Source organism: Rhinoderma darwinii, chromosome 1 (genome assembly GCF_050947455.1).
Source record: "Rhinoderma darwinii isolate aRhiDar2 chromosome 1, aRhiDar2.hap1, whole genome shotgun sequence".
Classification (NCBI taxonomy): Eukaryota; Metazoa; Chordata; class Amphibia; order Anura; family Rhinodermatidae; genus Rhinoderma; species Rhinoderma darwinii.
The window spans coordinates 87637180-87781358 of NC_134687.1; positions in this window are offsets into that span (position 1 = coordinate 87637180).

Below are 144179 nucleotides of genomic sequence, written 5' to 3' on the forward strand. Positions count from 1 at the left end.
GCCATCAGCGCAGTATGGCTGGTACTGCAGTCAGGGGTCCGACCACAATGCTGGAAAAAAGGGGCCCATCCGTTTCTTAGTAAGTTTAAACATTTCGATCAGGGCCCCAGTGTTAGTTATTTAGAGAAAGGAACAGACCCTTCAATGTAATGTTCCTCCAAAAGTAACTAACGCTGGGACCCTGAGAAAACTTACAGTAGGGGAAGCTGCTGCATGTGCACCACGAAAGCTGTGCCGTGTGGAGAGAGCCCACCAAAAAGACAGGTCCTTCTCTACACAGCCGACTGGACCCTGCCCCATCCTCCTTCATATCCCTACCGAACCCCCCTCCCCCCTAGAAAATAAAATGCTGGCTTATTTCATTCTCTTTGCGTTTTCTGCCACGATTTTCGTAGTCGCGGAAAAAATGGAGCAGTTTTGCTGCGATTATAAAAATTGCGCCAAACCACGTCATTTGTGACGCGATTACCAGTATTGAATAAATAAAATGGCACAAAACATGAAAAAAAATTATTTTTAGGCTATATTCTCAAATCACATTTTGCTGCAATTTTGCAAAAATTGTGGCAAAAAATAGGATTTGACTGCCCTGCGTGAATAGACCCGAAGGCCACTTCAGACGTGGTAGATTTGTCTCCTATTTTCAGTGCGGATTGTGCACTGAAAATCCACTACAAATTACAATACAACTCATGTGAATGGGGTTTTCAAAACCCTATGCACATGCAGCAGAAAAAAATCTGCATGGGATTTAGAGCATTACGCTGATTGTTAAATCAGCAGCATGCCTATTATGTTGCAAAATTGCCACACATTTCACCCTTTAAGATGCAAAGGGTTAATTTGCTGCAAATCCTTATACAAATCTGTAAAGGTAAGTTCACACGTAGCGTAAACACTACGGATTTTACGCAACGGATTTAATTGCGGAAAATACGCAGTGTAATGCAGCAGCAGCAGAGTGGATGAGATTTGAATAAATCTCATCCACACACTGCGTAAAAATGCTCTGAAAAAAAACCATTGATAAATTGACCCGCGGTGCAGTTCTTTAATCCGAAGCATTTCAATTTCTGTTGCGGAATTGCTGCTTTTCTGTTGCGGGTTGAACTCCATGGGGAGGTAAAACCTGCAACAAATAGCATATGTTGCGATTATACTTACCCAAATCTTCTGTGTTCAACCCAGCCTCTTGGGATGATGTTTGATCCCATGTGACTGCTACAGCCAATAACAGGCCGCAGCGGTCACATGGGATGAAAAGTCATCCCAGGAGGCTGGGCTGCAAGATATCAAAGCGACGCGTCGCCATGGTAAGTATAGGCTTTTTTTTTTTATGTGCTATTTTCTGCAGCAAACATTTTGGCTGAAAAACTGCACCACAATTTGGTGCTGCTTATCAGCCAGAATTCCCTGTGGGGACTAGGGCAGATACGCTGTGTACTTTTTTGTGAACATAGCCTAACAGTTTTTTTTTTAACTAACCCTAAGGCCCCATTCACACTTGTTGGATTTGACACGATGACACGATGACAATCTGCATCCTATGTATGTGAATGAGGTTTCCGCAAGCCAGTTCACATGCTACGGAACAATTTCCATGCATATTTTTGTCTTCACCATGGAAAGAAATCCACCACAGCATGCTACTTATTTTGAACGGAAAAGACAAGGATAAGCCTATTAAAATTACAAAGGGACTAATCCTCGTGTGGATATGCTACACACCTGAGGCACATCCGCGGCAGTAATCCAAGGGTATGCCCCGGATTTGTGCTGTGGAAATACACCTCAGGCTTTAATGGCAACGTGTGAACGGAGCCTTAGTGCTTCTTGCATCCTCGTAAGTGCTTTACCTTCTCTTAAAAAGGCTCTGTCACCAGATTTTGCAACCCCTATCTCCTATTGCAGCAGATCGGCGCTGCAATGTAGATAAGAGTAACGTGCTTTTTTTAAAAAAAAACGAGCATTTTTGGCCAAGTTATGACCATTTTTATATTTATGTAAATGAGCTTTCTAAAGTACAACTGGGCGTGTTTAAAGTTAAAGTACAACTGGGCGTGTATTGTTTATGTACATCTGGGCGTTTTTACTTCTTTTACTAGCTGGGCGTTGTGAATAGAAGTATCATCCACTTCTCTTCACAACGCCCAGCTTCTGGCAGTGCAGACACACAGCGTGTTCTCGAGAGATCACGCTGTGACGTCACTCACTTCCTGCCCCAGGTCCTGCATCGTGTCGGACGAGCGAGGACACATCGGCACCAGAGGCTACAGTTGATTCTGCAGCAGCATCGGCGTTTGCAGGTAAGTAGCTACATCGACTTACCTGCAAACGCCGATGCTGCTGCAGAATCAACTGTAGCCTCTGGTGCCGATGTGTCCTCGCTCGTCGGACACGATGCAGGACCTGGGGCAGGAAGTGAGTGACGTCACAGTGTGATCTCTCGAGAACACGCTGTGTGTCTGCACTGCCAGAAGCTGGGCGTTGTGAAAAGAAGTGGATGATACTTCTATTCACAACGCCCAGCTAGTAAAAGAAGTAAAATGCCCAGATGTACATACACAATACACGCCCAGTTGTACTTTAACTTTAAACATGCCCAGTTGTACTTTAGAAAGCCTCATTTACATAAATATAAAAATGGTCATAACTTGGCCAAAAATGCTGTTTAAAAAAAAAAAAAAAGTGTTACTCTTATCTACATTGCAGCGCCGATCTGCTGCAATAGGAGATAGGGGTTGCAAAATCTGGTGACAGAGCCTCTTTAAGAAGCCCTTCACATCATGTTATCACCCTACGTTTATCTTATACGTCAGAAAAGCTCCCGAAGTATACAATAAATATGTTCATAGGGCTCCATTATGTCCTTTTGGTCCCCATTGGGCTAGTATACTGGTATACTTTTTTTTTTTTTTTGCAGGATGGAATAGTGCAGTAGGCTATGCTATTCCATTCTGAGAGATCCCACAAAAAATGTATACTGCTCCTAAAATCACTATATGGATAGTGATGTCAGGAGCTCCAAATGCTGGAGTTCCCAGGTAGAGCATTACAAGCACTCTGTCCGTGGACTTTGGCCCTGGGAAAGCTTTTAAAGTCTCTGTCCATTTATGGATAGTGACTTCAGGACTTTCCCCAAGGCCATTCCCCAGGCAATCAATAAAATCCAGGTATCAACCTGTCACTGACTGCTCCATGGTTTCTGTAATTGACGTCAGTACCGAAATCAGTTACTGCGTATAGCGTACAAACGTGAGAGCCACACTTTCTATCGCCCAATGGAGGGGGGGTGGACCAAGCTCTTTGGCTGTATGGGGCCCAAAAGTTCCTGATGGTGACCCTACAGATAGTTTAACCGTAGTTGTCCCCTGTGCCCACTGCTGCCTTGTCACCCTTCTACAGCTAGTATACTGTAGTTGTCCCCTGTGCCCATTGCTGCCATGTCACCCGGCTACAGGTAGCATACCGTAGTTGTCCCTTGTGCCCATTGCTGCCATGTCACCCTACTACAGGGAGTATAATTGTAGTTGTCCCCTGTGCCCATTGCTGCCATGTCACTCTGCTACAGGTAGCATAACTGTAGTTGTCCCCTGTGCCCATTGCCACCTTGTCACCCTGCTCCAGGTAGTATAACTGTAGTTGTCCCCTGTGACCATTGCCGCCATATGACCCTGCTACAGATAGTATAACCATAGATGTCCCCTGTACCCATTGCCGCCATGTCACCCGACTACAGATAGTATACCATAGTTTTCCCCTGTGCCCATTGCTGCCATGTCACCCTGCTGCAGGGAGTATAACCGTAATTGTCCCTTGTGCCCATTGCAGCCATGTCACCCAGCTACATGTAGTATAACCGTAATTGTCCCTTGTGCCCATTGCAGCCATGTCACCCTGCTACATGTAGTATAACCGTAGTTGTCCCCTGTGTCCATTGCCGTCATGTCACCCTGCTACAGGTAGTGTAACAGTAGTTATTTCCTTTTCCTATTTCTGCCATGTCACCCTGGTGCTGCTAGAACTAATATTTTTATTGGGGTTTTTTCACAGAATTCTGGCAACAGGGAACTCATTTGCATCACTGCATTTTGAATTTCTGCTGGGGAGCTCCACCATTTCGTGGATCATCCATGTGACCTGCAAAGTGATCTGGTAGCGACTGAGCGTGGCAGTGATGCCACAGCCTAAGGCACAAGACTGACTTTGGATTGCCGAGGGCTTCTACCAACAAGCACATTTTCCCTACTGTGTTGGCGGACTGGATGGGAAACACATTAGTGTGAAGAACCTGCCTCACTCAGGGTCCCTATATTTCAATTACAGGCAGTATTTTTCGGTGGTGCTGTTGGCCTTGGCTGACAACGACTACCGATTTGTAATTGAAGATATAGGGGCCCATGGGAGCTCTTCGGATGCTGGCATCTTCAGGGCTTTCAGAATGGGTGAACAGCTTCAGTTTAACGACCTCACCCTTTCAGAACTGAGACAACTGCCTGGATCTTCTAGACCTCCAGCCAGATTCGTCATCGTGGCAGATGAAGGATTTGGACTTTTCTTGCATGTGTTGCGGCCATTCCCCTGGCATGGTTTGGATGAAAGGAGGATTATTTTTAATTGCTGGCTTACAGTATGTGGCGTGTGCCTTCATGATTTTGAGCAGCAAATGGAAGGTATTCCAGAGACCTCTTCAAATGAATCTGCGCTTGACAGTAACCTGGAGCAGTTTCCTCCGATTTCTACCATCCATGTGGACAACGCCCTGCATGGAAGACCTGGAGCGGCTGGATTGTTGATATAACAATTCTATGTGGACTACTTTGTGTCTTCTGATGGGGCGGTTCCTTTGCAGATGGATGCAATCCACGGAAGTAGATAGTTGGATATGGACAGTTGTCATTCCTGTGTTGGTTCTGGACTGTTTATTTTGCTAGTTAGTTGTTTTAGTTATTAGTTAGGGACTCGCAAGAAAATAAGGACGCTTGATCTGGGTTGCGAGCTTAAGTATTTCTGCAAAAATACCTTTATGTTCCCCTGTTTTTTTCATCAAATTTTTTTAGCCAAATTTCATTTTCATTTTTTCACTTTTATATTTATTTTTTCACAATTTAAAAAAATGTTACCTTTGTTTTCTTTTATTGTTATGTTTTTTTTCACTTTTTTACATTTTTCACACTTACTTTTTACATTTTTTCACATTTACCTTTTTTATATTTATTTTAAAATGATCATCAAAAATAACTTTTTTAAGGGGAAAAGGTATTTTGTTCAGAAGTACAATCCAATACCTCATTATATATGTTGATGTATGTTTATATTGAAAGTTTTGTGATGTTGAAAAAAAGTTAGATCACAGAACATACATTACATATACAGCCCACATAACTATACATTTTACATACAGCTCACGTATACTTATACATTCTATATACAGTAGACGTACACACAACAGAACAAAAAAGTTAATGAAACTTGTTCTTTTTTTTTTTACAAAAAAATACATTACAAAAATAAATAATAGAAAATAAAAAATCCCAGCTCAAGCACTTCCTGTGATTCATCACCAGATACACTGGCTCCAGGCTCGTCACCCCACTGCCCTTGTGTGAAGTGTGGGTAAGTGGTAAACTTCCCACCGGAATAAGAGGGGCTGGGAGTCTGGAACATGGATTTATCCTGGGACTAAAAGGGCTGAGAAGGGTGGTAGTAAATCCGGTATAGCGGTGGCGGTTGAGTTTGGAGGTGAAATGGATTTTGCACACCCAGCCTGTTCTGATGGAACTTTATGGCATTATAGATTTTCATCGGCGCAGCACTGGAGGTGAACACCTGCAGGATCCCAAGTATAGCTGACTAACAATTAAGCAGCCGATCCCGGGTCACCTGCCTCCAATGCATGGCCACCACGCATCCAAATGTGCCCTCCACTGTCTCCTCTGTTCTTCTGGACAAGTGGGCCAGCAACTGTGCATCAATCAAGTCCCTTGTGTCCTGCTGTCCACGACCCCGCTTGTGGCCTCTTGATCTTGGAGGTATAGGGCCACTGGTAGGGTCCACATGCACTTCTGGGTCACGGGCCTGAGGCTGTTCCGCAGGCTGTGAGGGTCCGGCACCTGGAGATTCCATCTGCGTCTCATCTGAGTCCCCATCGTCGGGAAGACTATCTCTAGTTCTATAATAGAAAACAGAGAAAATATGTTGGCTCTGTAAACTTTTCCCTACCTACTCACAAAAATGGTATTTAGCCCTAGCTACACACAATTGTGTGGCGGATGGAAGTATGCTATGTCGCACAGGTATTTATGGGACATAGCATAGCCCCATGTGTCTACATGAGCCCTATCTACACACCAAGCAACATAAAATTGTGTGACGGACGGAAGTATGCTATGTCGCACAGGTATCTGTGGGACATAGCATAGCCCCATCTGTCTACATGAGCCCTAGCTACACACCTAGCAACATAAAATTGTGTTACGAATGGAAGTATGCTATAGCATAGTCCCATGTCACCAAATGTGCCCTACCTACACACCAAGCAACATGCAATTATGTGAGAAATGGGGGTATGCTATGTCCCACAGGTATTTGTGGGACATAGCATTTCTTTAAAAAAAAAAAAAAAGAGATTATATAATTACTGCCCAATCTCCATTAAATCATTTAGGAACCGTAGCTGTTCTGTATACATATACGGCTTTTTTTTAGATTTGACATCGCCGCTCCGGCCCTTAGACATTAGTTCTCTACGAAATTGGTCACAGCAGGTGTAACACCATGACTTGGCATCGCTAACTTTGGGAAAAAAACATTTTGAAAATGATTAGTATGAAACCAAAAAATATTTAGGAGGGGGGGGAGCAAACCCTTCTGGCCAGTGTGGACCAACTTACCGAATTTTCTTGCTTTTCTGTGGCTGTTTCCCACTCTTCCTCTTGAATCGCTATGACAACCTGCTCTTTTAATAAAGTGTCTTCATAATCCTCCCTTCTTTTATCCCAAAAGAGAGGGTGGTCCTGTACACTTTGGATCAGGCTCTCCACTTGCACTCTTGTCAGAGACACCTTGACCGCTGTCTTGTGGTGATCTGACATCTGGCTTTGGCCTGCACCTTGGGGAAATTATGGACACCCATTAATATGGCCCCATGCACATGACCGTAATGTTCAAGGATTTGTGTAAGGGCCGCGAATCCAGTCAGCAAAAACTCAGGAAAATAAATTTTATTGTCCAGATTTGCAGATTCACAAAATGGTGACATCAATTTTGTTTGTTGCGGATCCATGTATCATGATGACACACGGATGCCCAGAAAAAATTTTCGCGGACAAATGGACCGAAACGGATCCGTGGTTTTGCAAAACCACTATGGTCGTTTGCATTATGCCTTAATGGTGGTGCTTTCCGCATTTTGTCTTCATGGGGACTGTACATTGTCTATGATTTCAGTTAAAGTAATAACTACTAAAAACATAACATCAAAACTCCTTTATTGTATGTTAAGGATGTGGAAAAGTTTTCTCACTACCTATTTTCTGTGTGGAGTTATCCTTAACTGAAGTTAAAGGCCCAGAACTTACAGCTCCTCAACTTCAATGTACCCATTAGAATACTTCATGTCACTAACACAACTATAAAACTGCAAAGGTAATAAATGCAACCAGGTCCAGCAAATTTGGGTTAAAGCCATAGGCCAGGGGTATCAAACTCGGTCGTGTAAATGGGCCGCACAAAGAAAAAAATTTAAATTGACGGGACGCATTACTTTCAAATTTGATAAAATACAAAATTATTGCTAATGAATTGATTTTTTGAACTACTATAACAATACTACATTACTAATTACTACAGATGTAGCCACCTTCAACTTGATTCTTAATAACTTGCTGCAGCGTGATATCACACAACAAAAGCCATTGAAAAATCATTGAAAAAGTCAAGATAAGAGATCTAGCCACTGTGTATGTAACGCGTTAAAAGTCAAGATAAAGACGGCTACATCTGTGTAACAATACTACATTACTATAATAATAGCGCTAGGTTTAAACTTACCGGAAATTTGCGAGTTTACTCTATGTGCTTATTTTAATAATCCAGTTTTCCAGTTTAAGGACTATATACAGAACTATGTGACAAAAAATAGTATTACAAGTGACAGCCAGCACGGTTTTACTAAGGACAGAAGTTGTCAAACCAACCTGATTTGTTTTTATGAAGAGGTGAGCAGAAGCCTAGACAGAGGGGCCGCTGTGGACATAGTGTTTTTGGACTTTGCAAAGGCATTTGATACTGTCCCTCATAGAAGTCTAATGGGTAAATTAAGGACTATAGGTTTAGAAAGTATAGTTGTAATTGGATTGAGAATTGGCTCAAGGACCGTATCCAGAGAGTTGTGGTCAATGATTCCTACTCTGAATGGTCCCCGGTTATAAGTGGTGTATCCCAGGGCTCCGTGCTGGGACCACTATTATTCAACTTATTTATTAATGATATAGAGGATGGGATTAATAGAAATATTTTTATTTTTGCAGATGACACCAAACTATGTAGTAATGTTCAGTCTATGGAAGATGTTCGTGAATTACAAGCGGATTTAAAAAAAACTAAGTGTTTGGGCGTCCACTTGGCAAATGAGGTTTAATGTAGATAAATGTAAAGTTATGCAACTGGGTACCAACAACCTGCATGCATCATATGTCCTAGGGGGAGCTAGTCTGGGGGAGTCACTTGTTGAGAAGGATCTGGGTGTACTTGTAAATCATAAACTAAATAATATGCAATGTCAGTTAGCTGCTTCAAGGGCCAGCAAGATATTGTCGTGTATTAAAATAGGCATGGACTCGCGGGACAGGGAATGTAATATTACCACTTCACAAAGCATTAGTGAGGCCTCATCTAGAATATGCAGTTCATTTCTGGGCTCCAGTTCATAGAAAGGATGCCCTGGAGTTGGAAAAAATACAAAGAAGAGCAACGAAGCTAATAAGGGGTATGGAGAATCTAAGTTATGAGGAAAGATTAAAAGAACTAAACCTATTTAGCCTTGAAAAAAGACGACTAAGGGGGGACATGATTAACTTATATAAATATATTAATGGCACATACAAAAAATATGGTGAAATCCTGTTCCATGTAAAACCCCCTCAAAAAACAAGGGGGCACTCCCTCCGTCTGGAGAAAAAAAGGTTCAACCTGCGGAGGCGAAAAGCCTTCTTTACTGTGAGAACTGTGAATCTATGGAAAAGTCTACTGCAAGAGCTGGTCACAGCAGGGACAGTAGATGGCTTTAAAAAAAGGCGTAGATAATTTCCTAGAACAAAAAAATATTAGCTCCTATGTGTAGAAATTTTTTACTTCCCTTTTCCCATCCCTTGGTTGAACTTGATGGGCATGTGTCTTTTTTCAACCGTACGAACTATGTAACTATGTAAGTTGTAACGTCTATGGCCACAGTCCGTCGTTCGGTCGTTAACCTCGACGGCCGTGGCCATGGACATCTTACCTCGCTGCAGTGTCATTCTCCAGTGAGGCGCCGGCACTCACTTCCGGACTTCGAGTGGCTCCGGCGGGCGCGCACGGCCTTAAAGGGCCAGTGCGCGCATTTTTGTAGGAAGTCTGCAATCTAGCCCAGGATGCCCTGGGCTATAAAAAGGGCCCTGTACTCTTGCTCTTTGCCAGAGCATTGTTTGTTACCCATCGTTTGCCGTGCTTATGGTCTTCCAGTGTCTTCCAGTTTCCCAGTGTACCTTGCTCATGTATCCCGTATCCTGTTTCCGTGCTACCTAGTTCTAGTGACTTGCTGTGCTGTGCTACAGTATACGCTTGATCTGCTACGCCTCACCTGACGACTTCCCGCCGCCTGGTCCTGGACGTGCCTGCCTCGCTACTGCCTACGATTGCCTCAGGTATCCTCGCTGAACTAATTGAACTCTGTACTTACCTGTTTGGCCAGCTGCCATCACACTATGTGGTACAGCCCAGTGGGTCCACACCTTGCATCGTGACATAATTGTTGCTAAATGCATTCTGGCTGCTCAGTTGTCAGCGTTTGGCATACACAAGAATGTCAAAATTGGGCAGCCTCTCTTTAGATAGTGCCACAGTGCCCTCTGTAGATAATTCCCCAATGCTCTCTGTAAATAATTCCCCAGTGCCCTCTGTAGATAATGCCATGGTACCCTCTGTAGATAATGCCACACACACCCATTTGTAGATAGTGCCATAAACACCACTTTGTAGATAGTGCCACACACCCCTTTGTAGATAGTGCCACACACATCCCTTTCTAGATAGTGCCACACACCCCTTTGTAGATAGTGCCGCATACCCCTTTATAGATAGTGTCACACACACCCCTTTGTAGATAGTGCCACACACATCCCTTTGTAGATAGTGCCACACTTATCCCCCCATAGATAGCTCCATTGGGGCTCCCTCTAGGAGTGGAATTTCCAGCCAAAGCGTTGCCGGCACTTTGGCCGGGGATTCCTCTCCTGGAGGAGCCCCTGACGTCACTGTCCATATATAGACAGTTATGTGAGGGGCCGTGTCTATCAGCAGAATCCCTGACCAGTGCATCGGCAACGCGCTGGCGCGGCATTAGAGGCAGTAGAGGAGGAGCCACTGACGTCATTGTCCAATTAATGGACAGTTACGTCAGAGGCCTCATCTATCAGCGAATCCCCGACCAGTGCGTTCTGGCTGGGGATTCCACTCCTAAAGGAAGTCCCAATGCAGCTATCTATAGAGAGGGGGGTGAAGCGCAGTCCACAGGATGGGGTATGTGGTGTGGCACCATCTATTAGGGGGGGAGTGTGGCAGCATGTAAAAGGGGGGTGAGTGGCATTGTGTAAAAGGGGGGGGTGGCACTATCTACAAGAGGAGGATGTTCATTCTGTCACCATATAGTCTCATAAGCCTAAGTTTTACAATCTGTTTTAGTCAGGCACACTGACCTCTTTAATTTTTTAATTTTAATTTATTGTTATGTTAACTACCTTCTATAACTATATTGCTTGTAAAACATACAAATTATTTTGTGCTCGAGTTACATAAAAATAATGTGGAAAAAAAATAATTTACACCTCATTGATTAGTAGAGAAAGCAAACATGGCGAGGGGGAAGGAGACTAACAATGAATGTTTGCCCCGAGTGCAGGAGAACCTAGCTACGCCTCAGTTCAACATACTAGATACCTTAAAGGGATTGTGCCAACCTGGTAACCCCTCCTTAGAATGAAAATACCTTGACAATCTGTTGATTGCTGCTGGTCTGACTTCTATAACCTCTGACAATCAGTTGTTATTGCCAGGGTAAGCTGCCCCTGCAAATAAATGGGCGACTATGTAATAGGTGGTTGTATTGCGTCCACTAAAATAGGAGCAGTGCAGTATCTCCCCTCTCTGACTCATAGACTGGGTAGTGGGTACCGATCCCCAATGATGGTGATATGCCCTCAAGGGCATATGCAAATGGATTGTCTTGGTGGAATGTGTTGTTTCAAAAGAGAGCTTCCAATTAACGTGTAAGACCAGATTTATATTATTTCTAGGTCATATTGTATATAATAGAATATATATATATATACTGTGTTAGAAGTATTTTTTTCCCTGTTTACTGAATGTTCAATGAAGTCAATGCATGATGCCTCAGAGCAGACCCCTAGAGGATAATAGTCTGCACTTGACATTTTATAGCTAATTTGGGCAATAAAACTATTAGTATCTTCTATTGTTTAATCATTGTTCCATTTAAATGTGGTAAGCAGTGTTTCTTTATATCTTAGCAAAATATAAAGCATGAATTAATTTTTCAATGAATATATTGATGTTCCAGGCAAATTTCTCTATTTTTTTTTTCTGAACATAGTTATAAAGCAAAAGTAATTTTGCCATATTAGGCTAATTTTGCCCGACAGATTCAGTTCATGCTTCAGCTGTCAGAACAACTGCTGCCTTCATCCTGTTAGTGATCTTGACATTCCTTTGAGCAACTGAAATAGCACAGATCCAAGGTGCACCGGAAAATTGTGGTGTTTGTATCATGAATTAATTTAAAATCAATTGCTACATCAAGAATTGTAAAATATGTTGAATATTGTTTTTGAAAAATAGCAGTTCAGCAGTCATTTCAAGGGAGAAAAGAGGAGTACACAGGACATTGATGCTGATGACAATGCAAGTGACACACAACAAACAATGCACATAAAGCATTTTTTAAATGATGTTGCTTTGAGATTTCTCAAAAGAACAGGAGTGATATTAATATGTCACTATACTAAACATAAGTAAAAATAAGTAAAAACTATATGGATATGTCAATCCCAAACCATGACCCCTAAATAAGGCGATCACTATTAAACCCTTATAGACACAGCCCATTTATTTTTTCATATCTGATATGTGTCACTTTATGTGGTAATAATTTTGGAATAGTTTTACTTATCCAAGCGATTCTGAGAAAGTTTTTTCGTGACACATTGTATTTTATGTTAGTGGTAAAATTTGGTCGATACATTCAATGTTGATTTGTGAGAATTAGCATTTTCTAAATTTAAAAGTATCTGCTTGTGAGATAGATGGTAATACCACACAAAATACTTACTAATTAACACCTACCATATGTCTACTTTATGTTGGAATAATTTTTTTGAACATCCTTTTATTTTCCTAGGATGTTTCAAAGCTTATAACTTTAGCAGCAATTTCTCATATTTTCAAGAAAATGTAAAAAAAATATTTTTTAGGGACCAGTTCAGTTGTGAAATGGCTTTGAGGGCCCTATATATTACAAACCCCAATAAATCACACCATTTAAAAAAAAATGCAAAACAGTATTCAAAACAGCATTTAGAAAGTTTCTTAACCCTTCAGGCGTTTCACAGGATTTAAAGCAAAATAGAGTTTACATTTACTAATTGAGTCTTTTTTGCATAAATTCATTTTCTTATCTATTTTTTCTGTGACACGGAAGGTTTTACCAGAGAAATGCAGGTCAATATTTTTTGCCCAGGTTCCCCAGTTTTTAGAAATATCCCACATGTGGCCCTATAGTGCTACTGGACTCAAACACAGGCCTCAGAATTGAAGGAGCACCATGTGTACTTTGAGACCTCCTATTTATTACAATATATTTTAGGCACAATGTCAGGTTTGAAAAAAAACATTTTGGAAACGAAACCCCCAAGGAATTCATCTGGGGGTATAGTGAGGATTTTCACACCACAGTTTTTTTTGCTGAATTTATTTGAATTAGGCCATAAAAATTAAAATATAATTAAAATTTGTTCAGAAAAAACATAGACTGTAAAGGATCTGCCAGACACAGCTTCTGTGTCAACGCCCGTGGGTAATCAGTCTGCACCTGCTCTTAAGTCTGAGAGAGTGACTTCATCTTCGACCAGTCAGGCTGGGAGGCTTAGGAGTGGGAGAGCCTATCACAGCCAGGCCAGACGGAGCTAGCTCCCGCCTTCTGTCTATTTATACCTGCATTTCCTGCTCCTCCTTTGCCTGTGATTCTGCCTGTATCCTGACTCTGCTGCTGCTTGAACTATTGGTCCTCTGCTTCATTTTGACCCTGGCTATACTGACTACCCTTCTGCTCTGCGTTTTGTATCTTGTACACTCCTGGTTTGACTCGGCTCGTTCACTACTCTCGTTGCTCACGGTGCTGCCGTGGGCAACTTCCCAATTTCCCTATCTTCTGGGTACCCTTGTCTGTTCGTCTGTCGTGCACTTATTTAGCGTAGGGACCGTCGCCCAGTTGTACGCCGTCGCCTAGGACGGGCCGTTACAAGTAGGCAGGGACTGAGTGGCGGGTCGATTAGGGCTCACCTGTCTGTCTCCCTACCCTGTCATTACATAGACATTTTTTATTTTTACAAGGAATAAATGAGAAAATGCACTCCAACATTTGTACATTTCTCCTGATTACGGCAATACCCCATTTGTGGTCATAAACTGCTATTTGAAAAACAAATGCCAGAGGCAAGGAAGCCTTATTTCCCAGCTACCATTCGATTGATTAAATTTTTGAATTTTTAAATTATAATCTTTATTATGCTATTATAGCAAACAGACATACAGACAAACCAACATGAATAGTTAAAATTTCCAATGCATGGATAGGGTCAGTGGCCGTTAGTGGCTGTAACAATGTAAACGTGTTCCTGCCGTCTGTGACTGCAGACAGGCAGATTCAGGAGGTCACCGATGTAGCAGAGAACTCCTAAGTAGTTAGATTGTTAAATTATAAACTGGAGATGCCCTAATACCAGCATGTGTTAAAATTATAAAGAGAGCCCCCCCGACATGTTTCGCTACGTATGTAGCGTCCTCAGGGGTTCATGTGGCTACTGGCGGCGTGCCGGGAAACTCTCACTGTTATGGGAATCCTCTGTGACGAATCAGAGGGTGTGTGCATAGATAGGACCAATGGTAGCGAGGATGGGCGGGAACCACAGTCTCCCACTTGAGTGGCAGGTTAAGCTGCCAATCAAGTAGTAAACGGCCCGAGCATCCAGATAGGAATGACCGCGCATGCGCACATGAGCTTATTCTGCACTCTTACTTTTGGATCACTCGTAAGGATCAACAGATATGTAAGTGAGTGCTACTATTCAGATCCACTGTGCTAACGATCCACTGTGCTACCGGAGATAGCCACTACTATGTCAATAATGTGTGAGCCGCACGGTATAACAGCTGCTGACTTATAAAGAATATATGTACGTGATATGACGGCAGATGCTACTGCCGATAAACAACAAGAAAGTGCAGGGGCATAGACGGCCAATCAATAGAATGTATGTCCATATCACTGCAAAATACTAATACAAAAATAATTGAGCTACAGAGGGGTAGTAATATTGTTTACAAAGGTACCAATGGTGCAGACATTGCATTAGTATGTGGGCTAGTTCTAAATAGGCACATTTAGTACATTTGTCAAAGTAAGAAGGGGAATCTGTGTAGAACGTATAAAATGATTAATTAGCGCATGACTGGATGTTTGAACCACTATTATAAGTGGTCCTAATTAGAGTCACAAAGAATAGGGATACCAAAAGTAAACCAGAGAGAGTCTGGGGCCACCAGATCTCAATAGTTGGACAGTGTCTGTAGTTCTTTATTATGTCACTATATAAAATAAAGGATTTTTCTTAAAAAATAAGAGTAAGGTTAGGTTATGAGCATGTATCACTACAGTAGTGGTACTAAGCTATATGTATCTATTATTCTCAAAGAAAAGCCGTAAATGTAAATCCTTCATTAAGGCCCGAGGGGCTGAGAGAATGCAACCGATTAATCCATCGTGCCTCCTCCTGCAGTAGCATTCGATCTAAGTTACCAGCCCTTGGTCCCAGTTTTATCTGGGTGACACCCCAGAACTGTAGTAACTTAGTGTCGCCACCATGTAGCTGGTGCATATGTCTGGATAACGTAGTGTCCTCTTTATGATTGATGGTACTCAGGTGCTTTGAGATCCTCCTTCTTAGTTCTTGTATAGTCTTGCCCACGTATAATTTGGGGCAAGGGCATTTCGCGATATATATCACCCCACTGCTATGGCAGTTAATAAACTGCTTAATCACATAGACTTTACCATCATATGGATTCGGAAGGTTTTTGTCATGGGCATGAGAGGACAGAAGGAGCAGCGACCGCATGGATGGGAGCCCCTGACTGGGGATTTTAACCAGGTTTGTTGAGAACTACTTTTAGAAGAATAGTGGCTATGTACCAAAAGTTCTCGTAGGTTCTTCCCTCTGCGGTAAGTGATACTTGAAACCGCAGAAATGACTTTTTTGAGGTCTGGGTCAATAGTAAGTATTGACCAGTGTTTTTTAACCCCTTCGCGCTCAGGTCAGTAATAGTACGTCCTGCTAAGTAGAACGTTCGCGCTCAGGTCAGTACTATTACTGACCTGAGTAAACACGGCGCCATTTAATCCCGGCGCGTGTCTGAGCTGTGATACCTGCTGTTTCCGACAGCAGGCTATCACAGCTTAGTGTGCAGGGACCGATCGCGGTGGTCCCCGCCGATTAACCCCTTAGAAGCCGCGTTCAATAGCGATCGCGGCTTCTTAGGGGTTAAGCTGCCATCGCCAGCCTGCTACACGATAGCGGGCCGTGATGGCTACTATGGCAACCAGAATCCTAACAATGGACTCTGGCTACGCCATCGACGGAAGCCTAGTGGGTCCCGACAAAATCAGGACCCACTATGCTTGCTGTCAGCGAACAGCTGACAGCTCTAATACACTGCACTACGCATGTAGTGCAGTGTATTAGAATAGCGATCAGGGCCTCCTGCCCTCATGTCCCCTAGTGGGACAAAGTAAAAAAAGTGTAAAAAAGTAAAAAAAAGTTGTGTAAAAATAAGAAAATAAAAGATTTAAAAGTAATAAAAGTAAAAGTCCCCCTTTTTCCCTTATCAGTTCTTTATTATTAATAAAAATATATAAATAAACAAATAAACTATACATAATTGGTATCGCCGCGTCCGTAACGGCCTGAACTACAAAACTATATCGTTATTTATCCTGCGCGGTGAACGCCGTAAGAGAAAATAATAATAAACCGTACCACAATCACAATTGTTTGGTCACTTCACCTCCCAAAAAATGGAATAAAAAGAGATCAAAAAGTCGCATGTACCTAAAAATGGTACTGATCGAAACTACAGTTCGTTACGCAAAAAATAAGTCCTCGCACGACTTTCCTGATGGAAAAATAAAACAGTTATGGCTCTTAGAATAAGGTAACACAAAAAATAAATTATATTTTACAAAACGTATTTTATTGTGCAAACGCCATAAGACATAAAATAAAACTATAAACATCTGGTATCGCCGTAATCGTATCGCCGCGCAGAATAAAGTGAATATGACATTTATAGCGCACGGTGAACACTGTAAAAAAATTTGAATAAAAAACAATAGTAAAATTGCTGTTTTTTTAGTCACCACGCCACCTAAAATTAGAATAAAAACTGATCAAAAAGCCGCATGCACCCCAAGAAAACTACAATGGATTCCTCAAGGTCTCTAGTTTCCAAAAAGGGGTCACTTTTGGGGGGTTTCCACTGTTTTAGCACCACAAGACCTCTTCAAACCGGACATGGTGCCTAATAAATTAAATTAAATTAATTAAATGTCACCTCTACTTTGCTCTAAATTCCTGTGAAACGCCTAAAGGGTTCATAAACTTTCTAAATGCTGTTGTGAATACTTTTAGGGGTCTAGTTTCTGAAATGGGGTGTTTGATAGGGGTGTCTAATATATGGGCCCCTCAAAGCAACTTCAGAACTGAGCTGGAAACTAAAAAATAAAATAAAAATGAGGCAATACTTCGCTTCTTACATTATACTCATAATGAGCCGTGCCCACCCCGAGATGACCCCAGTTTTGACCGTTTGTATAAACGGAGACCCCTATTAGACCATTTCAGTGCCCGGTTTTCCCAAGCATTCACCCCCGAGAAGTGTATTTCTATAGATGAATCCCTGGTACATTTGAAAGGGAGGCTTCAATTCCGCGAGTACCTGCCGGGTAAGAGGGCAAGGTATGGCGTGAAGATGTATAAGCTGTGTGAGAGAGCATCCGGGTATATCTACAAATTTAGGATATATAAAAGGCAAGGACACCAGTACTCAGCCCCCAGAATGCCCCCCCTTACTGGGAGTTAATACAAAAATTGTGTGGGATTTGGTGCACCCACTGCTGGACCAGGGTTACCACCTCTACCTGGATAATTTTTATACCAGCGTCCCACTCTTCAACTGCCTCGCTTCCAGAAGTCCTGCGGCATGCGGCACTGCTAGAAGAAACCTGAGAGGCCTCCCTACGACTCTGCTTGGGCAAACACTCAGAAGGGGTGAGAGCAGGGCACAATCTAGCAGCAACATATTGTGTGTCAAGTACAAGACCAGGGAGATGCCACACCAGTACCCATGTACCTGTACGAGGTACCAGTACAGGGACCCCCAAACTAGACTGTATCCTGGACTAAAATAGGTACATGGGAGGGGTGGACTTGTCAGATCAAGTCCTGAAGCCTTACAGTACTTCTGGAAGCGGGGCCACAGGCATCGTACCAGGGCAACACTTTTTAGGAGAAGTTCCACAAACTGGCAAGAAGGGAAAAAGTCAAAAGAGGTGCAGAGTCTGCTATAAGAGGGGGATAAGGAAGGACACAATATATCAATGTGACGCGTGTCCCGAAAAACTAGAGCTCTGTATGAAAGAGTGTTTTCAAATTTATCATCCATCCCTTTATTTTTAATTTACCCCAGTTTTACTCGCTCTGATCCACTTCGCACAGCTTATCCCCCTCATCTTTCCCCTCTGAGCCCTGCTGCGTGCCCAGGCAGCTGATAACAGCCACATGTAGGGTATTGTCGTACCCGGGAGAACCAACATTACAGTTTGAGGTGTATATCTCCGGTGGCGCATGCTGGGCACAATATATCGGACACTGAATTGGCATATATGTATAGAAAATTGCAAATTTCACTCTGCACCAACTGCTGCACATTATCTTTTACACAATACCTGTGGGGTCAAAATGCTCACTACACCTCTAGATGAATTCCTTAAGGGGTGTCGTTTTTAAAACGGGGTCACTTCTCGGGGGTTTCAACTGTACTGATACCTCAGGGGCTTCTGCACACACGACTTAGCACCAGAAAATTCCCAGTAGGCCACATGGTGGTCCTTTCCTTCTGAGCCCTCCCATGGGCCCAAACGGCAGTTTATCACCACAAATAGGGTATTGCCACACTCAAGACAAATTGGGCAACAAAATGCGGTATTTTATTCCTTGTGAAAATAAGACATTTTGAGCCAAAACTACATCTTATTGGAAAAAATTACATTTTTTTTAATTCACAGCCCAATTCAAATAAATTCTGTGAAAAAACTGTGGGGTCTAAATGGTCACAACACCCATAAATAAATTCTTTGAGGGGTGTAGTTTCCAAAATGGGGTGACTTCTGGTGGGTTTCCATTGCTTTGATACCTTTGGGGCTCTGCAAATGCGACATGGCACCCGAAAACCAATCCAGCAAAATCTGGGCTCCAAAGAACACATAGCGCTCCTTTCCTTCTGAGGCCTCCCATGGGCCCAAACGGCAGTTTATCACCACAAATGGGGTATTGCCGCACTCAGGACAAATTGGGAAACAAATTGGGGTATTTTATTCCTTGTGAAAATAAGAAATTTTGAGCCAAAACTACCTCTTATTGGAAAAAATTACATTTTTTTGAATTCACAGCCCAATTCAAATAAATTCTGTGAAAAAACTGTGGGGTCTAAATGGTCACAACACCCATAAATAAATTCCTTGAGGGGTGTAGTTTCCAAAATGGGGTCACTTCTGGTGGGTTTCCATTGCTTTGATACCTTTGGGGCTCTGCAAATGCGACATGGCACCCGAAAACCAATCCAGCAAAATCTGTGCTCCAAAGAACACATAGCGCTCCTCTCCTTCTAATACCTCCCATAGGCCCAAACGGCAGTTTATGGCCACAAATAGGGTATTGCCGCACTCAGGACAAATTTGGCAACAAAATGGGGTATTTTATTCGTTGTGAAAATAAGACATTTTGAGCCAAAACTACATCTTATTGGAAAAAAGTTTTTTTTTTAAAATTCACAGCCCAATTCAAATAAGTTCTGTGAAAAAACTGTGGGGTCTAAATGGTCACAACACCCATAAATAAATTCCATGAGGGGTTTTGTTTCCAAAATGGGGTCACTTTTGGTGGGTTTCCATTGCTTTGATACCTCTGAGGCTCTGCAAATGCGACATGGCACCCGAAAACCAATCCAGCACAATTTGGACTCCAACAAACACATAGCGCTCCTTTCCTTCTGAGGCCTCCCATGGGCCCAAACAGCAGTTTATCACCACAAATGGGGTATTGCCGCACTCAGGACAAATTGGGCAACAAAATGGGGCATTTTGTTCCCTGTGAAAATAAGAAATTCTGATCAAAAATGACATCTTATTGGAAAAATTGTCATTCTTTTAATTTCACAGCCCAATTCAAATACACGCTGTGAAAAAACTACGGGGTCAAAATGGTAACAATAACCATAAATTAATTCCTTGAGGGGTGCAGTTTCCAAAATGGGGTCAGTTTTGGGGGATTCCTACTGTTTTGGCACCTCAACACCTCTCCAAACCTGGCATGCTGCCTAAAATATATGCTAATAAAAAAGCACCACCAAAATGCACTAGGTGCTTCTTTGCTTCTGGGGCTTGTGTTTTAGTCTACGAGCGCAGTAGGGCCACATGTGGGACATTTCTAAAAACGGAAGAATCTGGACAATACATATTTAGTAGTGTTTCTCTGGTAAAACCTTCTTTGTTACAGAAAAAAAATAGAATAAAATTGAAATTCAGAAATAAAAACGAAATTTGCAAATTTCACCTCCACTTTGCTTTAATTCCTGTGAAATGCCTGAAGGGTTAAAAAACTTTGTAAATGCTGTTTTGAATACTTTGAGGGGTCTAGTTTTTAAAATGGGGTGCTTTATGGGGGTTTCTAATACATAGGCCCCTCAAAGCCACTTCAGAACTGAACAGGTACCTTAAAAAAAAGGCTTTTGAAATTTTCTTAAAAATATGAGAAATTGCTGTTTATGTTCTAAACCTTGTAACGTCCAAGAAAAATAAAATAATGTTCAAAAAACGATGCCAATCTAAAGTAGACATATGGGAAATGTGAACTAGTGACCATTGTGGGTGGTATAACTGTCTGTTTTTCAAGCAGATGCATTTAAATTCTGAAAAATGCTATTTTTTCTAAATTTTCTCTAAATTTTGCAATTTTTCTCAAATAAAGACTGAATATATCGACCAAATTTTACCACGAACATGAAGCCCAAAGTGTCACAAGAAAACAATCTCGGAATCGCTTGGATAGGTTTAAGCATTCCGACGTTATTACCACATAAAGTGAAATATGTCAGATTTGAAAAATGGGCTCTGAGCCTTAAGGCCCAAACTAGGCTGCGTCCTTAAGGGGTTAAGGATGTCCATAACTTGGGAAGAGCAAACGTCGTACGTGCCAATACAGCGGATGGCACTGGATGACTCAGTCCTGACAGGGTTTACACCCTTGTCCTGAATCTAATTCTGTCTATCAGATGCCCTGGCCCTCGCATAGGCCCTATGTTGCCACTTTTTCGGATAGCCACGTGCCACGAATTTGTTATATTATAATATTCCCAAGTTATGGACATCCTTAAAAAACACTGGTCAATACTTACTATTGACCCAGACGTCAAAAAAGTCATTTCTGCGGTTCCAAGTATCACTTACCGCAGAGGGAAGAACCTACGAGAACTTTTGGTACATAGCCACTATTCTTCTAAAAGTAGTTCTCAACAAACCTGGTTAAAATCCCCAGTCAGGGGCTCCCATCCATGCGGTCGCTGCTCCTTCTGTCCTCTCATGCCCATGACAAAAACCTTCACGAATCCATATGATGGTAAAGTCTATGTGATTAAGCAGTTTATTAACTGCCATAGCAGTGGGGTGATATATATCGCGAAATGCCCTTGCCCCAAATTATACATGGGCAAGACTATACAAGAACTAAGAAGGAGGATCTCGAAGCACCTGAGTACCATCAATCATAAAGAGGACACTACGTTATCCAGACATATGCACCAGCTACATGGTGGCGACACTAAGTTACTACAGTTCTGGGGTGTCACCCAGATAAAACTGGGACCAAGGGCTGGTAACTTAGATCGAATGCTACTGCAGGAGGAGGCACGATGGATTCATCGGTTGCATTCTCTCAGCCCCTCGGGCCTTAATGAAGGATTTACATTTACGGCTTTTCTTTGAGAATAATAGATACATATAGCTTAGTACCACTACTGTAGTGATACATGCTCATAACCTAACCTTACTTTATTTTATATAGTGACATAATAAAGAACTACAGACACTGTCCAACTATTGAGATCTGGTGGCCCCAGACTCTCTCTGGTTTACTTTTGGTATCCCTATTCTTTGTGACTCTAATTAGGACCACTTATAATAGTGGTTCAAACATCCAGTCATGCGCTAATTAATCATTTTATACGTTCTACACAGATTCCCCTTCTTACTTTGACAAATGTACTAAATGTGCCTATTTAGAACTAGCCCACATACTAATGCAATGTCTGCACCATTGGTGCCTTTGTAAACAATATTACTACCCCTCTGTAGCTCAATTATTTTTGTATTAGTATTTTGCAGTGATATGGACATACATTCTATTGATTGGCCGTCTATGCCCCTGCACTTTCTTGTTGTTTATCGGCAGTAGCATCTGCCGTCATATCACGTACATATATTCTTTATAAGTCAGCAGCTGTTATACCGTGCGGCTCACACATTATTGACATAGTAGTGGCTATCTCCGGTAGCACAGTGGATCGTTAGCACAGTGGATCTGAATAGTAGCACTCACTTACATATCTGTTGATCCTTACGAGTGATCCAAAAGTAAGAGTGCAGAATAAGCTCATGTGCGCATGCGCGGTCATTCCTATCTGGATGCTCGGGCCGTTTACTACTTGATTGGCAGCTTAACCTGCCACTCAAGTGGGAGACTGTGGTTCCCGCCCATCCTCGCTACCATTGGTCCTATCTATGCACACACCCTCTGATTCGTCACAGAGGATTCCCATAACAGTGAGAGTTTCCCGGCACGCCGCCAGTAGCCACATGAACCCCTGAGGACGCTACATACGTAGCGAAACATGTCGGGGGGGCTCTCTTTATAATTTTAACACATGCTGGTATTAGGGCATCTCCAGTTTATAATTTAACAATCTAACTACTTAGGAGTTCTCTGCTACATCGGTGACCTCCTGAATCTGCCTGTCTGCAGTCACAGACGGCAGGAACACGTTTACATTGTTACAGCCACTAACAGCCACTGACCCTATCCATGCATTGGAAATTTTAACTATTCATGTTGGTTTGTCTGTATGTCTGTTTGCTATAATAGCATAATAAAGATTATAATTTAAAAATTCAAAAATTTAATCAATCGAATGGTAGCTGGGAAATAAGGCTTCCTTGCCTCTGGCATTTGTTTTTCAATTGTTGTATTAGGCCTGCCAACTACCAAGGTCCTAACTCCTTCTAAACTGCTATTTGGACACACGTCAGAGCTTCACAATGGAAGAATCCCCATTTGGCTTTTGGAACTCAAATTTAGCTGGAATGGTTCTCAGGTGCTATGTCGCATTTGCAAAACCTCTGAGGGACTAAAACAGTGGAAACCCACCATAAGTGACTCCATGTGGGAAACTACACCCCTTAAGGAATTTATATAGAGGTATAGTGAGAATTTTGATCCCACAGGCATTTTGCTGAATTTATTGAAATTAGGCTGTGAAAATAAAAATCTTTAAACATTTGGAAAGTACATTTTCCTGAGCACAACAACACCCCATATATGGTGATAAACTGCTGTTTGGACACACAGCAGGGCTCAGAAAGGAAGGAGCGCCATTTAGCTTCTGGAGCTCAAATTTTGCTGGAATGATTTGCGGCGCCATGTCACATTTGCAAAGCCCCTACAGAGACCAAAACAGTTAAAACCCCCCAAAGTTACCCCATTTGGAAAACTACACCACTCAAGGAATTCATTTATATGTCTTGCGACCATTTTGACCCCACCGTTGTTTCATATAATTTAATAGAATTGGACTATGAAAATTACAAATTCATATTTTTCCAATGATATGCAGTTTGAACATTTTCTTTTTTACAGGGTAATAGGAGAAAAAGCACCCCACAATTTGTTATGAAATTTCTCCCGAGTATGGAAATGCCCCTTAGGCCTTATTCACACAAACGTGTATTACATCCGTGATACGCACGTGAAAATCACGCGCGTCTCACGGACCTATGTTAGTCAATGGGGCCGTTCAGGCAGTCCGTGATTTACACACAGCATATGTGTGCTGCGTAAAACTCACGACATGTCCTATACTTGGCTGTTTTTCGCGCATCACGCACCCATTGAAGTCAATGGGTGCGTGAAAATCGCACACGGAACACGGAAGCACTTCCATGTGCCGCGCGTGATTCGCGCTACAGTAACAAAATAAATGAATGAAAAAAGAAAAGCAACTCCACTTTTATGTTTGTAAACATAAAAACAGAGTGTCATCATGCTGTCATGTGCGCGGAAATCATGCAGGCAAGCACCAAATACTCATGCCACACGGAACTTTTGCGCACGCAAAAAACAGTGTTTTTTGCGCGCGCAAAACGGACACGTTCATGTGAATAAGGCCTTATGTGGTTATAACCTGTTTTATGGGCACACAGCATGGCTCAGAAGATTTGGCCAATTGGCTTTTGAATCACAGATTTCATGGAAGTTGCTTTTGAGCTTCATGTTGTATTTGCAGAGTCTTTGAGGTGCCTGGACATACAACTTTTCCTCCTTTGCTTGAACATAAAACAGTACTCAGGAGTGAAAGAGCACCACACTTTTAGGTGTAATTTTGTAGTTTGTACAGCATTGGCCCACAATTGCAGAGGCTCCGAGGTAAAATGTAAAAAAATAAAACCCTGAGTAGTAACCCCATTCTGGAAACTACACCCCTCAAAGCATTTATCAAGTGGTGCAGTGATCAAGAAGTCGCATTTTGGTTCATCCACTTGTGGCCCAACGAACCTCCAAAAGGCACTTTCATACTCTCTATGAGGACTTATGTCGTCACCCCGAAAAATTTAGAGCGTTCTGCCGCATGTCTGTGTCCACCTTTGATCTTCTGCTTGCGCAGATTCACCCTGGAATCACCTACCAGAATACGAACATGAGACGCTGCATTTCCCCAGAGGAACGCCTGCTTGTGACCTTGAGGTATGTGTGTAGTTGCAATTAGTTCTTCGAGGACGCTGTATGTTTTACAAGTCCGCCCTAACATGTGTTGTTTATTGTTTCGGTTTTATCTTGCCTTTAGATTTCTGTCCACAGGCAATAGTTACCATTCGTTACATTTTTAATTTCTTTTGGGAGTGACCACCATTTCCTTCATTGTGACATCCACCTGTGTTGTGCTGTGGCAGAGCTTAAAGACCACGGTCATGCCTCAGCCCACGACAGAACAGTGGCTCCGAATTTCGGAGGGATTTCTTCGAGCAACTCAATTTTCGAATTGTATTGGTGCCCTAGACGGCAAGCACATTCGTGTGAAGAAGCCCCCACGCAGTGGCTCGCGATACTATAACTACAAACAGTTTTTTTCAATGGTATTGTTGGCCTTGGCGGACACTAATTATTGTTTCACAATTGTAGACATAGGCTCGTATGGAAGTTCTGCTGATGCCCGCATATTCCGTTCATCAAGAATGGGTAAACGACTTTTGAATAATCAACTGGCGGTGCCGGAACCTTCCATCCTCCCTGGCTCCAGCGGCCCACCAATCCCATATGTCATAGTTGCAGATGAGGGGTTTGCCCTGACAAGGCAAGTAATGCGGCCTTTTGCAAGAAGGGGCTTGGATGAGCGTTGCCGCATGTTCAATCTCCGCCTATGCCGAGCTCGAAGATGTGTGGAATGTGCCTTTGGCATTATGTCGAACAGGTGGCGGGTGTTTCTGTCTACAATGCAATTGTCCCCGCAGAATGTGACACGTGTCATACAAGCGTGTGTAGTTCTGCATAACTTCTGCCGCATTGATGATGCTACGTTTGATGCTGAATATATACTAACACATGCACCCACCAGCGACACTGTCCCGGCAATTCCACTAGGGAGATCTCTCACATCCGGACTCTGAGTGCGGGAAAGTTTGGCGGCATATTTTGAGAGCCCATCAGGAGCCGCACCATGGGGGCTTGATGTCATTTAAAGGGTCGCATATTTCTTTCTTTTTTCTGTCCACAGGTCCCAAGTGGCCAGTGTTTATTGTTTTAGGTTAGGGGCTTGTAGTGTTAGGGACTCGCAATACATGAGGACCCTTGACGTGGATTGCGAGCTTACATCTGTTGGGGTTTGTTCTTGCCATTTGCCATTCCTGAAACGGTTTGCATGAGAATGAATTATGGTCGCCAAAATTTTATTCTCCTCCAGTCGCGACTGTCCTTTCTGTGGCTATTGTCACATGACAGCACGCCAACTTTCACATCTCTTACAAACAATGGCAAACCCCTAAAGATGAACTAATACCTCATTGAACGTGTGCAATAATTTTTGGACATGCCCAGCAGTGTGTGAGTGTACAGTAAAATACATTTTAGGTAATCATTTTGTGGAGGGGGTTGAAAAAAAAAACACCACGCAATTGCAACTGTCAACACCTTCGTTTTACTGTTTATAATGCACAACAAACAAGGGGTGCAAAAGAGCCCAACAAAATAAATTTAACAACACACCAACATGGTGCAAAACGGATGTGGGCAGACTATGCAGCCCTTCAAAAATGTGCGTTGCTCCGCTCAGCCCACAGCCACTTTTATAAGTGATGGTATTGGTGGCCCGGGGAAGAGTATGCGGGCATTTCAGCACCACTATGCTGGCCTTGGAGCTGCTGAGGATGTTCTTCTCCAGCATAGTGGTGCTGATGATGGGCCTGGTAACTGGGTCCAGGAAAAGGGGGAGCGAAGGGTTCTTGACCTCTGCTTTATTGCGGCAAATGCCGCTCGCGGGCAGACAGAGGCCCAGGGGAAAAACGGGTAGGCCCACGTCGATAAGGGTGAGGCCGTGCGCTGGGGGTGGGTGGGTGGTATGGGGCAGGGAAATTGGATGTGGTGGTAGCCACGGCAAATTCTCGCCACTGCTCGATAGCTGTGAAGCAGTGGTGTGGATTGTGGGGGGGTGTGGCGCTATCTATGAGGGAAATTATGGCCGAGTGGAGGCGTGCCACCCTATCCACAGGTACCCTCCGCAGCAGTGGAACGATTCCCCTCGCAAAGAAATCCTGCCCGTCCTCGTCGGCCGCTCGACGAAGGTAGTTCAGGACCCGAGAATCAATCTGGGCCCCGGCGGCTGGGCTGCTGACTGCATCAGCGTCTGGGTGGTTGTCGCGGGGGGGGTTCTTGCGGAGAGAGTACGGCAGGGGCCGACTATACTGGGGCCGGGTCCTGGGGTGTTGGCTCCGGGGTGAGGGGCACTAGTCGACTGCTGGGACGTTGCGGCACAGACTCTGGCAGGTCACTCTCCTCCTCGGTGTCGTTCAAATTGTCCGTTGTTCTGTAATCGAAAAACATAATGAGCAACCAATAGTCATCATTGCCCAAAAATGCTGCATGGCGAATATGACATGTGCAAACAAACATTTTACGCATGCAATAGCACATTTACTTACGATCACATCTCCATGATGTCCTTGAGGAACATCAGGTGCTTCGTGTACATATAGGGCCGCTTTTGGGAAGCCCCATCCCCACTTCGGCCTCTGTCGCCCATCTCACGGCGGAACTGGTCCCTGCAGCTCCGCCAGCGTGTTTTTATATCCTGGACTGTAGGATGAACAACAAAAACATGGTCACACATTGTGGCAACGCACAAAGAAATCGGCCCTAAAATACATGAGGGGCCCTAGACAGCAAAGTACATTCTACACGGTGATGCGGCAGCAACACAAAACGAAAGTTGGGCATTTAGCTAAAGACACAGACAGGGACACACTACTTCAATAGGGGTGACATTGCATAGTTTATAAAGACATGTACTCACCCATTCTAGAGCGGTCGCGGGTCCTGCTGCTCTCCCATTCCGTGCTAAACAGCACCTGGGCTATATGCTCCCATGCGTCCTCCTTGGCCGTGAGGTCATGGTAGGACTCCGCACTGGTGTCCCATATTTCGCCCTTCTCCTGCACCAGGCTGATAAGCCTCTCGACATCCATCCCACGCGGCATGCCTGCACTTGTCTGGGTGGAGTTTTCACTGTGGCCAACTCGCAGAGCAAAGTCAAGCACTTCCTGGTTTGTGCTTGTTTGGACCAGCTTTATAAAGTCATTTTCATGGACATAATAAGGGATGCGTGAAAAACGCGCATCCAATGCAGGAGCTTCCGTGTGGCATGCGTGTTTTTCACGCACCCATTGACTTCAATGGGTGTGTGATGCGCGAACAACGCACAAATATAGGACATGTCGTGAGTTTAACGCAATGCACTAGCGCTGCGCAAAATTCACGCACTGTCTGCACTGCCCCATAGACTAATATAGGTGCGTACGACACGCGTGAAAAGCACGCGCGTATATCACGCTCATCGAAATGATGCCTAAGGCCTCATTTACACGAGCGTAATTTACGCGCGTGCGACGCGCGTGCTTTTCACGCGTGTCGTACGCACCTATATTACTCTATGGGGCAGTTTAGACGATGCGTGAATTTTGCGCAGCGTGAGTGCGTTGCGTAAAACTCACGACATGTTCTATAATCGTGCGTTTTTCACGCAACACGCACCCATTGAAGTCAATGGGTGCGTGAAAACAACGCATTACACACGGACGCTCCTGCGTTGCATGCGCGAAAATCACGCAAGAGCTGTCAAAAGGATGAATGTAAACAGAAAAGCACCACGTGCTTTTCTGTTTACAAACATCCAAACGGAGTGTCAAATTAGAGATGAGCGCACCGAACTTCACCAGGTTCGGCCGAACTCGTTTTGACCGAACCCGGCAAAAAATGTTCGGGTACGCGACGGCAGGAGACAGTCACTGTCCACGATGCTGAAAGAGTTAAACTGGTTCAGCACCATGGACAGTGACTTCCGATCACAATATACATGAACGTGTAAAAAAAAGTTCTGACTTCCCGAGAACTCCCGGCTTCTTCCTCCAGTCTGACCTCCCGGGATGACAATTCTGTCCAAGTGACAGCTGCAGCCAATCACAGGCCAAGCACAGCCTGCAGCCAATCACAGGCTGCAGCGGTCTCATGGACTGCCGCGTCATCCTGGGAGGTGGGGCCGGATGACAAGAGAGGGACGCGTCACCAAGGCAACGGCCGGGAGACCGGACTGGAGGAAGCAGGAAGTTCATGGTAAGTATGAACGTCTTTTTTTGATTCACAGGTTGGTGTATATTGTGATCAGAACTCACTGTCGCGGGTGCTGAAAGAGTTACTGCCGATCAGTTAGCTCTTTCAGCACCTTGGACAGTGACGGGCGTCGACTAGCCTCATCTCTATGATGGCGGCTGCGCGAAAATCACGCAGCCGCGCATCATACACGGATGACACACGGAACTGTCAAATGCCTTTTGCGCGCGCAAAACGCAGCGTTTTTTGCACGCGCAAAACGCACACGCTCGTGTAAATCAGGCCTAAGACTGAGGACATTTGTTAATTTACCGCTAGAGACAGGTCAGGTTGAAGGGAGCTAAATACGTGACAAATATGTTGCTCAAGATTGCATCAATATAATGTAAAAAACATTGACAGTGTTTAGGCTGGGTTCACACAGAGTTTTTTTAAGGCAGATTTTGCTCTGCCTGCACGCCATTGAGCGCCGCGGGCAAAAAACGTCACAAACTACGTTTTCTCTTCATCCCATTGATGTCAACGGGAGGTCAGAGACGTAAAACGCCCGAAGATATCGCATGTCGCTTCTATTTCCCGCGAGACGGTTTTTGAAATCAATGGGGGGCATTTTCAGCCGTTTTTGGCGGATTTTCCAACGTGGATTCCACATAAAAAAACTCTGTGTGAACTGACGCTTAATAATAAGTTACCATTACCAACAGTAATCAGCTGTTATCAGCAGATGAGGCGGCCGGCTTCTATTCCGGGCAGTGAGGAATGACACATTTTATGGTGCCGATTGAAATCACTGAATGGATGAACAATGATCCAAAGAGGGATGTTTTGAGTATCGATTGCATCCATAAGCCCTAATATGAGCCGACACTAAAGAATTGCACAATTGTTTGCTGAATATGGCACACACCATCATTATGGTTTTTAGAACCTTCTATGCTATTTTATCACTAGTGAAATAATGCTATTAACATCAAACATGAGTCTTTGTAAGTGGGAAGCATTAACCCTTTACGGATGAAGATATTTTGGGCCTTGAGGACGCATCATTTTTTGCAGGATGAGTTGTATCTTTTAATGGTACGATTGTGGGGTACATATAATGTATTAAAAAAAGCTTTTATTCGGGTTTTTTGGGGGGGGGGGATAGAAAAAAAAACAATTCCGCCATAGTTTTTTCGGGTTTGGTTTTTACGGTATTCACCATGTGGTTTAAATAATGTGTTGACTTTATTATATAGGTTATTACGATCGGGGCGATATCATATATGTGTATTATTTTACAATTATTTACACTTTTGCTCAATAAAACCACTTTTTATGGAAATACTGTACATGGTTTTGTTTTATTTTTACTGTGAATACTTTTTATTTTCCTAATAAACTCTATTAAAAACCTTAATTACCTATTTTTTTAGTCCCACTAGGGGACTTTTAAATGTGATCTGCTGATTGCTACTATATTGCTTTGGTATACTCAGTATACCAAAGCATTATTGCATGTCAATGTAAAACTGGCAGGCAATCTATTATAGCCACTTAAATTGACCGCAGCATTTAGGAGTTTAAATGGCCAGTATCAGAGGTAACTCCCATTTTAGCTGTTGCAGCGGGATGTCAGCTGTATATTCCAGCCGTCACCTGCTTTGCTTGTGCCATCCACTAGGTGTAACATTACATCCTATTGCGGTCAATAATATGCGTAATGGTGTGCCTATTTGCTCGAACGGTTTTAAGAGGATCTGTCACCAGTTTTTACAATACAAACCGCATACAATATTAAACAGATTTCTTGGACCTGATGAAGCGGGTGTATTAACTTTTAAAATCCATGTCAGAATGGCTGTATAACACTTTTTCAAAGTTTTCCTGTCTAATATTAAGTGTTTAATGGTACCAATAAAAACTACAGCTATTTCCCCCCCCCCCCACAAAAAAAATAAAATAAGCTATCACACTCTTCCATCGATGGAAAAATAAAAACGTATGAGTCCCTGAGACAGGACCGGGGGAACAGTGTTGGGAGTGTACGTTTTACCCAGGTTCCTGTCTTATACGTTTTAAAAATCAGCCAGAGAGTTTTTGGAGCAAGGAAACTGTGTGTTTCCCTGCACTGAACTTTATGTAAAACCTGTGAAAAGGGCCTGACTGTTGGAGTAGGGGTAGTTGGGTGGGTTCCTTCTCCCTTTAGCCACTCCGGGTGTTTTCAGATAATTGTGGTTAATCACCAGCAAGGGTTGAGGTGTGCTTTCAAAAGGCAAAGAGTTCACAAGCTGATCTCTCTCTCTGCTCCTGGGACAAAACTGCTGTGAGTAAAGCAACTGGTGTGTTTTGTTAGAGAATCTGAGCACTAGGATCACCTCTCTTGAGTTAGCACCTCTTATGTGTAGTTGGTGGCCAGACGGCCTAGGCTTTTATTTTGTAAAGTTGATGTTGTTTCTTTAACTGCCTGAAGAACAAATAAAACTGGTTCCGGCCAGTTGCACCTCATTTGTCTGGACTGGACTGTGCCTGTCTGACCCTGGTCCCAAAATATGGTGAACAAACTGTTTTTATTTTGTAAAAGTAGTAAAAAATAAAAAAACAATATAAATTTGGTATCGCCAAAATTGTATTGACCTGCAGAATAATGTTAACATGTTGTTTTTAATGCTCGTGGAATGCCGTAAAGACAAAATAAGCAATAAAGGAATTGCTGTTTTTTCAATTCCACCCGACAGATACATTTTTAACAGTTTTACAATACATTATATGTTACATTAAATAGTGCAATAAAAAAAATACAACTCATTGACAAAAAAACAAAAAACAAACGGCCATGCCAAATAAAATATAAAAATGTTATAGCTTTTGGAAGGTGGGGAAAAAAACGAAAACGAAAAAACTAAAATCGGCTGCGGCAAGAATAGGTTAATTTACGTTTTCGGAATGTGTTCTTAGTTTCTGTAGGTTTTAATATAATTTGGCTACTGCTTCAGTTTACATAGGTTTTGCATGTGAAAATGACGACATGCAATGATCTCTGTCTATGGAACTTGTGGCTTCACCCTAGCAGCTCATAGATTCCCTAATGAGGGGCAGAACCTGTTTTTGGATACTCCGCATCAAGCTGCCCATCTATCCTCTCTTACTTTGTGGTTACTGTGTTTTTATATATATATAAAAAAAAAAAAGAATTGGTGGATTTTTGATGGTTTTTGTAAATGTTTAAAACAAGTGGCAGTAAACATTTATTTTAGCCCGCTACCAGATCTTAACATGTATCTGCTGGTTAAAGGGGTTGTCCAATCATAAGAAATTGATGGCCTATCCTCAGTATAGGCAATCAATATCTTATTGGTGAGGGTCGGACTCCCGACACCCCCTGCCAATCAGCTGTTTTTGAAGGAGCTGAGGCGGTCATTTACTGTCACTGCTTGTACTGTGAATCGCCGATACACTTGTACCGGCAGTTCACAGTATTACATCCTTCTTCTATTCTCTGTGAACCACCGCTACAAGTGTGTCAGTGATTTAAAGTGTGAGCAGAGAAGGAATACTGCAGCCCCTTAAAAATAGCTGACCGGAAAGGGGTACGGGTAAGAGGATAGGCCATCAATTTCTTATGATTACACAACCCCTTTTTATTTCCAAAGTGCAATGTTCGAAAAAATTATGAAACCCTGACCGACCCCACTAAAAAAAAAGAAGTAATTTGGTGTCCATATTCTTTGTTCGGTTTGGGGGGCCTAATTAAAAGAGAGTACTTCTGGTTACAGTATGTATGGTGCTCCCTGCATAATGAATTGAAAGGTAAAAAAAAAAAAAGAGTCAGTGTCCACCATGATAGACTTTTTGATAAATCTAAGAAATAGAAAAAGATATTTACTTTTTATTTAAGCTTTTCAAAACATATTTAATTGACATCATTTTGAGGATAGCCCCTCTATTCGGATTTTTTCAAACAATCAGCGTCACTGGGAGTGTTCTTAGTAATGTTTACTAGTACATACCCTTACTACTGCTATGATATCATTATTTTGCTTTTAGATTAATTTTATTTTATCAGCATTTGATAATATGCTTTTATACTTTATTAAAACTAATAGCAATATCTATAAGTCAAGAGTTAGAAAAATCATTTTAAACTGAATATATTCAGAAATAAGCTGCTTCACATGGTTTTTCCATTCTAAACTAGTTAAACGTATGAATCCCCAAATACAATAAATGTATAAATGTCTGTAATCCTATACCATAAATAAATGTTGAATACCTCATGTGCAGGGCTGGGTATTCTAAACCAGATCATCATTCATGGGCTTTGCCCATATCAAGTGGAGCGTGGCATCTGCCTAGATCTGCCTGGTGCAAACAATGGCCCTGCTGAAATGCAATTTAAATCAGAACATTTCAATTTCCTCATATACTGTAAAAAATTGAATCAAACATGATAATGTATAATGAAAAGAGTTTGTATGCATTCCCACTGTTACAGTAATTATTTTTAGATGAAAAATTAAACATTGAAACTTGTATGATAGCATTTACAAGTTATTATGAGTTTACAAGACTTTAGGTTAAACAAATTTTTCAAGCTATGATGCTCAGACTACTAGCTATTTTGTTTCTTCATTTAAACAATGCTACAAAGTTTGAAGAGCTTGGTATTGATAAAGGAATATGACTTAAAGTACACTAAATATTTTTGTTGAGAGAATGGCTGTTGTAATCCAGTAAATGTGTCAGACTTTACTCAGTATGCTAGTTAGTTCTCCTCCAGGACAAGGAAAACGATTTCTTTAGTACCACCTATTAGAGGTAGCTTCCCTGTAAGTCATTGTTCGACCAGTAGAAGAGCCTTGAAACATGACTAAGGATTTTAGCCAAGCCAGAGTCCCCTCCAAAAGAAAGAGAAACCCATCGTAGACAGCTGTTTCTGAATTTTTGTCCTTGTCAGTACAGAGCAGGATGCTGGCTGGCAGGCTGGGTGACAGGTCTTTCCAGTAGCGCTCAGGCGGTGCTTGTTCTCATTAAAACAGACATAGCTCTACACAGAAAATGTGCAATATGCTGGATTATAATTTCTGCACAAATCATATACTATATTTCTGCTCATTTTTTCATCAATTCACCAATTCTTGACAGTGACGTTAACAGCAGATTTGATTTTGCTGACATGTTCCTTCACTCGTATCTTAAGGGGTCTGCTGGTCATTTCAATATAGATCATGTCACAAGGACAGGTTACAAAATTAACCACCACTTCTGTGTTACATGTAATATTAAAGACGATCTTAAATTCCTTGTCCTTATTGGTGTTATAAAGAGAAGTACAAGAACGTAGAATATATCTACATGCGGCATAATTGCCACAGTTAACGGACCCCGATAGGGGGCCACAACAGCCAAAGGGGTTCTGGGGGTGGATTTAGGGTTATAATGGCTGGATGTAAGCAAGTCTCTGAGATTTTTGGATCTCCTCCATGTAATGGAGGGGTACTTTGGCAAACAACCAGCCAGGTCCCAATCTGTAAGAATGACGTTCCAGTGCTTACATAGGATATCACGTACTTCGACCTACTGAGGGTTAAAAGTAGTGATAAATCTCACATTATGATTAAAACCACCTGAGCTTTATGGTTTACTCACCAGCAGTCCTTCCTGTGGAGAATGCTTATCTCTTATATAACCTCTTCTGATATCTCTCTGATTGTAGCCTCGACTATGGAATCTCTCTGTCATGTCTAATGCCTGATATTCAAAATGACTATCATTTTAGCAGATGCATCGTGCCCTCAAAAATTTGCCAACTGGTATTGCTTTCTTGATTTTTGGATAGTGTGAAGAGATGGCATGGAGGAAGGAATTAGTTGAGGTCTTCTTTCTATAAATATCAGTGGAAATGAGACCATGAACATCTAGTTCAATCAAAATATCCAAGAACTCAACACAAGATCTATCATATTTCCAAGTAAGCCTAATGTTAATATCATTGATATTAAAGGGTAACTAAACATTTGACAAACTTCTGACATTTCATAGTGACATGTCAGATGTTTTGATTGGTGGAGGTCCGAGCACTGAGACCCCACAAAACGCTAAAACAAAGCGGCAGAAGCGCTCGTATGAGCGCTCAGCCGTTTTGTTTGTGATCAGATTTTTCCAGAGAGCCGATGTATCAGAGTACAGACTCATAGACTTTCGATTGAGCCTGTACTCCAATACATTGATTTCCGGGAAAAGCCAAACAGACACGAAGCAGCTGAGCGCTCACACGAGTGCTTCCTGCCGCTTCATTTTAGCGATTGGTGGGGTTCTCAGTGCTCGGACCCGCACTAATCAAAACTTCTGACATGTCACTATGACATGCCAGAAGTTTGTCAAACGTTTAGCTACCCTTTAAATGTGGCCAAAAAAAGACTCAAGTTGTGACGTGGAGCCCTGCCAAATGAATAGAATATTGTCTATGTACCTCAACCACTGGAGGGAGCACTGCCTCATAACCGGGAGTGTATTAGACAATTTCTCTTTCCCAGAGCCCCAGAAATAAATTGGCATGGGAGAGAGCACAGGCTGCCCTCATAGCCGTTTCCTTGAAGCTGCAAGAAGAGATGGTCCTTGAACGTAAAGAAATCCTGCAAAGCAAATTCAAGTAGACACACCACAAACTCAATTAATTTAAAGTCATGATAGGTCATCTCCAGAAAATATTTAGAGGCATGTACTCCATTGTCATGGCATATAGACGTGAAGAGAGACTCCACATCCCAAGTGACCAGAAGCATGTCATCATCAAGATGTAGGCCATCAAGACGCCGCAACATATCCATTGTGTCTTTAGTAAATAACGGCAAAGTCTCCACACACTTTTGTAGATAAAAATCAATAAATCTACAGATGTTCTCACAAAGTCCACCAATTCCCGAAACTATAGGACCACCAGGGGAATTGGTGGATACCTTGTGGACTTTGGGTAACAAATAAAATGTGGGCTTAATTTGAAAATCAACTGTCAGACCCTCCCTCAACTTTGAAGTTATAATCTTTGTTGTGGTACTGTATATATGTATGAGCTTGGTTCTGGAGCTGTAATTATATAGGATATATTTATAATAACAAAATTGCAGGGCAGATTTAATTGTTTTCAATTTATTGTACAGGGTGGGCCATTTATATGGATACACCTTAATAAAATGGCAATGGTTGGTGATATTAACTTCCTGTTTGTGGAACATCAGTATATGGGAGGGGGGAAACTTTTCAAGCTGGGTGTTGACCATTTTGAAGTCGGCCATTTTTTATCCAGCTTTAGTTTTTTCAATGGGAAGAGGGTCATGTGACACATCAAACTTATTGAGAATTTCACAAGAAAAACAATGGTGTGCTTGGTTTTAACGTTACTTTATTCTTTCATGAGTTATTTACAAGCTTCTCTTTGTTTACAGCCATTGACATGTCGCAGAGGTTAACACGCGAGGCGCGGATAGAAATTGTGTTGATGTCTGGTGAACGCAGTACCCGGGTCATTGCAGCAGATTTCAATGCAAGACACCCTACGAGACTACCCATCTCCCATGCTACAGTTTGCAAACTGCTTGCCAAGTTTCGTGAAACTGGTTCAGTGTTGGATTTGCCCAAATGTGGACGCATGAAAAATGTCACTAATGAAGAAACATCAGTGGCTGTCCTAGCTTCATTCAGCTAGAGCCCACAGCGTAGCACTCACCGCATGTCACTGGAGAGTGGCATCAGTCGAACATCCCTTCGGCGGATATTAGCTACTCACAAATGGCACCCTTACAAACTCCAGCTGCTGCAGCATCTCAACGAGGATCACCCAGATCGGCGCACTGAATTTGCAGAATGGGCAAAACAAAAATTGGAACAGGACCCTCAGTTTACACAGAACATTTTGTTCAGTGATGAGGCAAACGTTTATGTGAATGGTGAAGTTAACAAACAAAACCACCGCTATTGGTCTGACACTAACCCACATTGGATAGATCCCTCCAAGACTGTTGGAACACAAAAATTGATGGTATGGTGTGGTATATGGGGTACAAAGATAGAGGGGCCATTCTTCATCAATGGAAATCTCAAGGCCACGGGATATCTGAAATTGCTACATGATGATGTGTTTCCCTCTTTATGCACTGAAGCTGGCACGTTCCCTGAGTTTTTCCAGCAAGATGGTGCACCACCACATTATGGGTGTCAGGTCCGAGCATTCCTAGATGAACAGTTTCCTGGAAAGTGGATTGGTCGTCGTGGGCCAGTTGAATGGCCCCCTAGGTCTCCCGATCTGACCCCCTTAGACTTTTATCTTTGGGGTCATCTGAAGGCAATTGTCTATGCTGTGAAGATACGAGATGTGCTGGAAGCCTGTGCTAGCATTTCTTCTGCGGTGTTACTATCAGTGTGTGAAGAGTGGGAGAAGAGGGTTTCATTGACAATCCAACACAATGGGCAGCACTTTGAACACATTTTATAAGTGGTCAGAAACTTGTAAATAACTCATGAAAGAATAAAGTAACGTTAAAACCAAGCACACCATTGTTTTTCTTGTGAAAGTCTCGATAAGTTTGATGTGTCACATGATCCTCTTCCCATTGAAAAAACTAAAATTGGATACAAAATGGCCGACTTCAAAATTGCCGCCATGGTCAACACCCAGCTTGAAAAGTTTCCCCCCTCCCATATACTAATGTGCCACAAACAGGAAGTTAATATCACCAACCATTCCCATTTTATTTAGGTGTATCCATATAAATGGCCCACCCTGTATATTTCATGGGAACCTGTCTGGTAGTTTTAACCCCTTGAACTGCCACCATGGGGTAATACATGACCTGACAATATTTCCAAGTGTATGGTTTTTTCAGGTGCAGCAAATTCTTTCAAATCAACTATCCTGAAGAGCCACATAGTCCTGCCTCCAAACCCAACTTTCCATGTTTGACTGACATCCCCCTGGCTGATACAACTTTCTCGGATGCACCATTGCCTTGTACTACTTGGGGAGCTGTGTGGCACTATACACAAGGGGGGCTGTGTGACACTATACACAAGGGGGGGTTGTGTGGCACTATACACAAGGGGAAGCTGTGTGGCACTATACACATGGGGGAGCTGTGTGGCACTACATACAATGGGCTGTGTGGCACTACTAAGGGGGGGCTGTGTAGCACTATCTACTAGGGGGCTGTATGGCACTATTTACAAGGGGGAGGGCTGTGGCTCTATCTACAGGGGGCTGTGTGTGGTGCAATCTACAGGGGTCTGTGTGTGGCACTATCTACTAAGGGGGGCTATGTGGCACTATATACAAGGGAGGGGGACTGTGTGGCACTATATATAGTGGGAGCTGTATAGCGCCATATACAGGGGGGCTTTATGGCAATATATACACGGGGGCTGTATGGTATTATCTACAAGGGGGAAGTGGGGGGCGATATCTACAAGTGGGGAGTGTCTACAGATGGGGCTGTATAGCACTGTCTACAGGGGGTTGTATAGCACAATCTATAGGGAACACTATCAATAAGGGGGGCTGCGTGTGGCACCTTGGGGGCCCTAAGTCAAAAGTTTGCTAAGGGGCCCATTCTTTCCTAGTTACACCCCTGACTGTATGTGTAAGGGATCTGCCTGACACAGCTTCAGTGTCGACGCCCGTGGTTACTCCACTCTGCACCTGCTCCTAAGTCTGGTCGAGTGACCTCTTCTTCCACGAATCAGTCGGGGAGGCTGAGGAGTGGGAGAGCCTATCACAGCCTGGCCAGACGGAGCTAGCTCCCGCCCTCTGTCTATTTATACCTTCACTTCCTGCTCCTCCTTTGCCTGTGATACTTTCAGTCTGTTTCCTGGCTCTGCTGCTGCTGTTTACTACTTGTCTTCTGCTTCATATTAACTGACTATTTTCCTGCTCTGCGTTTTGTACCTCGTCCACTCCTGGTTTGACTCGGCTCATTCACTATTCTCCTGCTCTGCGTTTTGTACCTCGTCCACTCCTGGTTTGACTCGGCTCGTTCACTATTCTTGTTGCTCACGGGATTGCCGTGGGAAACAGCCCCATTTCCCTTGGCTTCTGTGTACCCTTGTCTGTTTGTCTGTCGTGCACTTAGTGAGCGTAGGGACCGTCGCCCAGTTGTACACCATCGCTTAGGACGGGCCGTTGCAACTAGGCAGGGACTGAGTGGCGGGTAGATTAGGGCTCATCTGTCTGTCTCCCTACCCCGCCATTACAGTATGTGTATAATTTAATATTTTTGTATGGTTATAAGGCAATACCTAATGGATTGGAAAAATTACCCATTCATAAGGACAATCTATATTTGCATAAAATGTAAAATGATAGTGTAAAGATGGAATTGTTAAATGGACTCTGAACTTTCTGTTCATCTTTTACAGAGAAGAGTAGGGCCATTTTAACAATTTAGCTTATTTCAGTATGCATATACTGTTCTCTTCAAGAACATTTTCTATGCTGCCCTTCTTGTCAGAATAGTTTAGTAAAATGTCTTGTCCCCATAGTTTATAGATCCATTTTTACCTCAGTGTGTTCGAGACTGCATGCTGTGAGATGGGAAGGGGAGCAGCAGAGGGAGACATCGTATTAGCTCAGAGCACACAGCGCAGCTCTTATATCACGCCTAGAATTGCCTGACCATTCAGCAAGCATGAAGAGAGAAAATTTGTATTTATGTGTATGTGTAGGAAAAAGAACAAAAGTACAGGCTATGAGAGGTGCCAACTACACTGTACCAAAAGGTATCCAACAAATTAAACAAATATGATGTCCTCATTATCATACGCTAGTTATTATACTTGCTCAATGGGGATAAATGTTATCTCTTTGCATGATTAAAAAAATAAAGTTGAGTATAATCCTAAACTATGTTCACACATAGCGGATTTGCTGCTTATTATTTATCCAGACTTGCGGATGGAAAATCTGCAGCAGAATACAGTAGTATCAAAGAAATGTGGATGAGAACAAATCTCATCCACGTGTTCTGGAAATTTTTTAATTTATTCCGGATATTGCCACGGATTACCTGCAGATCTGCAGCAAAATCCACAAGTGCAGAAAATGTTAAAATAAATAAAAAACAATATTGAAAGTGTAAAATAGAAAAAACACTATACTCACCTCCCTTGACTCTCCAGTGGCAACACTTTCCTGGTCCTCGACCAGTCTACGTACACCCGACCTCCTGTAATAATGCGTCGTGTTTATCAGATGCTGCAGCGGTCACATGTGACAACACGTTATCGCTGGAGAATGGCTGTACAGAGACCGGATCGGGTAAGCATTGCCACAGGAGCACCAGGGGAGGTGAGTATTTTATTTTTGTTTTTGTTTGTGTTTATTCACTTGGCTGTTGTCCACAGGGAAATTCACACCAAAATTGGCATGATTTGGTGCAGATTTGCCTGCTGCAAATTTTGCCGCTAATGTTTTCTGCAGCAAATTTGCTACATGTGAAGTTGACCTAAGGGTATGTTCACATGGGACAGATTTTAAATGGATTTTCGTGTATATTCCATGCCAAAATACATGTGAAATTATAATTTATTATATTGGTGACATTATTCAAGTAATAAAATGATCCTACCAAATTACCACCCACAAAAGAGAAATAATTTACTTTAACTGATCTAAAAAAAGAAAAAAAATTTTTGTCCTAGCCACAAAATAATAATTGAATAATGTGTCTTTTAGAACCAGTGCAAGGTGCTAGCATTTGCAGATGATTTCTTGGATATTATATAGGTCCTCAGGTTAGGCCATTAATGTATGATTGGTGGGGGTCCCAGGGGTGGGACAGCAATTTAAGTGAATCGGGCTGAGCATGGTTGAGCTGCAGTACCAGTCATAGCCACACTCATTTAGATGTCACTGTGCTGTGGGTACTGCAGTGAAGGGGTCGCGTCACACCAGCAACTGCCACTGTCCCTTCATTCTAATCAGTGGGATTTCCGAAGGCTAAACGAACAATGTAATACCCTGGAAAAAGCCATTTAAGCTTTCTTAGAAATAAATAATTGTTTGTTGCCAAGATTACATAGAATAAGTAAAAAAAAAAAACTTTATACGGTTTTAACGATGCCCACTACCATGATATCATCACATTCAGTAACATAATATCTTTGAACAATCTTGAAGAAGAAAGTACAAGTAGAAACTAATGCTTTCAGCATTGCTAAAGAATTTATTTTTAGTAAAAAAATACAAGAGCTGCATTTTCTTCTACTTGCCTAGCATTTTTTCCTGAGGTTAGAGGGAGAAAATCATTCTAGTCTAACAATTGCTGTTTTGAGTAAGCTGATTTGCCTTATTATATTGCTGGAAAACATGGTCGCTGTTATTGCAGTATGTCTGTGATCCTTTAGTTAACTGGAGCTTGATTTTCCATTATTAATGTGAACATCAAAGAGAGAATGACAGTGTCGTGTGATCTCATTCAGATATTCTGTGCACATACACAATTTAAAAGAAATGTATAAGACCTTTTTACCCTTTATCTTTGGAGCGCAGGCACTTTCTGCCATTTTAGTAAACATTTTCTAACATAAAAATGTTCTAGGGATCAGTTGTGAAATTGCCCTAAAGCACATGCCAAAAGCCTGAATTTTCATCACACACACGCACACGCACACGCACACGCACACACGCACACACACACACACACACACACACACACACACACACACACACACACACACATACACACATATTTGTGCATTTTACTGTGGATCTAGATAATGGCTGCAATATCAGGCTCAATAGATACTTCCCAGAATGAGCTTCAATAAATGTGTGCAGAAGCCCTGTGGGCAATAAGCATTGAGCAATAAAAGCAGGCTCAAATTTTCCATAAAGCACAAGAGGTACGTGTCTCGGGTGTCCCTACAGAAAAGGCTCTGGGTCTTCTGGATCAGTGCAGAATAACTGTAAGTATTATGCATGTATGTCTGCAGTCACTTAAGATATAGATCTGACATTGAATAAAGGTGTACAAAAAACACACACAGAAGAATTAGATAATTAATTAACCATTGGGATATACATTCAAGTTTTCCCATCTTAGACGATAATGGATGGCATATCCTCAGGATATACATTAAAGTTTTCCCATCTTAGACAATAATGGCATACCCTCAGGATATGACATAAATGTCTGATAGATGTGGGTCCCACTTACTTATATCTCCCGATCCCCGTTTCGCCTGGTGCGGAGGCTGCTGGCCGCAGAATCCAGGCGGGCACTAGTGGAGAGAGTGTCGCTTGTGCAAATGGCTCTCTCCATTCTGTGCAATGTGAGTTCCAGAAACAGATGAGCAATCGCTGCTCATCTGTTTCCGTAACAACCATTCTGTTGAATTTGAGTTACAAAAAACAGCCAAGCCAGCGCTGCACGGCTGTTTCTGTAACAACCATTGAACATAATGGATAAAGCAGCGCACACGCACGACCCTCTTTCCACTAGTCACCGTTTGGATTCTGCGGCAAGTGGCTACCGCACCAGGTGCAACAGGGATCGGGATATAGGTATAGATGCAGGTCCCAGAGATGGAATCTGCATCTTTAAGACATTTATGGTATATCCTGTGGATATGTCATATATGTCTAAGATGGGGAAAACCCCCTTTGAAGGGTGTGTACAACTTTGCAAAAAGTCTTGATTTAAAATATTCTACCATTTGGTTTATAGAGCTTCTATGTGACCATTTGTGTCTCCATGGTTACAGACTACAAACAAACCATCTGTAGCCTGATTTTGCAGTCATATGTTACTTCCTTCCATCTACCAAGAAAAAGAAGAAGAAAAAGAAGGTGGCAGTGGAATAATACAAGGCTGCTGGGTCAGTTACACAGGGTTTGTTTGTAGTCTGTAAACATGGAGACACATAGGTCTGCATAGGGGCAATAGACACAAAATGGTAGGAAATTTTGTAATCAAGACTATTTGTAAAGTTGCTTATTTTTTATTTTTACATACACATTAGCAATAAAAATTGGTTGCAAAAGTGCACAACAAATGTGTCACATATTCATATTCAAATTTGGTGCTCTTTATGACTCATTTTAGCCAGAAAAACTGCCTAAAACACAGAATAAATTTGTTGCATACCATGTACTCTACTATTTTTTTAGCAATTTGAGTCAGAATTTCGGTACATTTTGCTTAGTAAACCTTCCTATTGACTCAAGAGATTACATTTCCCTAATTTGAGGACAAGGTGATTAGCAATTATGGTTAGTGTGTAGAAATGAGCGAGTCGATTTTACACAAACCAAATTCATTATGAATTTCTCCAAAAATTGGGATTTTTGCAAATCCCAAACTTTTCGTATTCGCCCTGCACATGTCCCTCAAAATGGCAGCCGCCATTTTACAGATTAGAAGAAGACAAGAAGACAGAGTAGAAGGATCCCATGACCTTGCCTCCATAATGCCAATAACAGCCAATTACGAGGATATAGGTGTAGATCACTGATGACGACAGTCATATGAGTCATAGTAATTATAAACAGCCCAACCAGGAAATGCTGCTGCTGCTTTGTGGGGATAAAGAGAGGAGAGAGAGGTCATCAGACAGAGAGTGAGAAATAGTAACAAACAGAATGCAGATAGATCGTAGATTAGTGTCAGTTAGAGTGTTTTACAGTGCGAAAAGATTAGAGAATAGATAGATTTACAATCATTTTATAGATGGGAGATTTTAGGGAGAGATAGGAGTCACTCACTGTCAGTGTGTTAGTGCCGCAGGCACAGGCAGCCAGTGCTGCTGCCGCTATGCAATTAATTTCTTACATAAATTAATTTCTTATATAAATCACCAATCTTCATCACATCATTCACAAATCTTCTTTAATAATATTAATCCTGGTTCTGACAGCATGCCGCTTCCTGCAAATACATACGTCACGGACGTGATGTCACTCTTTGTTTTGCATATAAGTAATAGTACCACAAAAAATTGGCGTATTGTTCTGTGTTAAGCATTTATACAATGCCGCTAAACTTAAGTCGGTGTCCGAGAGACAATTTTTTTCAAATAAACAGATTTTCATTCAAATTTAAATCCTGGTGCTGATCTTGTGCCTCTGCCTGCTTATACAGACATCATGGATGTGACGTCACTCATTGTTTTGCATATATATCTATAATTGTTAATAATAGTACCACCAAAAATTGATGTATTATTCTTCATTTTCAGCACACTGTCACTGGCACATGTAGTTTTGGCAGTGGAAGTAGTGGATGATATATACACTATATGGACAAAAGTATTGGAACACCTACACAATACACCTGCAGGGACTTTTATAACATCCCATTCTATATCCGAAGGCATTAATATGGAGTTGATCCTGCTTTGCAGCTGAAACAGCTTCCACTCTTCTGGTAACAGTTTTTACAAGATTTTGAAAATTTTAAGGATATTTTTGCCCATTCACCCAGAAGGGCCTTTATGAGGTTAGACACTGATGTTGGACAAGAGCGCCTGGCTCGCTATATCCGTTCATGTTCATTCCAAAGGTATTTGAACTGTGTTTTTATTGCACTGATGTCCATGGAGATCCATTGAAACCCAATTTTAACATCTATGTACTAATATGGTCTGAGAGATAGACATTTTAAATATAGAAGCAGAGAACAGAAATTGGATCCAGCGCTGATGTGGGTAAAAAGGAAACTTTTTCCAAGTTTTATTGGTTCGTTTAAAAGCAAAATCGGCAGGATAGTATCCTAGTACAGAGGGAGGTTCAATGGTGTAGATAGTCTACGCGTTTCAGACGCCTCCTGCGTCCTTACTCATGGCTTATGACGCAGGAGGCATCTGAAACGCGTAGGTTATCTACACCATTGAACCTCCCTCTGTACTAGGATACTATCCTGCTGATTTTGCTTTTAAACGACCCAATAAAACTTGGAAAAATTTTCCTTTTTACCCACATCAGCGCTGGATCCAATTTCTGTTCTCTGCTTCTACTTCCGTTCGTGTGCCGACACGGATACACGAGCGCGGCGGGCAGTGCAAGTCTGCATATAAGGTGAGCTGGAGGCTTCCTCTCTTTACCTTCATTTTAAATATAGCTTTAGCTCATCTGGCAAGAAAGATATGAGATGATCACATGGTCTTATAATCTTATGATCTTTCTTAAACATCACACAGGTGTGTTTCTCCAGTAGCACTGTTAACATATAACCTTCCACTAGTACTGTCAAGAATGACATGTGACACATGTGCTTCTCAAGCATGGTTTATAATCTTTAATTTCTTAATCCATGATAGCTATATGTAAAATTGTTAGTAGTATTATCTAACATTTCCCCCTCCAGAGGGTGAGATACATTAGGTGGAACCAGTGGCGGATTAAGTAGACCATGGGCGCTGGGCTGTTACCCAAACTTGGGCCCCCCTTCCTCACCGCCGCCCTGCCGCGCCGTAACTATTTTTAACACTACCTTTTTGGGCAAGCATTAACAGTGTTACGATTTCCCTTGTCACACTGTGCAGGGACACAACCTCCTGACAAGGGGAATTGTCTATCAGTCCTGGACTGCAGAAATACTTTTTGTGAAATACAAGGATTCCTATAATAAACATGTCAGGAGAGGTGACAGATTCTCTATAAATCTAGTGACTCACAGGTGACGACGTCTCAGATTCTAGTAGTTTTTTTCCTCTTTTCTTCTCCATCCGGTCCAGCGCTCATGACGACTTCTCCCGGCCATGACTAATTTCTGCAGAATTTGCCGCTCAGACGTCTCCTCACTTTTCCAACATTTCCACACCTATAAACGAAAATAAAGTTATCATGGTGCCACATACTGTGCCCCTAAATATAATAGCACCAAACACTGCGCGCCTGAATATAATAATACCACACACTGTAAAACACCACATACACACAGCCCCCTGTACATAGTGCCACACATAGCCCCTGTAGATATTACACACCCCCATAGATATCGCCATACACAGCCCCATCTATATATCACACATCCCCCCCGTAGAAAGCGTTACACACAGCCCCCTATAGATAGTGCCATACAGCCCCCCTGTAGAGAGCGCCACACAGCCCTCCCCCTCTTGTAAATAGCACCAAAAAGCCCCCCCCTATAAAGAGCGCCACACACATACCACTGTGGATAGCACTACACAGCCCCCTCTTGTATATAGTGCCACACAGCGCTCCCCCTTGTATATAGTGCCACACAGCGCTCCCCCTTGTATATAGTGCCACACAGCGCTCCCCCTTGTATATAGTGCCACAGGGTTATGTACACATTTAAAAACTTTATATTATAATTATATATATATATATATATATATATATATATATATTAAACCGAGCAAAGAAAGAACCAAGGAGTCTTTAAGTCAAAAAATACATGTAGTCTTTTTATTCAACAATATTACACTATTTATACAATATGAATTTCTAAAAATGAATCACAAATAAAAGCATGGCCGCCACATGAGTCAAATATTGGTCAAAATATACTCATGTGAGTAGGTATACACCTCAAGACAAAAATGTAAACTAACATAATGAAAATGAGGTGAGATGTACAAGCTACAGGTAATGTGTTAAACTGCTTAAAAAGTGGGTGAAAGGGATGTAATGCATGCATGTATGAATACTGGGATGATACCCATATGCGTATTAGAACCCAGACAGCAACCAGCAGCAAGTAGTAAAAGACGAAGTACTAACAGAGTACTAACCCATGTAGCTAAGACTCCACGAATGGCGGCCAGCCCCAACGCGTTTCGGCTTCCGCCTTCGTCCGGGGGTGGCATCTACAAGTATAACCCTCCTATTAATCTCAGATGACGACCAATCAGAAGTCGATTGGCCAGGTGAAAGTATTATACCATACATTTACCTCAATCAGCTGTGGCGTCATGACCGCGTTTGTCAATAGACAGTCATCACATGGTGTGGGCATCATGTGATACGTGATGGGTGCGCCGCGTGATGATGTCACAGCGGCGCCCTTCATCCCGCGCACATTCAGATGCCGACTCGTAGTGAGTTGCTAAGGACGCCAGCGCATGCGCACTAAATTGAGGTACGTTAATGATAATTCAACCAGATACAATATATATACGTGTAACGAAAAATTGCACTCCATGCAATGAGAAATAAGTGTTCAATATTTATAAGTATGTCAGTACCCATAGCGATCTATAAAGATATATATATGTAATTTATAATTAATTTTTAATTTTAAAAGAGTCCTTTTCATATACACCACACGATTTCCAAGGGAATGCGCAATGAATTTAAAAACATCACTTTATATTACAACATATAGACATTATTCAATAATCAGTAAATGTGGGATAGACCATATTCACACAAAGTATACCGTGTTTAAAAGACACACACATAAATAAATATATACATACATATATTTTGTGTTGAATGTGACATGGTGAAATAATTCTTAAATAGATATATGCATATATACGTGCACAAAAAATACATGATAATATGTTATATGCAAAGTGAATGTGGAAATAAACATATATTATATGGTGGTAAACAATTATTATCATACTAATACATGTATACGTGCATAAGACATATAAACATATGATCAAGTGAAAAAATATATATATATATATATATATAAAATATATAGAGCAATTAGTGCTAATATTATAAAAACATAAAATATAGAAAAATATATACATATAGGTGACTAAAGTGCAGTAGTGCAGAAATTCATAAAATTTAAAAATTATTTGTTAGAAATTGCGCATTTCATTACTTTGTTTACACTGTCGTATATAGGCTATTATAGAAATTGAAAACATATAAACCGCAAGTTACTCAATATATATATATAAATCAATGTGGCACATCGCTTGAGCATGATTGTTGTCTTTCACTGCAGAAATGATACATCACTGAATATCGATGGTATTTCATACACGTATATATCTGATAAACTAGGAAGGAAAAGAACAAATATGTTAAAATCACAAAAATATTATTACATTACAAAAATTAAAAAATATGCCACACAAACACATACACAGTGATCAGAGAAACGAAGCATACCCATGCGATTCGTTTAAGCCTCTCGGCTGCATGGTCTTCAAAGTCCAGATCCATTTACTTTCCAATCTTAATAATTTCTTCATCAAATCTCCACCTCTTATGTTAAGTTCCACATGATCTATTCCTCGTACCTTCAATAACCTGGAATTACAGTTGTGATGTTGTTTAAAATGGCGTGGAATCGTTTTTAATTTTTCTATTTTATCAGCATCATGGATCTCTTTTGCGGATTCAATATCTCGCACATGTTCACGGACTCTAATTCGGAATTCGCGTGTGGTCAGTCCTATGTACACTTTATTACATGGACACACTGCACAGTATACCACCCCGCGTGTAGCAAATGTAATGTGCCATACAATTTTGAATGTTCTGCTTCTTTCAGAGTCAGTGAACTCTTCTGCGCGTTCGATATTGGGGCATGAAATGCACCCTCCGAAAGGGGAACACCCCCATTTGGGGCCCTTAGTTCCAAAGAATTTCATTCCCTGTGGAACTGGGGTGTAAAAACTTCGGACCAAATGGTCTTTCAGATTTTTAGCACGGCGGTAGGTTACAGACGGAAATGTGGGCAATATTTTATTGAGTATAGGATCGGATTTCAGAATTGGCCAGTATCTCTTTAAATGATCCTTCATCTCTTCCCAGCGGGAATGATATGGCGTGATAAATCTCACCTCATTACTTTTATTTTCTCGAGTCGCTGGTTGTAGGAGTTTGTTTCTCTCCATTTCTTGGGCTCTTTTTTTCGCTTTTCTAATGCATCGATTGCTATAGCCCCGATCCATAAACCTGTATTCTAAGTCCTTAGCCTGTTTCCTAAAATCTTCTTCCCTGGAACACGTACGTTTTAGTCTAAGAAATTGGCCTGTGGGAATAGCGGCAATAGTTTGTTTCGGGTGTGCAGAGGTAGCGTGCAGGAGAGAATTCACAGATGTCTCTTTCCTGAATAGATCAGTTTGGACATCACCATTTTCATCACATTGGATTTTGATGTCCAAAAAATCCACTTGTTTTTTGTCACATTTGTATGTGAGTTTGATATTCTGATCGTTCAGGTTCAGTTCTGCCATAAATTGTTGCAATTGCTCAAAAGTTCCCTGCCAGATCAAGAAGATATTGTCAATGAAGCGGGCCCAGAAAATGACCCGGTTCATCGACGTACCGTGATCTGACAGGAATAAATTTCTCTCCCACAGTCCCAGGAAAAGATTGGCATATGAGGGCGCACAAGATGCCCCCATTGCCGTTCCCTGGAGCTGTAGGTAGAATGACTCATTAAACGTAAACACATTGTGTGTCAAGACGAAATCTAATAATGTACCAAGCAGTTTAATGAGCCCTTCCTCCAAATTACTCATGCTCAGAAAAAATTTGGTAGCTTTAATCCCATCGTGGTGTCTGATGCTGGTATAAAGCGATTCAACGTCGCAGGTGACTAACCACATATCGACATCTAGATGGGTGCATTCCAATTTTTGTAGGAGATCTGATGAGTCCCTAATATAGGAGGGTAAACATTCCACTAATGGCTTAAGGTGATAATCTATAAATTTACAGATATTCTCTGTAAAGTTACCTTGGCCAGAGATGATCGGTCTTCCTGGTGGAATCTTTATATTTTTATGGACTTTTGGCAACAGGTACAGTGTCGCTACTACAGGTATTGGGACAAGCAGTGCATTATATAAGTTTTTAGTCATAACTCCATCGTCCATCGCTTGTTTCAGAATTTTAGCCAGTTGTTCACTTATTAAGATTGGAAAGTAAATGGATCTGGACTTTGAAGACCATGCAGCCGAGAGGCTTAAACGAATCGCATGGGTATGCTTCGTTTCTCTGATCACTGTGTATGTGTTTGTGTGGCATATTTTTTAATTTTTGTAATGTAATAATATTTTTGTGATTTTAACATATTTGTTCTTTTCCTTCCTAGTTTATCAGATATATACGTGTATGAAATACCATCGATATTCAGTGATGTATCATTTCTGCAGTGAAAGACAACAATCATGCTCAAGCGATGTGCCACATTGATTTATATATATATATTGAGTAACTTGCGGTTTATATGTTTTCAATTTCTATAATAGCCTATATACGACAGTGTAAACAAAGTAATGAAATGCGCAATTTCTAACAAATAATTTTTAAATTTTATGAATTTCTGCACTACTGCACTTTAGTCACCTATATGTATATATTTTTCTATATTTTATGTTTTTATAATATTAGCACTAATTGCTCTATATATTTTATATATATATATTTTTTTTTTCACTTGATCATATGTTTATATGTCTTATGCACGTATACATGTATTAGTATGATAATAATTGTTTACCACCATATAATATATGTTTATTTCCACATTCACTTTGCATATAACATATTATCATGTATTTTTTGTGCACGTATATATGCATATATCTATTTAAGAATGATTTAAAGTTTATTAAATTTATTATATTTCGTATTACTATAACACTTATCTATTTATCCTATTATTTCACCATGTCACATTCAACACAAAATATATGTATGTATATATTTATTTATCTGTGTGTCTTTTAAACACGGTATACTTTGTGTGAATATGGTCTATCCCACATTTACTGATTATTGAATAATGTCTATATGTTGTAATATAAAGTGATGTTTTTAAATTCATTGCGCATTCCCTTGGAAATCGTGTGGTGTATATGAAAAGGACTCTTTTAAAATTAAAAATTAATTATAAATTACATATATATATATCTTTATAGATCGCTATGGGTACTGACATACTTATAAATATTGAACACTTATTTCTCATTGCATGGAGTGCAATTTTTCGTTACACGTATATATATTGTATCTGGTTGAATTATCATTAACCTACCTCAATTTAGTGCGCATGCGCTGGCGTCCTTAGCAACTCACTACGAGTCGGCATCTGAATGTGCGCGGGATGAAGGGCGCCGCTGTGAAATCATCACGCGGCGCACCCATCACGTATCACATGATGCCCACACCATGTGATGACTGTCTATTGACAAACGCGGTCATGACGCCACAGCTGATTGAGGTAAATGTATGGTATAATACTTTCACCTGGCCAATCGACTTCTGATTGGTCGTCATCTGAGATTAATAGGAGGGTTATACTTGTAGATGCCACCCCCGGACGAAGGCGGAAGCCGAAACGCGTTGGGGCCGGCCGCCATTCGTGGAGTCTTAGCTACATGTGTTAGTACTCTGTTAGTACTTCGTCTTTTACTACTTGCTGCTGGTTGCTGTCTGGGTTCTAATACGCATATGGGTATCATCCCAGTATTCATACATGCATCAGTCTTTTGTGGACACTATATGATTTGGTGTATTAGTCCTGTCTCAATTGTACTTTGCATGTTTGTGAGTTACATCCCTTTCACCCACTTTTTAAGCAGTTTAACACATTACCTGTAGCTTGTACATCTCACCTCATTTTCATTATGTTAGTTTACATTTTTGTCTTGAGGTGTATACCTACTCACATGAGTATATTTTGACCAATATTTGACTCATGTGGCGGCCATGCTTTTATTTGTGATTCATTTTTAGAAATTCATATTGTATAAATAGTGTAATATTGTTGAATAAAAAGACTACATGTATTTTTTGACTTAAAGACTCCTTGGTTCTTTCTTTGCTCGGTTTAATATATTTTGGGAGTACAGTCGCAAGTCATAAGGGAATATACATATATATTTTGCCAGATGATGCAGCATGCATGCCCTGTATATAGGATTTATATATATATATATATATATATATATATATATATATATATATATTTATTAGTATGTGTGTGTATCAGTGTGATTGATTGATTTTATGAAAAAATAGTTTTACTTTTTGAGATACAGGTGCTTTGTTTCTGACAGGATCAGTGACACGCAGGATCCACCTCAAATCTATCACATCTAAGATTATAATTTAGCGCAGGGCCCGTTTCACTGATCCCGTCAGTCCTGCTGACCTGACGGATACAGGATACAAAGCAGCTGTATCTCAAAAAGTGAAAATATTTTTTAATAAAACGTAATTACAAAGTTGCACCAAACACACATTTTTATTAAAAAAAAATAAAACCGACGTGATTTTTGCGAAGTTTTTTTCCATAGACAATGCAGGTTTCGTTTTTTATCGTTTTTATACACACCTTTTTTGCCATTTTAGAATTTTTATTCATAGTTTAAAAATAATAGTAAAAAAATAAGCTTTTTTAAGTTTCAGCTTTTTTTTTTTTGGTAATATAGTTTTACCCTAAAATAGACCTTTTATTTGTAATCGTCATTGTTTACCGTAAATTTTTATATATTACATGTCTATATTAGGGTAATTGGGTCAGCGCTGGCTTTACAACAATGATTGGCGGGGGGGAACGGTTTTTTTGGGGTGGGTATTTTATGTGTATTTATTATTTAATTTTTTTTTTTGCACTTTACTTTACTATTTTTTTATTACTGTGGTCTGATCCTCAAAGGTCAAAAAAGACCTTTGGGGAACTTTATATATACTTTTTCTTTCTTTTACACCATGTTTTTCCCCTGTAACTGGAGCTGCACAGCAGCCCCACTTACAGGGGAAATCAGCCCTCTCATAGTGACGATTGTCACTAATAGGGCTGTGCTGGGTCTAGTAAGACCCAGCAGCAGCCTGCCACTAACGGCACCCGGCGATCATGTGACCAGTCACATGATCACCGGGAGGAATAGAGACAGCGCCGCTGCTGCTGTCTCTATTCCTGTACACAGCGCACATTCAGCGCTGTGTACAAGTCATCAGAGAAGACAGAAGCAGTGAAAGCTGCTTCTATCCTCTCCTCAGGGTCCCCGGCAGTCACTGACAGCCGGAGACCCGACATTCAGCTGCCCGATCGCGCGGGCAGCAAGTTAAAACCCGAGCCGTAGAAAGTCTATGGCTCGGGTTTTAACGACCCGTTCCTGACCGCTGGCCGTAAAAATACAGCCAGCGGTCGGGAAACAGTTGGGCAGGAGGTTAAGCCAACTAACCTCAGCGCCGGTGACCGCCCGCCCGGCTCTTCTCTTGCTTCTGTGGAGTAACAGAACAGCCGTCCGTCGCTGTTCTGTTACTCAATGGCGGCGGCCCGCACTTGTCAGGGAGGCGTGTCCTACCCCTTTCCCGGCCAATTCCCTGCTCCTCCTCCTCATCTTCGGCAGTTAGCAGCGTTAGCGCGCTGAATATATTTATAAGATGATGTGCGGTTCGGGCTGCCATGGGCCCCCTGGAAGCCTCGGGCCCCGGGCGGCCGCCCGAATCGCCCATATGATAATCCGCCACTGGGTGGAACCATCAAAATATACAGACTTATCATCAGACAAAATACAATCGTCATTGTGTCTTCATTCTTCTTTCTGTTATTAATATATTCATAGTGTTAATCAATGTTGTAGTAAACTCTTAATGTATACTCAGAAAAAGTAGATTTTAATTAAACCTATCTAAAATGAAGAAGGCCTTTTTCTGCTCCTTATCGTCTGGTTCAGGTGTAGAATTGGTAATGCTGTGGTTGATTTTCTAACAATCAGGATGGTACTTTTATAAACTTTTTCCACATAAACACTGACTTTAGATTGTAGATTTAAAAATCATTAAAACGAAAGTCCATATGTTGAAGACATTAATATCAAATCCAAGTCAATATATTGTAAACATATCACTTCATATTGCACAGACATAAACAAACTTTCCTTGAAATTAAAGGGGTTGTCTAGTCCCTAAAATTTGAGGCCTATCCTCAGGATAGGCCATCAATATCTGCCGGCTGCCGAGACCCCCGCCGATCAGCTATTTTGAAGGGGCCACAGCGCTCGTACAAGCACTGCTTCCCCTTCATTCCGGTCACTTGCTCACACTGAATCGCCGACACGGCAATAGCCATTGAAGTGAATGGAAAAAGGCTGTAATAATTTGAACCGCCACTACAAGTGCGTCAGAAATTCACAGTGTGAGCAGTAAGGAAAATGAAGGGGAAGCAGCGCTGCAGCCTCTTCAAAACAGCTGATCGGCGGGGGAGCCGGCAGTCGGACCCCGACCGATCAAATATTGATGGTCTATCCTGATAGGCAATTAATTTTTAGGGACCGGACAACCCCTTTAATGTTAATGATAATGACTAGGCTGTGCAGCCTTACAAATGTTTCCATCGTCGAGTTTTCAGTATGAAATTACAGTGCATATTTTAATGACATAAAAGCAAAGTCCATGTATTAAAAAAATAATATATATATATATATATATATATATATATATATATATATACACTACCGTTCAAAAGATTAGGGTCACTTAGAAATTTCCTTATTTTTGAAAGAAAAGCACAGTTTTTTTCAATGAAGATAACGTTAAATTGATCGGAAATACACTCTATACATTGTTAATGTGCTAAATGACTATTCTAGCTTCAAACGTCTGGTTTTTAATGCAATATCTACATAGGTATATAGAGGCCCATTTCCAGCAACCATCACTCCAGTGTTCTAATGGTACATTGTGTTTGCTAACTGTGTTAGAAGGCTAGTGGATGATTAGAAAACGCTTGAAAACCCTTGTGCAATTATGTTAGCACCGCTGTAAACAGTTTTGCTGTTTAGAGGAGCTATAAAACTGACCTTCCTTTGAGCTTGTTGACAATCTGGAGCATTACATGTGTGGGTTCGATTAAACTCTCAAAATGGCTAGAAAAAGAGAGCTTTCATGTGAAACTCGACAGTCTATTCTTTTTCTTAGAAATGAAGGCTATTCCATGCGAGAAATTGCCAAGAAACTGAAGATTTCCTACAACGGTGTGTACTACTCCCTTCAGAGGACAGCACAAACAAGGCCCCGCTGCACAATTGAGCAACAAGACAAGTACATTTGAGTCTCTAGTTTGAGAAATCGACGCCTCATAGGTCCTCAACTGGCAGCTTCATTAAATAGTACTTGCAAAACGCCAGTGTCAACGTCTACAGTGAAGAGGCGACTCCGGGATGCCGGCCTTCAGGGCAGAGTGGCAAAGAAAAAGCCATATCTGAGACTGGCTAATAAAAGGAAAAGATTAATATGGGCAAAAGCACACAGACATTGGACAGAGGAAGATTGGAAAAAAAGTGTTATGGACAGACGAATCCAAGTTTTAGGTGTTTGGATCACACAGAAGAACATTTGTGAGACGCAGAACAACTGAAAAGATGCTGGAAGAGTGCCTGACGCCATCTGTCAAGCATGGTGGAGGTAATGTGAATGGTCTGGGGTTGCTTTGGTGCTGGTAAAGTGGGAGATTTGTACAAGGTAAAAGGGATTTTGAATAAGGAATGCTATCACTCCATTTTGCAACGCCATGCCATACCCTGTGGACAGCGCTTGATTGGAGCCAATTTCATCCTACAACAGGACAATGATCCAAAGCACACCTCCAAATTATGCAAGAACTATTTAGGGAAGAAGCAGGCAGCTGGTATTCTATCTGTAATGGAGTGGCCAGCGCAGTCACCAGATCTCAACCCCATAGAGCTGTTGTGGGAGCAGCTTGACCGTATGGTACGCAAGAAGTGCCCATCAAGCCAATCCAACTTGTGGGAGGGCCTTCTGGAAGCATTTCTCCTGATTACCTCAGCAAATTAACAGCTAGAATGCCAAAAGGTCTGCAATGCTGTAATTGCTGCAAATGGAGCATTCTCTGACGAAAGCAAAGTTTGAAGGAGAAAATTATTATTTCAAATAAAAATCATTATTTCTAACCTTGTCAATGTCTTGACTATATTTTCTAGTCATTTTGCAACTCATTTGATAAATCTAAGTGTGAGTTTTCATGGAAAACACAAAATTGTCTGGGTGACCCCAAACTTTTGAACGGTAGTGTATATATATATATATATATATATATATATATATATATATATATATATATATATATATATTTATATCTCACTTCTGAGTTTTCTGAGTACAAACTTACAAACATTCCTCTGTCCCTTCTTGAGAAATCATCTCTAGGATTTAACATGTCACCATGGAACAGCTGTGACATCTCTAGGAGAGCATTGCAAGTCTTGACTATGACACCTATTCTTTGCTTGAGTAGACTGTAAGTTCACACAGAGTATAACAGTCTTTTATGCACAGAACAAATGTCAGGGTTGTAGCATCCTGACACATTTAGGCCGTGTCAATCACTCCACCCACCAGTCACCAGTCAAACTTTCTTTCAAGTGGCCAAGTTGGTATTATTCGCTACAGGAACTTTGAAAACAACAAACTTGATAATAAAAGAGTTCAATAAGCATCATATGAATGTTTCTAAACCCCAGTAACATTTGTCAATACTAAAAATCAAATGAACACAGTCATTTAACACAACATAAGCATTTAGCCTTGATAGTAGGAAACAAAGGGAGAAATCCTCCAGCTCACCTGACACAAAGATTGAGTGTCGCTGTCAGCGCCTGGATCTTTTTCGTGTCGGCACACGATGCAGGAACAGAAATAGCAGAGGAAATATGGTCCAGCGCTTAGGTAGAAGTAAAATAGAAAAAATATTTTTCCAAGTTTAATTAAATTGCGTTAAAAAGTCCATTGTAGTATGGTCTCGGTGTGTGAATAGTAGGAAAGAAATGATCCTGTTAGCCTACGCGTTTCGGACGAGGCAACGTCCTTAGACTTGGCTGTAGTGTAGTTTGAAGTTGGCGCTCTGGCGAATTTATACTGTGTCCGGGGTGACAGCTGAGTCCTGATTGCGTTTCACGTCTCTGTGTCGCATGGACCGCAACCCGGAAGTGGGATGATGTCGGTGTTTGGTGCGCCCATACTGGTGTTACGTAAGTTATCATTTCATATTAGGCAACTTGCCCTATGAAGCAATATGAGTTACTTTGATAAACTGTATTATGGGTTGTATCTAATATGTAACACTGAAATATTTGAGGACGCTTGTAAAATGGATCTTGATATATAGTCATGTGTGCGTTCCAGATCACGTGACCAAGTGGAACGCAAACATGCAAGGCGGATCAGCGGCATCCAGTTTGGATGAACATATGTCATCCTGATTCAACTACATATGGTACGTAAATTTTTGATTCCTATGTGGTTAGTAAACTTGTACTTGAAAAGTACTAATTAGGAAATGTCAATATTTGATGTCTGTACCTATGAGCATAGCTGATTGACGTTCGGGTCACAATATCTTGTAATGTTAATGTAACAAGGAGTGGCCAGATTAGGACATTTTGGCGCATCTAAAGTTCAATTTTACTAGTTAAAGATGATTGGATCATGAGTGCACGGGTAAGGAATGTGAAATGAAGGGAAAACAAAAAATTATTAAATTGTGAAAGTGTAATGCATGACAATCAGCATATGTTATGCATGCACCACGGGGGGTGATTGGTTAAAATCATAGTTATATGGAGAAGTTCCTGTGAGGACAAGATGTCAATGTATATTATGTTATATCATAGATTCATGGGACTGTGTATGGGGAGGTGGTATGATGTTAAATGACTTCACTTGTCGGTTTAATATTGGAACATAAGTTCTTTTTTTCCAGTAACAACATATATGGCAATTGTATTGAATGGTACGGTAGATACATTGATGACATTTTACTTATCTGGAAGGGAGACATTAACATCATCCCAGTTTTTGTTGAGAGTCTAAACCGTAATAACTGTAATCTTAAATTTACTCATAACCATAATACCACTGAGATTATTTTCCTAGACCTAAAACTAAGCGGCAAAGTGGGTCAGACAATATGTACCGAAACACATCGTAAACCAACAGCATCCAACAACATACTTCATGCCAAAAGCAACCACTCTAAACAAACCATTCGGGCCATACCAGTAGGGGAGATGCACCGAGCGAAACGGAATTGTAGCTCACACAATCGTTTCTTACTAGAAGAAGAGCAGATAAAATCAAGACTCTCCAAAAGAGGATATCCACAATGGACACTGAATAGAGCAAGTGACATCATGTCTAAAAAACCTAGAACACAACTACTTGAGTACCACAATAAGACCATTATTAAGAAAAATACCAACAGTCAGCCCACATTAATTCTCCAACAGAGTAATCAATTTTCTCAAATTAAAAATCTAGTAAATCGATACTTACCAATTCTCATGGAGGATGACAGTTTGCGCACCATCTTGGCAGGAGGAATCAGGATAGTAGCCCGCAAAGCACCGTCCCTAGGCAGCATCCTATCCCCGTCCTATTTTAGTTCACACGATAAAACAAATACCACATGGTTAGAAACAAAAGGCTTTTACAGGTGTGGCCAACACCCCTGTAAAGTTTGTTCCTATGCATACCCCACTAAAAATTTTAGTAATTCTACTCAAACGGACACTTTTACCATTCAAAATTATATAAATTGTAACACGGAATCTGTTGTCTATATTATTGAATGCACAGAATGTCTTCTAAAATATGTGGGATGCACTAACCGGAAACTAAAAACGAGAATACTGGAACATCTGAGTTATGTTAGAAATCCAAATATTGTGAACATCTCCAACGCATCAAAACACTTCATACATAAACACAATAGGACAATTAAAACTTTCCGCTGCTACGCCATCGAAAAAATTCACATGCCGAAAAGAGGAGGTGACATAAAAAACAAAACTCACCTAAGAGAAGCCTTCTGGATTTATAGACTAAAAACAAGATTCCCAGACGGCTTAAATTTGAAAAAAGAACTTATGTTCCAATATTAAACCGACAAGTGAAGTCATTTAACATCATACCACCTCCCCATACACAGTCCCATGAATCTATGATATAACATAATATACATTGACATCTTGTCCTCACAGGAACTTCTCCATATAACTATGATTTTAACCAATCACCCCCCGTGGTGCATGCATAACATATGCTGATTGTCATGCATTACACTTTCACAATTTAATAATTTTTTGTTTTCCCTTCATTTCACATTCCTTACCCGTGCACTCATGATCCAATCATCTTTAACTAGTAAAATTGAACTTTAGATGCGCCAAAATGTCCTAATCTGGCCACTCCTTGTTACATTAACATTACAAGATATTGTGACCCGAACGTCAATCAGCTATGCTCATAGGTACAGACATCAAATATTGACATTTCCTAATTAGTACTTTTCAAGTACAAGTTTACTAACCACATAGGAATCAAAAATTTACGTACCATATGTAGTTGAATCAGGATGACATATGTTCATCCAAACTGGATGCCGCTGATCCGCCTTGCATGTTTGCGTTCCACTTGGTCACGTGATCTGGAACGCACACATGACTATATATCAAGATCCATTTTACAAGCGTCCTCAAATATTTCAGTGTTACATATTAGATACAACCCATAATACAGTTTATCAAAGTAACTCATATTGCTTCATAGGGCAAGTTGCCTAATATGAAATGATAACTTACGTAACACCAGTATGGGCGCACCAAACACCGACATCATCCCACTTCCGGGTTGCGGTCCATGCGACACAGAGACGTGAAACGCAATCAGGACTCAGCTGTCACCCCGGACACAGTATAAATTCGCCAGAGCGCCAACTTCAAACTACACTACAGCCAAGTCTAAGGACGTTGCCTCGTCCGAAACGCGTAGGCTAACAGGATCATTTCTTTCCTACTATTCACACACCGAGACCATACTACAATGGACTTTTTAACGCAATTTAATTAAACTTGGAAAAATATTTTTTCTATTTTACTTCTACCTAAGCGCTGGACCATATTTCCTCTGCTATCTCATTTAGCCTTGATATCTACTTCCATCAATCTTTTCTCTCTTTCAGCTTGCAATAATCGGTTAAAGGAGTTGTCCATGACCGGATAGGTCATCGGTATATGATCGTGCGGGTCCGATACCCGGACCCCGTACCGATCAGCTGCTTCAGCTGCTTCCGAGCTCCGGATGTTTGAAATGTATGCAGTAGTTGGAGCTGGAAGCAGTTGGCTCCGACCGTTGCATAGCGGCCGTTCTGCAGAACTCCAGCTCAGCATCTGCTTCCGGCTTCAACTACTGCATACCGTTCAAAACATTCGGCGCCTGGAGGCAGTAGGTCCGTGCGGGGTCTGAGTGTTGGACCCCCACCAATCATATACTGATGGCGTAGGTCATCAGTTGTCCGGTCGTGGACAACCCCTTTAAAGCTGTAATTGTAATTCTCCTATAAAATGTTTAGTGTCACAGTCTTCTCAATAATTTAAGGCTTTACATTCATTGTAGTCTTCTTTCCTAACAACATTTTATGTAGACTTGGAGTAGAGTAGTAGCTAGGCCTTCTCTCACCTAATATTCAGTTTGTTTCTCTTCTACTATATCTAGATACCCTGGCCAAGGCCAGCCCTCCTGAGTTGCACCCATGATATGGAGTATTAATCAAAGGTGGACTTTTCCTTTAAGTGTCCGTTAATGCTCTATGTTATAGCAACTGGGAAATACAGGAATTTTTTTATTTTTTTTCAAATTCTGTTCAGAAGATTACTAAAACTTAAAGGTTGTCCACAGGTTGATTCCGCTCCTTCACGGAGCTACAGTGTTGCTATCTACAGGAAGGCGTGCTATCTACAAGGGACTGTGTGGTACTACCTACAAGATGGCTGTGTGGCACTACCTACAAGGGGGCTGTGTGGCACTACCTACAAGGGGGCTGTGTGGCACTACCTACAAGGGGGCTGTGCGGCACCACCTACAAGGGGGCTGTGCTGCACTACCTACAAGGGGGATGTGCTGCACTACCTACAAGGGGGTTGTGTGACACTACCTACAAGGGGCTGTATGGCACTATCTAATGGGGGAATCTGTGAGTGGCGGGCTGATGGTCATTCTAGTGAGAGTGGCGGGCTGTTGGTCATTTTACTGTGAGTGGGGGGACTGATGGTAATTTTACAGTGAGTGGCGGGCTGATGGTCATTTTACTGTGAGTGGGGGGCTGATGGTCATTTTACTGTGAGTGGCAGGCTGATGGTCATTTTACTGTGAGTGGGGGGCTGATAGTCTTCAAGTGCTTTCCACCTCTGACCTCCAATTGAAATTAATAGAGGCAGAAAATACCTGCGGCGCTCGGTTGGAGTGCTGTATTCCTTGCGACTTTTGCATTAGCTTCAACGGTTTAAAAAAAAACACAAAAAAAAAACCGTCAAATAATGCTGTCAATTCAAAATCTGCCTCAAAATTCCTGAAGGCTACAGGATCACGCCGGCCTAAACAAGGATCCTGTCGTGGAGCAGCTCAGTTTGTTATGGGAACGAGGCCTAGGTATTTACAATTTTTATTTTGTTTGGGGGCACTGTCTACAAGGGGGAGGTGGGGGGCTGTATGGCACGATCTACAAGGGGGAGGTGGGGGGGTTGTATGACACTGTATACAAGTTGGAGGTGGGGGATTATGGCGCTGTCTACAAGGAGGCTGTATGGCACAATCTACAGGGGGAACTATCTCCAAGGGGGGGCATTATGCTGTGTGGAGGCCACTAAGCGGACACTATACTGTGTTGGGGCACTATAGGGGGCAATATACTGTGTGTTGCACTTAGGAAGTATAATACTGTGTGGGCACAATTAGAGGACAAAATACTGTGTCCTTGAAGGGGTTATAATATATTATATTATTAAATATTATTATTATTATACTGTGTGGGGACACTATATATGGCATTATACTGTGGGGGGCATTATACTTTTTTATAGGGAATTTTTTTTATGATGGGGTGGGGCACCGAAAGATAATTTTGCACGGGGCGTCATCTATCCGAAGGCCGGCCCTGTACATAGTAAATGCACTGTAGGTACTCTAATCCTTAGCAGTTTTTAAATTCTCACTATAGTTGAACTGTATGAGGTAAATAGGACATATTTTTGATGATTAGTTGTTCATCAATGTGATATAATAGGAGGATGGTGGCTATCATCTTTAAAACTTGAATTTAGTTTATGATTAAACCATACATTACAAAAATATGCCAATGTCATACATTATATATTTTTTAAACATTTTGTTAGTTGTATCCATAGATCTGATCATGAGTCCACCCACCAGAATGTATAGAAGATTATTATGCTTTATTTTGTGTGAAGGATAAAGAGTGGAAATAACTCATTCACTGTTTAGTTAATTCTAGTGTTGACTATATTGGGCATTGTTTGACTTGTGCACCAATGTTTGGTATTATAACTCTTTGTTATACACATACCAGTAACATTTTTCACTGTTAGATGTCAATAAGTGATATATGAATTAATGACCTTCTTATGAAATTAAGACTAACATATGTACTAGTTACGATAATGTTCTGGGATATATGATTGTCTCATGACTCTTGATAGCCTTAAAGGGGTATTCCGGGAGTTTTCAAATTTTGCAGGAGGGCAGGGGAGGGTATAAAATAATAAACTAACAGGTACTCACACTTTGAAACCCCTGATCCAATGCTGAAACCCTGTTCGCTGTCGCTTCGGTCCTGAAAGCTCCAGCAGCCAATCGCTAACCTCATCGGTGGGCTGCCAAAAATCGCACGTGACTGTTGAGGCTGTCAGCGCAGGAATGGAGAGCGTTTAAAAACGTGAGTACCTGTTACTTTATTATTTTTAGCCCCCTTGCCCTCCCGCAAAATATGAAAGCTCCCAGATATCCCCTTTAAGCTTAGAATTATGAAGATGTGTCTTCAATAAAAAGATCATTGCAGTAGTAGGTCAGGTGAGTTTTCCAACAGAAAGTCCAGGAGAGTAGCTATTACCACATACTGTGAAGACTCTACAGTAAACATATAAAAGAGAAACAAAAGGTAGCAAAGAAAGAAACCACATGCCACTTACAGATTTATAAGACAAAGTGTGATCCATTTTATCCTTCACATTCTGGTTTGTGAAAGGAACCATTGTTTACTTGCTATTTTACAAACTTACCTTGCCAGTCTTTTATGTCAATTGTGTCTTGGGATAGGTTCATTCATATTAGCCCAATAAAAATAAAAGAAAATGGTTTGTTCATTTGAAAAGAAAGTAAATAAAGGATACACGTGTTTTCTGTGCAGTCTGTTTTGACATTGTGCATTTGAATTTTGAATTGATCGGTGTATTTTTTGGTGAATGCAGCCTTACAGGTGGTATGTCTTAAAGACGACTTCTTCAAAGGATAAATGATCCCAATGACACTTTTTTGAAACCACTAATAAAAAATATTTTTGTGCGTAAAAACTGAAGTTCCAATTCTGTCCATACTGGCACACTTTGATTTGTGAATTCACTGGCACAGACTTATTTTTTTAATATTAGGAAAGCGAACATTTCTTTGATATGTACAGGTGGCTATGTTATGTAATACTGTTCACATGCACAACAATACATTGCTGAAACAATATCTTACATTTTGTTACATTTACAGATGTTGAATACCTCAAATGCTCGTTCATTACTTTGGTACATGTATCATGCTAACTCTTATCACTGGCTCTTGAGTGGATAACTCATTATATCACTTCACTTTTATTGGCTATACGTTAAAATTATTCTCGCTATCACTCAGCGTTTAGTTCCACTCCAAAAATTCTAAGTGGAAACAGGACTAAGGACACTGATCACTGTCACTTGCGGGCAGTGCCGGCCCTAAGATGGGGATAATTGCAACACTGTATCTATTCTAGCCGGCATTCAGCAATATTGATTGCCCCTATGCCCCTAGATATAACTGCCTAAAAGGGTTGGATTTCACAGCCTGCTGCAACTGTTCCCCTCTGCTATAAATTCACACTGCTGGGTGCCCTCATGTCGCAATAACTGTCTCTACATCTTGAGGCTTCAAATAGGCTTTAAATACTATTCAGAATTGCCCCTAGACAAGGTATTTCTTCTGTGGACCTGTGAATTATTAAATTTGACAAATAAGGCTGAGAGAGTAAACACTAATGGGGAGATTTACTTCAGCTGGCCTTTCATACGCCATTTAACACCCAAAATAGGTTGGAGTAAGATATGCCAAATTTAGGAGACACACGCCTCTTAATAAATTTGACCCAACTTTGCCTCTCCATGCTCCAGAAATGCAAATCTGCACCTTATCTGAGTAGACGAATATTCTCGCTTTAATTTATCCCAATTTCTGGTGTTAATTATAGTAATTTTGTCGTTTCCTGGCCATACCCTCTCCTGCAAACCCCCACCTCCTTTTCTAATTGACTTTTGAAAAGAGGCAAGAGAAGCATTAAACGGCAGAAAGTCGCAAAATATTGCACAAATATGGCATGTGCCATAACTTCAGACTTTTTAGCACCAATAAATTGTCATAAAGCCATTGATGAATCCCTCCCCTACATGGGCTCAGGTGGTGACTCAAAAATAAATACTTTGCATTTGACAATAATGGCTGTATTGTGCAATAGCCAATTTCTAATCTGAGTTTCTAAACTTTTAAACGTCTTTTCTCTCCAACTGCTAATTGAAAACTGTGAGGAATGAATACAGAAAGTAAATTGGAAAAATGTCAGCTGGTCACGTGACATATCGACAGTTAGGATAGTTTAGAAATGAAGAGGATGAACTGCCCTATCTTTAACCAAGTGTACTTTCTAAGCAAGTGCCACAACAAAAGAATTCACCGGAGTGTCCCTTTTAATGTTATTTTTTGTATAATTAAAAGTTATAAAATTTTTCAATTTACTTTCTGTATTAAAGGGGTTTTTCTGTACCAGTTGACAATTGTGTAAGAACAATAACATGTTACACCAATACACTTTGCAATATACTTCAATTCATGAAGTGTCTGTATCGCTGTCTCTTCCGGCTGGTCACATAATACCTCCGCACAGAAAATGTTAACTTCCGCCTTCAGCCCGTACAACTTCTCTTCCAGTGGACTTAATGTATGGAGACGTCATTGGTGACGTCACTGTACAAAAGAGCAAGGAGCAGACCGGATCCTTGGCATCAGCCTCTGAGAATGCGTGATTGAGACACATCAAGTATTCGCCATGCATGGTCAAGCTTTTGCTACCACTGCGCCTGCGTGACTTGTGCCTAGGCTGAATTGTGCATGTGCCCAGTCCTCCTGACTAATCATAGACCCTAAAAATGATTATGGACTGTGCACTGGAAGTGCAAAGATGGCGATGGGAGGTGGAGTGGGAGGACTGAATCATACTGGAGGTGTACAGGGAGGAGCACTATGCAGCATGGGACCTGTAGTCTGGGAGGGCAACAGGAAACAATATCAACAAACCGGATGGAGAGGCAAATGACTGAAACGGGTATGTGGAGGGAATTAGGACACAACAATGAGCAGAACATTTTAAAAAAATTGATATCAATGTCAGAAAACCCCTTTCATTCCTCACAGTTTTCAATTAGCAGCTGGAGAGCAAAGAGATTGTTCATCTGTTAATTAACAGATATTGAGTCAATTTGTGGTTTTCTATGATAAAATACTAAAACTTATTACTTTCGCTGTTGGCAACTTTGGTGATTTGTATGCGTGATGGATCACAATCTCGTAATTCTTAATAAGGATCAGGGCTATAAACATAATGGCAGAGTTTCTGTTTTATGGAGATAATTATTAAAAGTACATAAAGAAGTGGAAGTTTTGTCATGTTGGAAACAAAATTTATAAATTAGACCTCAAAGCTAATACATTTCTATTTACATAATACCTTCTCAATTTTGGAAAAAAACTATTATTGATACTGAGAATACAGATGGCCATTAGTATTTGTTGAGGGGAAAGTGTCCTGGTGTCAACATTTGGGTAACTGGCACTGAGTACTCATGTGGATCTAGCGGACACTGATAATGGCCACGCTGGTGGTGGACACAACAGGCATCGACATTTCTTCAATCTCATGGGTAGAATATTTCATAATCTCTTTGTTAATACTGAATCACAATCATTATTTCCTACAGTTAATGTCCACCTCCATGTTTAAGGAAAATTTGTTCATGCTCCTAAACCCTTAGGGTATGTTCACACGGCCAAATTTCAGACGTATACGAGGCGTATTATGCCTCGTTTTACGTCTGAAAATAGGGCTACAATACGTCGGCAAACATCTGCCCATTCATTTGAATGGGTTTGCCGACGTACTGTGCAGACGACCTGTCATTTACGCATCGTCGTTTGACAGCTGTCAAACGACGACTCGTAAAAATACAGCCTCGTCAAAAGAAGTGCAGGACACTTCTTTCAGACGTTTTTGGAGCTGTTTTCTCATAGACTCCAATGAAAACAGCTCCAAAAACGAGTTGGTAAAAAAATGAGTTGGTAAAAATGCGAGTTGGTAAAAAACGTCTGAAAAGCAGGGTCTGTTTTCCCTTGAAAACAGCTCTGGATTTTCAGACGTTTTGGTTGACTACGTGTGAACATACCCTTACTTTGTATTTGTGTGCAGTCATTTTCTTGTAAATTCCACTGTTAGGGTATGTTCAGACGACCCATTTTTTGGTCCGTAAACGCCCCAAAAAATGGCTAAAAATGCAGGGGCTGAACGCCTCAAAACATCAGCCCATTGATTTCAATGGGAAAAACGGCGTTCCGTTCCCAAGTGGCTTTTCTTACGTGGCCATTTTTAAAAACGGCCGCGTTAAAAAATGCCTTGTAAAATGAATGCATGTCACTTCTTGAGCCGCTTTTGCAGACGTTTTTCATTGATTCAATAGAAAAACAGCTCCAAAAACATCCGCAAAAAAACGCCACAAAAAACACTAGTTGCTTAAAAAATGTCTGAAAATCAGGGGCTGTTTTCCCTTGAGAACAGCTCCGTATTTACAGCTGTTTTTTGTTAAGCATGTGAACATACCCTTATTGTTACTGTCAGACATGTACTGTACTCATCAGCTGGGAATGTCAGGTAATGTCGTTCTAAGATGACATCACTGAGTAAAGAACTTATTGCATGCAAGCAATTCAGACTTCTGCCGGGGGACAGGAAGTCTACTGGCACAGTCTAACTTCATGGCGACACAACTCGTCGTCATGTGACCGTCCCCAAACACTGGCTGCAGAGGTCTCCTAGGATGAAACATCATCTCAGGAGTCCAACCTGCTAGCAGGCCGGCTGAATGCTGCAGTTTTCCGCAGCGGACATTCCATACAAAAATCTGCATCACAGTTTGGTGCGGGTTTTCGCCCAGAATTCCTGTACACAGGGCGGTTATGGTGTGTGCTTTTATGCAGCGTAACCGCCCAGTGTGATCTCAGCCTTGTAGAGGTGGTTCACAGTATTACATGGAAGTGAATGGGAGAAGGCTGTAATACTGTGAACCACCACTACAAGTCTGTCGGCGATTCAGTGTGAGCAATTAGGGAAATGAAGGGGAAGCAGCGCTTGTATGAGCGCTGCGGCCCCTTTATAACAGCTGATCGGCGGGGTGCAGGAGTCGGACCCCAACCGACCAGATATTGATAACCTATCCTGAGGATAGGCAAAAACATTTTTTGGGAAAATAAGCCCTCCAAAAACCAGTTGCGCACTATTTATTGTATGTAAGAAATGCGCACATATTTGGTATTGCTGAAGTTGGCAGAAGTTGCCAAATATGTATTAAGGTGTGTTTACCGAGTGGCATGCACCAGATGTAAAAAAAAAAAAAAATCACCTAAATGCACGTATTCCCATTTTTTCCCCATTTTTCCTTCCATATTTTAAAAATATAAAATATATAAATTTTTATTACATAACATGGAAGCCCAATATGTTCTGAGAAAAACCAGACAAAATCTATGTAGGTTGGAAGAGTAATAGAAGAACAATTTGATTTTAAATTGGCAAATGGCTTAAACTTGAAAATGGGCCTGGTAAGGAAGGGGCGTAAAGCCTCTGTTATATAGTGAGGTGACTAACAACTTGGTTTTGTCTTAGTGCATGTCCAAGAGGATTGACATTTTATTCCTGGGAAGATGTGGAGGAATTCACTGCTCAACCTACCGTACTTTGTATCTAGTTTGTAACAAGTACTGTAAACACTTAAACTGTAAGCTATAGTGAGCAAGATCTTCTCTCTTAGGGGCTGTGTTGGAGTCTCTGTTAGGGGCCTCCATCGCAGATCCGGCAGAAGTTACTGGTAACAATAGTGCTGCATGCTGCGCTACTGTTTCCGGTAAATCGACGGACACTCGATGGAAAGGCGTCAGAACCTATCAAAGTCATTGGGTTCCATCAGCTGCCGACGATGTCCGTGTTGCAACGGAACTGTTGCGTCCGGCATTCCCTTGTTCTGCTCCTCTGATAGAGCGGATCAACAGAATGTGCCAACAGGGATGTGAACAGTCCTTTACAATTTTTTAACTTTGCTCATATTTCCTTTTTTGGTTTGTTATAGTAAAAAAAAAAAAAAAATTCAGGCTTTGAGTGGCTTTCAATGTACAATTTTTGATGAGAAAAGTTAGTATTAAAGGAAGACATAATTTGTTGTTCTTTTAAAGTACTGGGTGTAAAAGGTACAAACTGTTAAACAGTTATGTATTTAATAAGTACTAAATAAAAATATATTTAGGAATATTGATATAACTAAGGTGTGCTATAAAGAAGAAAATACAATTGAATTATTATACAGTAATACATACATTGATCAACGTGACAATGTTTCAAAGTAATCTTGACAAATGTGTTCTAGAAATAAAGCTCTGCAAAAATGATGATGGCAATGGCATTCCTAATTTGACTAGTTAATGATATTTTCATTTTGTGTTTACTCATTATTTAAATTTTGTGACTGTAATACACACCCTGCAGGGCAATTATGTCAAATAGTTTTGTCGAACACCACTTAGGGGGTAAATATTTTGACACAGTCTGTCGTAAGTCATTTAATTTACTTCTTGCCCAATTTATATGTTTCAAGAACAGTCTATACAAAACGATAATATCAAATGTACCTGTATTTTGCCTGCAATATAAAATAGAAATCTGAGTATTTGTTAACGTGCATGGAGAGATAAAAATATGAATGAGCACTTAGCTTACCAGTACAGAGGAGACAAAAGAAAAGCTGCTTGTAAATACACAATAGGGGAACTTTACCTTTTCCCAAAAACATCTGAACATATTAAAAAATGTGACTTCAGTGTTGTAGAAAAAATATAAAGTAAAAGATAACATGAAAAAATATACCTTACATAGATGAAACACAATAAAAATACAACAAAAAAAAAAGTTACAAAACTTGCTTAGTCTGTGGTCAGATACATGACTACAGATAAGAATTGGCTTCGATGGCTGTGCCATGTGGCCTGAGAATAGGTCATCTGCCCAAGCTGAACTAGAAGTGTCTCCAGGTTCAGGTGAGAGAGTTAATAGCATGAGAGGCAAAGACAATTCTGGATTGTAGACCATACCCTTTAATAGGCCCAGCTGCATTGGGCTAATCTCTTCTGCCTCCTACCTGTGTCCCATGAGTAATTGACTTAGAACTGGGAAATCCAACTATTTAATTACAGCAAAATACAATGCATTCAGAAAGTCTTCAGACCCTTTACATTTTTTCACATTTTGTTATGTTGAGGCCTTGTGCTAAAATAAAAAAAAAATCAAGTTTTTCCCCATAATTCTGCACTCAATACCCCATAATAACAAAGTGAAAACAGAATATTAGTAATCTTTGCTAATTTATTGAAAAGGAAAAACTAAAATATTGCATTGACATAAGTATTCAGACCCTTTACTTAGAACATAGTTGAATCACCTTTGGCAACTAAAACAGCATCCATTCTTCTTGGGTATGATGCCACAAGGTTTGCACACCTGGATTGAGGATTTTCTGCCATTCTTCTGTGCAGATCCTCTCAAGCTCTGTCAGCTTGGATGGGGACCGTTGGGAGACAGCTATTTTCAGGTCTCTCCAGAGATGTTCGATTGGGTTCAGGACAAGGCTCTGGCTGGGCCACTCAAGCACATTCACAGAGCTGTCCCTAAGCCATTCCTCCGTTGTCTTGGCTGTGTGCTTAGGGTCCTTGTTTTGTGGGAAGTTGTACCTTCTGCCCAGTCTGAGGTTCAGAGCACTCTGGAACAGGTTTTATTAAGAATATCTCTGTACTTTGCTCTATTCATCTTTCCCTCAAACCTGACCAGTCTCCCTGTCACTGGCCGCTGAAAAACACCCCCACAGCATGATGCCACCACCATGCTTCAATGTAGGGATGGTATTGGGCAGGTGATGTGCAATGTCTGGTTTCCTTCAGACATGACGCTTAGAATTGAGGCCAAAAAGTTAAATCTTCGTTTCACTAGACCACAGAATCTTGTATTTCACAGTCTGAGAGTCCTATAGGTGCTTTTAAAAAAAAAACAAAAAAAAAAAACTCCAGGCAGGCTTTCATGTTTCTTTTACTGATGAGAGGTTTCCTTATGGCCACCCTGCCATAAAGCCCAGATTGGTGGAGTGCTGCAGTAATGCTTGACCTTCTTGAAGTTTCTCCCATCTGTACACAGGATCTTTGGAACTCAGCTAGATTGGCCATTGGGTTCTAGGTCACCACTCTTACCAAGGCCCTACTCCCCCAATTACTTAGTTTGGTGGGGCAGCCAGCTATAGGAAGAGTCCTGGTTCTTCCATACTACTTCCATTTAAGAATTGGAGGCCACTGTACTCTGGGGAACTTTCACCCTTGTCCAGATCTGAGCCTCCACACAATCCTGTCTCTGAACTCTACAGGCAGTTTATTCCGCCTCATGGTTTGGTTTTTGCTTTTTATTGTAGCATAAGGCCTCAACATAACAAAATGTGAAAAAAGTAAAAGGGTCTGATGACTTTCCAAATGCACTGTATTGTGAAGGCCCGAGGTGTGGTGGTAATGTGAAGTGCTCTGTGGAATCATACCTTTTAAAATTCAAATTTAAAATTGTTATGCTTATAAAAGAGCTTTTTTAAATTTGATAATATGAAACCTAGTGCTATTATACAAAACTTTGCTACAATATTTCAAAATCCAATTTTTCAATATACAGTTAGGTCCAGAATTATTTGGACAATGACACAAGTTTTGACATTTTAGCTGTTTACCAAAACATGTTGAATATACAGTTATATAATTAATATGGATATAAAGTGCAGACTCTCAGCTTTAATTTGAGGGTATTCACATTCTAATTTGAGGAAGGGTTTAGGAATTACTGCTCTTTAATATGTAGTTGCCTCTTTTTCAGGGGACTGAATGTATTTGGACAATTATCTCAAAAGCTATTTAATGGGCTGCATGGGCTATTCTCTCGTTAATCTATCATCAATTAAGCAGGTAAAATGTCTGGAGTTGATTCCAGGTGTGGCATTTGCATTTGGAAGCTGTTGCTGTGAACCCACAACATGAGGTCAAAGGAGCTCTCAATGCTAGTGAAACAGACCGTCATTAGGCTGAAACACATGAAGAAATCCATCAGAGAGATTGCACAAATGTTAGGAGTGGCGAAATCAACAGTTTGCTACATTCTTGAAGAAAAAGCGCACTGGTGATCTCGTGCACTCCAAAAGGCCTGGTCGTCCACGGAAGGCAACAGTGGTGGATGATCGCAGAATGCATTCCATGGTGAAGAAAAACCTCTTCACAACATCTACCCAAGTGAAGAACACTCTCCTGGAAGTAGGTGTATCTAAGTCTACCATAAAGAGAAGACTTCATAAGAGAAAATACAGAGGGTTCACCACAAGGTGCAAATCATTAATCAGCCGCAAAAATAGAAAGGCCAGATTAGACTTTGCCAAACAACATCTAAAGAAGCCAGCCCATTTCTGGAACAGCATTCTTTGGACAGATGGAACTAAGATCAACCTGTACCAGAATGATGGGAGTAAGAAAGTATGGAGAAGGCTTGGAACGACTCATGATCCAAAGCACACCACAGCCTCTGTAAATCATGCTGGGGGCAGTGTGATGGCATGGGCATGCATGGCTGCAAAAGACACTGGGTCACTAGTGTTTATTGATGATGTGACTGAAGACAGAAGCAGCCGGATGAATTCTGAAGTGTTCAGGGATATACTTTCTGCTCAGATTCAACCAAATGCAGCAAGGTTGATTGGACATCGCTTCAAAGGACAGAGGGACAATGACCCAAAACATACTTGTCACGATGCGGGCTGTGGACCCACTGGGCCGTACCGCGTAGCGGGATGGCAGCTGGCCAAACAGGTAGGTATAGAGTTCAATTAGTTCAGCGAGGCAATCATAGGCAGTAGTGGGGCAGGCACGTCCAGGACCAGGCGGGGGGAAGTCGTCAGGTGACGCGTAGCAGATGAAGCGTAGGCTGTAGCACAGCACGGCAAATAGCACAGCACGGCAATAGCACTAGGTAGCACGGAAACAGGATACGGGATACGGGATTCAGGAGCACGGTACACTGGGAAACTGGAAGACACTGGGAGACCATAAGCATGACAAACAATGGGTAACGAACAACGCTCTGGCAAAGAGCAAGGAGACAGAGCCCCTTTTTATAGCCCAGGGCATCCTGGGCTAGATTGCAGAGTTTCTGCAAAAATGCGCACACTGGCCCTTTAAGGCCGTGCACGCGCTGGAGACACTCTGAGTCCGGAAGTGAGTGCCGACGCCCGACAGGAGGACGACGCTGCAACGAGGTAAGTTGTCCATGGCCACGGCTGTCAAGGTTAACGACCGAACGACGGACCGTGGCCATAGACGTTACAATACTGAGAAAGCAACCCAGGAAGTTTTTAAGGCAAAGAAGGGGAATATTCTGGAATGGCCAAGTCAATCACCAGATCTCAACCCGATCGAGCATGCTTTTCACTTGCTTAAGACAAAACTTAAGGCAGAAAGACCCACAAACAAGCAACAACTAAAGACTTCCGCAGTAAAGGCCTGGCAAAGCATCACAAAGGAGGAAACCCAGCGTTTGGTGATATCCATGGGTTCCGGACTTCAGGCAGTCATTGCCTGCAAAGGATTCTCTACAAGGTATTAAAAAAAAACACATTTTATTTATGGTAATGTTAATTTGTCCAATTACTTTTGAGCCCCTGAAATGAGGAGGCTGTGTAGAAAAATGGTTGGAATTTCTAAACGTTTCACAGGATATTTTGGTTCAACCCCTTTAATTAAACCTGAAAGTCTTCACTTCAATTGCATCTCAGTTGTTTTATTTCAAATCCAATGTGGTGGCATGCAGAGCCCAAATCATGAAGATTGCGTCACTGTCTAAATAATTCTGTAGGTCAATTCTAGTTACACTAGTCAAATAATGTATGTATGGTGTGGGACAACATTGTTGGCTTTGGTAGACTAATTTGCTACAACTGTAACAATATCCCACAAGATCCATTTTGCAAATATAACCCTTATTCTTTCTCATATCATTATAAATACAGTAGGCCGGAGTATAACTGTTATTCGTCTATTCAGAAGGGGTTCAGAAGTCCTGACATCCACAGGCTTTTTATGTTAAACAGCTCAAAACCAATGAGAGTTCTGTGAATGTTGGATGTATAAAGAGGTCTGAAGTTTAATTAGTTGGCTGTACCAAGTATTCTCAACTATGGTATATTGATTTATATAATAATATATCATATATTATACTTATTCTATCCTCCTATAAAATAGATTAGACCAAATGGAGCTATCCTGGTTCCTCAGAAAGAATTTTTTAAATAATAATAATAGCCTGTGACCTTACTGAATACAGCATGTCACACGAGGCAGACAGCTATAAGTTTTGGTTTTAGATGTTTATTATATTTTCTGTAACTACTTACTAAAAGTGTCTGGTCTTTTTTCAAGACTTTTTTTAGGGGCTTCCGTCGCAGGCCCGGTGAAAAATTCTGGACGAAATAGCACAGCCTGCTGCACTATTTCTTATGGTAAAACGACGGCCATCCTCGCGTAAATAGTGGGAACCAATTAAAGGGGTTGTCCACTACCGGACAACTGATGACTTATCCACCGGATAGGTCATCAATATATCATCGGTGCGGGTCCGACACCCAGACCCCGCACCGATCAGCTTCTCCGGCTGCCTGCGGGCACCGGATATCATTGCACAGTATGCAATGTACAGAGCCAAAAGCAGTTGGCTCCGTACATTGCATAGTGGCCGTGCTGCAGAACTGTAACTCTGCCGCTATTCAGTGACCAGAGCCATCTGCTTCTGGAATGATCGTCCGGTGCCTAGAGGCAGCCACAGTAGATGACCGGTGCGGGGTCCAAGTGTCGGATCCCCACCAATCAAATACTGATGACCTATCCGGTGGATCAGTTGTCCGGTGGTAGACAACCCCTTTAAAGTTAATGGGTTTCATCAGGTGTTGTTAGTGTCCGTAATGCAATGGCTCAGACACTTCAGCTTTTTCGTTCTTCTTTTCCTATGACAGAACAGAAGAACAAAAAAAATGTACGCAGCTATCAGCTATCTAATGTTATGGGCAACTTGATGGTCTTTTGGAGAGAATTGATAGGGTTTTCTGGGAGTTTCCATTGACAGTCTTTCCTTAGAATAGGCCTTCAATGTGTGATTTGTGGGTTTCCCAACCAGCAGAATGAAGGGGCCGTGGTCCCTTCAGGATAGTAGCGGACACAGCAACATCCATATGTGTGTTACTGTGCCTGGTACTGCAGCTCAGCCTGACAAATTAACAAAAGTTATCCTAAACCACTAATCTGCTTCATTTGTGAGACATCTCATTTCACATTTATTATAAATATGAAAGTATTCATGTTTCGCCTGACACAATTTGACTGGTGAAACCGGTCGGGCACTGTTTTAATTTCACAAGAGAGATGATTTTAAGATGCTGTAAAGCAACAATTAATCCCGTAAATTTAATATTAAAAGATGGGTAAATGCTTTTCTATCGGGTCCCATGCAGTGATGTTGGTGCTGTGTAAGCAACCGGAAATAAATAACAAAATATTCATTGACTAATGCTAAACATTTCTTAACCCCTTAATGACCGTCAATACTCTTTTTCACGACGGTCATTAAGGGGCTTTATTCTAGGCTGCTGCCTTATCACGGCGACCTAATCAACGTCCTGCACGTTCTAATAGAAGCCTGTACGTTTTACACTGACAGGCAATAATGCTCTGGTATACGAAGTATAACAAAGCATTATATCTGCGATCTAAAGATCGCATAGTGAAGTCTCCTAGTGAGACTGAGAATAACATTAATGTGAAATAAAAATTAATAAAAAGGTAAACATTAAAAAAAATAAAACTATTTTTTGCCATAAAAAAATAGTTTTATTTAGTAAAAGTATAAAAATAAAATAAAAACTACACATATATGGTGTCCCCGCAATCGTAATGACCCAAAAAATAAAGTTAGCATATTATTTAAACCGCAAGGTGAACATCATAAAAAAAAAATGCAAAATTGCTATTTTTTCCCATTCCTCCCCCCAAAAAAATAATAATAAAACGTTAATTAATAAGTCCCATGTACCCCAAAATGGTAGCAATGAAGTCCCGCAAAAAACAAGCCCTCATATGACGACATTGTCGGAAAAATAAAAATGTTATGGCTCTTGGAAAGCGACGATGCAAAATAAAATTATTTTAGTTCAAAAGGGTTTTTATTCTGCAAAAGTAGTAAAACATAAAAAAAACTATACATATTTGGTATTGCCGTAATCGTACCGACTCACAGAATAAAGGTAGTATGTTATTTACGCAGTTCAGTAATCGGCGTAAATGTAAAGTGCATAAAACAATGGCTAAATTGCTGTCTTTTTTTTACCCCCCCAAAAAAAAAAGTTAATAAAAGTTAATAAAAAAATTCTACATACTCAAAAATGTGCCATTAAAAAATACAACTCATCCCGCAAAAAAACAAGTTCTCTTACAGCCATGTACATGTGAAAATAGAAAAGTTATAGCTCTTTGAATGTGATAATGGAAAAAATAAACAATTGCTTGGTCATTGGGGCCCAGAATGCATGCAGGGGGAAGGAGTTAAACACCGCGAATAATGACTGTAAATATATACAAACAAATGTTTCTGACAATTTAATTTAATTTAAATGATGTAAATAGAAACGGCCTGATTTATCAAAACTATATAACAGAAAATCTGACTGTGTTGCCCATAGCATGAAAGCTGAGTTCTGATTGGTTGCTATAGATAACATGGTCAGTTTTTCTGGTAGACAGTTTTGATAAGTCATGCCTATGCAGATTTATGTAACTGTTTAAAGGGAAAAACCGTCTTTGCCCAAAGCAACCAATCACAGAGCAGCTTTCATTTTTCAGCGGCATTATAAGGAATGAAAGCTGCACTGGGATTAGTTGCTATGACCAACAGTGTTGTAAATCTCTGTGTCTTCCAAGAAGAGCATTTATTAAACCATGTTAACTTCCTCTTAATGGTTTTTGCCTACTTTCCATATGGTTCAATATTTATTTAAAAAAAAGAAAAAGTTGGACCCACTAATAGACTAGTAACCCTTTTTGTCTATTAAACCTTCAGTGACCAGCCTATTTTGGGCCTTAATGACCGAGCTATTTTTTAAGTTTTTCCATCGTCGCAATCAAAGAGCTATAACTTTTTTATTTTTGTGTCGACATAGCTGTATAAAGACTTGTTTTTTGCGGGACAAGTTGTATTTTTTAATAGCACCATTTTGGGGTACATATAATTTATTGACTAACTTTTATTTACTTTTTGGGGGGGAATAGAAAAAAAAGCCATTTCGTCACTTTTTTTGCATCCTACATTTACGCCGTCTACCATGTGGTATATATAACACAATAACTTTATTCAGCGGGTTGTTATGATTGCAACTATGATGCTGACTGGTCACTGATTGGTCAGCCTCATACACCTCTTTACAACACCCACTTGGTCAAAAGTAAAAACACGCCCAGTTGGGCATTAAGAAACTAAATCTAAAATTGCTCATAACTTGCTCAAAAATTATCGTTTTAAAAACCACTGCTGTTATCTACATTACAGCGCCGATCAGATTATGTAGGAGATAGGGCATTTATAATCTGGTGACAGAGCCTCTTTAAGGCAGCACAGAGTATTTCAGGAGATGAGCGTGCGGATCTTGTGCGGGGTGGTGACTTGCCAATCATGTGAAGGTGTTATTGAGGACAGGAGTGGAGGAGAGGTAACAGACTGAGAGCTACGTAATGGTAAGAGCAGAGTTCACAGCAGCACAGAATATTTCAGGAGAGGAGCGTGCAGATTCTGTGATGCTGTGAACTTATGGTTCCCCAGCAGCATTTAAAAGAAACAGGATCCTGACCTGTCCAAAGAGTTTAAGGCAGCAGAGAGTATTTCAGGAGATGAGCACGGCCGGGCACGGCCGGCCACGGGCAGCCGGTCGTTTTTCCGAGTCGTGCTCTCATTATAAATTATAGGTGCACGGCCCGTAAAATAAAAAAATAGAACATGTTCTATCTTTTTAACGGCACGGGCACCTTCCCGTGAGAAAACGGGAAGGTACACGTGGCTAACAGAGGTCTATGGGCCCGCTATTTCGGGTCGTAATTACGACCCGTAATAACGGGTGTTTTTACGGTCGTGTGCATGAGGCCCCGTAATGGCGGGTGGCTACATGTGTGCACCCGTCATTACGGCAGCGTTGCTAGGCGACGTCAGTAAATAGTCACTGTCCAGGGTGCTGAAAGAGTTAACTGATCGGCAGTAACTGTTTCAGCACCCTGGACAGTGACTACCGATCACAATATAGAGTAACCTGTAAAAAAAAAGACGTTCATACTTACCGAGAACTTTCTACTTCCTCCAGTCCGGTCTCCCGGCCGTTGCCTTGGTGACGCGTCCCTCTCGACATCCGGCCCGACATTCCTGGATGACGTTACAGCCCATGTGACCGCTGAAGCCAATTACAGGCTGCCGCGGCCTCTGCAGCCAATCACAGGTTGCCGCGTCAGAAAAGAAGGTCGGACTGGAGGAGGAAGAGGGACTCGTCACCAAGACAACGACCGGGTACGTATGAAATGCTTTTTATTTTATTTTTAATCAGCAGCCTCTTTTCTCTATCAGTGATTGATAGAGACAAGTGGCTGCCGATTTGTATAATATTTTTGACCGGGTTCGGTCACAACGTGTTCGGCCGAACCCGGTGAAGTTCGGATTCGCTGCGAACCGAACTTTTCCCGATGTTCGGACCGAAACCGGGTTTGGTTGTCCCGGTTCGCTCATCTCTAATTGCAACGATACCAAATTTATATAGATTTTGTATGTTTGACTACTTTTACACAGTAAAAGCACTTTTTTTTTTAATTATTTGGTTTTGTATCTCCACATTTGAAGAGCCATAACTTTTTTATTGTTCCGCCGATGCAGTTGTAGGAGGGCTTTTTTTTTTGCAAGACGACTTGTAGTTTTTATTGGTATTTGGAGTAGATGCGACTTTTTGATCACTTTTTATCACATTTTTTTTAAGGCAGGATTCACAGAAAACAGCAATTCTTGCATTGTTTTTTATTTTATTTTTTATGGCGTTCCCCGAAAGGGGTAAATAATGTAATTACTTTATAGTTGAGGTCGTTGTAGACGCAGCGATACCAAATATGTGTAACTTTTTTTACTGTTTTTTTTTTTTTTAAATAATAAAGCATTCTGTAAGGCGAAAAAGTGGGTTTTTAATTATATTTCACTTATTTATTTATTATTAACTTTATTAAACTTTTTTTTTACTTTTTTACTAGCCCCACTAGGGGATTTCACTATGCGATCACTTGATCACTTTTATAATATACTGCAATACTTCTGTATTGCAGTGTATTACTGCCTGTATGCGTAAAACAGACAGGCATCTGCTAGGCAATGCCAGGCCTAGCAGGTATTAACTATAAGCAAACCTGGGGGCGTTTATTAGGCCCCCGGGTCTGCCATAAAAGACACTGGCACCCTACGATCGCAGGATTCCGGTGGGTTGAGAGAGGGAGGTCCCTCCATCCAAAACCACTCAGATGCAGCGCTCACTATTGAGCACCACATTTGAGGGGTTAAATGAGTGAGATCGGACTGACATCGATCTCACCCGTTAGAGCAAGGCTGCTCTCAGCCCTCAGCTACCACAGGTAGCTGAGAGCAGGGAGATTTACCGTCTCCCTGCTCTGTTAATTTATTCTGATGCAGCACCATAAAAAGACTACTGCATCAGAATAAAGCCCGTTAGTGGCCACCGTAAAAACAGCTATGGGCGATCACTAAAGGGTTAAATGCATTTTAATTTATATATTTTTTTATATTTACCTTTGAAATACATATTTCATTTACTTGGTTAAAACTTTCCAACCTCTATTTAGCGTTATGTTTGGAGGAAAAAAAAACCACTGCATTTCAGCATAAAAACCTCATACCATGTGTGAAACACAGTGGTGGAAGTATCATGGCTTGGGCCTGTTTTGTATCATCTGGGCCAGGACAGCTTGCCATCATTGATAGAAAAATGAATTGTGAATTCTAACAGTAAATTCTAAAGGAAAATGTCAGGATATCTGTCCGTGAGCTGAATCTCAAGAGAGCGTGGGTCATGCAGCAAGACAGCGACCCTAAGCACAAGTCGTTCTACTAAAGAATCTACATTTTGCTACTCACAGATATGTGATATTGGATAATTTTCCTCAATAAATAAATGACCAAGTCCAATATTTTTGACTTATTTGTTTGATTTGGTTCTATTTATCTACTTTTTGGACTTGTGTGAAAAGCTGATGTAGTTTTAGGTCTAATTTATGTGGAAAGAACACAGACATGTATTATACAATGTGATGCATGAATGTGCTTTTAGTAAAATCCGACCTTAATGACTTTTAAAGACAATTACATGTATGAAATGACCATTCACATTAAAATAATAAATACATATTTTATATATCATTTAGGGGTCATGAAAACCCAAAGTTGAGCGTTATGTATTTTGGAGGATGAGCAATGCAGCTGTAATATTTAAAGGTTACTTTCTGCTAATTATATAAAACAGATATTATCATTTTCAGGCTTGCATTTTAGTACCTTGTAGAATAAAGTAAGATACATTCAGTTTGTTTCCTACGTTACATTGTGACCTGTTTAGTTCCTGCGCAGCTGAAACAACACTCCACATTATGGCTGGGTTGGGGTTGTGACGTAGCAGAGGTTTAGCTATTGCAGGTGTAGAGGTAGCAATTGTACCCGGACCCCGGTAATAAAGGGGGCCCAAAGACTTCACTGCCGTATAAGTAGACACCAGTTTTATAAATGGCACGTGGTAGATGGGGAGTCATGTTTACAGATTTTGCATTGGGGTCCAGGAGCTTCAAATAAAACCTCAGGATGTGGCAAACGACAGCAAGTGCAGAAGACCTGACTCCAACACTAGTAGGCACAGCAACAATAACACAGCATGGGATACAGGAACAGGTAACATGGCACGGGTAACAACTGGAACGGGAAATCATGTGTAGTTGATGATGATGATTGTTCACATGTGTGTGCACTGGCCCTTTAAGACCTGGCACGAGCGTGCACGCACACCCTACGGGACACAGCGGAAGTGAGCGCTGGCGTCTCCTAGGAAGGAGATGCGAGCCAGCGCTCACTGATCCATGGCTGCGGGCGTCGGGAGGTGAGTAAACCTGTCGGCCCGCGGCCATGTACGCTACACTTGCACATGAGTTGGACTGGAGTGGCACTGTGTAGGACAAAACTGTAAAGGACTTCTGAGGATCGGTGGGGTCCCATCCCAAAGTGATGGCATATTCTAGCAATATGCCATCCCGTCTTAGGTTTGGGAAAACTTCTATAAACAAAATAACCAACACGACTAAAAACATTGTGACTTGGACTCAAGAACCTGCTTATGCTGGACACAGCAGACTTTGTAAGTACCATTAGAAATTGGGATGGGGAGTACTGGAACAGAGTGGTTAATAGCAAAACAGAAGGTGGAGAGAAATAAGGACTGGGCTGTAGTACCATGTGCTTCCACACTATGTGATATGGGTTGTACCTGACATAATATACTTTGAAGTCTGCATTTCTTTCATTTTTCAGGCTACTAAAAATCTCTAATTAAATCCATAATCTCTTGTAGAGCTTGTACCTGTCAAGAGCAAGTGGAAGTTTTTAGGTCATGGATAGGTCTCAACTCTCTGTCCATTTTCCAGTTATCTAAATTTAGTCAGTGATGTAAACAATGGATGTTTTTATTCTAGGTACTATGGCTACATGAAGAATTATGCACATATCTCTATTTATATATCTCCTTGATTACTACATGCATATGTAATGACGGGGGTAGGGAAACGGACAAGTGAGCCCTATTCTACCCGCCACTCTGTTCCTGCCTACTTGCAACGACCCGCCCTAGGCGACGGGGTACAACTGGGCGGCGGTCCCTACGCTCAGTAAGTGCAAGAGACAAACAGACAAGGGAACACAAAGCAAAGGGAAATGGGGCAGTTGCCCACGGCAACACCGTGAGCAACAAGAGTGGTGAACAAGCCGAGTCAAACCAGGAGTGCACGAGGTACCAAACGCAGAGCAGGAGAGTAGTCAGAAAGCCAGGGTCAGTATGGAGCAGGATCAAATAGTCAGAAGCTGTAGCTGGGCCAGGAAACCACACGAGAAGAATCACAAGCAAAGGAGGAACAGGAAAGGCAGGTATAAATAGACAGAGGGCGGGAGCTAGCTCCATCTGGCCAGGCTGCGATAGGCTCTCCCACTCCTAAGCCTGCCATCCTGAGTGGTGGAAGATGGAGTCAGTCTCAGAGACATAAACTCAGGTGCAGACTGATTACCTATGGGTGTATCCACAGAAGTTGTGCCTGGCAGATCCTTTACAGCATGTTATATAGTGTACTAGAATAGAGATGAGAGTATATGTATATGTATACAGAAAGGCCTGTCCTTTACAAACAGAACAAAAACATTGCTGGCTGCACTCAGAGAACTGGAACAAAATAGAGCCTTTTATGTGCTTATTATATGACTAATAAGGTTAAAACCCCTTTCATTTTGTTACATTACTCCTACTACCATTACACATTACACATTCTATTTTGCTTCATAGTTTTTTTGCTTTTACACATACATTATCTGGGACAACCATCATTTTCTTATGCTATTTATTGCAAATATATTGATGTATAATACAACTTGTGTTCAAAGGAAATTATTAAATATATAGTCAGAAATTTCAGATTGTTGTAAATTATGATTTATTTTCAAAGTCAAAGGGAAGATTTATTGGATTCAGCCCTCACCTTTAACGTTGTATATGAATGCACAATGACTAATATAACCGTCAGAGGGGCAGTTTATTATTTATCCTAGATTATGTCTCCTTATATCATCATCGTCGTCATCCAGCCACCTGTATTAGGCTTATTTATGTAGTTGCATTCAATATTGTGCTTCTGACTCACAGAATTGTCGGATCACATCACATTTCGTAACATTTACAACTCACCCTAACTTACCTAAACAGGGCTAAGCTTGGGATCTATATCATGCAAGAAGTCCTGCTCTCCTTTGTATTCTTGCTTTTTCCCTCCACTCTTCCTTGCAGAAAACTTCTAGTTTAGCAATAGTTTTTAGTTGTCTAGTATGCACAGCATGTTTGAGATCGTCTCACAGATTTTCAATAATATTTAACTATGGGGACTGCAAAGGTTATTCCAACACATTAATCTATTGTTTCCTCGGGTAGTTTGTGGCTGATTTTGAAGAATGTTTTAAATCATTGTCTTGCTGTAATATCCAAACTCTTCAGATTCTCCACTGACTGTGGGACATTAACCTCCAGGAATGATCAATATTTAGTAGAATCTATTCTTCTCTTTCTGCTTTATAAATGTGTCTTGAATTGTGAGCATAAGGGTCTGTTCACATCAGCGTGGAGGAACAGATGAACAGAAAGACAAATGGAAAGTATTGTTTTTGTTTGCAGTACCATTTTTTTCAATGGTATTTTTTTGTTTTAGTTTGCCTCTATTCCGCTAGGTTTCCGTTTCTTTCACGGAAACAATAGCATAGCGTGCCGTGCTACTGTTTCCTTGAAAAGGAAAACGGAAACCTAGCGGAACCGAGGCAAACTGAAACAAGAAAATACCATTGAAATCAATGGTAATCCAAACGGAAACAATACTTTCTGTTTGTCTTTCCGTTCATCTGTTCCTCTGACGGAACAGATGAACGGAAAGCCAAAAGAACCCCTCTTCCCTACGCAGCCACTTTTGACCTTCCTGACAGAGCCTTATTTTTCAAACCTGACATGTTTCACTTTATGTGGTAATAACTTTAGAATGCTTTAACCTATCCAAGCGATTCTGAGATTGTTTTCTCCTGACATACTGGACTTTATATTAGTGAAAAAATGTAGTCATTAAATTCAATATTTATTTGTGAAAAACACCAAAATTTTCAAAAATTAGCATTTTTCTAAATTTTAATGTATCTTCTTGTAAAACCAATAGTAATACCACACAAAATAGTTACTAGTTAACATTTCCCACATGTCTTCTTTATGTTTGCATCCCTCTTTTGAACGTCCCTTTTTTTTTCTAGGACGTTACAAGGCTTTGAACTTTAGCAGCAATTTCTCACATTTTGAAGAAAATTTCAAAAGCCTATTTTTTCATGGACCAGTTCAGCTCTGAAGTGGTTTGGAGGGCCCTATGTATTAGAAATCCCCATAAATCACCCCATTTAAAAAAAATGTACCCCTCAAAGTATTCAAAACAGCATTTAGAAAGTTTCTTAACCCTTTAGGCGTTTCACAAAAATTAAAGTAGAGTGGAAATGTACAAATTAATTTTTTTTTACAGAAATTCATTTATAATAAAAAAAAATTATGTAATACAGAAGGTTTTACAACTCAATATTTATTGCCCATATTCTGAAAATATCCCAAATGTGGCTCTAGTGTGCTAATGGACTGAAACACCGGCCTCAGAAGCAAAGGTGGACCTAGTGGATTTTGGGGCCTTCTTTTTATTAGATTATACTTTAGGCACCATGTCAAGTTTGAAGAGGTCTTGTGATGCCAAAACACCCGAAAAAATATGCCATTTTGGAAACTACACCCACAAGGAATTCATCTAGGGGTATAGTGAGCATTTTGAACCCACAGGTGTTTCATAGATTTTATTCGAATTTGGACAAGAAAATAAAATTATTTATTTTTCCAAATTATGTTGCTCTAGCTAAAAAAAAACAATTTCCACAAGGAATAAAGAAGAAAAAGCACTCCAACATTTGTAAAGCAACTTCTCCAGAGTGTGTAAATACCCCATATATGGTCGTAAACTACTGTTTCGGCACACGGCAGGGCTTAGAAGGGAAGGAGCGCCATTTGGCTTTGGAGTGCAGATTTTGCTGGATTGGTTTCTCGGCACCATGTCACATTTGCAAAGCCCCTGAGGTACCAGTATAGTAGAAACTCCCCAAAAGTGACTCCATTTGGGAAACTACACACCTTGTTGAATTAGTCTACTGGTTTAGTGAGAATTTTGACTCCACATGTAATTCATGGATTTTATTAAAATTGGGCAGTCAAAATAACTATAATTTTTTATTTTTTTCAATAAGATGTCGTTTTTGCTCACAATTTTTCATTTCCTCAACAAATAAAAAGCGAAAAAGCACACCAACATTTGTAAGGCAATTTCTCCCGAGTACGGCAATACCACATATGTGGTCATAAACTGCTGTTTGAGCACACAATAGGGCTCAGAAGGTAAGGAGTGCCATTTGGCTTTTGGAGTGCAGATTTTGCTGGATTGGTTTCTGGGCGCTATGTCGCAATTGCAAAGCCCCTGAGGTATCAGTACAGTGGAAACCCCCCCAGAAGTGACCCCACTTTAGAAACTACACCCCTCAAGGTATTCACCTATGGGTGTTGTGAGCATGTTAACCCCACAGGTGTTTTCCAGAAATTAGTGTAACCTGACTTACAGCTGATGTAAATGTGAGAGGGAGACTTTCCCCCTCCCTATTTTTGTATACAAGCCAGGAAAAGGTGTCCTCAAATTGCTAAGCATTGTCCAGCTTACATTTTGGGAGTGCTTTTACAATGGCAGCTGGTAAAAGGCTAAGAATGAGGGAGACCCTGTGGTGAATGACTTTTCAATTAACAGGTACACACAGCGTGTTTTTTGGCGCTTTTTGTGCCACATTTTACGTGCCCAAATCCGCATCAATAAACGCTTTTCATTTACATAAATGGGAAAGCGCACTGTTAGTACATACAAGGTTTTTTTTGACACGCGTTTAAAAAAAATGCATTTTGGAAATACAAAAGTGTCGAGTCCATTCTTTTGCACATAAAACATGCCAAATGTTCCCACAGTCAATGGGAGTCCTAATTATGCGCCAAAAAAAACGGTGCAAAAAGCGCACACAAAATGCGTAAAAAAAGTACGCAAAAAAAACGTCAAACGCTTGATTAAACTTTACATTTATTTTTTTCGCAAGCATTTTTAAAAAAACGTGTTGCGCAAAAAAGAAGCGTTGGATCAATTCTTTGTTGCCAAGTCAGTGGGAGTCAGAAAAAAACTGCAAAAAAAACCCGCAAAAAAATCCCGCACAAAAAAAACCTGAAGTGTGCATAGCCCCATAGAAATAAATAGGTAAGTGTGCTTTCCGTCAAAAAAAAACGGAGAGCACACCGAAGCATTTCACTGAAGTGTGCTTAAGGCCTAAGTTTAGTTTTTTGTATTTTCCGATGGACCCATTGGACTACGTTGTAGATTCGGTGGACTACTGCGATGGACTACATTTAAAAAAAAAAAAAAATAGTTAGGCAGGATTGTTTGGGGGAGTTTTTATTTCAATAAAAATATTTTCTTTTGTCTCCGTTTTTTAATACTTTATTAGCGCCTTAGTAATGGCAGTTGTCTGTTTGACGATGTCCATTACTAAGGTGGGGCTTAGTGTTAGCCAGTAAAAAGGCTGCAACTGACCCCCCCATTATTACCCGAATATCCACCGCCACCAGGGGTATCTGGAAGTGCCGGGTACGATCCAGTACTCGACCAAATGTAGAGTTGGTCGGGCACAGGGGCGACCGCAGGCTTGTATTATGAGGCCGAGAAGGGCCAAAAACTGTGTCCCTTCTTACCCTTGTAATGCTAGGCGGGTGCTGCTGTGTTGTATATGGTTAGTTCGTAAAATGGGGGGAATAGTTTAAAAAAAACGATGTGGGGTCCAAAAAGCTGTTTTAAAGGAACAGCGGCGAGCACTGCTGCTTCGTCGATCGCCCCCCCCCACACACAAACCCCCCCAAACATGCAACCACGCCACAACACATAACCCCCACACACACAACCGCCCCACAGGCACGCTCGCGCACACGCACACATACACACACCTTACCTGCATTCGGCCGGTCTTCCCCTTACAAACCAGCTTCTATGCCGGGTCGCACTGAACTGCGCATGCGCAGTACAGAGCTAGACGGCAGAGGTAGAGGATGTAACTAACGGCTCCCGTTCATTATGTCCTATGCCCTGTAGCTGCCATATTCCATCTATGTATGAGTCGTTAAGAGACACATACACAGACGAAATAACACATGGCAGCCCCCAGTAGTGTAAAAAAAAAAAAATGTTAACAAAAAAATCATTTTATGTGAAAAAACAATAAAGTAAATATAAGATTTTATTACATAAAAACACATAAATTAATAAAAAAAAAATGATGACACCTTTCCTTTAAGTAAATTTAAGCTAACCTAATCTGTACTTTGTTTTGGTATATAGTTGTGCTGCACACTACACTTTTACTGCTCACTGCTTATCTCGACTCTAATGATAGCCTACGAGAATGAGAATGTCTCTACCACTTTAGCATTGAATATGACTTCAGAGTCTCTGGCTTTTACAATAGAGGAAAATGGCATATATACAATATATATCGTTTTTCTTTGATGAAGATATTCTATTCAAAAGAAGATCATCGTTTTCATCTGTTTCATCTTGGACAAAATTCTACTGTCAACCTTCTGTTTGAATACAATTCTACATGGTTTGTCCTTCTAGTTATTACAGCAGTGGAAAATAACTAGATGAATATTATGCCAAAGGCATGTCCTTGACTGGTTTAAATACCAATCATGCCATAAAGATTATTTCAATTCATATTCATGTAGTGTTCTGCAGTACAGATCAAAGTATAAAGTAATACCGTAAGGGTATGTTCACTATCGACAAATTTCTATTCTGCCACTAAAATATATCTCATACATCTGTATTGTAAAAATCCCAAGCACATTCAGCAGAAATAACCCCATTAAAATGTATAAAATGTGTGAATATTTCAAACCTTTAGAGGATGCAGAATATCTGACTACCTCATTGGACCTACATTACTGTCAATAGCTTTCCAAGTACGATACTGTAAACTGACAGCTTACTTTTACTATTAGTAAATTAATAGTCAAAGTTCAAAACACACATGAACTTGACCCTTAAGTCATGGTGAATTCACAATGTCATCACTATACTTGGATTATACACTGTTAATTGTTATTACAACATCACTACAGAGCACAATGTCACTAGTGTGTGACAATGATTAAGATTAGCATTAATATTCGTTGTGCCCAACATGAGGTGTCTTGAAAAGATCCCAAACAAAGGCTGAAAATGTCAAGAACAGCTTTAAGGCTTTAACCCCTTCCCTCTTTAGCCACTTTTGACCTTCCTGACCAAGCCTCATTTTTCAAATCTGACATGTTTCACTTTATGTGGTAATAACATCGGAATGCTTGTACCTATCCAAGCGATTCTGAGATTGTTTTCTCGTGACACATTGGACTTTATGTTACTGGCAAAATTTGCCCGATACATTCAGTATTTAATTGTGAAAAACACCAAAATATAGTGAAAAATTGCAAAAAATAGCATTTTTATCAATTTAAATGTATCTGCTTGTAAGACAGGCAGTTATAACACACAAAATTGTTGCTAATTAACATCCCCCATGTGTCTACTTTAGTTTGGCATCGTTTTTTGAACATCCTTTTATTTTTCTAGGACGTTACAAGGCTTAGAACTTTAGCAGCAATTTCTCACATTTTCAAGAAAATTTCAAAAGGCTATTTTTACAGGGGCCAGTTCAGTTCTGAAGTGGCTTTGAGGGCCTTATATATTAGAAACCCCCAAAAAGTCACCCCATTTTAAAAACTGCACCCCTCAAAGTATTCAAAACAGCATTCAGAAAGTGTTTTAACCCTTTAGACGTTTCACAGGAATGAAAGCAATATAGAGGGGAAATTTATAAATTTCTTTTTTTTTTGCAGAAATTCATTTTGAATCCATTTTTTGTGTAACACAGAAAGTTTCACCAGAAAAATGCAACTCAATATTTATTGCCCAGATTCTGCAGTTTTTAGAAATATCCCACATGTCGCCCTAGCGTGCTTATGGACTGAAACACAGGCCTCCGAAGCAAAGGAGCACCTTGAGGATTTTGGGGCCTTGTTTTTATTACAATATATTTTAGGCACCATATCCGGTTTGAAGGACTCTTGCGGTGCCAAAACAGTGGAAACCGCCCACAAGTGACCCCATTTTGGAAACTACACCCCTTGAGGAAATTATCTAGGGGTATAGTGAGCATTTTGACCCCACAGGTTTTTTGCAGAAATTATTGGAAGTAGGATGTGAAAATGAAAATCTACATTTTTCACAATAAAACGTAGGTTTAGCTCATTTTTTTTTCATTTCCACAAGGACTAAAAGAGAAAAAGCACCACAACATTTGTAGAGCAGTTTGTCCCGAGTAAAACAGTACCCCACATTTGATCATAGACTGCTGTTTGGACACATGGCAGGGCTTAGAAGGGAAGGAACCCCATTTGGCTTTTGGAGCTCAAATTTAGCAGGAATGGTTTGCGGAGGCCATGTCACATTTGCAAAGCCCCTGAGGGCACAAAACAGTGGAAACCCCCCACAAGTGACCCCATTTTGGAAACTACACCCCTTGAGGAAATTATCTAGGGGTATAGTGAGCATTTTGACCCCACAGATTTTTTGCAGAAATTATTGGAAGTAGGATGTGAAAAATGAAAATCTACATTTTTCCCAATAAAACGTAGGTTTAGCTAATTTTTTTTCATTTTCACAAGGTCTAAAAGAGAAAAAGCACCACAACATTTGTAGAGCAGTTTGTCCCGAGTAAAACAGTACCCCACATTTGATCATAGACTGCTGTTTGGACACACGGCAGGGCTTAGAAGTGAAGGAACCCCATTTGGCTTTTGGAGCTCAAATTTAGCAGGAATGGTTTGCGGATGCCATGTCGCATTTGCAAAGCCCCTGAGGGCACAAAACAGTGGAAACCCCCAACAAGTGACCCCATTTTGGAAACTACACCCCTTGAGGAAATTATCTAGGGGTATAGTGAGCATTTTGACCCCACAAATTTTTTGCAGAAATTATTGGAAGTAGGATGTGAAAATGAAAATCTACATTTTTCCCAATAAAACGTAGGTTTAGCTCATTTTTTTTCATTTCCACAAGGACTAAAAGAGAAAAAGCACCACAACATTTGTAGAGCAGTTTGTCCCGAGTAAAACAGTACCCCACATTTGATCATAGACTGCTGTTTGGACACACGGCAGGGCTTAGAAGGGAAGGAACCCCATTTGGCTTTTGGAGCTCAAATTTAGCAGGAATGGTTTGCGGATGCCATGTCGCATTTGCAAAGCCCCTGAGGGCACAAAACAGTGGAAACCCCCCACAAGTGACCCCATTTTGGAAACTACACCCCTTGAGGAAATTATCTAGGGGTATAGTGAGCATTTTGACCCCACAAATTTTTTGCAGAAATTATTGGAAGTAGGATGTGAAAATGAAAATCTACATTTTTCCCAATAAAACGTAGGTTTAGCTCATTTTTTTTCATTTCCACAAGGACTAAAAGAGAAAAAGCACCACAACATTTGTAGAGCAGTTTGTCCCGAGTAAAACAGTACCCCACATTTGATCATAGACTGCTGTTTGGACACACGGCAGGGCTTAGAAGGGAAGGAACCCCATTTGGCTTTTGGAGCTCAAATTTAGCAGGAATGGTTTGCGGATGCCATGTCGCATTTGCAAAGCCCCTGAGGGCACAAAACAGTGGAAACCCCCCACAAGTGACCCCATTTTGGAAACTACACCCCTTGAGGAAATTATCTAGGGGTATAGTGAGCATTTTGACCCCACAAATTTTTTGCAGAAATTATTGGAAGTAGGATGTGAAAATGAAAATCTACATTTTTCCCAATAAAACGTAGGTTTAGCTCATTTTTTTTCATTTCCACAAGGACTAAAAGAGAAAAAGCACCACAACATTTGTAGAGCAGTTTGTCCCGAGTAAAACAGTACCCCACATTTGATCATAGACTGCTGTTTGGACACACGGCAGGGCTTAGAAGGGAAGGAACCCCATTTGGCTTTTGGAGCTCAAATTTAGCAGGAATGGTTTGCGGATGCCATGTCGCATTTGCAAAGCCCCTGAGGGCACAAAACAGTGGAAACCCCCCACAAGTGACCCCATTTTGGAAACTACACCCCTTGAGGAAATTATCTAGGGGTATAGTGAGCATTTTGACCCCACAAATTTTTTGCAGAAATTATTGGAAGTAGGATGTGAAAATGAAAATCTACATTTTTCCCAATAAAACGTAGGTTTAGCTCATTTTTTTTCATTTCCACAAGGACTAAAAGAGAAAAAGCACCACAACATTTGTAGAGCAGTTTGTCCCGAGTAAAACAGTACCCCACATTTGATCATAGACTGCTGTTTGGACACACGGCAGGGCTTAGAAGGGAAGGAACCCCATTTGGCTTTTGGAGCTCAAATTTAGCAGGAATGGTTTGCGGAGGCCATGTCGCATTTGCAAAGCCCCTGAGGGCACAAAACAGTGGAAACCCCCCACAAGTGACCCCATTTTGGAAACTACACCCCTTGAGGAAATTATCTAGGGGTATAGTGAGCATTTTGACCCCACAGGCTTTTTGCAGAATTTATTGGAAGTAGGCCGTGAAAATGAAAATGTAAATTTTAACCAATAAAACGTAGGTTTAGCAAAATTTTTTTTCATTCCCACAAGGACTAAAGGAGAAAAAGCACCACAACATTTGTAGAGCAGTTTATCCTGAGTAAAACAGTACCCCACATGTGGTCATAAACGGCTGTTTGGACACACGGCAGGGCTCAGAAGGGAAAGAACACCATTTGGAGTTCAAATGTAACTGGAATGGTTTGCGGTGGCCATGTCGCATTTGCAAAGCCCCTGAGGGGTCAAAACAGTGGAACCCCCCCACAAGTGACCCCATTTTGGAAACTACACCCCTTGAGTAAATTATCTAGGGGTATAGTGAGCATTTTGACCCCACAGGCTTTTTGCAGAATTTATTGGAAGTAGGCCGTGAAAATGAAAATGTAAATTTTAACCAATAAAACGTAGGTTTAGCAAAATTTTTTTTCATTTCCACAAGGACTAAAGGAGAAAAAGCACCACAACATTTGTAGAGCAGTTTATCCTGAGTAAAACAGTACCCCACATGTGGTCATAAACGGCTGTTTGGACACACGGCAGGGCTCAGAAGGGAAAGAACACCATTTGGAGTTCAAATGTAACTGGAATGGTTTGCGGTGGCCATGTCGCATTTGCAAAGCCCCTGAGGGGTCAAAACAGTAGAACCCCCCCACAAGTGACCCCATTTTGGAAACTACACCCCTTGAGTAAATTATCTAGGGGTATAGTGAGCATTTTGACCCCACAGGCTTTTTGCAGAATTTATTGGAAGTAGGCCGTGAAAATGAAAATGTAAATTTTAACCAATAAAACGTAGGTTTAGCAAAATTTTTTTTCATTCCCACAAGGACTAAAGGAGAAAAAGCACCACAACATTTGTAGAGCAGTTTATCCTGAGTAAAACAGTACCCCACATGTGGTCATAAACGGCTGTTTGGACACACGGCAGGGCTCAGAAGGGAAAGAACACCATTTGGAGTTCAAATGTAACTGGAATGGTTTGCGGTGGCCATGTCGCATTTGCAAAGCCCCTGAGGGGTCAAAACAGTAGAACCCCCCCACAAGTGACCCCATTTTGGAAACTACACCCCTTGAGTAAATTATCTAGGGGTATAGTGAGCATTTTGACCCCACAGGCTTTTTGAAGAATTTATTGGAAGTAGGCCGTGAAAATGAAAATGTAAATTTTAACCAATAAAACGTAGGTTTAGCAAAATTTTTTTTCATTCCCACAAGGACTAAAGGAGAAAAAGCACCACAACATTTGTAGAGCAGTTTATCCTGAGTAAAACAGTACCCCACATGTGGTCATAAACGGCTGTTTGGACACACGGCAGGGCTCAGAAGGGAAAGAACACCATTTGGAGTTCAAATGTAACTGGAATGGTTTGCGGTGGCCATGTCGCATTTGCAAAGCCCCTGAGGGGTCAAAACAGTGGAAACCCCCCACAAGTGACCCCATTTTGGAAACTACACCCCTTGAGTAAATTATCTAGGGGTATAGTGAGCATTTAAAAAAATGTTTCAATTAAAATCCATGGATGTGTGATAAACTTTGAAGCACTCTTTTATGCACAGGCCAGGTTTGTCGGGACAGGTTTCACAATGATAAGTTGTGTCTCGTCTTCTCCCTCTGTTGTAACACACTTTACACCTTTTTTGGCTCCTTCCCTTTTTACCAGTGGGGGGGATTTCGCCAGGAAAGTGTTGCCCTGGTACAATACGTGGACCATCGCTTCTAGAAGTACTGGGGCTCTCCCCTTCCTGGTCCCCAAATACAAGGGCCTTGATAACCGCTTCTTGAAACTGAAGGAATGTCCCTGTCCGGCCTGCACATCGGTATAGCACGTAAGCGTTATACAATGCCATCTGTACCACGTGCACGGCCAGCTTTTTGTACCACGTCTTTGTTTTACGCATGGCACTGTACGGCTTCAGTACTTGATCAGAGAGATCAACACCTCCCATGTACTTATTGTAGCCGAGGATGCAGTCTGGCTTGGGGGTCATTGTGGTGCTACCTCGGACAGGGACAGGGGTGATGCCACTACCGTGTATTGTGGTCAACATAAGGACGTCCCTCTTGTCCTTATACTTGACCAGCAACAAGTTATCGCTGTGTAGTGCCCTGCTTTCTCCTTTTCTTAGGGGTTGCCCAATCAGATTTTTAGAGAGGCCTCTCTGATTTTTGCGCACGGTGCCGCATGCTACAGTACTTCTGGTGGAGAGGCATTTAAATAGTGGGATGCTGGTATAGAAGTTATCCACGTAAAGGTGATAACCCTGGTCCAGCAGTGGGTGCATCAAGTCCCACACTATTTTTCCACTAACTCCCAGGACAGGGGGGCATTCTGGAGGTTCTATCCTGGTGTCCTTCCCTTCATAAACCCGAAACCTGTAGGTGTACCCTGAGCTGCTCTCGCACAGCTTGTACATTTTAATTCCATACCTCGCCCTCTTGCTTGGCAGGTATTGGCGGAATTTTAGTCTCCCCTTAAAATGTACAAGGGACTCGTCTATTGCTATGTTCTTTTCGGGGGTGTACACTTCCTGAAATTTGGTGCAGAAATAATCAATCATTGGCCTGATTTTGAATAGGCGGTCGTATGTGGGGTCATCACGGGGCGGGCACTGTGCATTATCATTATAATGCAAAAATTTCAGAATAATTTCAAATCGTGCCCGGGTCATTGTCATGTGGTATAATGGGGTGCTGTATAAAATGTCCGCACTCCAGTATTGCCTAATCTCTGGTTTTTTTACTAGGCCCATATGTAGGACAAGGCCCCAAAATTTCATCATCTCCGCTGCCTCTATGGGGGTCCACCTAGCAAATGATGACGTGGGGTTTTGGGCTAAAAATTGTTGGGCATATAAATTTGTTTGGGCCGCCATTACATTAACAAAATCCTCAGTGAAAAACAGATTGAAATAGTGAATTTCTGCGAGGCCTACAGTCTCAAATAGAATTCCAGAGCTCCCTGTGAAATCTGGAATGTGAGGCTCATAATTATCAGGGGGTGGGTTCCACAGGGTATCGCTCATTTGGGGGGTTGCCTCAGCTGATGTCCTGGGGCGTCTTTGCGGGGGTTCCTCATCACTGGATGAGGATGATGAGGTCAAGATGAATGGGGCAATTTCCTCTTCTCCCTCGCTGGCCGATTCAGTGTCAGAGGCCAGGATGGCGTATGCCTCCTCAGCGGAGTAGAGCCTTTGAGATGATTGGGCCATTTTTATTAGGGGGGTATGTAGTGCTTCAACACGTGTAATACTCTTTATAGAGGTGGTTTTGTATGTTGTGCTTTTACACGTGTAATATGAAATTTATAGGAAAAAAAAAAGAAAAAGAAGAGAAGAATAAGAAAAATTTAGGAGAAAGAAATTTATTGAACGTTCAATATAGAACTGTAAAAAAAACTGAGCTACAACTGTGTCGCTACGCTATCAGAAATTTAGTGAACAAATTTCAGTTAAAAAAAACTGAATGTATGTCACTAAATGGACGCTGACTATAAGATGTAAATTTATACTAAAACTGTCGCTACGCTATCAAAAATTTAGTGAACAAACTTCAGTTAAAAAAAACTGAATGTTCGTCACTAAACGGACGCTGACTATAACGCTATAAATTTATACTAACTGTCGCTACGCTATCAAAAATTTAGTGAACGAACTTCAGTTAAAAAAAAACTGAATGTCCGTCACTAAATGGACGCTGACTATAAGATGTAAATTTATACTAAAACTGTCGCTACGCTATCAAAAATTTAGTGAACAAACTTCAGTTAAAAAAACTGAATGTCCGTCACTAAACGGACGCTGACTATAACGCTATAAATTTATACTAACTGTCGCTACGCTATCAAAAATTTAGTGAACGAACTTCAGTTAAAAAAAACTGAATGTTCGTCACTAAACGGACACTGACTATAACGCTATAAATTTATACTAACTGTCGCTACGCTATCAAAAATTTAGTGAACGAACTTCAGTTAAAAAAAAACTGAATGTCCGTCACTAAACGGATGCTGACTATAAGATGTAAATTTATACTAACTGTCGCTACGCTATCAAAAATTTAGTGAACGAACTTCAGTTAAAAAAAACTGAATGTCCGTCACTAAACGGACGCTGACTATAACGCTATAAATTTATACTAACTGTCGCTACACTATCAAAAATTTAGTGAACGAACTAAATGTCCGTCACTAAATGGACGCTAACTATAAGAAGTCAATTTATTCAAACTGTATAAAAAAATATATAGCTAGAACTTCTGCTATATATCTTTTTTTACAAAACGGACGTCAGTAAACGTCCGCTACTCTAATGCTAGTCTTTTTTTTTTACAGTTTTATAAAATGAAGAAAAAAAGGCCAAAAAAAAACCTGCGTAAACAAATTACCACTGAGGCTGATTATTAGACTCAGCACTCAGTAGCCGCAGGGCGCACGCAAAAAAAAGGTGCAGTAATAAAAAAGGCCAAAAAATAAAAAAAATTACCACGGATGCTGATCAGTGATGGCGGTCACTGATCAGCACTCAGTGGCCGCAGGGCGCACACAGGGAGGTGCAAAATACAAAAAAAAAGGAAGTCCTGTGCCAAAAATTGGCGGTCAGTGATGGCGGTCACTGATCCGCACTCGGCGGCCGCAGGACGTAAAAAGGGAAAGATGGGGAGGGTGGGATGGGGGGGGAGGGTACAGGGATAAGAAGTTTAGGAAAAAAAACAAGTGCTGCTGCTAAAAAAAAAAAAAATCAGCAGCAGCACAGTTGATGATGATGACGGTTCACTCTTCTGCAGGAAGCAGTCGGATGAAGACGTCACAGCAGGATCGCAGCACAGAAGGCCTCAGATTCGGTAAGTTGGCTTCACAGACGGTCACACCAGCTCTGCTCACCGTTCCTAACCGGAATGAGGTGGGCAGGGCTGGTGTAGGGTGTTTCAAACACCCGCCATGGCTGCGATTGGTCGGTCGGTGCTGACCGACCAACCATAGCGATCTGGGGGCTGGCATCACCGCCATTTTTTACATGGAACATGGTAGTCATTGGTGCTGTCCTAGACAGCACCAATCACCACCATATCACTGTGCCCTGTGGCACAGTGATTGGCAAAAGCCGCAAACAGCCGCAATTGGCCGGTCTGAATTGAACGGCCAATGGCGGCGATCGCCGATGCGGGGGGGAGGCGACACCCCCCTGGGCATCGTGTACAGATGTCCTGCTGTTATGAACAGCAGCCATCTTTACTTTAAAACTTTTATTTTTGATACGGTAACCCCTTCTGCATTTGACGTACATGTACGGCAAGATGCGGGAAGTCAATGCTTTCCATGACGTACATGTACGGCAAATGTCGGGAAGGGGTTAAAGGATTCTTTACCTCGGCAACACAAAATAAATCACTGTTTGTGTTTGAAAATATTGGCTATACATCTATAAAAAAAAAGCAACATTTTCTGTGATAAATATATCAAATTCAGGATAAAATAGATTTCACATAAGTCAGTCTTTATGAAATGTAACCCATGTTTTGTCCAAAAGTTATAGGATTTGTCATTAGAGTTTGTATTTTTCAGATTCGGTAAGATGATGATTAGGTTAAACATAGTGGTGATGGTTCCATTCATGGGGTTTTCCAAGATGTAACCCTTTATGGCCTACTGTATTTTTAGAATAGGCCATCGATATATGATTAGTATGGGAGCGGACTTGGTACATACAGCTCTATTCACTTAGGGCAAAGCTGCAGTACCAGACAAAGCCACACAGATTTGGATAGCACAGTGCCAGGTTATATATATATATATATATATATATATATATATATATATATATATAAAAGAAAAAAAAAACTTTAACCAAAATGTTGCCACACTGTAGGTAAAAAGTATTTTCACCTAATCTTCATTGGTGCTACTGACCTACATAAATTGTGATTACTTAGATGGTGTGTTTGTTTCTATCGGGACAATTATACCTGCACATATGATTCCCAACCAGGGTTCCCTGACATAATGACCCTGTCAGAGTTTCTCCAAAATGCCAGGTCTACTGTGTGTTCCGAGTATGCAGTGGGTAGTGCTGTACCTGCCAAAAGTGGTCCAAGAAAAGACAATCGGAGAATCAGTTAAAGTGTCATGGGCGCTCAAGGCTAATTAATATTATGGGGATCAGGGACTAGCCCATCTGGTACAGTCCGACAGAAGAGCTACTGTAGCACAATAGCTACAAAATAAAAATATCAGAAAACACAATGCATCCCACTTTGCTGCATTTGGGGCTGAGTAGCTGCAGACTAGTTAAAATGCCAATGTTGACCCCTGTCCACTGTCGGAAGCATCTACAATGGGCATCAGAACTTGACCATGGAGAATGTGGCCTGGTCTGATGAATCCTATTTTCTTTTACATTATGTGAACGGTGTGGAGTCCATGCCTCGATGTGTTAGAGCTGTTTTGAAGGCACAAGGGGGACCTACGCTATATTATATATATTATGGCTGAACGGTGTATACCTCAATGCTTTTGTTAGTGAGGATGCTAGCTCTATTCTCACTAAGTATAATAATTAAATTAGATGGTATGCAGGGTTGGCACAAGGGCAGAAGTCATATATGCTTGTGTCATTATGTCAAAGTATCACTGCAGTTATACATGGCATGGATTTAACATCCATCCCTCTTTTCTTCTAAGGGTATGTGCACACGATAGCTGCCTTTTACGTCTGAAATGACAGACTGTTTTCAGGAGAAAACAGCTTTGTCATTTCAGACGTAATTGCTCGTCCTCGCATTTTGCGAGGCGTCATTGACGGCCGTAATTTAGAGCTGTTCTTCAATGAATTCAATGAAAAACGGCTCAAATTACGTTCAAAGAAGTGTCCTGCACTTCTTTCACGAGGCAGCAATTTTACGCATCGTCGTTTGACAGCTGTCAAACGACGACGCGTAAATGACAGGTCGTCTGCACAGTACGTCGGCAAACCCATTCAAATGAATGGGCAGATGTTTGCCGACGTATTGCAGCCCTATTTTCAGGCGTAAATCGGGGCATAATACGCCTCGTTTACGCCTGAAAATAGGTCGTGTGAACCCAGCCTTAAGCTTCGTTCATATCTGCGTTGGGACTCCGTTCATGGGTTCCATCGGACCTTTCCGTCAGGGGAACCAATGAACGGAATCCAAACTGAGACAAACGGAAACCATATGTTTTCGTTTACATCACCATTTATTTCAATGGTGATGATGGATCCAATGCAGATGGTTTCCGTTTGGCACCGTTGTTTAAGGGTTCAGTCGTTTTGATGGAATGAATAGGGCAGTCGACTACCGTATTGATTCTGTCAAAACGACAGAAACCTTAAACAACGGTGACAAAAATAAACCATTCGCACAATATCCGTCACCGTTGAAATCAATGGTGATGCAAACTGAAACCTATGGTTTTCGTTTGTTTAAGTTTGGATTCCGTTCATATGTTTCCCTGACGGAAAGGTCCGATGGAATCCATGAACGTGGTCCCAACGCAGATGTGAACTAAGCCTAACAGGTATTTAATCAATTTAAATCCTCCTGTTTAACTTTCTCTCGGTTGAACCTATATTTTCATCACTGAAGGTTTTATTTCATGGTATTTAATTGTGTTTTTCTCTCCTCCAAATTGGTTTGTTGTGCTCTCCGTGACTCTTGATAAACAGTTTGATCCTTATTACGTTTAATGATCCATCCAGATCATCTTGTTTGTTTGTTTATATCTGCCTAGTATTTCCACTTCCTGTGTTAAGTTTATATCATTAATAGCAGAACAAGATTAATTAGACCTAGTTCTAAGCATCTACTCCCCTATACATTTAGAACTAGCATTGGGAAGGCACATGTGCAGGGATGGCACGGATCTGTTTTCAAGGGAAAACAGCTCCTGATTTTCAGATGTTTTTTAAGCAACTCGCGTTTTTCGCTTTACTATCATAAATTCTCTGTCTCCTCAGGATACACCTACCCAATCACATTTCATTAACACTCGCCGACTTATCTCTTCCCTTTCCTGTTCCAAGATGGCTGCCAAACATTTAAACTCTCAAAACAGGAAACTCTCAGAAATGCCCTGGATGAAGCAGCAACCCTTAGGGTATGTTCACACGATGAGAGGCATTTACGTGTGAAAAGACAGACTGTTAACAGCTGCCTCGTTTCACACGTAAATGCTCCTCCTCGCATTTTGAGAGCCGTCTGAGACGCTCGTAAATCTTGAGCTGTGCTTCATTGAGTTCAATGAAGATCCGCTGAAATTACGTGGCAAAGAAGTGTCCTGCACTTCTTTGCCGAGGCAGTCCATTTACGCGTCGTCGTTTGACAGCTGTCAAACGACGACGCGTAAATGACAGGTCGTCTGCACAATACGTCGGCAAACCCATTCAAATGAATGGGCAGATGTTTGCCGACGTATTGTAGCCCTATTTTCAGGCGTAAAAGGAGGCATAATGCGCCTCGTTTATGCCTGAAAATAGGTCGTGTGAACCCAGCCTTACACTTCAAACCCCCTGACACAGACGGCGACAGACTTAGCATATGCCTCAATCTCATTTCCTTCAGCAGTACTCGAGGTGCGGAGAAAATCGCATATATTATCAGATTTTTTCCATTACAAATTCATGCGCAAAACGTACATCTCCGCCCTTCACCTTACCAAAGAAGTCCATTCTCCCTCCCTTATTTCTAATAATTCAAAAGCACTCTTTGATACTTTCATTCTCTCCTTAGTTCTAATGTGCAGGCGCCAATCACAGATCTCAGTGCTAAAGGCCTGGCCTCTTATTTTAACCCCTTCCCACTGCAGCCACTTTTGACCTTCCTGAGCCTCATTTTTCAAATATGACATGTGTCCGTTTATATGGTAATAACTTTGGAATGCTTTTACCTATCTGAGCAATTCTCAGATTATTTTCTCGTGACATATTGTTTTTATGTCAGAGGTAAAATTTGGTCGATACAATCAACGTTTATTTGTGAAAAACACCAACATTTTGAGAAAATGCAAAAACATGCATTTTTCTAAATTTAAATGTATCTGCTTGTAAGACAGACAGTTATACCAGACAAAATAGTTACTAATTACCTTTTCCCATACGCCTACTTTATGTTGGCATCGCTTTTTAAACATCCTTTTATTTTTCTAGGACAGTACAATGTTTATAGGAAGAAATGTCTCACATTTTCAATTCTGAAGTGGCTTTGAGGAGCCTAAATATTAGAAACCCCTTAAATCACCACATTTTAAAAACTTCACCCCTCAAAATATTCAAAACAGCATTTAGAAAGTCTCTTAACTCTTTAGGTGTTTCACAGGAATTAAAGCAAAGTGGAGGTGAAATTTGCAAATTTCTTTTTTTTTAGCAGAAATGCCATTTTAATCCATTTTTTTCTGTAACACAAAAGATTTAACCAGAGAAACACAAACCAATATCTGTTGCCCAGATTCTGCAGTTTTTAGAAATATCCAACATGTGGCCCTAGTGTGCCAATGGACTGAAGCACAGGCCTCAGAAGCAAAGGAGTACCTAGTGGATTTTGCCAAAACAAAGGAAATACACAATAAGGGCCAGTTCACACCGAGTTTTTTGATGCCGAAACCGCTTCAGAAAATGTGTCAAAAAATGGCCGAAAATGCCTTCCATTGATTTCAATGGGAGGCGGAGGTGTTTTTTTTCCCGCGAGTGGGAAAACAGTATCGCGGGCAAAAGACACGACATGCCCTATCTTCGGGCGTTTATGTCTCTGACCTCCCATTGACATCAATCTACAGGGGGACTGTATGGCATTATCTACAGGGAGGCTGTATGGCGTTATCTACAGGGGGGTCTGTATGTCGTTATCTACAGGGGGGCTGTATGGTGTTATCTACATGGGGGCTGTAAGGCGTTATCTACAGGGGGCTGTGGATGGCGCTATCTACAGGGGGGCTGTATTGTGCTATCTATAGGGGGCGCTGTGTGGTGGAATCTATAGGGAGGCACTATCTACAAGGGGGGGTTGTGTGATACCCTGGGGAGGGAGGGCCCTAGTCAAAAGTTTGCTATAGGGCCCAGTCTTTCTTAGTTACGCCCCTGCATCAGGGCATAATCATGGGGTAAATAAAACAAGAAAATAATCCATTAATGTTTGTTATACTTTGAAGCAATCCTTTATGAAACAGGTCAGTGTCGCACTGATAAGTGGTGTCGTTTCTTATCCCCCTTTTGTTACACACTTTGAACCTTTGCAGTTTGGCGAATTTTGTTGGAAAAGTGTTGTCCTGGTATAATACGGGCATCCTCACTTCCAGAAGATATGTTTGGACCCTCCCCTCCCTGCATCCCTAATTTTAGGGCCTTGATAATCGCTTCTTGAAACAGAAGAAATGTTCCCCTCGGGCTTGCACAGCTGCATATTTTTTCTTTCCTGACATTTGGGAGCCTTAATTTATTTTATTTTTTCATAGATGTAGTGGTATGAGGCTGTTTTTTTGAGGGACGAGCTGTAGTTTTTATTGGTACCATTTTGGGGTACATGTGACTTTTTTTTCACTTTTTATCCTATTTTCTGTGAGGCCAGCTAAACAAAAAACAGCAATTCTGTCAGAGTTTTTTTTATACAGCGTTCACCATGCGTTATAAATTACATGTTAACTTTATTATGCAGGTCAGTAAGATTCCGGCGAAATCTAATTTATAACACTTTATTATGTTTTACAACTTTTTGCACAATAAAATTACTTTGTATCGTCCCGCCATGTTGTGGGAACTATAATGTTTAAATTTTTTTGTCGACGGAGCTGTATGAGGGCTTGTTTTTTGAGGGACGAGCTATAGGTTTTGTAGGTACCGTATTTGCATAAAGGCGACTTTTTGATCACTTGTTATACCAATTTTTTGATGTAAGGTGACTGAAATACAGCAAATCTGGCATTGTTTTTTAGTTGTTTTTTTTTATGACGTTCACTGAGCTGGATAAAAAGCATAATATTTTATCGTTCAGGCCATTACAGATGTGGCAATACCAAATATGTATGGTTTATTTATTTATTTCAATAATAAATGACTTGATAAGTGAAAAAGGGTGATTATTTTTATTTTTTTACGTGAATCCTTTAACAAATTTTACTACGTAAATCTTGTAACATAAAGCTGACACCCTCGGCTGATGGCACATTTGAAGAGCCATAACTTTTTTATTTTTCCGCCGATGCAGTTGTATGAGGGCTTTTTTTTTTGCGGGACGACGTGTAGTTTTTATTGGTACCATTTTGGAGTAGATGCGACTTTTTGATCACTTTTTATTACATTTTTTTTAAGTCCGGATTCACAGAAAACAGCAATTTTTCCATTGTTTTTTATTTTATTTTTTACGGCGTTGAAGGATTAAATAACGTAACCGTTTTATAGTCGGGGTCGCTATGGACACGGCGATATAAAATATGTGTAACTTTTTTACTTTATTTTGGTTTTTTAATAGTAAAGCAGTTTGTAAGGGGAAAAAGTGGGTTTTCCATTTTTTTCACATATTTTTAATTACCTTTTATTAAACTTTTTTTTACTTTTTTGCTAGTCCCACTAGGGGACTTTAATATTCGATTCTCCGCTCGCTTTTATAATCCACTGCAAAACTTTTGTATTGCAGTGTATTACTGCCTGTCCGTTTAAAACTAACGGGTTAAAATTGACAACATCCGGCATGATATTATCTCCCTGTTTCCTAGTAACATCGAACCCCTTCCCTCCCGCACTCCCGCTTCTTCACTTTCAGCATTTGACCCAATAAAAGAATAAAAAGTCTCTAGGCTTCTTTCTTCTTCTCGCCCTACTACCTGCATTTGTAATTCTATTCCCACGCACACTGTCCAGCCTTTCTCCCTGGCTGTCACTAGTCACCCAACTAAAATATTTAACCTCTCTCTTTATTCTGTGCACTTTCCCTCCTCTTTTAAACATGTTGTTACACAGAAAAAAACATCTCTTGACCCGTCTTTTGCTGCTAACTATCAACTTGTCTCCAATCTACCATTTATCTCTAAACTCCTGGAACGCTCGGTCTGCTCTTGTCTGATCCGCTATCTCTCTGCTAACAATCTGGTTTCTGCACTCTACACTCTATAGAAACTGTCCTTACTAAAATACCAAATGATCTAGTGATGGCTAAATCTAACAGCTACAGCTCTCCATTAATTCTTCTACATCTCTACAGTGTTTGACACTGTGGACCACCAACTCTGTATGCTCCAATCTATTGGCCTCAAGGATATTGCGCTTTCATGGTGTTCTTCCTACCTCTCTGACCACTCATTCAGTCTATCGTTTGCTATCTATACTTTGTCTCCTCTCCTGTCCCTATTGGACAAACTATCAGCAGATTTGGCTTCCAGTACCAACCCTGCGCTGATGACATCCAATTATATAACTCTTTCGGTGGCATCACCTGGACAATCAGATTAATTTCCAACAGTATCCACCAAACTCCTTGCGCCCTAATGCACTTCATATCTGTGCATACACAAATACTGGCTAGGTGACCGGCTCATGCAGTTTTATGTGTACTACCCTATGTTAGTAATAGATGGCTGAACCATTGTACAAAAGAAGCAATCTTTAGATTTTGTGTCTCCCTTAATTCCTCATAGATTGTAAGCTCTTGCGAGGAGAGCCCTCTTTCCTCTTGTTTTAATTGTTTATTAGTTTTGTCACTATGTAATGTCTGATATTGTCATTACATGTTCCCTCTGAATAATAAAGTGCTGTGTAATATGTTGGCACTATATAAATAAAGATTATTATTATGTTATGAATTAGATATGATTTGTTGCCACAGGTTGCAAATTCTATCCTTATTAGTTATCTGTGTGGTAGTTTTCAAAGTCTTCTCCCAAAAGTATGTCTTTATATTCTGGTTGCAACATCAATATAGTTAGTTCTTGAAATGTTATGCATTTTTAATTGTACAGCTTGTAGTTACAGGTTACATACAGGATGAGCTTGACATTTGTCTTTGATAAAACCGTCCTAAAGAGTGCTCAAAATTGAATCAAGCATTAATATTTATATATTCAAATTATCCAAGTATGTCTCTAAAATGAAAAAAAAAAAAATGAAATAAACCATTGAGGAATAAATAAATGAACACAAACATGGTCTAAGAGATGAAAAGGAAGTGTTGAGCTTAAAGGAATGTTTCATGTTGTAGGCAGAGTGGGAATGACATTGCCTTTGGTTACTTATTAAATCCCATCTTCCATGATTGTAATTTTTAATGAAACAGAAATTAAATGAAGTGAATTCTGCAAATTACTTCAACATGTTAATGTAGGATGAAAGACATGAGCAGAAACTGGTTACTTTCTCAAGACACTCTTAGCAAGTTCATAAAATCATGCATCATCTCTGGATTTCGTCCATATGTTTCAATCCTACAAGCGAATATAACCCTATTAAGAATGTTTAATATTGAATCTATCAATCCATCTTTAAACCCTTCCAGCTTTGGCCACTTTTGACCTTCCTGACAGAGCCTCATTTTTCAAATCTGACATGTTTCACTTTATGTGGTAATAACTTTGGAATGCTTTTACCTATCCAAGCAATTCTGAGATTGTTTTCTCATGACACATTGGACTTTATGTTTCTGGCAAAACTTGCCCGATATGCTCAGTATTTAGTTGTGAAAAACACCCAAATTTTGTGAAAAATTGAAATTTTTTTTATTTTTCTCAATTTAAATGCATCTGCTTATAAGACAGGCAGTTATACCGCACAAAATAGTCACTAATTAACATCCCCATATTTCTACGTTAGATTTACATCATTATTTGAACATCCTTTTATTTTTCTAGGACGTTACAAGGCTTTGAACTTTAGCAGCAATTTCTCACATTTTCAAGAAAATTTCAAAAGGCTATTTTTACAGCGGCCAGCTCAGATGTGAAGTGGCTTTGAGGGCTTTCTATATTAGAAACCCCCAATAAGTCACTCCATTTTAAAAACTTCACCCTCAAACTATTCAAAACAGCATTTAGAAAGTTTCTTAACCCTTTAGACGTTTCACAGGAATTAAAGCAAAGTAGAGGTGAAATGTACAAATTTCATAATTTTTTGCAGAAATTAATTTTTAATCCATTGTTTTTGTAACACAGAAAGTTTTACCATAGAAATGCAACTCAATATTTATTGCCCAGGTTCTGCAGTTTTAGGAAATATCCCACATGTGGCCCTAGAGTGCTACTGGACTGAAGCACCGGCATAAGAAACAAAGGAGCACTTATATTTTAGGCACCATGTCAGGTTTGAAGGGCTTTTGCGGTGCCGAAACAGTGGAAATCCCCCAAAAGTGACCCCATTTGGGAAACTACATACTTCAAGGAAATAATCTAAGGGTATAGTAAGCATTATGACCCCACAGGTTTTTTGCAGAAATTATTGGAAGTTAAAATCTACATTTTTTTCAAATAAAATGTAGGTTTAGCGATTTTTTTTTTCTCATTTAGACAAGGACTAAAGGAGAAAAAGCACCGCAAAATTTGTAAAGCAATTTCTCCCGAGTAAAACAATACCCCACATGGGGTCATAAACGGCTGTTTGGATACCTTAGAAGGGAAAAAGCGCCATTTGGCTTTAGGAGCTGAAATTTAGCAGGAATGGTTTGCGGAGGCCATGTCACATATGCAAAGCCCCTGAGGGGACAAAACAGTGGAAATCCCCCACAAATGACCCCTTTTTGGAAACTACACCCATTGAGGAAATTATCTAGGGGTATAGTGAGCATTTTGACCCCACAGGTTTTTTGCAGAAATAATTGGAATTACACCATGAAAATGAAAATCTACATGTTTTCAAAGAAAATTTAGATTTAGCTAATTTTTTCTAATTTCCACAAGGACTAAAGGAGAAAAAGCACTGTAAAATTTGTGACGCAATTTCTCCTGAGTAAAACAATACCCCACATGTGGTCATAAACGGCTGTTTGGACACACAACAGGGCTTAGAATGGAAAGAGCGCTATTTGGCTTTTGGTGCTCAAATTTAGCAGGAATAGTTTGTGGAGGACATGTCGCATTTGCAAAGCCCCTGAAAGGACAAAACAGTGGAAACCCCCCAAGTGACCCCATTTTGGAAAGTATACCCATTGAGGAAATTATCTAGAGGTATTGTGAGCATTTTGACCGCACAGCTTTTTGCAGAAATTATTGGAATTAGGCCGTAAAAATTAAAATCTAAAATTTTTCAAAGAAAATGTAGGTTTAGCTAATTATTTTTAATTTCCACAAGGACTAAAGAAGAAGAAGTACTGCAAAATTTGTAAAGCAATTTCTCCCGAGTATGGCAATACCACATATGTAGTAATAAACTGCTTTTTGGGCACACAGTAGGGCTCAGAAGGGAAGGAATGCCATTTGGCTTTTGGAGTGCAGATTTTACTGAATTGGTTTCTGGGCGCTATGTCGCCTTTGCAAAACCCCTGTGGGACCAAAGCAGTGGAAACCCCTCAGAAATTTGAAAACTACACCCCTCAAGGCATTCACCTAGGGGTGTAGTGAGCATCTTAACCCCGCAGGTGTTTTTCCAGAAATTAGTGTGCACTCGATGTTGCAGAGTGAAAATGGGACTTTTTCCATAGATATGCCAATATGTGGTGCCCAGCTTGTGCCACCATAACAAGACAACTGTCTAATTATTATGCTGTGTTTCCCGGTTTTTGAAACACCCTACATGTGGCCCTAATCTTTTGCCTGGACATTTGACAGGGCTCAGGAGTGAAAGAGTACCACGTCAAATTAAGGCCTAATTTGGCGATTTACAAAGTATTGGTTCACAATTGCAGAGCTCTGATGTGAAATAATAAAAGAAACCCCTGAGAAGTGACCCCATTTTGGAAACTGCACCCCTCAAGGCATTTATTAAGAGGTTTAGTGAGCATTTTCACCCCACAGGTCTTTTCCATAAATGATTGCGCTGCGGATGGTGCAAAGTAAAAATGAAAATTTTTCCCTAGATATGTCATTTCAGTGGCAAATATGTCGCGCCCAGCTTGTGCCACTGGAGACACACACCCCAAAAGTTGTTAAAAGGGTTCTCCCGGGTAAGGCGATGCCATATATATGGAAGTAAACTGCTTTTTGGGCGCGCTTTAGGGTTCATAGTCGAGGAAGCACTATTTGGCTTTTGGAGCGTGGATTTGCTAGGTAGTAGATTTGTTTGAATATTGCTGGTGTTTCCGTTTATAATGTGGGGGTACATGTAAGCCGGGAAGAGTACATCTGGGGCATAGTCAGGTGGTATAATAATTGGGTTAAAAAAAACAATAAAATAATCCATAGATGTGTGTTACTCTGTGCTCAATCCTTTATGCACAGGCCGGTGTCGCACTGATAATTGTCCTTCCTTATCCCCCTATTGGTCCACACTCGGCACCTTTGCAGTTTGGGGAAGTGCTGTCCTGGTATAATTGGGGTGCCCTCGCTTCCAGCAGATATGTTTGGGCCTCCCCCCTTCCTGGTTCCCTAGTTTTAGGGCCTTGATAATTTACTTATTGAAACAGAAGAAATGTTCCCCTCAGGCCGGCACTACAGCATATTTTTATTTCCTGACTTATGGAAGCCTTAAATCATTTTACTTTTTGATAGACGTAGTGGTATGAAGGCTTTTTTTTTTTTTTGCGGGACGAGCTGTAGTTATTATTGGTACCATTTTGGGGTATATGCGACTTTTTTGACCACTTTTTATCCTATTTTTTGGGAGGCAAGGGACCAAAAAACTGCATTTCTGGTATAGTGTTTTCATATTCTTTTATACAGCGTTCCCCATGCGTTATAAACTACATGTTAACTTTATTGTGGTGGTCAGTACGATTCCGTCGATACCTAATTTATAGCACTTTTTTATGTTTTACAACTTTTTGCACAATAAAATCACTTTTGTAAAAAGAATGTATTTTTTCTGTCGCCAAGTTTTGAGACCCATAACGTTTTAATTTTTTCGTCAACGGAGCTGTATGAGGGCTTGTTTTTTGCAAAACGAGCTATAGATTTAATAGGTACCATTTTTGGCTACATGCAACTTTTTGATCACTTTTTATTCCAATATTTGTAGGGCAAAGTTACAAAAAAAACTGAAATTCTGGTATTGTTTTTTACGTTTTGTTTTTTTTACGCCGTTCACCGCGTGGAATAAATAACATAATAGTTTTTATAGTTCAGGCCGTTATGGTCGAGGCGATACCAAGTATGTATGCTTTATTTTTTTTTTTCTATAATAAAGGACTTGATAAGGGAAAAGGGCGATTGTGTTTTATTTTATTACTTGAAACATTTATTATATGTTTTTTTTTTTTGAATGTTAAACTTTTTTATTTTTTTTACACTTTTTTTCAAGTTCCACTAGGGGACTTGAAGGTCCAACTGTCAGATTTTTTTTTTTCCAATACATTGCACTACCTATGCAGGGCAAGGTATTTGATCTGTCAGTCATTGACTGACAGCAAGCCGATTAGGCTTCATCTCCCAGCAGGGCATAATCGGCTTCCAAAATGGCAGAGCAGGAGGCCATTGTTAGCAGCATCGGCAGCCCTGATTGCATGGCAGGGCTGGTGATCTGCTAGCAACCTCTAAGATGCTGTGATCGCTGCATCAAAGGGGTTGATGGCAGTGATCGGAGCTAGCTCCGGTTCCTGCCGTTACAGGTTAATGTCAGCTGTAACATACAGCTTACATCCACCGCTGATGACTCCGGCTCAGCTCCTGAGCCGGCACCATCTTGCCGTCGGCTACGGAAGCCTTTCTGGTCCCCGCTGTCGGGTTGGGGGCTGGAAGTTTTCCATGCTAGGCAAACCGGGATGCCAGTATTAGGCCTCCGTGTAATGGCAGGAAGGAGGTGAAGGGAAAGTGAGCCCTAATCTACCCACCGCCCTGTCCCTGCCTACTTGCAACGACCCGCCCTAGGCGACGAGGTACAACTGGGCGGCGGTCCCTACGCTGGCTAAGTGCACAGGAAGACAAACAGGGAACACGCAAGGGAAGGGGCAGTAGCCACGGAACGCCACGAGGAAACGGGGCGGCGAACGAACAGTCAGGACCAGGACGAAGTGAGTACACCCGAGCAGGCACGGAGACAGAAGCAAGCCAGGGCAAGCAAGCAGGTCAAGCAGAACTGCAGCAAGGCAGAAGCACGGCAGAAGCAGGCTGGAGCAAGCAGCAGTGGGGCCAGGAATCCAAAAGAATTACAAGCACTGAGGGAGAGCACAGGGCAGGTAATAAAGGGCAGGGGGCGGAGCTAACTCCGAGAGACCAGGCCGCGATAGGCTCTCCCACTCCTGAGCCTGCCACCCTGGTTGGTGGGAGATGGTGTCAGTCGAGCAGGTCTGGCCTCAGGTGTGGATTGATTAATCCCAGGAGTATAGCTAGATGAAGTACCTGGCAGATCCCTAACAGTACTCCCCCTTTTATGAGGGGCCACCGGACCCTTACTAAGGGGACCCGGTTTAGTGGGGAAGAGGAGGTGGAACCTCCTGATCAATACCCCAGCGTGAACATCACGGGCAGGTACCCAAGTCCTCTCCTCCGGCCCGTATCCTCTCCAATGGACCAGGTACTGGAGGGAGCCCTGGACCATCCTACTGTCCATAATCTTGGCCACCTCGAATTCCACCCCCTCAGGGGTGAGAACGGGAACAGGAGGTATCCTCGAGGGGGACCAGGACGGGGAGCAGCGTTTAAGGAGGGAGGCATGGAAGACGTCATGTATGCGAAATGATGGGGGGAGCTCCAGACGGAAGGATACAGGGTTGAGGACTTCAATGATCTTATAAGGTCCAATAAATCGGGGAGCAAACTTCCTGGACGGGACCTTAAGGCGCAAGTTCCTGGACGACAACCAGACCAAATCCCCGACGACAAACCGGGGGTTAGCAGAACGTCTACTATCCGCCTGAATCTTTTGTGCGCTCTGGGACGCCTCTAGGTTCTTCTGAACCTGGGCCCAGACAGTGCACAGTTCCCGATGAACCTCCTCTACCTCAGGATTATTGGAACAACCAGGGGAGACGGAGGAGAACCTTGGGTTAAACCCGAAATTACAGAAAAACGGGGAGACCCCTGACGAGTTACTGACCCGGTTATTCAGGGAAAATTCAGCAAGGGGAAGGAATGAGACCCAATCGAATTGACAGTCAGAGATGAAACACCTTAAATATTGTTCCAGGGATTGGTTGGTCCTTTCCGTTTGGCCATTAGTTTCGGGATGGAAGGCGGAGGAGAAGGACAGATCAATCTCCAACTTTTTACAAAAAGCTCTCCAAAATAAGGAAACAAATTGTACCCCTCTGTCAGAAACGATATTGACTGGGGCCCCATGGAGACGCAGGATGTGTTTCACAAACAAAGAAGCTAACGTCTTGGCGTTAGGTAGCTTCTTAAGGGGCACAAAGTGGCACATCTTGCTGAAGCGGTCGACTACCACCCACACCACCGACTTGCCCTGAGATGGAGGCAAATCGGTGATAAAATCCATGGAGATATGGGTCCAAGGTCTCTGGGGAATGGGCAAGGAACGTAGTAGGCCCGCAGGACGGGACCTAGGGGTTTTGGACCTAGCGCAAACCTCACAAGCGGCGACGTAAGCCCTAACATCTTTAGGCAACCCAGGCCACCAATAGTTTCTGGTAATGAGGTGTTTGGTGCCCAAGATGCCAGGATGACCAGATAGAGCGGAGTCATGGTTTTCCCTGAGTACCCTCAGCCGGTATTGCAGGGGAACAAACAGTTTGTCCCCAGGGACGTTCCCGGGAGCTGCACCCTGATCAGCCGCGATATCAGAAGCTAAATCAGAATCCGTGGCAGAGACGATTATACCAGGGGGTAAAATACAAGCGGGATCCTTCTCGGAAGGAGGATTGGCCATGAAACTACGTGACAGAGCATCAGCCTTAATATTCTTGGACCCAGCCCTATAGGTAACCAAAAAATTAAATCTGGTAAAGAATAGTGCCCACCGAGCTTGTCTAGGATTAAGCCTCCGGGCCGATTCTAGGAAAACCAGATTCTTGTGATCCGTAAGGACCGTTACCTGGTGTCTGGCCCCCTCCAGGAAGTGCCGCCACTCCTCAAAAGCCCATTTAATGGCTAGAAGTTCGCGGTTACCAATATCATAGTTACTCTCCGTGGGCGAAAACTTCCTAGAGAAGTAAGCACAGGGGCGGAGATGGGTGAGGGAGCTGGTACCCTGGGACAAGACGGCCCCTACTCCCACCTCGGAAGCGTCAACCTCCACAATAAATGGCTCCTCTTGGTTGGGCTGAATCAGCACGGGGGCCGAGATAAAGCACTTCTTGAGAGTCTCAAAGGCCTGGACGGCCTCAGGGGGCCAATGGAGGACATCGGCACCCTTGCGGGTAAGGTCCGTAAGAGGCTTAGCGACGACCGAGAAGTTGGCAATAAATCTCCTGTAATAGTTGGCGAACCCTAAAAAACACTGTAACGCCTTAAGGGAGGCAGGTTGGACCCATTCCGCCACAGCTTGAACCTTGGCAGGGTCCATGCGGAATTCATGAGGAGTGAGGATTTGCCCTAAAAATGGTATCTCCTGTACCCCAAAGACACATTTTTCAGTCTTAGCAAACAGATTATTCTCCCGAAGGACCTGGAGCACCTTCCTGACATGCTCCACGTGGGAGGACCAGTCCTTGGAAAACACCAGTATGTCATCAAGGTACACAACAAGAAAATTACCCAGGTACTCTCTCAGGATTTCATTAATAAAATTCTGGAAGACAGCAGGGGCATTACACAACCCAAAGGGCATGACCAGGTATTCGAAATGACCCTCGGGTGTGTTGAACGCAGTTTTCCACTCATCCCCCTCTTTGATGCGGATAAGGTTATATGCCCCCCGTAGATCGAACTTAGAAAACCATTGGGCTCCCTGAACCTGATTAAAAAGATCCGGAATCAAAGGAAGTGGGTACTGGTTCCTTACGGTGACCTTATTCAGGTTACGATAATCAATGCACGGCCTAAGACCACCATCCTTCTTCCCCACGAAGAAGAAGCCAGCACCTACAGGAGAAGTCGAGGGGCGAATGAAACCCTTGGCCAGGCATTCTTGGATATACACCCTCATCGCTTCACGTTCAGGACATGAAAGATTAAATATCCTACCCTTAGGAAGCTTGGCACCAGGCACCAAATCGATAGCGCAATCGTAATCTCTATGGGGGGGCAACACCTCGGAGGCCTCCTTAGAAAACACATCGGCGAAGTCCTGAACAAACTCAGGAAGCGTGTTTACCTCCTCCCGGGGAGAAATAGAGTTAACAGAAAGACATGACATAAGACATTCATTACCCCATTTGGTGAGATCCCCAGTATTCCAATCAAATGTGGGATTATGCAACTGCAACCAGGGAAGACCTAATACCAGATCAGACGATAATCCCTGCATCACCAGTACAGAGCACTGCTCCAAATGCATGGAGCCAACCAGGAGTTCAAAAACAGGAGTACGCTGAGTAAAATAACCATTAGCAAGGGGGGTTGAGTTGATTCCTACTACAGGGATGGGATAAGGTAAATCAATACAAGGCATCTTTAGAGACATAGCAAAATCCACAGACATGATATTAGCAGATGAGCCAGAATCCACGAAAGCACTGCCCGTGGCAGACCGGCCAGCAAACGAGACCTGAAAGGGAAGCAAAATTTTATTGCGTTTCACATTAACGGGAAATACCTGTGCGCCCAAGTGACCTCCCCGATGATCACTTAGGCGCGGAAGTTTTCCGGCTTCTTATTCTTGCGCCTGGGGCAGGTGTTCAGTAGATGCTTGTCGTCCCCACAGTAGAAGCAGAGACCATTCATTCTGCGAAACTCTCTACGTTGTCGAGGGGACATGGAGGCCCCGAGTTGCATAGGTACCTCCGAGTCCTCCGTGGAGGGGCGAGGAGACGGGACCTCGGGGGGAATCGCAGAAAAGTCAGAGGGGAGCACACTGAAGCGTTCTAGCTGACGTTCCCTGAGACGTCGGTCAAGTCGTACTGCTAGGGCCATAACCTGGTCAAGGGAGTCAGGCGAGGGGTAGCTAACCAGCAGATCCTTCAGGGCGTCAGATAATCCTAACCTAAACTGGCACCTTAGGGCCGGATCGTTCCACTGAGAAGCTACGCACCACTTCCTAAAATCAGAACAGTATTCCTCAACCGGTCTCCTACCCTGACGTAAGGTCACCAGCTGACTCTCGGCTAAAGCAGTCCTGTCAGTCTCGTCGTAAATGAGTCCGAGGGCAGAGAAAAAACGATCAACAGAGGAAAGTTCAGGGGCGTCAGGAGCCAAGGAGAAGGCCCACTCTTGGGGCCCTTCCTGGAGTCGGGATATGATGATACCCACCCGCTGGTTCTCGGAACCTGAGGAGTGGGGCTTTAGGCGGAAATACAGTCTGCAACTCTCCCGGAAGGAGAGAAACGTCTTACGGTCCCCTGAAAACCGGTCAGGTAACTTGAGGTCGGGTTCTAGAGGTGAGGTGAGGGGTACTACTAAAGCAGCGTCACCCTGATTGACCCTTTGGGCCAGGGCCTGGACCTGTAGGGAGAGGCCCTGCATCTGCTGGGTCAGGGTCTCAAGGGGGTCCATGATAGCGTCAGCGTAGGAGAAATGGTAGACTAGGTAAGGGCTTGTAATTATGTAATGGCAGGAAGGAGGTGAAGGGAAAGTGAGCCCTAATCTACCCACCGCCCTGTCCCTGCCTACTTGCAACGACCCGCCCTAGGCGACGAGGTACAACTGGGCGGCGGTCCCTACGCTGGCTAAGTGCACAGGAAGACAAACAGGGAACACGCAAGGGAAGGGGCAGTAGCCACGGAACGCCACGAGGAAACGGGGCGGCGAACGAACAGTCAGGACCAGGACGAAGTGAGTACACCCGAGCAGGCACGGAGACAGAAGCAAGCCAGGGCAAGCAAGCAGGTCAAGCAGAACTGCAGCAAGGCAGAAGCACGGCAGAAGCAGGCTGGAGCAAGCAGCAGTGGGGCCAGGAATCCAAAAGAATTACAAGCACTGAGGGAGAGCACAGGGCAGGTAATAAAGGGCAGGGGGCGGAGCTAACTCCGAGAGACCAGGCCGCGATAGGCTCTCCCACTCCTGAGCCTGCCACCCTGGTTGGTGGGAGATTGTGTCAGTCGAGCAGGTCTGGCCTCAGGTGTGGATTGATTAATCCCAGGAGTATAGCTAGATGAAGTACCTGGCAGATCCCTAACACTCCGATTGCCATTGCAGCCACCGGAACCCCAGCAATTTCATTGCTGGGGTTCCGATGAGCTGCAGACAGCTTAAATGCAGCAATCGCGTTTGAGCGCTGCATTTAAGGGGTTAATGCCGGCGCTCAAAGCTAATTTCGGTCCCCGTCATTACAGCCGGATGTCAGCTGTAAGATGTCGCTGACATTCAGCGATGGTGACACCGACTCAGCTTCTGAGCCAGTGTCCACCATTTGTCATATGGTTACAGCAAAATGCGGGAAGCACTAGCTTTCCATGACGTATCCATACGCCAAATGTCGGGAAGTGATTAATTAGAATTTAGCCACCTTTAATTGAATCCCATTAGTTAGATCTTTACACCACATGCACACGACCGTGTGTGCCGTCCGAATCCCGTCACTGATCCGAGGAAAGATAGGACAGGTTCCATCTTTCCTCGGATCGGAGACTCAGACCATTTTTCACGGACGCAATTCACCCGCTAAAGTGAATGGGTCAGTGAAGACTATCAGGTGCCACTCGGATGCCCTTAAAAGGGGCACGGTCGTGTGCATGAGGCATTAGTAATGTTTATTCTTCTATTTATCCTTTTGGCTTTATCTAATCATATACCGTCTTTCTAAGTGCATGCAAAATATAGGTTCTCTTTATATTATTTTAAGGAAGTACAGTAAAAAATAGTGTAGTACCGTGTTAGACAGAGACAATATGAAATGTTAAATACTTTTGTGTCAAAAAAGACAAAAGTATTACAGGTATGATACCTTTATTGGCTAACCATAAAAGTTCTATATGCTGCTTTCAGAGCACAGAGGCTCCTTCTTCAGGCAGTTTACAAATGAATGACTTAGAAAAAAGCACAACATTTAGATGTTACACAAAGACAATTAGAACATGAGGTGATACATCGTTAAGATAAGCCGGGGCAATAAAACTGAGGTTATAGGGGTGATGACTTAGGAGTTAAGGCATCTGGAGTCAGTCTGATTGGGGACGTGACGTGTGTCCATGTAGTGGCTCATAAATCCTGGTGTTAGATTGAGGCCTTGTGTCAATGACTGGAATTTTATCATCATCTTGAATTCCCAAATTTTTCTTTCTCTGTTGTTTTTAAAATGACCCTTCAGAATGAGTACCTTTAAATCTGCCAAACTTTGATCAGGTCCAGAGAAGTGTTTTCCCACGGGTGTATCCACCTCCTGTTTTATTGTATGTATCCACCTCCTGTTTTATTGTACGAGGTGGATACACCCGTGGGAAAACACTTCTCTGGACCTGATCACAGTTTGGCAGATTTAAAGGTACTCATTCTGAAGGGTCATTTTAAAAACAACAGAGAAAGAAAAATTTGGGAATTCAAGATGATGATAAAATTCCAGTCATTGACACAAGGCCTCAATCTAACACCAGGATTTATGAGCCACTACATGTACACACGTCACATCCCCCATCAGACTGACTCCAGATGCCTTAACTCCTAAGTCATCACCCCTATAACCTCAGTTTTATTGCCCCGGCTTATCTTAATGATGTATCACCTCATGTACTAATTGTCTTTGTGTAACATCTAAATGTTGTGCTTTTTTCTAAGTCATTCATTTGTAAACTACCTGAAGAAGGAGCCTCTGCGCTCTGAAAGCCGCATATAGAACTTTTATGGTTAGCCAATAAAGGTATCATACCTTCTATACTTTTGTCTTTTTTGACACAAAAGTATTATTTTAAGAAAACAGTGTTTTTCAATATTAGGTACTGTACCAATAATTAACCAACTACTGGAAAATGCATCACATAGGCTAGTAAGGACCTGTTCATACGTTGTTTTTTGCAGGCAGAAAAAATCTGGCTCAGAATTCCTTCAGGAATTGTGAAGTAGATTTTGAACTGCCTGCTCTTATTTTTCCCGCATTTTTTTCACCCGCTAAAGCTAATGCAATTACCGAGGGCAAAAAACGCAGTGAAAAATCGCGAGCAGCCAAAAGCTGCCCGGGGAGAAAACACCTGCCTCCCATTGAAATTGGGGGTCGGGGCGATTTTGGATGTTTTTTGGAACTGTTTCTGTTGCCAAAAAACTGTGTCAACTGACCCTAATACTTCTGCATTAGACATTAGCAACTTAATTTATAGTACAAGATGACAGTGACTATGTTAAGAGATAATGGAAGGAGATAATCTAATCATAGGTAGCCATGTGCCAGGCATATTGGTGTGCCCAGTGAAAAAAAAAACAGCTAGTGTGCTGAGATAATTGTGTCAGATAAATAAGTGGAATAGGCCTCTATTTCTTATTTCTGAGTTATGATACAGAATATCTTTGTCTATAGTTATAATGAGAAAAGGTAAGACATTAGGACTCTTATTTGGTAAACTTTTTTTCACAATATAAAATATAAAATATTTAATAGTGCCACAAACAGTATATAACACCTACAAAGAATGAGTCAACTCCATAAACCCAACAAATTACCCATATGCCAATGTATTGGAGCAATTTCCAGAGTCATTCTAGTATTGAGGTGTAATAAAGAAATTACAATTAGCAATGTAGAGGGAAACTGACCCATACTTTCCTCCAATATTGGGATAGTGCCGGGCCCGACAAGCTTCATTTTCTAACACATAACAAACTGTCAGCACAGACTCCGCATAAACAGTCTTTAAATACTTCATTGCTAACCATTCTTTTGCTAATATTTGTATATAGACACTCCATGGGGGTATGTATGGTTTTATGAATTGTGTACGACTGAAATGGCCAAACCCACTAATTGGAAGAGGTGTCCACTTACTTTTGGCTTGGTAGTGTATATCAGGGTTTATATTCAGTTATGACTAAAAGCTATTTTTTATTGCAATGCTATAATTTAAAAAAAATATATATATTTTGCCTTAAAGGGGTTTTCCCATCAGAGACATTTATGGCATATCCACAGGATATGTCATGCATGTTGGATGCGGATCCCATCTTTGGGATCTGCACCTATCTCTAGAAGGGGTCCCCTAAACCCCGTTCTACCTTTTTCTGCTCCCTCTGCCTCCCGGCCACTTTCTGACTATATTGTCGACAGTTACGAAAACAGCGTGGCTCGCTGAGCTATGCTTTTTCCGTAACTCCCATAGTAGTGAATGGCAGCTACGGAAGCAGCGTAACATGCGAGCTATGCGGTTTCCGTAACTACGATTCACTTCTATGGGACTTACGGAAACAGCATAGCTCAGCGAGCTACGCTGTTTCCTAATTCATGGTCAGTATTCACCTGCTTCTGCAGCAACACAAAGCAGCAGAACAGGGTTTAGGGGGCCCCGTTCTAGAGATAGGTGCGGGTCCCAGAGGTGGGACCAGCCTCTATCTGACATTTATGACATATCCTGCGGATATGTCATAAATGTCTCTCATGGAAAAACCCCTTTAATGCATATACTACGGTATAAATGGTGTTATGGTTTCCTCATAGATGGAGGTTATTTTATTTAAATTTACAACCCTGAGCCAACCAGACTAAGCCAATATCAATGTAGTTATGGAATTGCTTTGAAATATGCAATGTATAACGTGTAATATTAACATTTTTTCAAAGTGTAAAATTGCTCTGTGGTATCTCTGTAGTACATATAAAAATGTATAATACACATGCTGAAAGGATTTAAGATCCCTGACATAGCTGAAATTATACTCCTAATATGAAAATGCTGAAAGGCATGTAATCTGTTACTGTAATCTCAATGGACTAATTAAATAGTAGAGTGGGTTATTTCTACTGCACATTGTATAGTGTATATAGTGTATACTTATACAAGTTTCAAAGGTATATATTCTTTTTGAATAGTTTTTGCTAATCTTATTAACAGTTTGTTTTTTTTACAAAAAAAACACCTCCTACCTACTGTCATACAATTATCTTAAAAATAATCTGTCACTCGTTTAGTAATGAATGCCCAATCTCCTAGCTAATCTGTCCCAAAATGTTTATTATTTTAAAAGTTATGAGCTTTTTCTTAATATGTAAATGAGACTATACTTGACAAATGGGTGTCAACAGCAGCGATTCTCCTAAGGCGGAGCTCCCTCACAGCCGCTGACGCTGTCCTATCAGCATGAAGCTGCTTCATACAGTGTGAGAGACTGAGGCTGGAAGGAAGGGGTATCACTTAAAACAGCCATATCTCCAGCTATGGTTCTGGTGTCATATGAAAGATCATATTCTAATCTTTCATATGACACCTGTATCACAGTGCTAGCTGTGACACAACCAGAGATATTACCAGTTAAATACACAGTCAGGAATAGAAGCTGTATACTAAATTATCACGCTGGGTGGCTGGGCAGGGAAGAGGGAGAAGTTGTATGACGATTGGACAGCGTCAGGGCTGGAGTTAGGGGCGTGAAAACTATGCAAGTGCACAGGGTGCTGCAGCCTCCCCACATGTAGGGGCGCCACCGGGCAGGCCGTTGGATCTCTGTTTTCTGCTCCTCGTTATACACGTGCAGGAAGCAGAGGCAGAGGAGGGTGCTCCGATGGTAAGTGCTTATTTCTATGTATATGTTTCTGTGTCTAAATGTTCCAACGTGTGTGTATGTGTGTGTAGTTATCACTGTGTGTTATCTATAGTGTTACATAGGACTGCAGGTAACATCTACTACATTATCTGTACTCAGATATTTATCACTGTGTGTTATCTGTGGTGTTACGTAGGACTGCAGGTAACATCTACTACATAATCTGTGCTCAAAGAGTTATCACTGTGTTATCTGTGGTGTTACATATGACTGCAGGTGACACTACTACATTACATGTACTCAGAGAGTTATCACTGTGTGTTATATATGGTGTTACATAGGACTGCAAGTAACATCTACTACATTATCTGCACTCAGTTATTACTGTGTGTTATCTGTGGTGTTACATAGGGCTGCAGGTAACATCTACTACATTATCTGTACTCCGAGAGTTATTACTGTGTTATCTGTGGAGTTACATAGGACTGCAGGTAACATCTACATTATCTGTACTCAGAGAGTTATCACTGTGCTATCTGTGGTGTTACATTGGACTGCAGGTAACATCTACTACATTATTTGTACTCAGAGAGTTATCACGGTCTTATCTGTGGTGTTACATAGGACTGCAGGTAACACTACTACATTATCTGTACTCAGAGTTATCACTGTGTGTTATCTGTGGTGTTATATAGGACTGCAGGTAACATCTACATTATCTGTACTCATAGAGTTATCACTGTGTTATCTGTGGTGTTACATAGGACTGCAGGTAGCACTACTACATTATCTGTACTCAGAGAGTTATCACAGTGTTATCTGTGGTGTTACATAGGACTGCAGGTAACACTACTACATTATCTGTACTCAGAGTTATCACTGTGTTATCTGAGGTGTTATATAGGACTGCAGGTAACATCTACATTATCTGTACTCATAGAGTTATCACTGTGTTATCTGTGGTGTTACATAGGACTGCAGGTAGCACTACTACATTATCTGTACTCAGAGAGTAATCACTGTGTGTTATCTGTGGTGTTACATAGGACTGCAGGTAACATAACTACATTATCTGTACTCAGAGAGGTATTACTGTGTTATCTGTGGTGTTACATTGGACTGCAGGTAACATTTACTACATTATTTGTACTCAGAGAGTTATCACGGTGTTATCTGTGGTGTTATATAGGACTGCAGGTAACATCTACATTATCTGTACGCATAGAGTTATCACTGTGTTATGTGTGGTGTTACATAGGACTGCAGGTAGCACTACTACATTATCTGTACTCAGAGAATAATCACTATGTGTTATCTGTGGTGTTACATAGGACTGCAGGTAACATAACTACATTATCTGTGCTCAGAGTTAGCACTGTGTGTTATCTGTGGTGTTACATACGACTGCAGGTAACATAACTACATTATCTGTACTCAGAGAGTTATCACTGTGTTATCTGTGGTGTTACATTGGACTGTAGGTAACATCTACTACATTATCTGTACTCAGAGAGTTATCACTGTGTTATCTGTGGTGTTACATTGGACTGCAGGTAACATCTACTACATTATCTGTACTCAGAGTTATCATTGTGTGTTATCTGTGGTGTTACATACTGTAGGACTGCAGGTGACACTGCTACATTACATGTACTCAGAGAGTTATCACCGTGTGTTATCTGTGGTGTTACATAGGACTGCAGGTAACATCTACATTATCTGTACTCCGAGTTATCACTGTGTTATCCATACCTCCCAACTTTTGAATTAGGAAAATAGGGAAATTTTTAAGCCACGCCCCCTAACTACGCTCAATATCCAGCATAAACAAATCAAATCACGGCCAGATCCTTCTGCAAATAACAAGCGCACATTCTCACTGCGGATCGCTAGACTGTCTGGATATCATAGATATTATGGATCCGGTTATGTCATCATTATGTTACTTTTCCTAACTTGGGTATAACATTTTCTCATCACGGCAACAGCTGCAGGACAAACCATAAGGCTGAGAACAATGAAAGTCAAGAGGGAGACCCTGTGGTTGATGACTTTTCAATTGACAGGTAGCAGAGTTACATGATGGGGATTTTTTTTTCCAGTTGTGTAACTCTGCTACCGGTCAATGGAAAAATCATCTACCAGAGCCCCCTTGTAGATCGCTACACACACAGCCCCCTGTAGATAGCTCCACACACAGCCTCCCTGTAGATAGCTCCACACACAGCCCCCCTGTAAATAGCTCCACACACAGCCCCCTGTAGATAACTTCACACACAGCCCCCCTGTAGATAGCTCCACACACAGCTCCCTGTATATAGCTCCAGACAAAGCCCCCCTGTAGATAGTGCCACACGCAGCCCCCCTGTAGATAGCCCCACACACAGCCCCCCTGTATATAGCACCACACACAGCCCCCCCTGTAGATAGCTCCACACACAGCCCCCCTGTAAATAGCACCACACACAGCCCCCCCTGTAGATAGCGCCAAACACACAGTCCCCCTGTAGATAGCTCCACACACAGCCCCCCTATAGATAGCTCCACACACAGTCCCCCTATAGATAGCTCCACACACAGTCCCCCTGTACATAGCGCCACACACAGCCCCCATGTAGATAGCGCCACACACAGCCCCCCTGTAGATAGCGCCACACACAGCCCCCTGCAGATAGCTCCACACACAGCCCCCCCTGTAGATAGCGCCACACACAGCCCCCCTGTAGATAGCTACACACACAGCCCCCCTGTAGATAGCTACACACACGGCAACCCCCTATAGATAGCTCCACACATAGCCCCCTGTAGTTAGCTCCACACACAGCCCCCCTGTACATAGTGCCACACGCATCCCCCTATAGATAGCTCCACACACAGTCCCCCTGTATATAGCGCCACACACAGCCCGCCTGTAGATAGCGCCACACACAGTCCCCCTGTAGATAGCACCCCACACAGCCCCCCATGTAGATAGCGCCACACACAGTCCCCCTGTAGATAGCACCCCACACAGCCCCCCATGTAGATAGCTCCACACACAGCCCCCCTGTAGATAGCGCCACACACAGCCCCCCCTTAGATAGCTCCACACACAGCCCCCCTGTAGATAGCGCCACACACAGCCCCCTGTAGATAGCTCCACACACAGCCCCCCAGTAGGTAGCGCAACACAACCCCCTTATACTATGTGCCACAATGCCGCCAGAGCGGAGAGCGGTAGAGGTAGCCGGCCCTACTGCTGCCACTCTTCGCTCTGCTTTGACGTCACTTCCTATCAGAAGAAGGCAGGAGTCTTGCAGCAGTGTTCTCACTGGTGTCGATGCCGGCCCGGGAGCGGACCAGTCCAGTCACCTGACCGGTGAGGTCAGATGACAGGTCAGGTAACTGGACTGGTCCACTCCAGGCCCGGCATCGATCCCAGTGAGAACACTGCCGCAAGACTCCTGCCTTCTTCTGATCACTGCTGCCGTCAGTCATCTGGCATGCAGGGCGCCTGTCAGCAGCGATCAGTTGTTTTTATGCAGCGCCCAGCGTGACATTTTGCAGACCGCCTGGGACGTCGGGACAGCGGTGAGAAAACGGGACTGTCCCGCCGGATCCGGGGCGGTTGGGAGGTATGGTGTTTTCTGTGGTGCTACATAGGACTGCAGGTAACACTACTACATTACATGTACTTAGAGAGTTATCACTGTGTTATCTATGGTGTTACATAGGACTGCAGGTATCATCTACTAAATTATCTGTACCCAGACAGTTATCACTTTGTGTTATCTGTGGTGTTACACAGGGGCGTAGATAGGGGGGGCAGGCGGGGCATGTGACCTGGGCGCATCTTAGAGGGGGGCGCCAGGGCCGCACCGTCCATGACGCAGCAGTCTGCCTGGAGAGAAGGAGCAGACACACTAGAGCGGAGCACTGCAGAGCAAAAGAAGCGACACGACAGTGGTGCGTACACAGTTTAAACAATTTAGTGCCTGGCAACACTAGCGTTTCTAAAATCATAAAATAAATGACATTATTTTATGATTTCAGAAACTCTTGTGTCCCTGGCACAAAAAAAAAACATTTCTCCATTAAACATCTATCTATCTATCTATCTATCTATCTATCTATCTATCTATCTATCTATCTATCTATCTATCTATCTATTTATCTATCTATCTATGAATCAATAAATGAGCAGCAACTCCAATAGTAAAGATGAAAATAAGTGGGTACTTTATTGCCCGTGCAATAAAGTACCCACTTATTTTCACCTTTACTGTTGGAGTTGCTGCTCATTTTTTTATTCCTGTGTATCTGGGACTTGGTTTGTCCCTCAGAGCTTGCACCCACACGCTGCCGGTGCTGCTAGATTTTGTATTTATCTATCTATCTATCTATCTATCTATCTATCTATCTATCTATCATCTATCTAGATCTATCTCTATAACGGTTCTCACCGGTTTCTTCGTGGATCCTCGGTGTCGTCTGGGAGATGGTCCTTGGAACCCAGGCAACACTTGGCACAGCGGGTAGAGGCGGTCGGATGGATAAGCAGAAGTCAGGACAGGCAGCAGACGTCATAACGGGTTTGGCAGCAATAGGTCAAGGCAGGCGGCAGACGTCATAACGGGTATGGCAGCAATAGGTCAAGGCAGGCAACAGACAAGGATAGTCAAGTTCAAGCAGAGGTCAGTAACGGGGAATCCAGACAAAAGGCAGAAGGAACAGAAACAGGGAACTAGGGCACAGGGAACTCACGGGGAAGGGAGGAGGAACTAGGGCACAGGGATGGAAGGGAGGAGGAACCTTAAATAGGAAGTTCAAGGAATTAAGGCGCGTGCTGGCCCTTTAAGGCAGGACGAGTCAGCGCGCGCGCCCTCTAGTGACTGCAGCCGCACATCGAGGATGCCGACAGCAGAATGAGGTAATGGATGCACTCACCTGATGCCGTCCAGGGCCAGCAGAGCGTCCGGACCGGGTAAGTGGAGCTCGGGATGAGCAGCTGATGAGAGAGGGCGCCGGAACCGGAGCAGAGGCCGTGGGAACGGCGGGGAACGGCGCGGTAGCCGTTACAATCTCATATCTATCTATCTATCTCATATCTATCTCTCTCTGTCTCTCTATTATCTATCTGATATCAATCTATCTATTATCTATCTTATACCTCCCAACCTTCCCGGATTCTGCAGGACAGTCCCGGATTCTGGGCGGTGTCCCGCTGTCCCGGATGGCCGTGGGTATATCCCGCTGATTGACAGGGAAAGTCATTCAGCCTTGCTAATCAGCGCCTTTCGTAGGCACAAGTGGCCGGATCACGTCATCGTGCTGCTTACATCGTGCAACCCCAGGGGACCTGCGCCGAAGAGATCAGGTCTCCATTGCCGCCGGACGACGCGGAAACAAGATTAAGGTGAGATTGTATAGTTTGCTTTTTTATCCTAATAAAAAGGTGTGTGGCTTTATCTACAGGGGGCTTTATCTACGGGGAGGCTCTATCAACAGGGGGCTATATGCTGGGGTGGGCTATATGTGGAGCACTATATACAGGGGTGGGCTACATGTGGAGCACTATATACAGGAGTGGGCTACATGTGGAGCACGATATACAAGGGTGGGCTACATGTGAAGCACTATATACAGGGGTGGGCTATATGTGGAGAATAGTGGATTAGGAAAGAATTTGATCCAGCGCTGCAGGTATGTGATTTAAAAAGGATCTCGGTCCCACTTTTATTTGTATCAAAAATTTAAAATTCGATATCAGGTGCATTCAGGCATCAAGGCAGTATTTTGTAGGTATTCAGCGCCTACGCGTTTCAAGCACGACTAGTGCTCTTAATCATGGCATCCATTCACACACGTGTGAATGGATGCCATGATTAAGAGCACTAGTCGTGCTTGAAACGCGTAGGCGCTGAATACCTACAAAATACTGCCTTGATGCCTGAATGCACCTGATATCGAATTTTAAATTTTTGATACAAATAAAAGTGGGACCGAGATCCTTTTTAAATCACATACCTGCAGCGCTGGATCAAATTCTTTCCTAATCCACTATTGTTTGCCGCGGACCGTCGCGGAGATCCGGGCGAGGCGAAGGTGTCGGGTGCTGGAACGGTGAGCTGGAGGCTTCCTCCCCTTTACTCTATATGTGGAGAACTATATACATGGGTGGGCTATATCTACAGGGGGGCTATATACAGGGATGGGCTGTCTGTGGAGCACTATAGGGGAGCTATATGTGGGACACTATATACAGGGGTGGGCTATATGGGGGGCACTATCTACAGAGGGTGTGTGTGTGTGTGTGTGTGTGTGGGACATAGTGTATGGTGCTATTATAATTAGAGGTGCAGTGTATGGCGCTATTATATTTAGGGGCATAGTGTGTGGTATAATGAGAACTTTATCTTTGTTTATAGGTGTAGAAATATTTCAAAAGTGAGAAGCTGAAGACATCTGAGCGGCAAACTGCAGAAATGGGCTGTGACCAGGAGAAGTCATCATAGAGGTCTGGACCGGATGGAGAAAAAGAACTAGAATCTGAGATGTCACCGGTGAGTCACTTAATGTAAATGTTTATTCTCCCTCTAATCAGTACTGAAGTCACTGTATGATCTGCAGCGAGATGATGGGTGGTATGATTATGATATGATTTGTTTTTTGTGAAACAGCATCTCCCAGCATATCCTTACCATTGTTCGGGCCATGCTGGGAGCTGGAAACAATTTAGTGAAAACTTATATGGCAGGGGTTGCACTAAATTGAGCTGTATTTGTGCTGGTGTTTTTTTATATATAATGAGCTGGGTTCTGGTACTATATATATGAGCTTGGTTCTGGGCTGTATTTATGTACTGAGCTTTGTTCTGGTGCTGTATTTATGTAATGATCTTGGTTCTGGAGCTATATTTATGTACCGAGCTTCGTTCTGGTACTGTATATATGTAATAAACTTGGTTCTGGTGCTGTATTTATGTACTGAGCTTTGCTCTGGTGCTGTATTTATGTACTGAGCTTGGTTCTGATGCTGTATTTATGTACTGAGCTTTGTTCTGGTGCTGTATATATGTAATGATCCTGGTTCTGGAGCTGTATTTATGTACTGAGCTTTGTTCTGGTACTTTATATATGTAATGAGCTGGGTTCTGGTGCTGTATATATGTAATGAGATTTGTTGTGGTGATGCATATATGTACAAAGCTTGGTACAGGAGCTGTATATATGTACTGATCTTGGTTCTGGGGATGTGTATATGTATTGAGCTTGGTTCTGATGCTGTATTTATGTACTGAGCTTGGTTCTGGTGCTGTATATATGTAATGAGCTTAGTTCTGGTGCTGTATATATGTAATGAGCTTGGTTCTGGTGTTGTGTATAGAACTATATTGCTTGTAAAATGTACAAATGGCTTTATGCTCGAGTTACATAGAAATAAAGGTGGAAAAGAAATGACACGTCATTGATTGGTAGAGAAACAATCATGGCGAGGGGGAAGGAGATGTCAGGAAAGAGGTCGGGGGGGGGCGCCAAACTGAATCTTTGCCCCGGGTGCTGGAAAACCTAGCTACGCCTCTGTGTTACATAGGACTGCAGGTAACATCTACTGCATTATCTGTACTCAGAGAGTTATCACTGTGTGTTATCTGTTGTGTTACATAGGACTGCAAATCACATCTACTACATTATCTATCTATTATCTATTATATATGGGTCTGTATGTGTATGTTGTGTGTGTGTTTGTGTTTATGTGTCTCTGTGCATGTATATGTGTGTGTGTGTGTGTGTGTGTGTGTGTGTGTGTGTGTGTGTGTGTGTGTGTGTGTGCACTCATGTACTGTATTGCCTGTATGTGTAAATATGTCTGCATGTATGTGAAGTGTATATGTTCCAATAAGTGCGTTTCTATATATACACTACCGTTAAAAAGTTTAGGGTCACTTAGAAATGTCTTTATTTTTGAAAGAAAAGCACAGTTTTTTTTAATAAAGATAACATTAAATTAATCAGAAATACACTCTATACATTTTGAATGTGCTAAATTACTATTCTAGCTGCAAACGTCTGGTTTTTAATGCAATATCTACACAGGTGTATAGAGGCCCATTTCCAGCAACCATCACTCCAGTGTTCTAATGGTACATTGTGTTTGCTAACTGTGTTAGAAGGCTAATGGATGATTCAAAAACACTTGAAAACCCTTGTGCAATTATGTTAGCACCGCTGTAAACACTTTTGCTGTTTAGAGGAGCTATAAAACTGACCTTCCTCTGAGCTAGTTGAGAATCTGGAGCATTACATTTGTGGGTTCAATTAAACTCTCAAAATGGCTAGAAAAAGAGAGCTTTTATGTGAAACTCGACAGTCTATTCTTGCCCTTAGAAATGAAGGCTATTCCATGCGAGAAATTGCCAAGAAACTGAAGATTTCCTAAAACGGTGTGTACTACTCCCTTCAGAGGACAGCACAAACAGGCTCTAACCAGAGTAGAAAGAGAAGTGGGAGGACCTGCTGCACAACTGAGCAACAAGACAAGTGCATTAGATTCTCTAGTTTGAGAAATAGACGCCTCACAGGTCCTCAACTGGCAGCTTCATTAAATGGTACCCGCAAAACGCCAGTGTCAACTTCTACAGTGAAGAGGCGACTCCGGGATGCTGGCCTTCAGGGCAGAATGGCAATGAAAAAGCCATATCTGAGACTGGCTAATAAAATGAAAAGATTAATATGGGCAAAAGCACACAGACATTGGACAGAGGAAGATTGGAAAAAAGTGTTATGGACAGACGAATCAAAGTTTGAGGTGTTTGGATCACACAGAAGAACATTTGTGAGACGCAGAACAACTGAAAAGATGCTGGAAGAGTGCATGGTAATGTGATGGTCTGGGGTTGCTTTGGTGCTGGTAAAGTGGGAGATTTGTACAAGGTAAAAGGGATTTTGAATAAGGAAGGCTATCACTCCATTTTGCAACGCCATGCCATACCCTGTGGACAGCGCTTGATTTGAGCCAATTTCATCCTACAACAGGACAATGACCCAAAGCACACCTCCAAATTATGCAAGAACTATTTAGGGAAGAAGCAGGCAGCTGGTATTCTATCTGTAATGGAGTGGCCAGCGCAGTCACCAGATCTCAACCCCATAGAGCTGTTGTGGGAGCAGCTTGACCGTATGGTACGGAAGAAGTGCCCATCAAGCCAATCCAACTTGTGGGAGGGGCTTCTGGAAGCATGGGGTGAAATTTCTCCCGATTACCTCAGCAAATTAACAGCTAGAATGCCAAAGGTCTGCAATGTTGTAATTGCTGCAAATGGAGCATTCTTTGACGAAAGCAAAGTTTGAAGGAGAAAATTATTATTTCAAATAAAAATCATTATTTCTAACCTTGTCAATGCCTTGACTATATTTTCTAGTCATTTTGCAACTCACATGGCGTGATCCAAACTAAGGCCGGCCCTGGACAGCATCATACAGAAAACATTACACCGCCCAGAGTGAAAAGAAAGAGTCACCTCCCATTTGGCTATTAGAACCTGTAAAGGGAAGTGTCCCTATTTATGTACTGTATATATGTATGTTTATATATATATATATATATATATGTGTGTATATATGATTAATATGTCTCATGAGCCAGGGCTGTAGAAACACAGCCCTGGTCAAGAATACGGTTGTAAACAAAGCAGGACAATTACATTGCCCTGCTTTGTCTGGAAACCATGTAGACAGGAGTTAGTTTGATCTCTTGTCTTCATTTAAAATCTCCCGCGCACGGACGGTCTCGCGCGCGCGATCTCGCGGTATTACGCGCGCGGGATTATGCATGAGCACTCATGAGTCGGCTGGTGATACATTATCACCATGCCGACCCATGCTAGCCGGGGGCGAGCGCCACTCGTCCCCTGCTGCGAATGTACCGGCAGGGTTAAATAGCCCTGCATCGGTACGCTCAGCAGCTGAAGACCACCTCACCACTCCACCAACGAGAAGCAGCTGGGACCTGCCTGCCTCACCTGTCCGGTAGTCTCCTGACCTGCTCCGGCACCTGTTTCTGCTCCCCTGCTTCACCAACGACACGCTAAGTATCAAGTGTAGCAACAGCTACACTTAACCCTCTCTCTCTCCCAGTCTCCTCCTGCTGTCCCTGTAGTTAATCCTTGCTCTCCCTGAGTACTGTCCCTAAGTTAACCCTTGCTTCCCTGAGTAACCCTTGGTGCCCCTGAGTCCCTGTGATAACCCTTACTGTCTCTAAATTAACCCTTGCTTCCCTGAGTAACCCTTGGTGCCCCTGAGTCCCTGTGTTAACCCTTTATGTCCCTGAAGTTGAGCCTTGCTGCCCTGTGTAACCCTTGCTGTCCCTGAAGTTACCCCTCGCTGTCCCTGTAGTTAACCCATTGCTGCTGTCCCTGAGTTAATCCTTTCTACTTCTTGCAGTCCCTGAGTTAATCCCTTGCTGACAACCCTTCCCACTGTTAATCCTTTAACTGATTAACCCTTAGCGTACAGGGACAGTTATATTAGGAGGAAGTGGGACAGAGATAGTGAGCGTGTGAGAATTACAACCCTAGTGACCCTGATATAAAGGAGGTAATAATAGTGGGTGACACTAACCAGTGAACCCCGCTATTACCCCACCCCCTTTAACATTGGCGAGCCAGCCAGGAGGCTATATGTGTAAATATATATATATATATATATATATATATATATATATATATATATATATATATATATATGTAACTACCTTTCACATTGGCGAGCCAGCCCAAACTGTTTTTAATGTATTTCTGTCTTTTGTACAATAAAATTGTGTTAAAACGTGAACTGCAGATAGGTGGAGAGGCGTGGACAGGTAACGTACGTACACGGTGTAGTGTTGGGTTATACTGTGCGCCTAGACCTCTTTGAAGTTCAGGCGAGTAACACAATTTTATTTAAGGCTTGATACAGGATACAATTGATAAGCGAATCTATTGTTTTTTTGGTTTATTTTCTGAGGTATTACCTGATATCGAATTTTAAATTTTTGATACAAATAAAAGTGGGACCGAGATCCTTTTTAAATCACATACCTGCAGCGCTGGATCAAATTCTTTCCTAATCCACTATTGTTTGCCGCGGACCGTCGCGGAGATCCGGGCGAGGCGAAGGTGTCGGGTGCTGGAACGGTGAGCTGGAGGCTTCCTCCCCTTTACTCTATATGTGGAGAACTATATACATGGGTGGGCTATATCTACAGGGGGGCTATATACAGGGATGGGCTGTCTGTGGAGCACTATAGGGGAGCTATATGTGGGACACTATATACAGGGGTGGGCTATATGGGGGGCACTATCTACAGAGGGTGTGTGTGTGTGTGTGTGTGTGTGGGACATAGTGTATGGTGCTATTATAATTAGAGGTGCAGTGTATGGCGCTATTATATTTAGGGGCATAGTGTGTGGTATAATGAGAACTTTATCTTTGTTTATAGGTGTAGAAATATTTCAAAAGTGAGAAGCTGAAGACATCTGAGCGGCAAACTGCAGAAATGGGCTGTGACCAGGAGAAGTCATCATAGAGGTCTGGACCGGATGGAGAAAAAGAACTAGAATCTGAGATGTCACCGGTGAGTCACTTAATGTAAATGTTTATTCTCCCTCTAATCAGTACTGAAGTCACTGTATGATCTGCAGCGAGATGATGGGTGGTATGATTATGATATGATTTGTTTTTTGTGAAACAGCATCTCCCAGCATATCCTTACCATTGTTCGGGCCATGCTGGGAGCTGGAAACAATTTAGTGAAAACTTATATGGCAGGGGTTGCACTAAATTGAGCTGTATTTGTGCTGGTGTTTTTTTATATATAATGAGCTGGGTTCTGGTACTATATATATGAGCTTGGTTCTGGGCTGTATTTATGTACTGAGCTTTGTTCTGGTGCTGTATTTATGTAATGATCTTGGTTCTGGAGCTATATTTATGTACCGAGCTTCGTTCTGGTACTGTATATATGTAATAAACTTGGTTCTGGTGCTGTATTTATGTACTGAGCTTTGCTCTGGTGCTGTATTTATGTACTGAGCTTGGTTCTGATGCTGTATTTATGTACTGAGCTTTGTTCTGGTGCTGTATATATGTAATGATCCTGGTTCTGGAGCTGTATTTATGTACTGAGCTTTGTTCTGGTACTTTATATATGTAATGAGCTGGGTTCTGGTGCTGTATATATGTAATGAGATTTGTTGTGGTGATGCATATATGTACAAAGCTTGGTACAGGAGCTGTATATATGTACTGATCTTGGTTCTGGGGATGTGTATATGTATTGAGCTTGGTTCTGATGCTGTATTTATGTACTGAGCTTGGTTCTGGTGCTGTATATATGTAATGAGCTTAGTTCTGGTGCTGTATATATGTAATGAGCTTGGTTCTGGTGTTGTGTATAGAACTATATTGCTTGTAAAATGTACAAATGGCTTTATGCTCGAGTTACATAGAAATAAAGGTGGAAAAGAAATGACACGTCATTGATTGGTAGAGAAACAATCATGGCGAGGGGGAAGGAGATGTCAGGAAAGAGGTCGGGGGGGGGGCGCCAAACTGAATCTTTGCCCCGGGTGCTGGAAAACCTAGCTACGCCTCTGTGTTACATAGGACTGCAGGTAACATCTACTGCATTATCTGTACTCAGAGAGTTATCACTGTGTGTTATCTGTTGTGTTACATAGGACTGCAAATCACATCTACTACATTATCTATCTATTATCTATTATATATGGGTCTGTATGTGTATGTTGTGTGTGTGTTTGTGTTTATGTGTCTCTGTGCATGTATATGTGTGTGTGTGTGTGTGTGTGTGTGTGTGTGTGTGTGTGTGTGTGTGTGCACTCATGTACTGTATTGCCTGTATGTGTAAATATGTCTGCATGTATGTGAAGTGTATATGTTCCAATAAGTGCGTTTCTATATATACACTACCGTTAAAAAGTTTAGGGTCACTTAGAAATGTCTTTATTTTTGAAAGAAAAGCACAGTTTTTTTTAATAAAGATAACATTAAATTAATCAGAAATACACTCTATACATTTTGAATGTGCTAAATTACTATTCTAGCTGCAAACGTCTGGTTTTTAATGCAATATCTACACAGGTGTATAGAGGCCCATTTCCAGCAACCATCACTCCAGTGTTCTAATGGTACATTGTGTTTGCTAACTGTGTTAGAAGGCTAATGGATGATTCAAAAACACTTGAAAACCCTTGTGCAATTATGTTAGCACCGCTGTAAACACTTTTGCTGTTTAGAGGAGCTATAAAACTGACCTTCCTCTGAGCTAGTTGAGAATCTGGAGCATTACATTTGTGGGTTCAATTAAACTCTCAAAATGGCTAGAAAAAGAGAGCTTTTATGTGAAACTCGACAGTCTATTCTTGCCCTTAGAAATGAAGGCTATTCCATGCGAGAAATTGCCAAGAAACTGAAGATTTCCTAAAACGGTGTGTACTACTCCCTTCAGAGGACAGCACAAACAGGCTCTAACCAGAGTAGAAAGAGAAGTGGGAGGACCTGCTGCACAACTGAGCAACAAGACAAGTGCATTAGATTCTCTAGTTTGAGAAATAGACGCCTCACAGGTCCTCAACTGGCAGCTTCATTAAATGGTACCCGCAAAACGCCAGTGTCAACTTCTACAGTGAAGAGGCGACTCCGGGATGCTGGCCTTCAGGGCAGAATGGCAATGAAAAAGCCATATCTGAGACTGGCTAATAAAATGAAAAGATTAATATGGGCAAAAGCACACAGACATTGGACAGAGGAAGATTGGAAAAAAGTGTTATGGACAGACGAATCAAAGTTTGAGGTGTTTGGATCACACAGAAGAACATTTGTGAGACGCAGAACAACTGAAAAGATGCTGGAAGAGTGCATGGTAATGTGATGGTCTGGGGTTGCTTTGGTGCTGGTAAAGTGGGAGATTTGTACAAGGTAAAAGGGATTTTGAATAAGGAAGGCTATCACTCCATTTTGCAACGCCATGCCATACCCTGTGGACAGCGCTTGATTTGAGCCAATTTCATCCTACAACAGGACAATGACCCAAAGCACACCTCCAAATTATGCAAGAACTATTTAGGGAAGAAGCAGGCAGCTGGTATTCTATCTGTAATGGAGTGGCCAGCGCAGTCACCAGATCTCAACCCCATAGAGCTGTTGTGGGAGCAGCTTGACCGTATGGTACGGAAGAAGTGCCCATCAAGCCAATCCAACTTGTGGGAGGGGCTTCTGGAAGCATGGGGTGAAATTTCTCCCGATTACCTCAGCAAATTAACAGCTAGAATGCCAAAGGTCTGCAATGTTGTAATTGCTGCAAATGGAGCATTCTTTGACGAAAGCAAAGTTTGAAGGAGAAAATTATTATTTCAAATAAAAATCATTATTTCTAACCTTGTCAATGCCTTGACTATATTTTCTAGTCATTTTGCAACTCACATGGCGTGATCCAAACTAAGGCCGGCCCTGGACAGCATCATACAGAAAACATTACACCGCCCAGAGTGAAAAGAAAGAGTCACCTCCCATTTGGCTATTAGAACCTGTAAAGGGAAGTGTCCCTATTTATGTACTGTATATATGTATGTTTATATATATATATATATATATATGTGTGTATATATGATTAATATGTCTCATGAGCCAGGGCTGTAGAAACACAGCCCTGGTCAAGAATACGGTTGTAAACAAAGCAGGACAATTACATTGCCCTGCTTTGTCTGGAAACCATGTAGACAGGAGTTAGTTTGATCTCTTGTCTTCATTTAAAATCTCCCGCGCACGGACGGTCTCGCGCGCGCGATCTCGCGGTATTACGCGCGCGGGATTATGCATGAGCACTCATGAGTCGGCTGGTGATACATTATCACCATGCCGACCCATGCTAGCCGGGGGCGAGCGCCACTCGTCCCCTGCTGCGAATGTACCGGCAGGGTTAAATAGCCCTGCATCGGTACGCTCAGCAGCTGAAGACCACCTCACCACTCCACCAACGAGAAGCAGCTGGGACCTGCCTGCCTCACCTGTCCGGTAGTCTCCTGACCTGCTCCGGCACCTGTTTCTGCTCCCCTGCTTCACCAACGACACGCTAAGTATCAAGTGTAGCAACAGCTACACTTAACCCTCTCTCTCTCCCAGTCTCCTCCTGCTGTCCCTGTAGTTAATCCTTGCTCTCCCTGAGTACTGTCCCTAAGTTAACCCTTGCTTCCCTGAGTAACCCTTGGTGCCCCTGAGTCCCTGTGATAACCCTTACTGTCTCTAAATTAACCCTTGCTTCCCTGAGTAACCCTTGGTGCCCCTGAGTCCCTGTGTTAACCCTTTATGTCCCTGAAGTTGAGCCTTGCTGCCCTGTGTAACCCTTGCTGTCCCTGAAGTTACCCCTCGCTGTCCCTGTAGTTAACCCATTGCTGCTGTCCCTGAGTTAATCCTTTCTACTTCTTGCAGTCCCTGAGTTAATCCCTTGCTGACAACCCTTCCCACTGTTAATCCTTTAACTGATTAACCCTTAGCGTACAGGGACAGTTATATTAGGAGGAAGTGGGACAGAGATAGTGAGCGTGTGAGAATTACAACCCTAGTGACCCTGATATAAAGGAGGTAATAATAGTGGGTGACACTAACCAGTGAACCCCGCTATTACCCCACCCCCTTTAACATTGGCGAGCCAGCCAGGAGGCTATATGTGTAAATATATATATATATATATATATATATATATATATATATATGTAACTACCTTTCACATTGGCGAGCCAGCCCAAACTGTTTTTAATGTATTTCTGTCTTTTGTACAATAAAATTGTGTTAAAACGTGAACTGCAGATAGGTGGAGAGGCGTGGACAGGTAACGTACGTACACGGTGTAGTGTTGGGTTATACTGTGCGCCTAGACCTCTTTGAAGTTCAGGCGAGTAACACAATTTTATTTAAGGCTTGATACAGGATACAATTGATCAGCGAATCTATTGTTTTTTTGGTTTATTTTCTGAGGTATTAACGTCTTTATTTTGCTTTGCGGCGTGCTGCTCTATGGCGACGAACAGTCGTGCGAGCGAGCAACTTATACAAAAGAGTTTGCAGAAGTATCAACGTCGGTGTTCTTCCGGTGAAGTCCAGTAAATCGGTAAAAGGCATTAAAAGGACCTTTTTCAAAACAGCTGGCGCAAAGGAGGACAACGCAGACGGAGATGACTTCTGGAACAGTGAGTATGGACTTCTCCACACTTAAACACCTCGCCAAAAACAGTAAATATAATCCAGTAACACCTACAACATATAAGTCAAAAACACCGACAAAGGCCATACTTACAAATGGACACAGCCAGGCCAGAAATGCTGATGAAAGGGCGAGCAGGTGCTTTAAATAATAATAGCCACTCCCACTAGTCTTGAGGGGAGTGGTGTGTGGTGCATGGGAAGTGTACTAAGAAATAATGAATGAATAGTGTGTGTGCAAGTGTAATACTATAAGTGAAATATAGGGGGCAGTAATAAATGAAGTGCCTCAATAGAAATAAATGGATAATGGGATGCAAGTGAGTGAAACATGGAGGGATAGTGTGTACGTCATGAGGCACAACGTGTATAGCCAGGTAGAAGCCTATTTGTGACGCCTTGATAATTCATAGAGCGGGCTACCCTGCTTGCTATGCCAAACAACAACACACCATGCTCTCCCAGCATCAAAGACCCGGCTGTGTCCAAGAGAAGCGAATATACATAATAATGAAAAATACCTGGGGTATTGGTAATCATTTTGGCCAAAAGGACGCAAGCTCGCAATCCACGACAAGGATCCCCAGACTTGCGAGTCCCTAACTCCTAAACTGGAACAGAACGTTCCTGATGCACAAACAGAACCGATAAAAACACAGGGACATATACAAAAACACCGACAAAGGCCATACTTACAAATGGACACAGCCAGGCCAGAAATGCTGATGAAAGGGCGAGCAGGTGCTTTAAATAATAATAGCCACTCCCACTAGTCTTGAGGGGAGTGGTGTGTGGTGCATGGGAAGTGTACTAAGAAATAATGAATGAATAGTGTGTGTGCAAGTGTAATACTATAAGTGAAATATAGGGGGCAGTAATAAATGAAGTGCCTCAATAGAAATAAATGGATAATGGGGTGCAAGTGAGTGAAACATGGAGGGATAGTGTGTACGTCATGAGGCACAACGTGTATAGCCAGGTAGAAGCCTATTTGTGACGCCTTGATAATTCATAGAGCGGGCTACCCTGCTTGCTATGCCAAACAACAACACACCATGCTCTCCCAGCATCAAAGACCCGGCTGTGTCCAAGAGAAGCGAATATACATAATAATGAAAAATACCTGGGGTATTGGTAATCATTTTGGCCAAAAGGACGCAAGCTCGCAATCCACGACAAGGATCCCCAGACTTGCGAGTCCCTAACTCCTAAACTGGAACAGAACGTTCCTGATGCACAAACAGAACCGATAAAAACACAGGGACATATACAAAAACACCGACAAAGGCCATACTTACAAATGGACACAGCCAGGCCAGAAATGCTGATGAAAGGGCGAGCAGGTGCTTTAAATAATAATAGCCACTCCCACTAGTCTTGAGGGGAGTGGTGTGTGGTGCATGGGAAGTGTACTAAGAAATAATGAATGAATAGTGTGTGTGCAAGTGTAATACTATAAGTGAAATATAGGGGGCAGTAATAAATGAAGTGCCTCAATAGAAATAAATGGATAATGGGGTGCAAGTGAGTGAAACATGGAGGGATAGTGTGTACGTCATGAGGCACAACGTGTATAGCCAGGTAGAAGCCTATTTGTGACGCCTTGATAATTCATAGAGCGGGCTACCCTGCTTGCTATGCCAAACAACAACACACCATGCTCTCCCAGCATCAAAGACCCGGCTGTGTCCAAGAGAAGCGAATATACATAATAATGAAAAATACCTGGGGTATTGGTAATCATTTTGGCCAAAAGGACGCAAGCTCGCAATCCACGACAAGGATCCCCAGACTTGCGAGTCCCTAACTCCTAAACTGGAACAGAACGTTCCTGATGCACAAACAGAACCGATAAAAACACAGGGACATATACAAAAACACCGACAAAGGCCATACTTACAAATGGACACAGCCAGGCCAGAAATGCTGATGAAAGGGCGAGCAGGTGCTTTAAATAATAATAGCCACTCCCACTAGTCTTGAGGGGAGTGGTGTGTGGTGCATGGGAAGTGTACTAAGAAATAATGAATGAATAGTGTGTGTGCAAGTGTAATACTATAAGTGAAATATAGGGGGCAGTAATAAATGAAGTGCCTCAATAGAAATAAATGGATAATGGGGTGCAAGTGAGTGAAACATGGAGGGATAGTGTGTACGTCATGAGGCACAACGTGTATAGCCAGGTAGAAGCCTATTTGTGACGCCTTGATAATTCATAGAGCGGGCTACCCTGCTTGCTATGCCAAACAACAACACACCATGCTCTCCCAGCATCAAAGACCCGGCTGTGTCCAAGAGAAGCGAATATACATAATAATGAAAAATACCTGGGGTATTGGTAATCATTTTGGCCAAAAGGACGCAAGCTCGCAATCCACGACAAGGATCCCCAGACTTGCGAGTCCCTAACTCCTAAACTGGAACAGAACGTTCCTGATGCACAAACAGAACCGATAAAAACACAGGGACATATACAAAAACACCGACAAAGGCCATACTTACAAATGGACACAGCCAGGCCAGAAATGCTGATGAAAGGGCGAGCAGGTGCTTTAAATAATAATAGCCACTCCCACTAGTCTTGAGGGGAGTGGTGTGTGGTGCATGGGAAGTGTACTAAGAAATAATGAATGAATAGTGTGTGTGCAAGTGTAATACTATAAGTGAAATATAGGGGGCAGTAATAAATGAAGTGCCTCAATAGAAATAAATGGATAATGGGGTGCAAGTGAGTGAAACATGGAGGGATAGTGTGTACGTCATGAGGCACAACGTGTATAGCCAGGTAGAAGCCTATTTGTGACGCCTTGATAATTCATAGAGCGGGCTACCCTGCTTGCTATGCCAAACAACAACACACCATGCTCTCCCAGCATCAAAGACCCGGCTGTGTCCAAGAGAAGCGAATATACATAATAATGAAAAATACCTGGGGTATTGGTAATCATTTTGGCCAAAAGGACGCAAGCTCGCAATCCACGACAAGGATCCCCAGACTTGCGAGTCCCTAACTCCTAAACTGGAACAGAACGTTCCTGATGCACAAACAGAACCGATAAAAACACAGGGACATATACAAAAACACCGACAAAGGCCATACTTACAAATGGACACAGCCAGGCCAGAAATGCTGATGAAAGGGCGAGCAGGTGCTTTAAATAATAATAGCCACTCCCACTAGTCTTGAGGGGAGTGGTGTGTGGTGCATGGGAAGTGTACTAAGAAATAATGAATGAATAGTGTGTGTGCAAGTGTAATACTATAAGTGAAATATAGGGGGCAGTAATAAATGAAGTGCCTCAATAGAAATAAATGGATAATGGGGTGCAAGTGAGTGAAACATGGAGGGATAGTGTGTACGTCATGAGGCACAACGTGTATAGCCAGGTAGAAGCCTATTTGTGACGCCTTGATAATTCATAGAGCGGGCTACCCTGCTTGCTATGCCAAACAACAACACACCATGCTCTCCCAGCATCAAAGACCCGGCTGTGTCCAAGAGAAGCGAATATACATAATAATGAAAAATACCTGGGGTATTGGTAATCATTTTGGCCAAAAGGACGCAAGCTCGCAATCCACGACAAGGATCCCCAGACTTGCGAGTCCCTAACTCCTAAACTGGAACAGAACGTTCCTGATGCACAAACAGAACCGATAAAAACACAGGGACATATACAAAAACACCGACAAAGGCCATACTTACAAATGGACACAGCCAGGCCAGAAATGCTGATGAAAGGGCGAGCAGGTGCTTTAAATTATAATAGCCACTCCCACTAGTCTTGAGGGGAGTGGTGTGTGGTGCATGGGAAGTGTACTAAGAAATAATGAATGAATAGTGTGTGTGCAAGTGTAATACTATAAGTGAAATATAGGGGGCAGTAATAAATGAAGTGCCTCAATAGAAATAAATGGATAATGGGGTGCAAGTGAGTGAAACATGGAGGGATAGTGTGTACGTCATGAGGCACAACGTGTATAGCCAGGTAGAAGCCTATTTGTGACGCCTTGATAATTCATAGAGCGGGCTACCCTGCTTGCTATGCCAAACAACAACACACCATGCTCTCCCAGCATCAAAGACCCGGCTGTGTCCAAGAGAAGCGAATATACATAATAATGAAAAATACCTGGGGTATTGGTAATCATTTTGGCCAAAAGGACGCAAGCTCGCAATCCACGACAAGGATCCCCAGACTTGCGAGTCCCTAACTCCTAAACTGGAACAGAACGTTCCTGATGCACAAACAGAACCGATAAAAACACAGGGACATATACAAAAACACCGACAAAGGCCATACTTACAAATGGACACAGCCAGGCCAGAAATGCTGATGAAAGGGCGAGCAGGTGCTTTAAATAATAATAGCCACTCCCACTAGTCTTGAGGGGAGTGGTGTGTGGTGCATGGGAAGTGTACTAAGAAATAATGAATGAATAGTGTGTGTGCAAGTGTAATACTATAAGTGAAATATAGGGGGCAGTAATAAATGAAGTGCCTCAATAGAAATAAATGGATAATGGGGTGCAAGTGAGTGAAACATGGAGGGATAGTGTGTACGTCATGAGGCACAACGTGTATAGCCAGGTAGAAGCCTATTTGTGACGCCTTGATAATTCATAGAGCGGGCTACCCTGCTTGCTATGCCAAACAACAACACACCATGCTCTCCCAGCATCAAAGACCCGGCTGTGTCCAAGAGAAGCGAATATACATAATAATGAAAAATACCTGGGGTATTGGTAATCATTTTGGCCAAAAGGACGCAAGCTCGCAATCCACGACAAGGATCCCCAGACTTGCGAGTCCCTAACTCCTAAACTGGAACAGAACGTTCCTGATGCACAAACAGAACCGATAAAAACACAGGGACATATACAAAAACACCGACAAAGGCCATACTTACAAATGGACACAGCCAGGCCAGAAATGCTGATGAAAGGGCGAGCAGGTGCTTTAAATAATAATAGCCACTCCCACTAGTCTTGAGGGGAGTGGTGTGTGGTGCATGGGAAGTGTACTAAGAAATAATGAATGAATAGTGTGTGTGCAAGTGTAATACTATAAGTGAAATATAGGGGGCAGTAATAAATGAAGTGCCTCAATAGAAATAAATGGATAATGGGGTGCAAGTGAGTGAAACATGGAGGGATAGTGTGTACGTCATGAGGCACAACGTGTATAGCCAGGTAGAAGCCTATTTGTGACGCCTTGATAATTCATAGAGCGGGCTACCCTGCTTGCTATGCCAAACAACAACACACCATGCTCTCCCAGCATCAAAGACCCGGCTGTGTCCAAGAGAAGCGAATATACATAATAATGAAAAATACCTGGGGTATTGGTAATCATTTTGGCCAAAAGGACGCAAGCTCGCAATCCACGACAAGGATCCCCAGACTTGCGAGTCCCTAACTCCTAAACTGGAACAGAACGTTCCTGATGCACAAACAGAACCGATAAAAACACAGGGACATATACAAAAACACCGACAAAGGCCATACTTACAAATGGACACAGCCAGGCCAGAAATGCTGATGAAAGGGCGAGCAGGTGCTTTAAATAATAATAGCCACTCCCACTAGTCTTGAGGGGAGTGGTGTGTGGTGCATGGGAAGTGTACTAAGAAATAATGAATGAATAGTGTGTGTGCAAGTGTAATACTATAAGTGAAATATAGGGGGCAGTAATAAATGAAGTGCCTCAATAGAAATAAATGGATAATGGGGTGCAAGTGAGTGAAACATGGAGGGATAGTGTGTACGTCATGAGGCACAACGTGTATAGCCAGGTAGAAGCCTATTTGTGACGCCTTGATAATTCATAGAGCGGGCTACCCTGCTTGCTATGCCAAACAACAACACACCATGCTCTCCCAGCATCAAAGACCCGGCTGTGTCCAAGAGAAGCGAATATACATAATAATGAAAAATACCTGGGGTATTGGTAATCATTTTGGCCAAAAGGACGCAAGCTCGCAATCCACGACAAGGATCCCCAGACTTGCGAGTCCCTAACTCCTAAACTGGAACAGAACGTTCCTGATGCACAAACAGAACCGATAAAAACACAGGGACATATACAAAAACACCGACAAAGGCCATACTTACAAATGGACACAGCCAGGCCAGAAATGCTGATGAAAGGGCGAGCAGGTGCTTTAAATTATAATAGCCACTCCCACTAGTCTTGAGGGGAGTGGTGTGTGGTGCATGGGAAGTGTACTAAGAAATAATGAATGAATAGTGTGTGTGCAAGTGTAATACTATAAGTGAAATATAGGGGGCAGTAATAAATGAAGTGCCTCAATAGAAATAAATGGATAATGGGGTGCAAGTGAGTGAAACATGGAGGGATAGTGTGTACGTCATGAGGCACAACGTGTATAGCCAGGTAGAAGCCTATTTGTGACGCCTTGATAATTCATAGAGCGGGCTACCCTGCTTGCTATGCCAAACAACAACACACCATGCTCTCCCAGCATCAAAGACCCGGCTGTGTCCAAGAGAAGCGAATATACATAATAATGAAAAATACCTGGGGTATTGGTAATCATTTTGGCCAAAAGGACGCAAGCTCGCAATCCACGACAAGGATCCCCAGACTTGCGAGTCCCTAACTCCTAAACTGGAACAGAACGTTCCTGATGCACAAACAGAACCGATAAAAACACAGGGACATATACAAAAACACCGACAAAGGCCATACTTACAAATGGACACAGCCAGGCCAGAAATGCTGATGAAAGGGCGAGCAGGTGCTTTAAATAATAATAGCCACTCCCACTAGTCTTGAGGGGAGTGGTGTGTGGTGCATGGGAAGTGTACTAAGAAATAATGAATGAATAGTGTGTGTGCAAGTGTAATACTATAAGTGAAATATAGGGGGCAGTAATAAATGAAGTGCCTCAATAGAAATAAATGGATAATGGGGTGCAAGTGAGTGAAACATGGAGGGATAGTGTGTACGTCATGAGGCACAACGTGTATAGCCAGGTAGAAGCCTATTTGTGACGCCTTGATAATTCATAGAGCGGGCTACCCTGCTTGCTATGCCAAACAACAACACACCATGCTCTCCCAGCATCAAAGACCCGGCTGTGTCCAAGAGAAGCGAATATACATAATAATGAAAAATACCTGGGGTATTGGTAATCATTTTGGCCAAAAGGACGCAAGCTCGCAATCCACGACAAGGATCCCCAGACTTGCGAGTCCCTAACTCCTAAACTGGAACAGAACGTTCCTGATGCACAAACAGAACCGATAAAAACACAGGGACATATACAAAAACACCGACAAAGGCCATACTTACAAATGGACACAGCCAGGCCAGAAATGCTGATGAAAGGGCGAGCAGGTGCTTTAAATTATAATAGCCACTCCCACTAGTCTTGAGGGGAGTGGTGTGTGGTGCATGGGAAGTGTACTAAGAAATAATGAATGAATAGTGTGTGTGCAAGTGTAATACTATAAGTGAAATATAGGGGGCAGTAATAAATGAAGTGCCTCAATAGAAATAAATGGATAATGGGGTGCAAGTGAGTGAAACATGGAGGGATAGTGTGTACGTCATGAGGCACAACGTGTATAGCCAGGTAGAAGCCTATTTGTGACGCCTTGATAATTCATAGAGCGGGCTACCCTGCTTGCTATGCCAAACAACAACACACCATGCTCTCCCAGCATCAAAGACCCGGCTGTGTCCAAGAGAAGCGAATATACATAATAATGAAAAATACCTGGGGTATTGGTAATCATTTTGGCCAAAAGGACGCAAGCTCGCAATCCACGACAAGGATCCCCAGACTTGCGAGTCCCTAACTCCTAAACTGGAACAGAACGTTCCTGATGCACAAACAGAACCGATAAAAACACAGGGACATATACAAAAACACCGACAAAGGCCATACTTACAAATGGACACAGCCAGGCCAGAAATGCTGATGAAAGGGCGAGCAGGTGCTTTAAATAATAATAGCCACTCCCACTAGTCTTGAGGGGAGTGGTGTGTGGTGCATGGGAAGTGTACTAAGAAATAATGAATGAATAGTGTGTGTGCAAGTGTAATACTATAAGTGAAATATAGGGGGCAGTAATAAATGAAGTGCCTCAATAGAAATAAATGGATAATGTGGTGCAAGTGAGTGAAACATGGAGGGATAGTGTGTACGTCATGAGGCACAACGTGTATAGCCAGGTAGAAGCCTATTTGTGACGCCTTGATAATTCATAGAGCGGGCTACCCTGCTTGCTATGCCAAACAACAACACACCATGCTCTCCCAGCATCAAAGACCCGGCTGTGTCCAAGAGAAGCGAATATACATAATAATGAAAAATACCTGGGGTATTGGTAATCATTTTGGCCAAAAGGACGCAAGCTCGCAATCCACGACAAGGATCCCCAGACTTGCGAGTCCCTAACTCCTAAACTGGAACAGAACGTTCCTGATGCACAAACAGAACCGATAAAAACACAGGGACATATACAAAAAAAAAACAAAACATATAAGTCAGTAGAACTGCTGTGGTCCACTTTATTGGAACAGGCTTATGCACACGACAAGTTATGCATTAGAAAAAGGAGCGTTTTTAACAAAACCTCTAAACGACTCCAAATGTTGGCGAAGTTAGTGTACACTTTTGAGGACACCATTTGGGAGCCAGAACACGCTGAGACTATAGCTGGCATAAGAGTGGCAGGTGAAGTGGCCACAGGCAGCTTCCACTGACATTGTTGTGTCGAAAACATCAAACAAGTATACACACTGGAAACTCAGCTACATGAAGAATCCCAGTGTACAGCCCAGAGAGGCAAGAAGATCTGCATGTTAGAGGATAAGCTCTCGGAGGAAGAGACTTATTTTTCCGACATGGATACAGAGCTTCTCAGATTGTACACTGAGATAAATCATCACAAACATAGAACTGCGTCCATGGATGCAATGATAGAGACACTCAGAGGTGATCTAGCTGCTAAGTTGCAAACCATTGCGAGTTTACATACCTAAATCTCAAAATCAACATGGACATCATGCTAAGATATACCCATCTCTGCATCCCACAGCTCCAACAGCTCCATCATTAGAAAAGACAGGCTGCATACGATGC